This window comes from Procambarus clarkii, chromosome 45 (assembly GCF_040958095.1).
Source record: "Procambarus clarkii isolate CNS0578487 chromosome 45, FALCON_Pclarkii_2.0, whole genome shotgun sequence".
In the NCBI taxonomy this organism is placed as follows: domain Eukaryota; kingdom Metazoa; phylum Arthropoda; class Malacostraca; order Decapoda; family Cambaridae; genus Procambarus; species Procambarus clarkii.
In genome coordinates, this window is record NC_091194.1 from 2292077 (window position 1) to 2427000 (window position 134924).

General features: G+C 38.2%; 24 protein-coding genes and 1 long non-coding RNA gene across 25 annotated transcripts; 10 read left to right on the forward strand and 15 right to left on the reverse strand.

The window, feature by feature from the left end:
- The first annotated feature begins 1475 nt into the window (after positions 1-1475).
- Positions 1476-3346, forward strand: LOC123770143 (cuticle protein 7-like). Its single transcript, XM_069301142.1, has 3 exons — positions 1476-1495; positions 2622-2696; positions 2842-3346. Exons 1-3 carry the CDS (start codon positions 1490-1492, stop codon positions 3157-3159), a joined length of 399 nt encoding a protein of 132 aa, XP_069157243.1. The 5' UTR covers positions 1476-1489; the 3' UTR covers positions 3160-3346.
- Positions 3347-5737: 2391 nt separating this feature from the next.
- Positions 5738-6964, reverse strand: LOC123770142 (cuticle protein 7). Its single transcript, XM_045761813.1, has 3 exons — positions 6959-6964; positions 6234-6338; positions 5738-6076 (listed from the first exon to the last, which is right to left on the reverse strand). The coding sequence occupies exons 1-3, from the start codon at positions 6962-6964 to the stop codon at positions 5738-5740; spliced, it is 450 nt and encodes a 149-aa protein (XP_045617769.1).
- A 2735-nt stretch (positions 6965-9699) lies between these two features.
- LOC123770140 (cuticle protein 7-like) lies at positions 9700-10498 on the reverse strand. Its single transcript, XM_045761812.2, has 2 exons — positions 10296-10498; positions 9700-10184 (listed from the first exon to the last, which is right to left on the reverse strand). Exons 1-2 carry the CDS (start codon positions 10482-10484, stop codon positions 9732-9734), a joined length of 642 nt encoding a protein of 213 aa, XP_045617768.2. The 5' UTR covers positions 10485-10498; the 3' UTR covers positions 9700-9731.
- A 10528-nt stretch (positions 10499-21026) lies between these two features.
- On the reverse strand, positions 21027-22475 carry LOC123769903 (cuticle protein 7). The gene is made up of 3 exons (XM_045761338.2): positions 22291-22475; positions 22011-22085; positions 21027-21656 (listed from the first exon to the last, which is right to left on the reverse strand). The coding sequence occupies exons 1-3, from the start codon at positions 22468-22470 to the stop codon at positions 21318-21320; spliced, it is 594 nt and encodes a 197-aa protein (XP_045617294.2). The 5' UTR covers positions 22471-22475; the 3' UTR covers positions 21027-21317.
- Positions 22476-27856: 5381 nt separating this feature from the next.
- On the forward strand, positions 27857-29315 carry LOC123769907 (pro-resilin-like). Its single transcript, XM_045761343.2, has 3 exons — positions 27857-27972; positions 28192-28266; positions 28717-29315. Exons 1-3 carry the CDS (start codon positions 27961-27963, stop codon positions 29053-29055), a joined length of 426 nt encoding a protein of 141 aa, XP_045617299.2. The 5' UTR covers positions 27857-27960; the 3' UTR covers positions 29056-29315.
- Positions 29316-31981: 2666 nt separating this feature from the next.
- On the forward strand, positions 31982-33372 carry LOC123769909 (pro-resilin-like). Its single transcript, XM_045761345.2, has 3 exons — positions 31982-32027; positions 32250-32324; positions 32774-33372. Exons 1-3 carry the CDS (start codon positions 32016-32018, stop codon positions 33110-33112), a joined length of 426 nt encoding a protein of 141 aa, XP_045617301.2. The 5' UTR covers positions 31982-32015; the 3' UTR covers positions 33113-33372.
- A 2825-nt stretch (positions 33373-36197) lies between these two features.
- Positions 36198-37484, forward strand: LOC123769908 (pro-resilin-like). Its single transcript, XM_045761344.2, has 3 exons — positions 36198-36248; positions 36466-36540; positions 36885-37484. The coding sequence occupies exons 1-3, from the start codon at positions 36237-36239 to the stop codon at positions 37221-37223; spliced, it is 426 nt and encodes a 141-aa protein (XP_045617300.1). The 5' UTR covers positions 36198-36236; the 3' UTR covers positions 37224-37484.
- A 2832-nt stretch (positions 37485-40316) lies between these two features.
- LOC123769910 (pro-resilin-like) lies at positions 40317-41375 on the reverse strand. The gene is made up of 3 exons (XM_045761346.2): positions 41335-41375; positions 41124-41198; positions 40317-40836 (listed from the first exon to the last, which is right to left on the reverse strand). Exons 1-3 carry the CDS (start codon positions 41344-41346, stop codon positions 40498-40500), a joined length of 426 nt encoding a protein of 141 aa, XP_045617302.2. The 5' UTR covers positions 41347-41375; the 3' UTR covers positions 40317-40497.
- A 2207-nt stretch (positions 41376-43582) lies between these two features.
- LOC123769905 (pro-resilin-like) lies at positions 43583-45008 on the reverse strand. Its single transcript, XM_045761341.2, has 3 exons — positions 44976-45008; positions 44518-44592; positions 43583-44075 (listed from the first exon to the last, which is right to left on the reverse strand). Exons 1-3 carry the CDS (start codon positions 44985-44987, stop codon positions 43716-43718), a joined length of 447 nt encoding a protein of 148 aa, XP_045617297.1. The 5' UTR covers positions 44988-45008; the 3' UTR covers positions 43583-43715.
- A 3016-nt stretch (positions 45009-48024) lies between these two features.
- Positions 48025-49118, reverse strand: LOC123769906 (pro-resilin-like). The gene is made up of 3 exons (XM_045761342.2): positions 49038-49118; positions 48692-48766; positions 48025-48526 (listed from the first exon to the last, which is right to left on the reverse strand). Exons 1-3 carry the CDS (start codon positions 49047-49049, stop codon positions 48167-48169), a joined length of 447 nt encoding a protein of 148 aa, XP_045617298.1. The 5' UTR covers positions 49050-49118; the 3' UTR covers positions 48025-48166.
- A 2597-nt stretch (positions 49119-51715) lies between these two features.
- Positions 51716-53074, forward strand: LOC123770139 (uncharacterized). Its single transcript, XR_011222080.1, has 2 exons — positions 51716-51792; positions 52488-53074. It is a non-coding gene; the product is annotated as an uncharacterized lncRNA (long non-coding RNA).
- A 4978-nt stretch (positions 53075-58052) lies between these two features.
- On the reverse strand, positions 58053-59422 carry LOC138350438 (cuticle protein 21-like). The gene is made up of 3 exons (XM_069301144.1): positions 59346-59422; positions 59159-59233; positions 58053-58655 (listed from the first exon to the last, which is right to left on the reverse strand). The coding sequence occupies exons 1-3, from the start codon at positions 59355-59357 to the stop codon at positions 58209-58211; spliced, it is 534 nt and encodes a 177-aa protein (XP_069157245.1). The 5' UTR covers positions 59358-59422; the 3' UTR covers positions 58053-58208.
- A 2343-nt stretch (positions 59423-61765) lies between these two features.
- Positions 61766-63142, reverse strand: LOC123769902 (cuticle protein 18.6-like). Its single transcript, XM_045761337.2, has 3 exons — positions 63052-63142; positions 62872-62946; positions 61766-62359 (listed from the first exon to the last, which is right to left on the reverse strand). Exons 1-3 carry the CDS (start codon positions 63109-63111, stop codon positions 61913-61915), a joined length of 582 nt encoding a protein of 193 aa, XP_045617293.2. The 5' UTR covers positions 63112-63142; the 3' UTR covers positions 61766-61912.
- A 2291-nt stretch (positions 63143-65433) lies between these two features.
- LOC123769900 (pro-resilin-like) lies at positions 65434-66636 on the reverse strand. Its single transcript, XM_045761336.2, has 3 exons — positions 66612-66636; positions 66428-66502; positions 65434-66008 (listed from the first exon to the last, which is right to left on the reverse strand). The coding sequence occupies exons 1-3, from the start codon at positions 66621-66623 to the stop codon at positions 65562-65564; spliced, it is 534 nt and encodes a 177-aa protein (XP_045617292.2). The 5' UTR covers positions 66624-66636; the 3' UTR covers positions 65434-65561.
- A 3171-nt stretch (positions 66637-69807) lies between these two features.
- LOC123769904 (pro-resilin-like) lies at positions 69808-70932 on the reverse strand. The gene is made up of 3 exons (XM_045761339.2): positions 70896-70932; positions 70711-70785; positions 69808-70342 (listed from the first exon to the last, which is right to left on the reverse strand). The coding sequence occupies exons 1-3, from the start codon at positions 70905-70907 to the stop codon at positions 69959-69961; spliced, it is 471 nt and encodes a 156-aa protein (XP_045617295.2). The 5' UTR covers positions 70908-70932; the 3' UTR covers positions 69808-69958.
- A 12046-nt stretch (positions 70933-82978) lies between these two features.
- LOC123769914 (cuticle protein 21-like) lies at positions 82979-84119 on the forward strand. The gene is made up of 3 exons (XM_045761349.2): positions 82979-83073; positions 83229-83303; positions 83690-84119. Exons 1-3 carry the CDS (start codon positions 83062-83064, stop codon positions 84005-84007), a joined length of 405 nt encoding a protein of 134 aa, XP_045617305.1. The 5' UTR covers positions 82979-83061; the 3' UTR covers positions 84008-84119.
- Positions 84120-86410: 2291 nt separating this feature from the next.
- On the reverse strand, positions 86411-87497 carry LOC123770212 (cuticle protein 21-like). Its single transcript, XM_045761891.2, has 3 exons — positions 87444-87497; positions 87217-87291; positions 86411-86825 (listed from the first exon to the last, which is right to left on the reverse strand). Exons 1-3 carry the CDS (start codon positions 87453-87455, stop codon positions 86508-86510), a joined length of 405 nt encoding a protein of 134 aa, XP_045617847.2. The 5' UTR covers positions 87456-87497; the 3' UTR covers positions 86411-86507.
- A 1667-nt stretch (positions 87498-89164) lies between these two features.
- On the forward strand, positions 89165-90507 carry LOC123770211 (pro-resilin-like). The gene is made up of 3 exons (XM_069301145.1): positions 89165-89203; positions 89356-89430; positions 90084-90507. The coding sequence occupies exons 1-3, from the start codon at positions 89192-89194 to the stop codon at positions 90399-90401; spliced, it is 405 nt and encodes a 134-aa protein (XP_069157246.1). The 5' UTR covers positions 89165-89191; the 3' UTR covers positions 90402-90507.
- A 5973-nt stretch (positions 90508-96480) lies between these two features.
- Positions 96481-97914, forward strand: LOC123769899 (pro-resilin-like). Its single transcript, XM_045761335.2, has 3 exons — positions 96481-96520; positions 96678-96752; positions 97483-97914. Exons 1-3 carry the CDS (start codon positions 96509-96511, stop codon positions 97798-97800), a joined length of 405 nt encoding a protein of 134 aa, XP_045617291.1. The 5' UTR covers positions 96481-96508; the 3' UTR covers positions 97801-97914.
- Positions 97915-99380: 1466 nt separating this feature from the next.
- On the reverse strand, positions 99381-103925 carry LOC123769897 (pro-resilin). Its single transcript, XM_045761333.2, has 3 exons — positions 103835-103925; positions 101824-101901; positions 99381-100593 (listed from the first exon to the last, which is right to left on the reverse strand). Exons 1-3 carry the CDS (start codon positions 103844-103846, stop codon positions 100258-100260), a joined length of 426 nt encoding a protein of 141 aa, XP_045617289.1. The 5' UTR covers positions 103847-103925; the 3' UTR covers positions 99381-100257.
- Positions 103926-108513: 4588 nt separating this feature from the next.
- On the reverse strand, positions 108514-110189 carry LOC123769896 (pro-resilin-like). The gene is made up of 3 exons (XM_045761332.2): positions 110085-110189; positions 109778-109858; positions 108514-109000 (listed from the first exon to the last, which is right to left on the reverse strand). The coding sequence occupies exons 1-3, from the start codon at positions 110187-110189 to the stop codon at positions 108698-108700; spliced, it is 489 nt and encodes a 162-aa protein (XP_045617288.2). The 3' UTR covers positions 108514-108697.
- Positions 110190-114696: 4507 nt separating this feature from the next.
- LOC123769892 (pro-resilin-like) lies at positions 114697-115313 on the reverse strand. Its single transcript, XM_045761326.2, has 2 exons — positions 115246-115313; positions 114697-115053 (listed from the first exon to the last, which is right to left on the reverse strand). The coding sequence occupies exons 1-2, from the start codon at positions 115309-115311 to the stop codon at positions 114748-114750; spliced, it is 372 nt and encodes a 123-aa protein (XP_045617282.2). The 5' UTR covers positions 115312-115313; the 3' UTR covers positions 114697-114747.
- Positions 115314-121002: 5689 nt separating this feature from the next.
- LOC123769895 (pro-resilin) lies at positions 121003-122481 on the forward strand. Its single transcript, XM_045761331.2, has 3 exons — positions 121003-121103; positions 121340-121414; positions 122023-122481. Exons 1-3 carry the CDS (start codon positions 121092-121094, stop codon positions 122299-122301), a joined length of 366 nt encoding a protein of 121 aa, XP_045617287.2. The 5' UTR covers positions 121003-121091; the 3' UTR covers positions 122302-122481.
- A 686-nt stretch (positions 122482-123167) lies between these two features.
- On the forward strand, positions 123168-127219 carry LOC123769893 (pro-resilin). Its single transcript, XM_069301147.1, has 4 exons — positions 123168-123212; positions 125468-125664; positions 126184-126258; positions 126822-127219. Exons 2-4 carry the CDS (start codon positions 125653-125655, stop codon positions 127098-127100), a joined length of 366 nt encoding a protein of 121 aa, XP_069157248.1. The 5' UTR covers positions 123168-123212; positions 125468-125652; the 3' UTR covers positions 127101-127219.
- A 3277-nt stretch (positions 127220-130496) lies between these two features.
- Positions 130497-132428, reverse strand: LOC123770137 (uncharacterized). The gene is made up of 3 exons (XM_069301146.1): positions 132411-132428; positions 131377-131451; positions 130497-131166 (listed from the first exon to the last, which is right to left on the reverse strand). The coding sequence occupies exons 1-3, from the start codon at positions 132420-132422 to the stop codon at positions 130576-130578; spliced, it is 678 nt and encodes a 225-aa protein (XP_069157247.1). The 5' UTR covers positions 132423-132428; the 3' UTR covers positions 130497-130575.
- Between the last annotated feature and the right edge of the window lie 2496 nt (positions 132429-134924).

Genomic DNA, 134924 nt, shown 5'->3' on the forward strand with positions numbered 1-134924 from the left:
TGAGCGCTGAGGAAGAGGCGCAAGGTGGTGCCAGGTCACCAAAGGTAAGATATGTATCTTGCAAGTTTGATTTCATCTCTAATATTTTGCCTGTTACCTTCACCCACTCGCCCTACCCATCACTCCCTGAACCATCTTCCCGCCACCCCAGCAGTTACAGTTGAATAGCTTTGCCTCACTTCATTTCACAACGGTATCGAGGAATGTTTAAACGTGTAGCCCACGTTTTGGTGTTTATGTAATTGAGATTCCTGTAGTTTTGGATCGTGTACAGGAGTGAAGTATTTTCTGGTTGATCAAGTTACTGTGATGACCTTAATAATCCTCTAGAGATTGATAGGCCCTAAGCTCAACTCTAAACCAATGAGAAAAGCTAGCATAGCTTCCCCTTCCCGGGTAAACCTTTTTAATTGGCGTTGAAGTAACATTAAAGCATCTTCTTGAAGTTATCTTGAGATGACTTCGGGGCGTAGCGTCCCCGCGGCCCGGTCCTCGACTTGGTTATTACATGGTTAATATTTGTATCAAAGCTTCACTGATAGACACCAGTGTATGGAGTCTCATCAAGAAGTTATACTGATCAATATCAGTATATGGAGCCTTACCAGGGATTAGCACAAATGGTCAACAATGATATACTGATCCAGGGAACGCTATAGACATGCAACATAAAGTTTTCACAATATTTCTGACAATAACCATAACATTTCGACTACTTGAATTATGAAAATATTTGCATTAGCCTGAACGTTCAAGAATGGTGTCGGTCTTCCAGAGATTCCTATATAAGATAAATCTTCCTTTCTGGTTCACGTTGACTTAATAACAGTAACTGACAAAGATAAATAACTCCTCAAAGAAGAGTATATTTGGATCAAACTTCCCTCTGCGAGAAGCTACAATATCAATTTCAAAGCAATATGGTGGGATCGAATGAGCGTCTTGGGTCATCCCAGACGTGCGCCTGGTGACCAGAACGCAGCTTCGATCCCACCTTACTACTCTAAAGATTCTCTTATAGATGTACCACGTTATTGTGATTTTATTATGAATTGTTTTCTCAACACTGAGTCACAAAAGACTCATGAATTGCCAGTATACCTATGATAATTTGTTTTAAATTTGTTTTTCCCTATCTAGTTAAAATTCGACTTTTGGTTTCAATGGCTCACCCTTGAACAAGATAAAAATGGTCTTGCTAAACGATGCTTGTACGACGATGGATTAAGAGCACACCAGGTTGGGAAATGTCATTCCGGTTACATAATCCACAATACATCCGGTATTTTGGTCTCAATGACACTTTCCCACCTAAGCTGTTCCTCCTAAACCGGTTCCTGCGGCCAGTAAGACTTTCCCACTTGTGTTGTGCTCTTTAAACCGGTTCATGTGGCCTTGATAATGACATAACTGAAGGTCTTTAGTGGGTATATATAAGTATTGATGTACGCTGCCAAGACAGTAGTCACACTAAAGTCCACTGCACAAGATGAAGGTAAGTAAAGCAACTTATAAAACAAGAGGCGATCCTCACTACACGACGTATACACAGTTTATTTTCGTTTCAATGTTAAAAGTCTAAAGTAGACTTACTGGCTGGTTAGCAAGCTGTTGGGATGTCCTTAACGCCCAATTAAACAAACGCCATATTAAGGTTGATTCCCGTTTTAAATTTTGTGTAATAATATAAAATGAGGTATTTTTAGGGTTATAAATGTTTAATGCCATATATTCATGCTCTTCACTAAGTGGAATTGGTTTTAATTTTCTTTCAAGACAGTACTTTTATTAGTTCAGGAACACTGAGAGCATTTCCAGTAGTAAGCTCATTTTCGAATTCATTATTCACTATGAAGGAAGTAGCACGATTTCAGATGTTATGAAGGGTTATCGGGAAGCGTTGATATTCATCTTCGTCTCTATATGCCCAAAGTCTGTACATTGTTGTACAATGTACAGCTCATTTTCGAATTCATTATTCACTATGAAGGAAGTAGCACGATTTCAGATGTTATGAAGGGTTATCGGGAAGCGTTGATATTCATCTTCGTCTCTATATGCCCAAAGTCTGTACATTGTTATACAATGTACAGCTCATTTTCGAATTCATTATTCACTATGAAGGAAGTAGCACGATTTCAGATGTTATGAAGGGTTATCGGGAAGCGTTGATATTCATCTTCGTCTCTATATGCCCAAAGTCTGTACATTGTTGTACAATGTCACAACAGTTGTCACACCGCCACAAATTGATGTACTAAATTTCCCGAATATAACCTAACCAATGGACCCACGAATAGAAAGTTTTAGTTTTTTCTCGGAGTATGTAAAATTAATGATATAAAACGTGATTTTTTTCGGGTCCAACAATACATATTGGTACGTTCCACAAAATAGATAATACAAGCATTCCTTTTAGATGGACGTTCTGCAATATTTATTAAAATAAATATACATTTCAACAATTAATAAATTACTCATGTATAATTTCACTTCAGTTTAATAATTTCATGTATTTTTTATCTAAAATTATAGATCTTATTAATTTTAAGTAGTATTTTGCTAAGAGTATATCATTTGTTTGAAATGCAAAAGATTATATTTAATATCTTTGATAACAGGTTATCCTTGCCCTGATCCTCGTGGCCGCTGCCATGGCTGCTCCTGAGTACAACCCAGCCCTATTCTTTAATAAGGTAAATAAGAATCTAATGAACTATTATTATAAATATTCAGAGTTATGTTAGCTCCTATATAAACAAAATACACTTACGCTTATCATCCTTTGATGTAGATATTTATCAATTATATATTTTAATGCTAAATTGCTATGTATAACAGCCACAGGTTCCTGCACGCTACAACTTCGGCTACTCCGTCAACGACGACTACTCCGGCAACAACTTCGGTCACCAGGAGAATCGTGATGGCTACGACACCAAGGGGTCGTACTCCGTGCAGCTTCCCGACGGTCGTGTGCAGCAGGTCACCTACACTGTCAATGGTGACTCTGGCTACGTGGCCGAAGTCACCTACTACGGAGAGGCCAAGTACCCGGCATACAGGCCCGCCCCGGCCTATACCCCCGTCCCAGCCTACAGGCCTGTTCCAACCTACCGACCCGCCCCAGCCTACAGAACCACCCCTCTGTATGGTTGAAATATTTATTTCATAACAACAATGATTTATACAATCAGTCATTTACACATTGGTATGTCATTCTCAAATGATTCATCGATGATTTCAAGGTTAAGTTCAAGATATTAGATTTGCATTACAAGGTGATCGTGGAACTTTAATTGTGAGTTTTGCTTATATAATCCTACTATTAAACCTAAATTTTCAACATGTATGTTATTATTCCATCCAAACGACCTTTATTTAGTACAAAAAAAATCCTTAAGGACATATTGGGTTGCTAATAATTTCCTGGCTTGCTCAATATATTGATTTGTGATTCAAAAATCCAAATTCTGTAAGACAGGACCCTACACTTTAAACAGGACCTTTCTCTTTAGACAGGACCTTTCTCTTTAGAGGGACCTTTCTCTTTAGACAGGACCTTTCTCTTTAGAGGGACCTTTCTCTTTAGACAGGACCTTTCTCTTTAGACAGGACCTTTCTCTTTAGACAGGACCTTTCTCTTTAGACAGGACCTTTCTCTTTAGATAAGGCCTTTCTCTTTAGGGATCTGTGACCGTCACTGAGTGAACAGTCATCTATTTGATGTCTTGAAAGCTCAAAGTTCAAATATGTGTATAATAGCAGGAACATGTGTCCTAGTCGACGCCTTCTGTTTGATATATCTGTAATGCTTTACACCTGAGATCATTAACAGTGATGAAATAGCCTTACAAGGAAACTAGAGATGATAAAAGATTGTATATGGAACCAAAGTATGTCATTATTAAGAAAATTGGTAAACAAAATAATAATAATAATAATAATAATAATAATAATAATAATAATAATAATAATAATAATAATAATAATAATAATAATAATAATAATAATAATGTAGTAAGATAATTTTCCAACCGTTCACATAACCTCAACAAAAGTACTGAGGTTGCAACACAAGGCATTGTGTCAAGGTGCTCTGAAACACATAACTTGGCGTTGGATTGGTTTGAGCTTTAAGGCCTGTCAACCTCTGGAGGGATACTAAGATCACCACAACAACTTAACTGACCAATCAGCAAGTATACTTAAGTCCTGAACATACTTCAAGTTCGTTTATTGACACAATAAAATACATCTCAAAAGGATAGAGTAGCTAAGGCTATTTCTTTCCTCCTGGGGTAAGCCCAGGACTAAAGTAGACTCAGTGTTCAGAGAAGCTATTCTCTGTATTCAGAAAATACAGAGAATATATTCAGAGAAGCGCCGTATAGCTCTTGGTGTATATACCCCCATGAATTATTTCGTTTTCTATATTGTCAAATGTATGTGGTCTGGAAGAGCTGACCATTGATTTTACAGAAAGGGGATATCAGCAAAAAAATAAATATTTAAAAATGAAATATTTAATGTCATGTGAAAATAATGTTTACAAAATAACGACAGAGTTTTGTTACACCCTGTACAGTATACGTGATCTGTTCCACAGACCAGTTCAACCTGTTCTTCTAATAGCGCATCGCAGTTTGACGTATACTTTAGCTAAGGCCAAAAAATGGTGTTTAAGAAATGGTAGCGCTTGCTAAATTGACATAATGTCCGGTTTTCTGTTCGTAGGTCCTCTAGTAGGTTAAGTTAGGGCACTTTAATACTAGTTTCTTGACGTTGGGAACGCTCGGGAGAACGGGCTGGACCAACATATCTGTCTGTGGATTCAGTATCTCAAAATTACAACTCTAGCGTATTCAAAATAATTATAATAACTAATTTATTACTAATAAACTATGATAATAGTTTACTATGCTATGATAACATAGCTAGATAACTATGCTATGATAACATAGCTAGATAACTATGCTATGATGATTCTGAATAATTTATACGACAATATCAAGAACAGGAATCATTGCTGCCTATGTCTTTTCAGCAAATATATTTGAACAATTAATGCCATTTATATCCCTGATAATTCACCCTTCATAAATAAAAATATCTTCAAGAACTTTACTACAAATTTAAGCCTAACCTCTTCTAAGTCTTTTATAAATTATTCAGAGCCTGGTATACGTAGTCATAAGCCTAATGTATTGCATTTATAATTACAATGGCTATAGTTGGGATTGTTACGTTAGGTTGTTGGCCCTTTCTCGAGTTCTGTTCAAAATAAGTTTAATAGTAAGATTTATTATATAGAAAGTTAAATTACTTTCGGTGATCCCCATGTAATTGATATCGAGTATATTTAACATGTCTCAACACTACTCAGACATTATTGATTTGAGAATGACTTACTAATGTTATAAATTAGTATTTTAAGGAACAGTAGTAGCAAAGATATATATGTTTTAATATTAGTATATGTCTTGCAAACATATATTGTTGAATATGACCGAAAGGGTAAGATTAATGATTCTAACACGAATCTTCTCAATATTTCTTATGTTTTACTTCACTGTCGAAGGTAGTTGAAAAATTAACTCTCTAAAGTTCATTTTCACACTTTATTTATGTTCTAACGTCTAGAAGCGCTTCGCAAGACACTTCTTTCATTTTCAAAGACAATTTTACACCGTCTGTTAATGCTTATATTCGTTGTACATATATTTATATGATTTAACTATACATAGTAAGGGGACTGTAGGCTGGAATGTTTCGGAAAGGCTGGAACGTGTCTGTATGCTGGAATAGGTTTGTATCCTGTAATAGGGTTGTACACTGAAAGAGATCTGTACCCAGGCTGGTAAGCTGGGTATCTCGCATCTCCGTAGTAGGTGACTTCGGCCACGTAGCCGGAGTCACCGTTGACAGTGTAGGTCACCTGCTGTACTCGACCATCGGGGAGCAACACGGAATACGACCCCTTGGTGTCGTAGCCGTTACGAGTCTCCTGGTGACCGAGGTGGGTGCTAGACGCTCGGTCACTGACAGCGAAGTCGTAGTTGTACTGAATGGGGACCTGAGATAAAGTATAAATTTTAATAGTACTTTATATTCCTCAGAAAGGCAACGGAAGTTTATAATAGTTACTTTAAATTATGCTACTTTTTGAGTGAATTGTGATATATTTGGACTATACAGGAAAATCTTCTACATTTTTATAATGTACATTTTACCTTAAACAAAGTTGGTGACGTGTATGGCGGGGTGAAGGAGTAGGTGTATCGAGGATTGGACGCGCCAACCACAGAAATGCCCGCCAAGACCACAGCAAGAACAACCTATAACAACAAAATCCTCATAATTACGTGTATCTTTTGCCAAATAAAATAATAAATGATAAATATTTTAATTAATTATAGGCTTTAAATCCAATACCAAATCAAATACAAACATACTGGTAAATATACACAAAAAATGTGCACCATTCCACGGTGATTATACACAGGTTAATATTGATTTTCGAGCATGGTTAAGGCTAAAATAATTTTGCTGATTAGTGAGCACTTGTGTGGTCTTAATAACCCTCTTGAGGATGAGAGTTCTTAAGCTCAACAAAACTACCAGCATATATGTAAATATAATTACATATTCAAGTATACACAGCGAGGTTTACGAAAGTTTCTAAACTTTTTCTTTATACATGAACATCAGTAGTGGCTTCATAAAATGTACATGTCGATTATTATTATTATTATTATTATTATTATTATTATTATTATTATTATTATTATTATTATTATTATTATTATTTGTCAGTACTAAATATGGACTTGTGAAATATATGGTCGAGTTTGGGATTGGTATTCGCCAAGCATCATTAATGATAAGGGATTAAACACAAAATAATGTATTATATATTTTTAAAATAAAGATGAAAGGAATATAATAATAGTCTCACCTCCATAATGTTGATGAGGCTCCTGAGAGAGTCTACTGTTTTCTCAGATTCACAGAACAATGATATACCCACATGAGTCTTCTGAGAGTCTAATGTCTTCCCAGACTCTGAACTCTGTTATATACCCACACGAGTCTTCTGAGAGTGTCTACTTCCTTCCCACACTCCCTCTACTCTTATATACCCGTCAGAGACTCTGGAGAGTGTCAAGATCAAGGCCACAAGAACAGGTTTGACGAAAGAATGTATAATGTACCTGGGAGTGTGGTGACACTATAATGCACCTGGGAGCGTGGTGACAGCATTTATTTAATTATTTAACTACAAGAAGGTATATTGGGTTGTGAGAGTACATAACATTGGTGTTCTTACATGCTTGCAAAGCCTTTAATACGCATAGTGTTTCAGGTCCTTAAGCTAACAGATAAAAGTGTAATTAAAAAGGTACATTTTAGAAGAGTTTGGTTTCAACATAATAGCTACAATTAAAATGGATTGTATTGATTATACTTGTGATGTTGTATGTCTAAAGTACTAAAATTAGGTGAGTAGGTAGCACAAGATACAATGTGAGTTTGAAACACAAGGTAGGAAACTATGAGGACTTAATTAGGTACTTTTTGGTTTTACTTTTGAATAAGGTATAGGGTGGAATTTTGTTTTTAATTTATTACGGAGTGATTTCCATAAAATGGGGTCTTTTATTTGCTTTGAGTGTTCGCACAAATTTAGTCTGACTCTAAAGATATTAAAGATATTTATTTCTGATGTGGTGCTCATAGGTTCTATTACATCTTTCAAGGAAAAGTTTCAGATCAAGATTATCGTTTAGGAACATGGTTTTGTACATGTAAAAAGCAGAAGTGTTTGGGGTGAGTGTATGTGCAGCATGTGTAGGGATTTAAACAGAGGGGCTGTGTGTTGTCTGAAGACAGAATTTGTTAAAGTTCTGACAGCAGATGTTTACTGGGTGATGATATGCTTAATTAAGGTGATTTGCAGTGGTTGAACCCCATGCACAGCTACAATGTTAAATAGGAATAGATTAGTGAGTAGTATAGTGAAAGGATTCGTTACTTGCAATATTATTTAGTGTGCGTGGGTTGGGGTCTGAATAAATGAAGTATCGAGGTACAGTATGAATATAAGGTAATTAGAGACATTTGGCAAGTCATTGATGTATATGTGAGATAGGGGAGGTCCTGAAAGGCTGCCCTGAGGTGCTCCTACGGTTAATGATAGAGTTGGGAAGGTTATGTCATTGATGGCTACATAGTGATGTCTGTCATTAAGAAATGATCGAATATAGTTCAGAGCGAGTATAGTTCAGTATAATACACCTGGGAGGGTAGTGACATTGTAATACATCTGAGAGAGTGTGTGACAGTGTTAATAAGATATCACTGTGTTGTGTATCAAGTCAAGTTTTTATGGCATAGAAATAACATTTCAGTAACTATTACTGTCATTATTTCACTAAATTTGCACCTCACTTTGTTATCTACAGGTTTGGGTTTAATGTGTTGAACTTTAATCCCATAACAAATGGAGCGTTATTAAGCCCTATAATCATATGGAGGGTTATTAAGCCCAATCAACCTCCGGTGGGTTATAAAGGCCCATGAGTCTCCAAAGAGTTATTATCTGGAGGGTTAATAATACCTATCAACCTCTAGAAAGTTATTAAGGCCTATCTACTCTATGAAGTTAAGTCTGTCATTCTCTGGAGGGTTATTAAGGTCTATCAATCTCTGGAGGGTTATAAAGATCTATCAATCTCTGGAGGGTTATAAAGCTCTATCAATCTCTGGAGGGTTATTAAGGTCTATCAATCTCTGGAAGGTTATTAAGGTCTATAAATTTCTGAAGAGTTATTAAAATTAATTAGTCTATGGAGGGTTATTAAGGTCTATCAATCTCTGTAGGGTTATTATAACTTGTCAATATTTGGAAGGTTATTTACGGCTTATCGACCTCAGGAGGGCTACTAAATGCGCCACATTAACTTACCAGCAAGTGAATATTTATGCTTACTTGCTAGTAACTCAATATTTGACCGAAGTTACCTATATGTATACATTACACTGGGTATATCTGTTGAATATAACGTGCAGAACAATCAACTTTTAATTTGTTGAAACTTAATAATAAATCTGTTAATTATTAAGTTATTATTGTGGTAAATTAAAGTAATGATAAATTTATAAGTAAAATTTGAATAGTAAATTTATCATTTTAATTTTAATTACAAATTTTAAAAGTAATTAAAATTTCAATTTAATAGTAAATTATGGAAAATTACACAGTGTATATAGATAAAAAAAAAACTAGGTCATACAAAATAGGGTAGCAGCACATTGTTGTGTATACCTAAGCTTGTTAATCAAAAAAATAGTAAATTACTATAACAAATTTTACTCAGAGGCATTTGAATGAAGATTTACTTTTTTATTTTTTATTTTTGTCTCTGCTATTGCTATAACATCAGGATAAAACTCAGAGGTCCCTATTTCCTGGGACTGTTCTAAGATCACACTAACTGATGCTCAGAATGTAATCAGAATCGACTATCCCTGCTGAATCTCCTAACTGTGCTTGAAGTAGTTCAAGCACAGTTAATTTACAAAGTTTCGGGATGCTCTAACTACAGTTAATGTTTAAATGTTGGGCAAGTTATAAGAAAAGGAATAGATACACTGAATTTAATTTAGAATGATTTATTTACCCAAAATATTTTATATTTTAATACAAGGTGGCAATAGCTATATACAGGTTAGGATATGTATGTTGCTGAGAGTCCGTAGGGAGAGATCTGAGTGTATGTTGGAGCAGGATTGTAGGATGGAACAGAAGTGTAGGATGGTGTAGGTCTATAGAATGGGGCAGGATTGTAGGATGAAGCTGGCTTGTAAGATGGAGCTGGCTTGTAGGATGGAGCTGGCTTGTAGGATGGAACTGGCTTGTAGGATGGAGCTGGCTTGTAGGATGGAGCAGGCTGGTAGGATGGTTGGTAGTGAGGGTACTTGGCCTCTCCCTGGTAGGTGACCTCGGCCACGTAGCCAGAGTCACCATTGACTGTGTAGGTGACCTGCTGCACACGACCGTCGGGAAGCTGCACGTAGTACGACCCCTTGGTGTCGTAGCCATTACGGGTCTCCTGATGACCAAAGTCATTACCTGAGGCGTCGTCCTTCACGGCGTAGTTGAAGTCGTACTGGGCAGGTGACTGTGGAAGTATTATAAAATCAAATCACATGTTTATATAATAATCAGATAATATTTGAGTAACAAAGCATTCTATCACTAAGGTAGTTGGCATAATTCACAAATCACTCACATCATAAGACGGAGCTGGGACGTAGGTTGTAGCTGGCCTGTAGGACGGAACCGGGTGGTAGGATGGAGTTGGGTGGTAGGATGGAGCTGGGTGGTAGGATGGAGCTGGGGTGTAGGTTGGAGTGGGCGTGTAGGTCGGGGCGGGGGAGTAACCATAGTGGGGCGGGACACCCACCACCACACCCACCATGGCTAGAGCAACAACGACCTGTGTAGAGGAACAACGAACATGATAGCCAGCAAGTGATAACCAGAACTATGACACCACCAATATTTTGAGCACCGAACCCAACTTAGCGACCCATGCAAAGGAAACCTGGATGAGTGTGAGCCGCTAATGATTTATCATATTTTGACGTCAAAATGCGATGTATTCATTGTGTCAACAAATTTCATCAGTTGATACAGTGTAAACAATACAATAGCGGATTGAAGGTAAACAATACCTCTGCTAATTCAATGTAAACAATTGATAAATTTATCAGCTAATACAATATAAACAATGCGTCAGCTTATACAATGTAAATATTAACTGGACAATAGGCCAACTGACGTTCACAATGACAATGACACAACAATATTAGGAAGAACCACAATGATGTATATTTCACTGTAATGACTGCAACTCACCTTCATGTTGGTGTGATGAGAGTGTAAGTGTTAACCAGAGTTGCTGACTTATATACTCAGCCTCTTCCAAGGTAAGAGTGGGTGAGAGAGGGAGGGAGGGTGAGAGAGGGAGGGGGAGGGTGAGAGAGGGAGACGGTAGGGGAAGGGTGAGAGAGGGAGGGGTGAGAGAGGGAAGAAGAGTGAAAGGAAGAGAAGATGCTGCTTTACCTAAGATGTACAAAGAAGTTTCTGATATGTTTATTATTTAAACAGTCTGAACGTTAGCGTTATCTGTCATATTTGTTCTTGAAGTTGTGGATAGAGCTGGCTTCCATGACTTCCTCTTTCAGTGCATTCCACTTGTTAACTATCCAACCACAATATGAATATTTCTTTAAATTTCTTTGAATCGTTTTCATAAAAAATATTCTCTCAATTTAAAGAGGCTGCGCTTGTCCACCTTGTTAATCCCACCCTCAATAGTTTGAATATAGTGATCATATATCAGATCTGATAATCTGTTGTCCTATCTCATTCATATATGGTCCACCTCAATCACCATTATGGTGAATCTTATGCCATAACTTTGAATATTTACAAGAATTTCCTCAAGGTAAATCAAAATTTTAAAATTTCAATTTTCTAACCTTTGATTTCTTCCTTCTATGTGAATGTTTATATAAAACTTATTCTATAATAAATGCTGCATCCTTGACGATACTCATACACTGCTTTTGTACATGATTGAGGTTCATCATCTACTGCGGTGTTTCTAGGGGCTCTGTTTCCTCTCTAATACGTTTCATGCATTAGGTTTTTTTTAGCATGATTTGTTTAGTGCGAATCAACCTCAGGAGGGTTATTAAAGTTCTATGAACCTTTGGATGGTTATTAAGACCTATCAACCTCTGGATAGACCTAGGAGTAAAATTGGAACCCCTGGAGTTATAGACAACTGTTGTGGGGTTGCATCTTGAGAAAGGTTGGAAGGTGGCCTAGGGGGGACCTCAGTAAACATAAGTACAGGCTTCATGTCCCGAATAACGGGAATCATATACAACGAGAAGCTGTATACATCTCATCAGTCGTAACCACAACGGTTATAACACTGATACAATATTGTATTTTTAACACTGTTGCAACGTTGCAGTTTAACGTTCATTCAACATTGTATTTATCATTGTTCCAACATTATATTTATCATTGTTCCAACATTGTATTTAACATTGGTACAATGTTGGATTTTAGCATTGTTCAAACGTTGTATTTAACATTGGTACAACGTTGGATTTTAGCATTGTTCAAACGTTGTATTTAACATTGAACAACGTTGGATTTTAGCATTGTTCCAACATTGCTGTCAACTTAAAAGTAATAAAGTGCTATAGGTCTGTTGTGTGTGTCTGTCAGGCGTTCTCTTTCCGAAGGTGTCATCGTTAATGAACTCTTCGACCTATTAAACCACCTGAATTAATTTGACATCATTGTTACAGCATCCAGATTAATTATCATGTCTTTGTTCCGGGAATGCTCACGTGGGAATCATCTCACTGAGCGTGTGATGTCACTACCTTGTCTCATGACATCACGGGGTGTGTGTGATGTCACTATATATGGTCCTATGACATCACTGAGATTGCCATGCAATTCTAGTATTTATGACTTCAAATAACTGTTATTTTGAATGTAATCAAGATGAGGATCGCGATGTATAGTGAAGAATACGAGAATGAAAATGAGTAGGAAAGCTTGAGAAAATAAGGAATAATAGAGAGAGACATGATAACTACATACAAGATTCCAAGGGAAATTATACAAAGTAACCAGGGAAGTAATATTCAGACTGGGAAATGGGACAGCGAGGGGACATGAACGGAAACAATACAGAGATAAGTCATTTTTAAAACTCCCTTTTATATGTAACTAAGAAAAAACTGAGACAAGTATTGTATTAAACTAAAAAGTCCTCAAAACACACACACACACACACACACACACACACACACACACACACACACAAACACCTAGAGAATGTACAGACAGCTGGGAACCACAACACAACTCGAGTAATTAGGTCAAACAAGCCCTGATCAGCACCAGGTGCTCGATCCAAACCGTCCTCTCACCTAATACATTGCATTTATTACGCAATCGACCAAGTCATTAAGATTACAACGAATTATTCACATTAAAGCACAGTAATATTGACGTTTTCTATACCACTTCCTCGATAGGTTAGGTGGGTTGCTTGGGTTAGTACGTTTCTGGTCGTGCAAAAGAGTTGCATTTTTTTACGGAGGGACAAATCAGAAAAGCAGACTGCATGCTTATTGGTCGGAACAACTGTATTGTGGTGCGACAATAAGTCGTAAAGCCAAACAATGCTCCAACCCGTTCTCGCAAATTTAATAAGTCAATATTGACTTATTAAATATGTGCATAGGTGACATACTTAACATAATAGATACCCTTAAAAAGATTCATAGAAAACACCGACCTTACCTAACCTACTTAGTTCCATGAGACAATAAATCATAAATCCATACAATACCCGTGAGACCATTAAGACCAAACCATTAAACCTAAGTAGCTACTTTATGACACAATAATTAGACACTACTAAATATATTATCATTTTTGAGGTAAAAGTTGCATTAGCGTAATCTGGCTGTGAGGGTTCGGTTGCTTTATGACGTAATTACTGACTTCAGCAATTTGGATAGATGAAATATGATTTGCAAATTTAACAATGAGATGATGAATGATTAAGATTGAAGATAAACAGGAAATATTCTGTATATGACAATTTGAGGTATTATGTTATCTGATCCTAGCCAGAAGTTTGTGCTAGAATGAGTTGGGTCGGTGGTAAGGAGGTGTGGGTTGGTGTGGGGTAGGTGTTTGGGTATGTGTGGGTTGTTGATTGGTAGGGGCTGGGTGATGTATGGGTGGATAGTGGTGCGGGATGGGTAGGTGGGTGGTGTGGGTGAGGGCTGGGTGTGTGGTGTGTGGGTGAGGGCTGGGTGTGTGGTGTGTGGGTGTGGGTGAGGGTGGGTGTGTGGTGTGTGGGTGAGGGCTGGGTGTGTGGTGTGTGGGTGAGGGCTGGGTGTGTGGTGTGTGGGTGTGGGTGAGGGTGGGTGTGTGGTGTGTGGGTGTAGAGTAATTGGTAGCGAAAGTGGGGCTCCTATAATTAGAATAAGTTATTTAACACCTGCACGTGACCGCTTCACCATTCTTTGTTTCTTTCCTTCATCTCACCGACTTCAATCTCTGCCTGTCGAAATTTATGATTGTCTTTCTGTACTCACCTACATGTGCTAGCAGGGCAGAGCCTCGACTCCTTGCTCCACCTTCCAAAGATGCTTAGTTGAAGGCATTCATTCACCTCCCACACATTTCATATGGGATTTATTTTGAAATTATATTTTGATATATCTTCACCAATTATATATTCAACCCAATCTACTTACCGACAACTTTAACACTGAAATTTTTTTTTATCACATCTATGTGAGTCATTTGTGTCTTAAGTTATGACTCCTCTTTTTTTATGTTATCAGCTTTGGACAATATTACTTTGTCTACTTTGTAAATTTCACTTAAAATCTTGTATGTCGTTATCATGTCCTTAATAGTTATTTTCATAACCTCATTAAATGTGTCTCACCTCTCCCACAAACCCCACTCGATTCCCATACAACCCATACCCCCATCCTTCCAATTCCCCCCCCCCCCAACCACCCAAATATCCAACCCCACCCTCTCCCAAGTACTCCCCCCCCCCCCTCTCGCGAACTCCCCACCCAGACATCCAAACCTCTCCCACCCCAAACATCAACACTCCCACTCCCCGGCCCTCACTTAAACCGGTTTCACTGTACCTCACCAACGGACCGCAATAATAAATTGCTTGGTATTACGTGTACCGCAAGACAGAAAAAAACTATTATTTAATTAGCTTTATAGAGGCAATTAGATAATTGCCTGCTGGATATATATATATATATATATATATATATATATATATATATATATATATATATATATATATATATATATATATATACTGTTCACTCAGTATGTCCATGTATATTGTATCCACATTTACATTGTGTTCACATAATCCTGAAAGAGAGAGAGAGAGAGAGAGAGAGAGAGAGAGAGAGAGAGAGAGAGAGAGAGAGAGAGAGAGAGAGAGAGAGAGAGAGAGAGAGAGAGAGAGAGAGAGAGAGAGAGAGAGAGAGAGAGAGAGAGAGAGAGAGAGAGAGAGAGAGAGAGAGAGAGAGAGAGAGAGAGAGAGAGAGAGAGAGAGAGAGAGAGAGAGAGAGAGAGAGAGAGAGAGAGAGAGAGAGAGAGAGAGAGAGAGAGAAAGAGATGATTCAGGCAGTAGGTAAGGAAACTAATCACTTCACCACAGCATTTAGCAAGGTCACCAAACCACTCCCAGCTACCACTAAGGACCCTGACCTTCACAATAGCAAGTAGTGAGTGCTTCAGCTCCAGTTGCTATACGAGAGAGGGAAGGTGGACTGTAACCTTATATATTTTAGTAACCTATAGTATATAGTTAACCTATAGTAACTTATTCATATATACAAGTTCTTACATACTTGTATAGCCACTACCACGAATGGCGTTTCTGGCAGGTCCTTAATTTTCCTCTGGAATACGTCCCGCAAAATTGTTTAACAACCAGGTACCCATTCACTGCTGGGTGAACAGAGGCGTATAGTTAAGGATTGGCGCCTAGTCAATCCTCCCCGGCCAGGATATGAACCTAGGCCAAATCGCTGGCGAAGCGCATGGCGAGTGTGTTACCACTGAGCCACGGGGACTGCCTTCACTTGTTTACTTCTTCATATCGTCTGATCAGCTCCCATACAGTTTTCTCTAATCTCTGCCGTGTTGTAGAAGGCACTGAAGTCAGTGCAAAATCCTTAGTCCACCCTACAAAATTAGTTTTGTCTGGGGACAGTCAGCCTGTGTGTGCGTTAGGTTTATATCGAGATCCTCCTTAAGGTCAAACTATTGACCTTCCCCAGGATGCAACTTCACAATAATTAACTAACTCCCGGGTACCTATTTGCTGCTAGGTGAATAAAGGCATTTGGTGAAAGGAAACGTGCCCAATCATTTCTGTCACGCACGGGATTCCCGATTGTGATTAGACAACGGAGCCTACTGTACTATTGAGCCTATATATGCCTTTTGCCTAATTTAATGTCTTATAAATATAATGATAACATTAAGATATAAATACATAAGTAAAATTGTAGTTAAGCATATCCTTTACAATACATAATCATTTATTTACTTATACATATAGTTTGCCCTGAATGTATGCCCGAAACGCTTTGCGTAATAGTGGCTTTAGGTATTGTATGTACTAGCTCTACCTATATGTCAACCAATCTTCGTAAAAAATTCTTGTATGTATGTACCTTACCTAAATAAATATTTACTTATTTATTTATTTATTTACATAAAATTAATAATTATTATTATTTTGATTTTGATTTATTATATTTATTACGTTTAAACACTTAATTTAAAATTGTATTATAAAAATGTACTATTATTATATTTAAATATTGATAATAATCAAATAAATACAAATAAAAGTATTTAAACATATGAATAAGGGTCTCTGTAGTAATCTTAAATCATCGGCACGAGAGAAATGATGGCAACCCGTTCTTTCGTTGATGATGGAGCAATGGGCACATTTCCTTTCACCTAATGAGCCTATTCACCTCGTAGTGAATAGGTAACTCTTTACTTCTAGTTGAATAGTTACCTATTTTCCGCGAACTAATAATAATTAATTGCGTCGAGGGACAGGAAGCCAGGTTATACATGCAGTACATGTTAGGCTTATATCGAGGTCCTCCACAGGGTCGAATTTCTGACCCTCCCCTGAATGCAACCCCACAACAAACTGACTAACTCACAGGTACATATTTACTGCTAGATGGACAGGTGCATTTGGTGTAAAGAAACATGCCTAACCATTTTTGTCCCGCCCGGGACTCTAACTCGGAAGTCTCGATTATGAGTCGAGAGCGAACCCGACTGAACTACTATTCAGCTGTTTTGGATTTGCATCCTCCAGAGGGTCAGTAGTTCGGCCTTACGGGGGTGAAACCTCGATATAAGTCTAACTAAATGCATTCACAGACTGTCTGTTCTCTGACAAAACCATCACACTAGTATTGAAGGTTTATTTTAGTTATCGCTATAATTTTCTCAGTTACATATGTATAGAAGAAAACGCTACCTACTTTTGGAGTGACTTCTTAATTTTAGCATGAAGGGCACTTTATAATTCATTTCAATAATTAATTTTGTCGATGACAGGCAGCCTGGGAATATATATATGTTAGACTTATATCTAGGTCTTCTCTAGGGTGGAACTACTGACTATCCCCAGGATGCAACCCCACAACAGATGCCTAACTCCCGGGTACCTTTTAACAGCGAAAAGGCATTAGGTGTACACAGGCATCAGGTAATAGGAAACGTATCCAACAATTTCTGTTCCGCCTGGGATTCGAACCCTGAATATCCTTTTTTTTATTGACAACCTTAGTTATACACAGCAATGTGCTGTTGCCTTATTCTAAATGAAAGAGTACAAAGTGTACATCAAAAACTAGCTATAAGTTCATATCTATCATCCCCATAACACGATTGCGAATCGAAAACGAACTTAACTGTGCTACTTACTTAAAATTTAGTTTGTCATTGTCGGGGCAAGTAGCCTAGGACTTCCAACGTCAACTTGGAAGATGACGTATTTCGTTTCGGGCGTATTAGAAGACTACTAATACGCCCGAAACGCTGGGCGTATTAGGAGTTTTAGGCATAGTATATACGACCACTGTTCAGAAATCCAACATTCTGCTTGTAATGTGTTTGTATGTACTTTTACCTAAATACACTATTATTATTTCATTCACCTGGGCTCTAGGAGACTCGAACTATGAACCCTTCGCGTATGAGGTAGAAGCTCTATCCACTCAGCTATGAGTAGTTTAAATGGACATGGGATCCATGGTTCATATCTTCTGAGTACAGATGAATAAAATATTTATTTCTACGGAAGTGTGGATGACAATTTATTATTATTATTATTATTATTATTATTATTATTATTATTATTATTATTATTATTATTATTATTATTATTATTATTATTATTATTTTAACTACTGACCTTCCCTATAGTACGACCTACTACAATTGTCTAAATCACACTTTATTTTTTATTTCTAGGCGAACATCACATTTGAAATTTAAACGATATATTTTGTTTCTAGTGTATTGAATGTGAGTTTAGTTATTGCATTTTAAAGGGCATTTGAGGTTAGGATTGTATTACTATTAATTCATTCAATATTGGCCATAAATAAATGTTTTTAGCGCCCTGGTATTGACTCGGCCAAGGTCAATATGACCTGCACCAGTTAAACGCATACGTCCAAGGCAGCTGTTGTATGTACAACATTTAAACGCACTCGTCAAATACATCATACAATAGTTAAATACACTCGTCAAAGATTACTGTTCAGCATACACATTAAATGTATTCTCCCAATAGACATAATGTTATTCTATTATGATCACCAGTTTTTCACAGCTGTTTATGATCGAAAATTAATTTAATTTTAAATTGGATCAGAGTTGGCTTTTACAATCTATCCATGTTAACAAAAACCCGTCGTGCTGAGGAAGTAAAGGGGTAATTACCTTCAAAGTCGAGTACAGAAGCTTGGGTTGATGAAATGTTTCACAATCACCTCCCGGTCGGCTGGGGGTTGGCTTATCTCCTGTGCTTCCTATTTTCCTTCCGCTGGGCTTCTCTGAGAGGAATATTAGTCTTACACTGGGGTTCCTTGAGGTCAATATTGGTCCTCCCCTGGGGCTCCCTGAGGTCAATATTGGTCCTCCCCTGGGGCTCCCTGAGGTCAATATTGGTCTTCCCCTGAGCTTAATGTTGGCTTTCCTCTGGGGATCCATGACCCCAATATTGGCCTTTTCCAGGGGTTCCATGAAGCAGGCATTCCTAATAATAATATATATATCAATGTTTATCAATTCAAAAATCAAACATTTAATCCCCCGACTGTGAATCGAGAGCGAAGCCCACTTATGTTGCCAGGAAAGGATGTGTAAATGGCATATGCACAGTCTTTAAGGACAAACGTTGTGTGAGGTTATCTCGTATGCTGAGGCCACTTTCCTTCCTCAGTGTTCAGTGTTGACATTCAACAAAAAGTTTAAAACAGGTAGCCATGATCGCGGCCACATCGGGCCCTTGGAACTTGCATGTATTGGGAGGTAGGATTTTGAAAGCCATAATAAACTTTTTCATCATTTTTGCTATTTTTTTTTTAGTTGGAATCTAATTATGAATTTAAAAAATATTCTAGATCATTTTAACGTAACAGAGAACCTATATCTGTAGAAATATATATTTCGAGAATTTATGTTGGCAAGGCAGCTAGTGAGTACATCAACTTTTTTAATGGATTTTCTTTCGCGTGCTCTAAGCCTTTGGCTGGCCGACTGTTGCTAATGTTTGTCTTACTTAGACAGTGAATGAGTGTTTATGTTCCGAACGTTGGCTTCAGTACGTTTATGTCCAGTCTGTTTAACAGTCTGTACTGCGCTCTGAAGTCTCGGTGGTAATCTTATTTGGTTTGTAACTCTGTTGTTGGTGCTGGGTATGGTGGCTGCTGCCTCTGTTGTTGGTGCTGGGTGTGGTGTCTACTGTCTCTGTTGGTGGCTTCCAAGGTGAAGGTCCTCTGCTGGTGGGTCATGCCGCATGTGCTCCTGTTCTCCCTAGAGAGGTTTGTTTACGTTTGAGAATCGTTGTCAAAATCTCTCACCTGTAAAGCTTTCTTTCAAAGTCAATAATGATTACACATTCATCAAGGTTCCAGGCTTATGGGATAGCTTATTATTATTGTTATTGTTATGCTTACCTGCACCCGGAGGACCTTGATGGTGCGTCCGACTCTGCTCTCAACTTGCCTGTTTTTTTCTCAGTGTCAACAACTCACTTAGAAAAAGTAGTCCAGACAGGCGTCGATGACGACCTTCCGGACTATTCTTCCGTGGCTACAGCGTCTTCTGCGTTCACTTCCGTGTCTGTACGTGGTGATGGATCATGCTATGCGACTTGACAAAAGATGCATTAACACAGATGAAGTCACACGGGAACCTTATTTGTCTCGAGGCTTTCAATAGTGACTCTTGTGTCATACACTCGCCCCGTTCCTAGATTTAGTCTGGGTTCGAATCTTCGCCAGAGGGGATTGACTGGGCGTCAGTCTTCAACTGTTCGTCCCTGTTCGCCCAGCCGTAATTGCTTGTTAGTCGACTGGTGGGTCGTGTTCCAGGGGAAATTAGTAAGGTAAAGCCTTATCATGAGTTATTGGAAGGGTAAACTCTCGGCCCGCTAACAGGGGTCAGAAGTCATCAGCAAAAAAAAAAAAATCAACATTAATATGGATACCCAGCAGAAAAGGTTCCAACTTAGCGCAATGAAAATACAAACATATTTCTGAACACAAGCGGGGTTTATCTTGATGTTATGGGTGTCTGCTTGAGACATTCTCGCTCCCAAGGGCGACGCTGTTTACTAATTCTCATAATTTACAAAGAGCATATTTCAGTTTTGAACTTTAGTACAAAAAAAAAGCTTCCTAGTTGGTCAGTAAGCTATTGTTGTGACCTTAATAGCCCTCCGTAGGTTAACAGACATTATGTCAACAAAAAACATGCTGGAAGGTCAGTAAGCTGTTATAATTCATCATTAAGAAGCATACAGCCCCGCTACGGTGCCAGGTAAGTCCACTACGGGCTCACTTGGAACATTTTGTTCCTAGTAGCTAAATTTAAAACATGTTATAGGGGCTTTAATAACCTTCCATACGTTGATAAGCCCAACGCCAAATTGATAGACCTAAAGCCCAAGTTACTTGCTGATTGGGAAGTACCTTACTGCGTTAGCCTTAATAACCATCGAGAGGTTGATAAGCCTTAAGCCCAACAACAACAAACCATATCAAATTGCACTACAACACCACGTAAGATAAGATATAAAGAGAAAATCGTATTCAGTAAAAATATTTATTAAAATACTTCTAAAATAAATAAATAGTTACTCATATCAATAATTTATAAGAAAACAATGATAAGTCATTGTAGGTATACTAATAGTAAAACTATAATGGGCATTTTGAAGAGCACATTGTACACTTAACAAAAGACTTGATGTTGCTGAAGAAGAGGATTGTTATCGATGATTCCCGAGGAACAGTTGAGCACAAAGTTCTTGGAGAGAACTGGAAAAATTGTACCATTGGCACATCTGCCAGGTGATCTTGGACACGTTAAACATCGGGGTTTATTTTGATTCATTTGAGTCTGGGGCGAAATAAGACCTTCTTGGTGGAGCATACACGGGAGCCTCAAGAGACTCGTCAGACTCATCAGACTCTGGGTAGCGAGCCTCGCCCTCGTAGGTGACCTCGGCCACGTAGCCTGAGTCACCGTCCACGTAGTATGTCACCTTCTGCAGGCGACCGTCGGGAAGCTGCACGTAGTACGACCCCTTGGTGTTGTCACCGTCGCGGGACTCCTGGTGACCAAAGTCGTTGTCGGAGTCGTCATCCTTCACGGCCCAATTAAAGTCGTACTTCGCCTCGGAGGGCTCTTCAGAGTCTTCCACAGACTCACTGGATTCCTGCAAAAGATAAAACTATATGTTGAATGCAAAAATTTTTTATTTTATAGTAATACTTTTAAACAATAGGACCAACCAACGGTTGAACACACACATAATGGAATTATTCACTGTTTGAGTATATATAAAGAAGTCCTCTCATATGTAGCTGTTGGTTTATTATATGACTGATGTATGACGTGTTTTGATTGATAACAGCAAAGTTTACAAACAAAGCAACATGTCAATATTCATTGTGTAATCGTTTTGTGTGGCCAAAAAGTTGTTAGAAATATTACAATGGTCTCACAGGTGAGATATACTACCTGAAGGGTAGCATAATATTACTAATGTCTTCCAAGTAAGAGATATTACCTGAGGGGCGGCGTAGGAGAAGGTAGGACGCTTGTCTGCAACAGTCGCCGCCACAACACACAACAACAACACGATCTGAGAAATTGCATAAATGTATCGATTAATCTCCAATATTAGGAGAATCACAAATTACCACAATAGAATGTGTTTACTCTCCAAAGATATAGAATCTATAATATAACAATATTACGCCTTGAAAATATGGCCTTGCTCTGGTTACTGTTCGATAATTCCATTATAGTCTCATTAATCTTCGTTCACTAGGTAAAAATCAGGTTACCTTAGCGTTCATGATGGTAGAGCTGGAGAGGCAGTGAATGCCCTCGTTGGCTCCGTCCCGGGTATATATACCCAGCTGGGTGATGACGTCACGAGTGTTTACCACGGTCTTCATTACAGGAAGAACTGGACCCCACCCAGGCCTTAACTTCCCAGATTTAACACCTGTGTAGGAGGACATCCTTCTTCCGCTTACCTGACGGCAAGGTAGAAGAAGCAAGAAGGTAATTATAGGGTGAAGGAGATAGCTTCATTGACTTCATTGTGCACTTGGAAGGGAAATGACGACTTTAGAGTTCTGTGATATGTGGATAAGATGGTGAAATATAAAGACTGACTAGGAGCTGGGAAATGAAGACTTACAATTTTGTGATACGAGAATAAGAAGGAAAGATGTGAGGACTTAGAACCCTATGATATGAGGACAAGAAAGTAAAATGTGAGGACTTTGAGTTCTGTGTTATGAGGACAAGAAGGAGAGATATAAGGACTGACTAGGAGCTGGGAAATGACAAATTAACTGGGATATAAGGAAGGTGGGAATTAACGGTACCCAACTGCTTGGACCATCAGGGATCTAACACCGACCCTGCACGAAGCCATGCTGTTGTTCTATCGACTAGTCCAATGTCCAGTGTTCTTTATAACTAAGGTAAACACGCATCATATATTGAGGGTGCAGTTCAATCAATAAGAAACGGTTAGTTTATAAATATTGTTCACAGGTTCTTAGTTGATCATTCGTTAAGCGGTTGACGCGCGTTCAACATGCTTCACTGTACCCAGTATGATGTAGAGGTTCACTGTACCCAGTATGATGTAAAGGTTCGCTGTACCCAGTTTTTAAGGGTATGATGTAGAGATTCATTGTACCCCGTTCAACATTATAGGAAGTAAAATTTTCATTATACCCCGGTTCAGATCACTATATTATAGCATAGTATAAATGCAAAATGTATGTTATGAGGTTGAGCTTAAAGTTAAGTGTTGTTTAATGATTATGACAGTTTACATGACTGAATAAACTCATTGCTCCAGATTCTAGTTCTTGTGGTTTAATATCAGGATGTTTCATGTCCCTTCTTAAGTTTTTGTGTGTTGATGTAATTTCTTTACAATGTCACAAAGAATCTGTGGACTCACCGCGGGTTTTGGTGGTGCTGTCTGGTGTAGAACACCTGTCAGTCGACCAGGAGCCAGTGGTAGAGACGTCGGACTTATGTTGTTGGACCATAAAACAGTGGTAGAGACGTCGGACATTTGTCGTTCGACCAGGAGCCAGTAGTAGAGACGTCGGACATCTGTTGTTGGACCAGGAAACAGTGGTAGAGGCGTCGGACATCTGTTGTTGGACCAGGAAACAGTGGTAGAGACGTCAGACATCTGTTGTTGGACCAGAAAACAGTGGTAGAGGCGTCGGACATCTGTTGTTGGATTAGGCAAGAGGCGATGTCTGCCTTTGCAAGATATCGATAGGATCTAATAAATGATTCCATTTATAACATCTAGAAAACCTAGTTTAAAACATCCCATGTATTTACTAATCCCACCATTCTCTCTATACAACAACTTATCACTTGGACTATGACTTTTTTGGCCTAGCTTCCAGGGTTTTTTAAAAGACGTCTTCTTAGATACGGAATTGAGCCCTACCTAAAAAGAGGCCCAAATTTTAATCCATTTCAACTCATCTATTCAGGGTTAGATGTGTTGTGAAGTCGCTCCTGGATGCTGTTGTTGGGCAATGAGTGACATTTTGACTCGTGTTCATGTGTGACAGCCTCAGGAGGAGGGGGTATAAATTAATTGGATCAAGGTGAACATGGAATAAAATTGTCGCGTAGCTGCCTCTGTTGTAATGCGGCATCTACACAAAAACATATACCAATTAAAGCGTGAATCGACAGATGATATATGGGACCAGTAGCCGCTGGCCTCAGGCTAATGTAGCATTTTAAATAGATAAGTCTCCCTTTCGTGAAATTACATATAAAAACTTCCCTCTTTTTGCCAGTGAAACAAATCTTCATCTAGGCAAGTCAGCAGTCTAGTGATTATTTGGTTTTACTAGACTTTACTAAAATTGTCAATTCTGTTAGTGCTACGGACTTACTATAGCCAGTGCTACCTGAAACTTTTGTTCCGAGTAGCTGTTTCTTATTCAGAGACAAACAAATACATTTAATAGATATATATACAAAATATACAAACCCAGTATAATTGTGTATATGCAGTGAGAGATTAATTTAGTTTTAAATTATAATAGTATTTAAAGTATAGATGCTGTTTGGTCAGTAAATTAGTTTCAGTATCAAGGTCTCAGTAACCATACTGCGGTTGATTCAATCATGGAATTGATCATAGCAGCAGTATTAGAATTGTCAAATTTTCTTATGGATAGTTTCCACAATATAAATTCTTTGACCAACAATTGGGCGAAGAAACACTAGTTCACTTAATCTTTCCATTTTATCTCAACTTTTGTCAACACGTCATGTTCAGGAATATTCATATGGTAAAGGGAACGCGAAAACATACAATTTTATGTATCAACTCAACATATATTGGTAGGGGTCCACCACACCCCATCACTGTTGTACGTAGGTGAGATAAGCCATTAATTGTTACGAACGTCGAACTGCCTTGTCAGATGATGCGGGTAACAGTTGTCTAAACCGACGGGTGTCTTTCGTCTGGGCCAAAGAAGGGGCATCAAATAGCTGCATGTGCGATGCCAAACTCGTTTGCATATCTATAAATGCAACAAGCGCGAGAATCGATAAATACTCGCATTATAGGATTAAAGGACTGGACTATAGAAGGCAATGTCTGCAATAGAGCAGCGCAGAGTCAGTCAGCTTGGTGCTTCAACGCAAATAATCCATTGCTGCCAATATTTCTGCGTGAAAACACTAAAATATTAGAATAGTAGCGAACGAGATTCGTCACTGTAACGTGGTTACATGAAGCACAACGAAAAGGTACGCAAGGAGAGGCTTGACGAGTACCCCGTCCACCATAATGAATAGTGAAACAGCTCCACCTATCACCTGAAGGTCGAGACACCTGCCGGCTGACATTACTGGCTGACACAAGCTGGCGTTGACACAACAGCTGGTGGAAACATTACTGGCTGACACTAGCAGGCGTTGGTGCGACATCTGACGGGAATATCTGGTGTAGGCGGGAACATTACTGCAGCAAAAACTATTGAAAGCCTGGCTAAGCTACCTGGCTAGCTGGCCCTTCATCGATCACCGAGTGATACATTTTTTGTCAAGCGTGCCTCACAATTTTCTCTCAAGGGTATTGCCTGTCGCCCTTTATATATTTCCGCTTAGTATATTATTTATTCAACATAACGACCCAGTTCAATACCAATTGGTTGTTTCTCAATGTTCAACATATTCTGGGGAAGGTGCTTGACGATGTATTTTAATTAAAAGGGAGTTGATAACTTAATCAATTTTGCTGGATATACTTCCTATGTACGTTATGAGAGGTATGATAGATTTTTCTTTGTCGCAGTATACTTGAGTATACATGTTCCCCTTTATGCTGTGATAGAAGTATTTTTTGCGGTAATATGCCACAAAAACACATAAATGTGCATGCATATAGACATACATATATGCATATCTATATACAGCTTCCCTAATACGAATATTTTATTGAGAACGTGCAGACACTGAAACTAACTTGGTCGCATAATAAGAATTCTTAAATGGCCTTAAATAAGCATATCTCATTGAGTCCCTTATACGTTCCGATTAGAAAAAATATTTGCTTCCCCTGACTTCATGTTCAACTCTGCTGACAGCTATCTATTTTACCGCGTAAATCACAGCCATCCGAGGGCGCTGTGAATAACAAGGTTCTCGCAAAGTCAGCTATTTCGGACCAGAAGGAGATATGATCTTCGCACATGAGGGACTGTGCGTCCGCCTGACTGTGCACGCTAAGCTTCCTGCACGTTTTTATTGGATAATACTTCCTGGAAGCAAATATCTTTCTCCTGGACGCGGTCATCAGGTATCTCTCCAGTGTGTAAACATCTCGATTCTGATTGGGTTTATTTACTGTTGATGAGTTGGAGCTTAAGCTGAATATGGAAGTTTCGTACGATCTGTAATTGAACGCATCATTAAAGGCTTTAAAAGGTGTTTCAGCAAACTCATGGTGGAAGATTTGCTCCGAGAAAGCCGGTTTCCAGCTATGATGACCGATAGTTCAGTATTTTTAGAGTTATCAGATGCTGTAGCAATCTCACCCTTGTACCGCAACACCCTCTCGCTTGTACCCTAGTAACGTCACCCTTGTAGCCTAGTAACGTCACCCTTGCACCCCAGTAACTTATCCTTGTACCTTCGGAATTGTGCAAACATTGCCTGTCATTTAGAAGAGACAATCTTCTATAGTATTCATCTTGATACTGCAACTGACACTGACACCAGGTATTGACAATGTTTCCTCAATTACTTACACTTTTTCGCCTCCTTTCGCATGTAAGAAAGTAATAAATCTTAATTTTTTAAAACCTTTTACAAGGATTAAAAAACTCTAACAACAACAGATCAGTAGATAAAAAAGGTCTGATCATTTATTTAGAGATTATGGTCGTACAATCAATGCAAGTCGTAGGTCTGAAGAGAAGTACTTGCTAATTCAGCTTTATATATTTATTTTGTCTAATGTTTTACACACAAATTCTCTCAACACGTCCAACAGAAAGACTTTTTTTGCACGTCATACTATAAAGGATTTAACACTTTTTTGTAGGTATATAATGGTTATCCTAAGTATATTATCATATGATTATCAATGTTAATCTAACATTAATAAATTGAGCAATTGACAAGCTCATGTTTACCATACATTATTATCACTAGCAGGATTCTTTGCATTCAGGACATTGAACAAATTAAATTCATTTAATTTTTTTACATAATCATCTATAAAGTTGTTGATGACTGCTTAGTGCACACAAAATCAACAAAAGCGTGGATAAAAACACCTATTTCTCATGGATTATCAGAGATTCTAACTCGGGCCTCAAAGGAGACAGAACATCCAAGTGAATGAAATTATATTAAACAGTCTAATGTGGTTGGTATCTAACATGACATGGATGAAGGGGTGGATTACTTCCAGAAGACATAGCGATGCTCCAGGTAGGGTTTAAAGTCTCAGTTAGAGACCCAGTTGGGTACCTCTGAGACCATTACTTCAAAACTCAAAGAAATCAAAATGTTTATTCAAGTAAAAGTACATAGAAGATGAGTTACAAATATATTGTTGGATTTATAGATAGAGTTAATACATACAAACCTAAAGCCACAAATACGCAAATCGTTTCAGGCAAAAAATTTGGCCGAATAATTTGTTGCTCACTTACTGTGAGCATTCATGGTGTTGTTTGAAAGACAATGGTCTCGTATGTTATAGGCCCGAATTCAAATATCCTATCGTACAGAGGATTGTGGAAGGAAGAAGAAGGATATCCTGCGGATGGTCTCATAAATCGTGGATGTGAAGGCCTGCGAGAGGCAGAGTTCTTCCTGTAGTGAAGACTGTCGTAAAAACGTTTGGTTGTGTCGTCATCACCCAGCTGGGTATATATACCCAGAACGGACACAACGAGAGCATTCACTGCTTCTCCAGCTCTACCATCATGAACGCTAAGGTGACCTCAGTTTTACTCAGTAAATTAATATTTCATTTGTATTAGTTATCCAGCAAGTTGATCGAGCAAAGGTCGCTTCACCTGGCACTTGGGGCGCTTGTTGATATCTGTTTTATCATATGTTAATAATAATGCAGGAAGAGTTGGCCTTCAGCTATAAATTTTTGTAATCTATATTAGCATGATTTAATAAAATATTTATTTATATCATTTTCTCAGATCGTGTTGTTGTTGTGTGTTGTGGCGGCGGCTGTTGCAGACAAGCGTCCTACCTTCTCCTACGCCGCCCCTCAGGTAATGTTTCTCACCTGGAAAACAACAGTAAAATTACGCTGCACTTTAGGAAATGAATCTCACTTGGAAGACAGCAGTAATATTGTGCTGCCCCTCAGGTGATCTCCCTCACCTGTAAGAGGAGTAACTCTGACAGATAATCTTTCTCATATTCTATTTTTTTAATTATTATTGCATTTATCACGCAATGGTCGAACATTTTTATTAACGATTTATTTTATTTCTTTAAATCTAAAAGAACAATTGATTTACTTAATTATAACATAGACATTGTTGCATCGTATTTTTACTAACTTCCTTATTTGAGATCTTACACCTCAACGTACTACTTCAGTTGGGATATCCTATTTATACTCTCTACACTATTATAATACTTTAACGACAAAGGGATTTCCTATTTTAGGAAAGGCATAATGATAAAATTCACTTATAATTAAAATATCTTTGCAGGAATCTAGTGAGTCTGTTGAAGACTCATATGAGTCGTCAGAGGCAAAGTACGAATTTAACTGGGCCGTGAAGGATGACGACTCCGACAACGATTTCGGACATCAGGAATCTCGCGACGGTGACAACACCAAGGGGTCGTATTACGTGCAGCTTCCCGACGGTCGTCTGCAGAAGGTGACATACTACGTGGACGGTGACTCAGGCTACGTGGCCGAGGTCACCTACGAGGGCGAGGCTCACTACCCAGAGTCTGATGAGTCTGACGAGTCTCTTGAGACTCCCGTGTATGCTCCACCAAGAAGGTCTTACTTCGCTCCAGACTCTAATGAATCAAAATGAGCACTGATGATTACCATATCCTATATAACCAGAGACGTCAATATTTTTCACCAAGTTGAGGATGTCAACACTAGCTATCCAGGTCATCGCAAAGAGGGTCTAGTTGATACTACATCAGTTATCTCAATCCTCAGCTCATTTGACACTTTGAAGTAACTTTCAAAGTTGTAAGGTGTACTTCTTAACATTATTTATCTTCCAACTCTGACTTAAATTATTTAAATAACTAATATTTATTATTAATAAATATATCTAATGAATATCTGAAAATTTTACTTTCCAAAATGCAAGGACAAAAAATATGAGAAGATAATTACATATATAATACATGATACATAGTACATAATACATTGCATATATGATGAGACTGTATAATATATAATAAATGAGACATAATACATGAAACATAATACATGAGCCATAATTCATGATAAGTAATACGTGGTAGGCCATAATATACATGAGACACTATGATATTTAATACATGACACATGGTAAATTTAATGTTTTTATATATTATGCATGGAGAATAATACATGATACACAATTCATTGTACATAATACATGATACATAATAAATGGTGCATAATGCATAGTACATGAAACATAATATATGATACTAATAAATGATATCATGGCAGGTTTCCCAATCATAGCTCAATGTAGGATCAGCATGGAGGAAAAAGTTATTAGTGATTATTTTATGACTTTTGTGTTAGTGCTCTTGCAGAAGATATGATGACCTATAGGCTCTATATTGGCTTCGGACCTATGCCCTATATTGGCTTTGGGCCTATGCCCTATATTGGCTTTGGGCCTATGCCATATATTGCCTACGTTCAATATTACCTAGGTCCTATATTGCCTAGGCCGTATTTTGGCCTAGTCTCTATCTTATTAACTTGTTGCATAATTTTCTAATGTTTCCTGCTGCTGAGTTAATTGGCATATCATAACAATTTCCACTGAAAACTCTAGTTTTGTCTATAGCATAGTTTAATCAATTTAATAATACCCAGTACATTGGTCTTAACGAGGTACTCAGAATTCTTACCGAATTGACTAATTACTTTTTTAAAGGTTCCTTGTTTAGTACCGCACAGATATGCCTGTCAGTGAGAAGATCTGATATGTCTTTCAGAATGACAACTGTATTTCGTAATATGGAAATCACCATCTCATGAGGCTACCACAATAGCTAACTGGCCAACCAGCTAGAATACTTTAGACCTAAACATGAACCAGGACTAAAGTATATTCTCAGTGTATGAAGAGTGAGGTGACGGGTACATCTTTCCTTGAGTACATTCCCATGACGCCTGTGTTGCATCATTTCAAGTTATTTCCATATCAACTTATATCCATTCTTTCTAAGTGGCTAAAATTTCAGGCGGTCGACATACTCTTTAGTCTAGCCATCTATTTTGTTAGACCTGACTGTCGTTTATGGAGGATTTGCAGAGAAGAGTACTACGATTCTTAGTGTACATACACGAAATGTTTACTTTTGTTCTGGACTACTTTCGGTACTGAATTATATTTGCTGGCTGGTCAGCAAGCTATTGTGTGCACCTAATCACCCTCCAGATGCTGACAGACCATAAATCCATAAGTTTTTATTAACAAAGTGATGGATTTACTTCTTAGAACACGCAAAGTTTGCTTTATTTCATATTTTTTAATGGGTTTCATATGAAAATAAAGTTATTATTTCTCCATGTTCTTCGAGACGATATATATATATTTATATATTTTACATTTAATGTTTTTAATCCAAATTTCTGTGATATAATGTTAAGGTTTTGTTTACTTGTGTATTTTAATGGTTTAACACGTTTTCAGAATGCCTAATATTACTTGACTTCTTCAGCTACGATACATAGCATTATTTCTTCAGTTACGATCAATCACTTGATTTCTTCATATATGTTTGTATACAGGATCTTAATAGATAATGTTCTCTTTTCGTAAAATTGAGAAATACACAAAAATACCAGTGTAGACATCAATGAAATATCACTCCACCTTGAACTCTGATTTCGATTAAATAATCTTATCTCTGACGTGATTAATGTGTATTGGTCTAAACCTAATTGTGTTTCGGTTCGTTTAAATTCTCAGGAAATCAAAAATATTAAGGTATTCATTCAAGAGATTTATTAAAAAATAAATATTTATTATTACTTTTAATAACTTATACAGAGTAGAAACGGAAAATGAATTGAGAAGAGAACTTGACAAATTTGAAGGGTACTTTAAATGATTTGAGGATTGAGAAAGATAATGTTGACGATTTTGTAGTTAACTTGGAGCACTTTGTGAGGTCTAGATGGCAGGAATTGACATCCTCAACTGACTGGTGAAAATCTCAACACTTCCATGTAATCTTGGATATGCTAATCGTTGGTGTCTATTTCGATTTATTGGAGTCTGGTAAGAAGTAAGGCCTCCATGGTGGATCACACGCGGGAGCCTTAGGAGACTCATCAGAGTCATTAGACTCTGGCCTCTAAGGAGACCGAACATCCAAGTGAATGAAATGTTACTAAACAGTCTATTGTGGTTGGCATCTACCATGACATGGATGAAGGGATGGATTACTTCCAGAGGGATTAGCGATGCTTCAGGGAGGGTTTAAAGTCTCAGTTGGATACCTGTTCGGAACCTCTGAGATCATTACATATTGTGAGCATTCATGGTGTTGTTGGAAGGACAATGGTCTCGTATGTTATAGGCCCGAATTCAAATATCCTATCGTACAGAGGATTGTGGAAGGAAGAAGAAGGATATCCTGCAGATGGTCTCATAAATCGTGGATGTGAAGGCCTGCGAGAGGCGGAGTTCTTCCTGTAGTGAAGACTGTCGTAAAAACGTTTGATTGTGACGTCATCGCCCAGCTGGGTATATATACCCAGGACGGACACAACGAGAGCATTCACTGCTTCTCCAGCTCTACCATCATGAACGCTAAGGTGACCTCAGTTTTACTCAGTAAATTAATATTATTTCAATTGTATAAGTTATCCAGCAAGTTGATCGAGCAAAGGTCGCTTCACATGGCACTTGGAGCGCTTGTTGATATCTGTTTTATCATATATTAATAATAATGCATGAAGAGTTGGCCTTCAGCTATAAATTTTTGTAATTTATATTAGCATGATTTAATAAAATATTTATTTATATCATTTTCTCAGATCGTGTTGTTGTTGTGTGTTGTGGCGGCGGCTGTTGCAGACAAGCGTCCTACCTTCTCCTACGCCGCCCCTCAGGTAATGTTTCTCACCTAGAAGCAACAGTAAAATTACGCTGCCCTTTAGGAAATGAATCTCACTTGGAAGACAGCAGTAATATTATGCTGTCCCTCAGGTGATCTCCCTTACCTGAAAGGGAGTAACTCTAATAGATAATTTTTCCATATATATTACTTTTTTCATTATTATTGCATTTATCACGCAATGGTCGAACATATTTATTAGCGATTTATTTTATTTCTTTAAATCTAAAAAAACAATTGATTTACTTAATTATAACATAGACATTGTTGCATCGTATTTTTACTAACTTCCTTATTTGAGATCTTACACCTCAACGTACTACTTCAGTTGGAATATCCTATCTATATTCTCTACACTATTATAATACTTTAACGACAAAGGGATTTCCTATTTTAGGAAAGACATACTGATAAAATTCACTTATAATTAACATATCTTTGCAGGAATCTAGTGAGTCTGTTGAAGACTCATATGAGTCGTCAGAGGCAAAGTACGAATTTAACTGGGCCGTGAAGGATGACGACTCCGACAACGATTTCGGACATCAGGAATCCCGCGACGGTGACAACACCAAGGGGTCGTACTACGTGCAGCTTCCCGACGGTCGCCTGCAGAAGGTGACATACTACGTGGACGGTGACTCAGGCTACGTGGCCGAGGTCACCTACGAGGGCGAGGCTCACTACCCAGAGTCTGATGAATCTGATGAGTCTCATGAGACTCTCGTGTATGCTCCACCAAGAAGGTCTTACTTCGCTCCAGACTCTAATGAATCAAAATAAGCACTGATGATTACCATATCCTAGATGATCTGAGACGTCAATATTTTTCACCAAGATGAGGATGTCAACACTAGCTATCCAGGTCATCGCAAAGAGGATCTAGTTGATACTACATGAGTTTTCTCAATCCTCAGCTCATTTGACACTTTGAAGTAACTTTCAAAGTTGTAAAGTGTACTTCTTAACATTATTTATCCTCCTACACTGACATAAATTATTTAAATAACCAATATTTATTATTAATAAATATATCTAATGAATATCTGAAAAATTTTCTTTCCAAAATGCAAGGACAAAAAATATGAGATGATAATTACATACATAATGCATGATACAGAGCACATAATACATGGTATATATATGAGACTGTATGATATATAATAAATAAGACATAATACCTGAACCATAATTCATGATTCGTAATACGTGGTAGGCCATAATATACATGAGACACTATGATATTTAATACATGACACATGGTAAATTTAATATTTTTATATAATATGCATGGAAAATAATACATGATACAGAATACATTGTACATAATACATGACACATAATAAATGGTGCATAATGCGTTCATAACGATCCTTAGATCCTTCGATGTCGGCTCTTCCTATCATTGTGAAGCAGAATTTACCAAGCGTTGGATTGTTCACCCACCAATAGGGAACGTGAGCTGAGTTTAGACCGTCGTGAGATAGTTTAGTTTTACTCTACTCTTTAATAAATGGTGCATAATGCATAGTACATGAAACATAATACATGATACATGATAAATGATATCTTGGCAGGTTTCCCAATCACAGCTCAGTGTAGGGTCAGTTGGCATGGAGGAAAAAAATTATTAGTGATTATTTTATGACTTCTGTGTTAGTGCTCTTGCAGAAGATATGATGACCTATAGGCTTTATATTGGCTTAGGTCCTATATTCGCCTTGGGCGTATATTGGCCTATGCCCTGTATTGCCTATGTTCTATATTACCTAAGCCCTATATTGCCTAGGCCGTATTTTGGCCTAGTCCCTATCTTTTTAACTTGTTACATAATTTTCTAATGTTTCCTGCTGCTGAGTTAACTGGCATATCATAACAATTTCCACTGAAAACTCTAGTTTTATCTATAGCGCAGTTTAATCGATTTAACAATACCCAGTTCATTGGTCATAAGGAGGTACTCAGAATTCTTACCGAATTGACTAATTACTTTTTTAAAGGTTCCTTGTTTGCTACCGCACATATATGCCTGTCTGTGAGAAGATCTGATACGTCTTTCAGAATGACAACTGTATTTTGTAATATGGAAGTCACCATCTCATGAGGCTACCACAATAGCTAACTGAATTAACCAGCAAGAATACTTTAGATCTAAACATGTTCCAGGACTAAAGTATACTCTCAGTGTATGAACACCAAGGAGATGGGTACATCTTTCCTTGTGTACATTCCCATGACGTCGGTGTTGCATCATTTCAAGTTATTTCCATATCAACTTATATCCATATTTTCCAAGTGGTTAAAATTTCAGGCGGTCGACATACTCTTTAGTCTAGCCATCTATTTTGTAGACCTGACGGTCGTTTATGCAGGATTTGCAGAGAAGAGTACTACGATTCTTAGTGTACATACACTAAATGTTTACTTTTGTTCTGGACTACTTTCGATACTGAATTATATTTGCTGGCTGGTCAGCAAGCTATTGTGGTGCACCTAATCACCCTCCAGTTGCTGACAGGCCATAAATCCATACGTTTTTATCAACGATGATGAATAAATCCATCAAGTGATGGATATACTTCGTAAAACACGCAAAGTTTGCTTTCTTTCATATTTTTAATGGGTTTCATATCAAAATAAAGTTATTATTTCTCCATGTTCGTCGAGATGATATATATATATTTATATATTTTACATTTAATGTTTTTAATCCTGATTTCTGTGATATAATGTTAAGGTTTTGTTTACTTGTGTATTTTAATGGTTTAACACGTTTTCAGAATGCCTAATATTACTTGACTTCTTCAGCTACGATACATAGCATTATTTCTTCAGTTACGATCAATCACTTGATTTCTTCATATATGTTTGTATACAGGATCTTTATAGATAATGTTCTCTCTTCGTAAAATTGAGAAATACACAAAAATATCAGTGTAGACATGAATGAAATATCACTCCACCTTGAACTCTGATTTCGATTAAATAATCTTATCTCTGACGTGATCAATGTGCATTGGTCTAAACCTATTTGGGTTTCGGTTCGTTTAAATTCTCAGGAAATCAAAAATATTAAGGTATTCATTCAAGAGATTTATTAAAAAATAAATATTTATTATTACTTTTAATAACTTATACAGAGTAGAAACGGAAAATGAATTGAGAAGAGAACTTGACAAATTTGAAGGGTACTTTAAATGATTTGAGGATTGAGAAAGATAATGTTGACTTTTTTGTAGTTAACTTGGAGCACTTTGTGAAGTGTAGATGGCAGGAATTGACATCCTCAACTGACTGGTGAAAATCTCAACACTTCCATGTAATCTTGGATATGCTAATCGTTGGTGTCTATTTCGATTTATTGGAGTCTGGTGAGAAGTAAGGCCTCCACGGTGGATCACACACGGGTGTTTTAAAAGACTCATCAGAGTCATTAGACTCTGGCCTCTAAGAAGACCGAACATCCAAGTGAATGAAATGTTATTAAACAGTCTATTGTGGTTGGCATCTACCATGACATGGATGAAGGGATGGATTACATTCAGAGGGATTAGCGATGCTTCAGGGAGGGTTTAAAGTCTCAGTTGGATACCTGTTGGGAACCTCTGAGATCATCACATATTGTGAGCATTCATGGTGTTGTTGGAAGGACAATGATCTCGTAACGTTATAGGCCCGAATTCAAATATCCGATTGTAAAATCGTACAGAGGATTGTGGAAGGAAGAAGAAGGATATCCTGCGGATGGTCTCATAAATCATGGATGTGAAGGCCTGCGAGAGGCGGAGTTCTTCCTGTAGTGAAGAATGTCGTAAAAACGTGTGGTTGTGTCGTCATCACCCAGCTGGGTATATATACCCAGGACGGACACAACGAGAGCATTCAGTGCTTCTTCAGCTCTACCATCATGAACGCTAAGGTGACCTCAGTTTTACGTAGTACATTATAATTATTTCAATTTCATTAGTTATCCAGCAAGTTGGCCGAGCAAGGTCGCTTCACCTGACACTTGAAGCGCTTGTTTATATATATTTTATCATATATTAATAACAATGAAGGAAGAGTTGCCTCACTAATATTTGTGTGATTTATATTAGCATGATTTAATAAAATATTTAATTATATAATTTTCTCAGATCGTGTTGTTGTTGTGTGTTGTGGCGGCGGCTGTTGCAGACAAGCGTCCTACCTTCTCCTACGCCGCCCCTCAGGTAATGTTTCTCACCTGGAAAACAACAGTAAAATTACGCTGCCCATTAGGAAATGAATCTCACTTGGAAGACAGCAGTGATATTATGCTGTCCCTCAGGTGATCTCTCTCACCTGGAAGAGGAGTATCTGTGATAGATAATTTTTCCATTTATTATACTTTTTTCATTATTATTGCATTCATCATTTATACCTTATTTGAGATCTTACACCTCAGCGTACTACTTCAGTTGGGATATCCTTTTTATATTCTCTACACTATTATAATACTTTAACGTCAAAGGGATTTCCTATTTTAGGAAAGACATACTGATAAAATTCACTTATAATTAAAATATCTTTGCAGGAATCTAGTGAGTCTGTTGAAGACTCATATGAGTCGTCCGAGGCAAAGTACGAATTTAATTGGGCCGTGAAGGATGACGACTCCGACAACGATTTCGGACATCAGGAGTCCCGCGACGGTGACAACACCAAGGGGTCGTACTACGTGCAGCTTCCCGACGGTCGCCTGCAGAAGGTGACATACTACGTGGACGGTGACTCAGGCTACGTGGCCGAGGTCACCTACGAGGGCGAGGCTCAATACCCAGAGTCTGATGAGTCTGACGAGTCTCTTGAGACTCCCGTGTATGCTCCACCAAGAAGGTCTTACTTCGCTCCAGACTCTAATGAATCAAAATAAGCACTGATGATTACCATATCCTAGATAACCTCAGACGTCAATATTTTTCACTAAGTTGAGGATGTCAACACTAGCTATCCAGGTCATCGCAAAGAGGGTCTAGCTGATACTACATCAGTTATCTCAATCCTCAGCTCATTTGACACTTTGAAGTAACTGTCAAAGTTGCAAAGTGTTCTTCTAACATTATTTATCTTCCAACTCTGACATAAATTATTGAAATAACTAATATTTATTATTAATAAATATATCTAATGAATATCTTAAATTTTTACTTCCCAAAATACAAGGACAATAAATATACGATCGTTACAAATATAATACATGATACATAGTTTATAATACACATTACATGGTATATATAATGAGACCATATGATATGAAATAAATGAGACGTAGTACTTGATACATAATACATGAAACATAATTCATGATACATAATACGTGGTAGGCCATAATATACATGAGACACTGATATTTAATACATGATACTTTGCAAATTAAATATAGTTTTTATATATAATGCATGGAAAATATACATGATACACATTACATTGTACATAATACTTGAAAAATAATATATGATCCATAATAAATGATATCATGGCAGGTTTCCCAATCATAGCTCCAGTGTAGGGTCAGTTGGCTTGGAGGAATAAGTGATTAGTGTCTATTTTATGTCTTTTTTGTTGTTTGTCTTAGTGCTCTTGCAGAAGATATGATGACTTATAGGCTCTATATTGGCTTAAGCCCTATATTGGCTTAGGTCCTGTATTGCCTAGGTTCTTTATTGCCTAGGCCGTAATTTGGCCTAGTCCCTATATTATTTAACTTGTTGAATAATTTTCTAATGTTTCCTGCTACGGCTTATCATAACAATTTCCATTGAAAAACTCTAGTTTTATCTAGAGCACAGTTCAATAAATACAACAGTACACAGTTCATTGGTCTTAAGGAGGAAATCAAAATTCTTACCAAATTGACTAATTACATTTTTAAAGGTTCCTTATTTAGTACCGCACAGATATGCCTGTCAGTGAGAAGATCTAACACGTCTTTCAGAACAACAACTGTATTTTGTAATATAGAAGTCACCATCTCATGAGGCTTCTCAATAGCTTACTGACCAACCAGCAAAAATACTTTATCCCAAAACATTATCCAGGACTAAAGTATACTCTCAGTGTATGAACAGTGAGGTGATGGGTACACCTCTCCGTGTGTAGATTCCCATGACGCATTCCCATTTACATTCAGTAAATGTTGTTAGACCTGACGGCCGTTTATGCAGCATTTCCAGAGAAGTGAACCACGATTCTTAGTGTACACACACTAAGTGTGTACTTTGGTCCAGGACTACGCCATTTTCTGAAGTATGCTTGTTTGTCAGTAAGCTATTGTGGTGCACCTAATCACCCCCCAGATGCTGACAAGCCATAAATCCAAAAGTTTTTATCAACAAAGCGATGGATTTACTTCGTTCAGGGTAGTGGATTCGATCCCACTGCACTGCCTCAATATTTTTCTCCTATTAGAATCAATATAATAGTCTCCACTTGACTTCACCAATTACACAATTCTCGATCATTGAGAGTTCTCCACATTGACCTCCAAGATAACACCGGGCTGAAGATAACGACGTTATCTCTAGCATTATTTACAAAATTTTTCTCTATTATCAATTTCAAAGAAAATATACTGAATAAAATTCAAAATATCTCTGATAACTTGTTGGAAGTTTGAAGTCTCGGTTTGGAGCTAAGACTGATAGTCTCCGGGGGACTCTATACACATTTTATGACAAATATACATTGTATGACAATTGCATATTGTATGAAATATACACATTTTATTATAAATACACAGTATATGATAAATCACATTTTATATACACATTGTATGATAAATCACATTGTATGACTCTTTGACAAATAAACCTTGTATAAAAATACTCATTGTGTATAAGCACATTGAATGAGAAATACACATCATAGTATGACAAGTACATTGTAAGAGGAATATACATTGAATTACATGTATATATTGTATGATAAACACATTTTGTATGGGAAATACACATTGAATGGCATATACTCATTGTTTGACAAATACCCATTCTATGCAAAATCCATTTTGAATGACATACAAGTTAAAAAAAATACAGATTGAATGATATATACATATCAGAATGCATAATTCCAGTGAATTTGATGTAACATTCTCAGAGAAATTCGAAATACATGTAAATCAAATTTTCAACTTGTAAACCTTACATTTTGGGCATTTTTATGGGCAACAAGCTAATTTGCATCTGCGTTACAAACCAATTAACTCTTTCGCCAGAAGCTAATTAGCACCTGTATCAAACCAATTAACACCAACGTTTCAAGGTAAGTAGCACCTGCGTCACAAGCTAATTAGCACCTAAATGATAAGTTAATTAACACTTGAATAACAAGCAAATTAAAACCTGCATATATGTTGAGACAACACTCTTATGGTTCTCAGCTGCTACAGTAATCAGGACTGACAAGTGCACTGCCAGATCTCCATAACACGATCTGTGTTTACCAGTGATCAAACGTAAGAATTATAATTTATATCTCGAAATAAGTTACAAGGATAATAATATTAATAATGTTTTACTAGCAGAAAATCTGTAGTAATATAACTTGCTTAATTCAGATTTCAATAAAGCGCTACGCGGTAATTCACTGTTTCTCCAAGTGTTTAAGAGACAGAGACAGACAGGGAGACAAATAGGAGGATAATGCTAGACTTAGGCACACTATACAAATAACATTTGCGTTGTCAAGTTATAGGCATCAAAGCGACTATTGCCGTAACTGTTGAATATACGTTCGTTGCCTTAACTTGGAATACGAGGCCAAAATCTTCACTCTGGCGACATAAACATTCAGAGATATTATCTATTGTATTCTTTGCTGAACTACGTCTCACTTATTTGGCAATTTGGGAAAATAAATATTCTCGGTATTCATTCAACAGATTTATTAAAAATAAATAAATATTAATTAATCTCAATAATTTATACACAAAAGTAGATATAGAAAGATTATATAGAAAAGAAATAACAAATTTGAAGGTTATATCAAATTGTTAAATGAGTTGAGGGTTGAGAAAGATAATGTTGACGTTTTTGTGATCAACTTGGAGCACTTTGTGAGGTCTTAATGCAGGAGTTGATATCTTCAAGAAACTTGTGAAGATCTTGAAATTGCCAGGTCATCTTCGATATGGTAATCATCAGCGCTTATTTTGATTCATTAGAGTCTGGGACGAAGTAAGACCTCCTAGATGGAGCATACACGGGAGCCTCAAGAGACTCATCAGACTCATCAGACTCTGGGTAGTGAGCCTCGCCCTCGTAGGTGACCTCGGCCACGTAGCCTGAGTCACCGTCCACGTAGTATGTCACCTTCTGCAGGCGACCGTCGGGAAGCTGCACGTAGTACGACCCCTTGGTGTTGTCACCGTCGCGGGACTCCTGGTGACCGAAGTCGTTGTCGGAGTCGTCATCCTTCACAGCCCAATTAAAGTTATACTTCGCTTCGGTCGACTCATCCGAGTCTTCCGCAGACTCAATGGACTCCTGTAGGAATAATACATTGCAAGAGATTATTGATTGTAAAAGGATTTTTTATGAAAATAATCACCCTTTGAATATACTATTACATTGTTATTGGAAATTAACCATAATTATTTATTTACATTTAAATCTGGAATTTTAGGTTAAACACTATTAAAAGATTGTAAATTGTTTTGTTATTCAGCACTAGAAATCTCAGTTTAGTAAAATGTTTAGTTACATGTCAGATGAGAAACATTTCCTGAAAGGTGGCGTGATATTAGTGCTGTCTCCCAGGTGAGAGATATTACCTGAGGGGCGGCGTAGGAGAAGGTGGGACGCTTGTCTGCAACTGCCGCCGCCACAACACACAGTAGCAACACGATCTGCAACAAAGATGATCAACAGAAATCCTAAAAGTTGCCTCGTAAGATATAAACATGTTTGAAATTAAAAGAAAATTCGTATATGTAAGCAAAAGGATAGTTTGAAGAAAGTATAAAACAGGAAAGCGTAGATTACCTTAGTGTTCATTGTAGTGGAACTGGAGAAGAACTGATACCTACCATCATCACCACACAGGGTATATATAGGGTCACTGGATCAGGACGGCACAGGAAAATGACGTCACAAACACCTGTTTTTGCAGAGTTGAACAGGAAGGACTCAGCCCCTCCCAGACCTTCAAACTCTTCTACTGTATCGGATGTCCGGATAAAGATCCTTGTCTCTGTTCCTCGTACACACACACACACACACACACACACACACACACACACACACACACACACACACACACACACACACACACACACACACACACACACACACACACATACATATACATACATACATATACATATATATATATATATATATATATATATATATATATATATATATATATATATATATATATATATATATAATGAGAGCTGAGGAACTGAGACAAGGATCTTTATCCTTAATTCACAAATGTTAAAAAATCTCAGAAACGTCGTAAATTTTTTTGAACTTCATATTGCAGTATTGGTCAAACGTCAGTAGTATATATTATTATGAAGGCCTCGTTCAAGTTCCGTTTGAATATATCCACGGAGAGGTTTACTTAGCTTTTCGGTGCATGTAATCTGAGGGTTTAATTGAAGCTATGAATATGTTCAGGACTAAAGTTTACTTGCTGGCTGGTCAGTGAGTCACGGCTTTAATTTCCCTGCAGCAGTTGACAAGCATTTGATAATCGTTTAGATTTAAAAGACTTAATAATCCTCCAGAGGTTGATAAATCTTCATAACGCTCTATAGATTAGCAGGCTAATAACCCTGCCGAGGTTGATTGACTACAATTACCCTTAAGAGGCTACTAGGCTCTAACAACCCTCCAGAGATTCATAAGATTGAATACCTCATAGATTGACCTTAATAACGCTATACAGGTTGAAGGTCTTTAATAGCACTACAGAGGTTGATGGTCTTTAATGGCCCTACAATAGGTTGATTGTCCTTAATAACTCTCTAGATGTAGATGAGGCCTCCAATGGGGAACAATAACTCATTTAAGTTATTAAAGCTGTTTTAGAATGTTCAGTTCTGCATATCTCGAAGACCTTCTCGTGCTTATACGTTCTTCTGGTGATGGGTTTAGTGTGATATATTTCTTAAAGTTCATTCTCTCTCTTCTGTTAATTTGTCCTACCTCTTCCCGAGGCTCTACTGGTCAATTGGGCCCTCCTTCAGGCAGTACTGTTCCTCTGATTCCCATTTCAAGTTTTATTGCTCCCCTGATCTTCCCTTGTTCCGTTTAGGTTGGAATCTCTTCGCGCTGTACAGGTCCTCTTGGTTTTCTTTGAGGCTGTACTAGTCCTATAGTCTCCCCTTAAGCTGTACTGTTCGTCTGGTCTTCTCTTGATGCTGCACAGTTTCTTTAGTTTTTCCTTCAGGCTTCACAGTTCCTCTTGCCTCTCCTTCAAGCTGTACAGTACTTCTATCCTCTCCTACAAGCTGCACAGTCCTTCTAGCCTCTTCTTCAGACTTCTCAGTTCCTCTTTCCTTTCATTCAAGGTGCACAGTTCCTCTTGTCTCTCCTTCAGACTTCATAGTTCTTTTAGCTTCTCCTTCAAACTTCTCAGTTCCTTTAGCCTCTCCTTCAAGCTGCACAGTTCTTAGTGCCTCTCCTTCAAGCTGCACAGTTCTTCTTGTCGCCTTGTGATTCCACTCTCATTACTTAGCATTAGTTTGGGTTGAATTCCAATAGCTAGTTATTTGATATTTATTTTAGCTCAAGTTCTCCTCGATCAACTTACGAGGAATAATTTTATCCAATTTCTTTTCATTATTTAATAATCATTACAACCATCATATGTAAAGATTGATTGATAAAGATTAAGCCACCCGAGAGGTGGCACGGGCATGAATAGCCCGTAAGTGGTGGCCCTTTTGAGCCATTACCAGTATCAATAGATGATACTGGAGATCTGTGGAGGTGCAACTGCACCCTGCGTGACGGGTGATGTCTCCCGTGAATATATAACTGCTTATCATTTACTTATATTAAAAATTATATGATAAAAATACTTTCTGTGTATATGTATGTGGTGATTAGTAAGTATACATATACAGATTATGTGTATTATTTGAATGTATTAATATTTTATTTTTCATAGATTACGTAAATTTACATTTACATTTTCTTTAGCAAAGAAGGCGTTATTTTCACGGTTTAGTTGGAGGAATAAGTAAATAACTTTGCAACATAAATTGCTTTACATTTATTATTTCATATTAAATAGCTTTACTCTATAAATAAATGATAATTATATAAATATTTTGTGCTTTAATAATATATACAATTAAATGGTCGTTTTGTTAATAACTGTGTGCTTTTCTGGACAACTGAGAAGGTGGTTACTTGGACTCATTAGAATCACCGAAGAAGTACTGTGGCCTGGGAGCCTCACGGGACTCTAGGGATACTGGGGCAGAGTACCGGGGCCTGGGTGGGACATACTCCCTGGACTCATCAGACTCTGGGTAGCGAGCCTCGCCCTGGTAGGTGACCTCGGCCACGTAGCCAGAGTCACCGTCCACGTAGTAAGTCACGGTCTGGACACGGCCGTCGGGAAGCTGCACGGAGTACGATCCCTTGATGTCGTCCTCATCACGAGCTTCCTGGTGGTTGAATTCGTTGCTGGAGGGATCGTCATTGACGACCCAGTTAAAGTTGTACTTGGTCTCACCGGACTCGAACGACTCACCAGAGTACGCCTGAAATTGAGATAATTATTTTATTTAAACCAAAATGAATGTTAATTCCATTCATTTTATTAGTAAAAAGGAATTTATGTTATATGCAATAATGTGCTTTTCTCGTGTGTATAATATACACGATACAGTATTTAAGTCACTCCGGGTAAGGACTATACTATTATTCCTGGACTATGTTCATGATTAAATTTTACTTGCTGGTTGGTCAGTAAGCTACTATGAAAGCATTAATATCCCTCCAAAGGTTAACAGACCAAAGTCGTCAAATTTTGTAAGTTTATATATTTTGAAATGAACTTACTACATACAATTTTAGGCAATGCAATTCTTAAAACTTGAAAATATAAATTGAATAATTGTTAATAAGACTTTTGTCGTTTGCCTTTTTGAAAGTTCAACAAATTTGGTGTTTACTTTACATGTACTCAAGAAAGCTACTCACCCGAGGAGGGCCATAAGCAAAGGTCTCCCGGCTGTCGGCTGCTGCAAGGGCTGCCAAGCCCAACACGATCAAGATCTGTAACGTGGAAAAGCATAGTGTATTATAATTGTTTAGTCATATTTTTATCCATAAATAATTAAGTTTAATCCAATTTTATTTTGGCAAAGTATACATTGGTTACCTTGCCGTAGGTCATATATGCACTAAGAAGTGTAACCCGCTTCTCGATGTATATGCTACAAGAGTTTACTTCAATTCTTGATTATATTCAGGACTAAAATATACTTTCTGGTTGGTCAATAAACTATTGTGGTGGACTTAATAACTCTCCATAGGTTGATAGACCTTAAACCTAACACCAAACCAATTATTTTACAATTGTGAAGTTATATATATTTTTGTATTCAATATACATAATTCTAATCAAATTTCCCATGAACAAAGTAGACTATAATCACCTTGGAGTTCATGTTGCTGGCTGTATCGACTTGATGAAGTGATACCAGCAAGTGTGCAGATGGTGAATATATACCGCCAGACGCTCTGGCGCGCCCTGGATAAGGACAAGTTTTTGTGGTGGTTTCCTAGTGATTCTGTAACAGCAAAGTACATGAGGACATCGGTATGTGTTAATAAGTTAATTCAATATGTCATCTTATCATCCGCAGATGATAGTATCTATACGTACTATGGGAGTATGTACAAATTATAGTCTTGTACACAAAAATAATCTACGGTATGTACGATTAATTTTATAAAGGGTTAGAGAGAGAAAATAAAACCAAAAAACTATTCCAAGACCTAATATTGTACATATATGTATTGAATAAGATCAATTTATATGATATGTCCAAGATTGCTTATTTGGGCATAGGTCAGGATAGGTTTATGATTATTTCACCTATTTCATGCAATTTAGATCTCCAATAGCATAAAGGATGAATTTTTTGGGGGATCAACAATCCAGATTATTTTTTTGTTACGTTGGAGACAGAGGGAAGATATTTTTGTATTCCCCCTAGAAGAATACGTTACGAATTTGAATAATAAGTAATAGGGCATATTAAGCTCAGCCCAAGCTTCCAAAATCCTATTGTGTGTAGAATAAGTGACTTATACCAACAAAAATAATAAAAGGACTCATTCTTGTATTAGAATGTGCTTAATATGTATGATATTTTTTATATTTTCTACCACAGACGCGGCCATTCATTTATACAATGGAAACAAGCACATATACATTTTCGTCTGTCCTACATAAACAAGGTAAGCGTCCTGTTCTCCAACATATAGTTCAATGAATTATTAAGCACTCAACCACAAGTGACTGAAGTGTTTTTACAATGCTAACCAGCGTACATAGATCATCGTCCATTAGACTGGTAAGCGGAGAACTTCAAGAGGAAATACGATGGGGAATTCAGGGAAAAATGAGTAAGGATAAGATATAGGTCTAGACGTAAGACATAATGCATAAATATAATATACTGATAGCGGCCCAAACATATTAGGTTTTAAATTATGATTCTGTGAATTGTGTCAAAATGTAAGCTGAATTGTAATGCATGTGATATAAATAGGAACTGCTTCGTATGAGCGAATAGGCTTTGTGCTATTTAATTCATTCTTGGGTTACTATCTTATGTTAATTCAATTGATAAGCCGACGACTTTAAATTATATGGCTGGGTGAGATTTGGTGTGGTGTTGCATTTCAGCTATCTCAGGTGCTGCACATTTCTCCACCCTGTGGTGAGTTGTACCTTTAATTACTACTGTGTGTGAATTATTGAGAACCTGTCAATGGATACAAGTTAGAAACTTTCATAAAAGAACATGCAAACTAATTTCAGGATTGCAACAGCAGCTGACGTCACTATAGGGTATAAAAACTAGGAGAAATCAACGACGTCTAGAGCGGTGGGTATGCTGCCTGCCTGCTTGCCTGAGCTACATAGTATTAACACCTAAGAGAGTCAAGGCTGCAGGGCGGGACCTTAGCTACACGTGCTGCTCTACTTTTTAGCCATACAAAAAATACGCTTAACCTAACAACAAAGTTAGGGTGAGGTTACGTCCCGTCGGTAAGGGAAAATGTAGTGTTGTTGCCCTCAATATTGTGGTTTGTATCTTGTATGATAGGTACTCTGAGATCCTGCCGCACAGTGATCATCCATTGTGTGGTTGGATGGACAACGATCTCCTGCTACTGAGGCCCGAGTTTGAATCTCCGATGATCCAAGTGGATGAAATATAGCTTATCTGACAACCTTAAGAAAAATTTTTGTAAATGAAGACTTTCTGCCAGTTAAAAAATTAATTTTGTTAACTATATATAAATCAAAAGTGTTTCCAATTTCGACCAAAAGCTTGATACGTGTGCGTGTGTATTCATAAGACAAACGGACCAAACGAGGGATATTGACTAGTTCGTGGTGGCGGGCCGGACAGTGCTAGTGCCTATCAATTAAACGTTTCTGAAGGTGGAGAAGTTCGGAGGATCCTCACTGATGAAGTACGTCCTGATGTCATAATGACGCTATCTTGATTCTCGATTTGCAAATCCGTCACAAATGCAATTGTTTTGCCTAACTAAAAGCTTGAAACAAAAATGCGGGCGTATTAGGTGAGAGGACGTGTTGACGTTTCAGGTGCATTTATCCAACATGGAGTGGATGATTGACACCTGTCAATCATCCAATCCATGTTGGATGACAAGAGATAGTCCTGAACATAAGTGATCATAACGACAGGTGTGAACAGATTATTCTTTGAGAATGTGTTAAAACACAAAAACGTTCGGAATTTTCGTTTTCCTAGAGAGTATGCTACAGAATATGGTTGTTACAGCGTATGACTACTACAGATTATGGTTGCTAGAGAGTATGATTGCTACAAAGTATGGTTGTTATATACTCTGCAGCAGCCCTATGATTCCGGAATTATGATCTGATATTAACATTCAGGATTTTGTCCAGTTTCTGGAGCTTTCACTCTCCCATTTGGTACTTTGTGACTGGTCTGCTGTTGCTAGCATCTAGCTTCATTACTTTGCACTTGCTTGAGTTTAACTCTGGTAGCTACTTGTTGAACTATTCTTTATGGTAAACCTGAAGGTTCTTAGTTTCTTCCACTGTATTTATTATCGTCGAATTCTTTGTGTAATCAGCAAGTAATAAGAGGCAGTAGTAGTAGTCTCTCCTCGTGTGTGTGTGAGTGTGTGTGTATTTGAACGTATGTGTATGTTTTTGGGTATGTGTTTTGCTTGTGCAAGTATGCGTGTGTGTGTCTTTTAAATGTTATATAAGAGTTTATTTGTTATTGAATTTCACCGAATCCTAAATTATATTATGTTATAATTGTCAGGACTTTTGCGAAATATAACAATTAGCCAAAATTTTATATTTTGCGAAAGCGATCTAAAAGATGATGAACAGGTATTTTATTCAAAAGCAATAGAATAATTCCTTCACATATATTTGTTTTAAATTAAATTGTTATTTTCTAAATTATAATTATATAAATAAACCATTTACATTTTGATAATATTTACAGTATAAATATAGTAGTTCTGCTTAGAAAAATTAGATATATTTTAAATATCCTGAAAGATTACTTTGACTCATCATAATTAGGAAGATCTTGGGTGATTATTTTGACTCATTAGAATCGCCGAAGAAGTACTGGGTCCTGGGAGCCTCACGGGACTCAAGAGATACGGGGGCAGAGTACCGGGGCCTGGGTGGGGCATACTCCCTGGACTCATCAGACTCTGGGTAGCGAGCCTCGCCTTGGTAGGTGACCTCGGCCACGTAGCCGGAGTCACCGTCCACGTAGTAAGTCACGGTCTGGACACGGCCGTCGGGAAGCTGCACGGAGTACGACCCCTTGGTGTCATCCTCATTACGAGCTTCCTGGTGGTTGAATTCGTTGCTGGAGGGGTCGTGGTCGACAACCCAGTTGAAGTTGTACTTGGTCTCACCGGACTCAAACGACTCATCAGAGAAAGCCTACGATTGGAAGAGTTTTAATTTAGAAATATATAAGCATTATGCGATTGGCATCAAATTATGAAGCTTTTGAAGATTTTATTGAGAAAGTATATTTTTCGTATAATAACTACTGCCAACTGATTTGCCATCGTGAAGACTGTCATACTCATGAAAGCTACTCACCCGAGGAGGACCATATGCGAAGGTCTCCCGGCTGTCGGCTGCTGCAAAGGCTGCCAAGCCCAACACGATGAAGATCTGTAATAGGGAAAAATTACCGTGCGTTCCAATTGTGAAGTTATACATTTATTGTATTCATATATATTTATAAATAATTTGCATTCAGAAGTAAAGTACATTTGCTGGTCGGTTAGTAAACTATTGTGGTAGCCTTAATAACTATCCAGAGGTCGATAGGTCTTAAGCCCAATACCAAACTTGCTAGATGGTCAGTAAGCTATTGAGGTAGTCTTAATAACCCTCCAGAAGTTGATAGGTCCCAACACCAAACCAAACCAATAGTGATCACCTTGGTGTTCATGTTGCTGACAATGTCTTCTGGAGAAACTGACTGCCTGTGAGTCCGCAGCTGTCTATTATATACAAGCAAGCGCCGTGCAAGCTCAGATCGAGGACAAGTTTTTGTTTTATTGTCATTATTATGTAACAGCGTAGTACATCAGATTTGTAAAGGTATTTTAGTATTGTACACTGACATTTAAGTGTTTTTAGAATTAATGAAAATATGTTCAATCTTATATGCTACATTTTCTTACATAAATTAATATAATTATTTTACAACTAAATATATATAAATAAATAAATAAATAAATAAATATATATATATATATATATATATATATATATATATATATATATATATATATATATATATATATATATATATATATATATATATATATATATATATGTGTGTGTGTGTGTGTGATCCGCTTTGCAAACCGTAGTACATGCCTTATCATCTAGTGGAATCGTGAATAACTTTTTATATAAATATTTATACATTATGTATAAACTAAAATGAAAACATATAGTAACGTTTTATTATAATAATAACTAATATAAGTGACTCAAAACAAGTTCATTTGAAACTTAAGATGAAACTGATAATGCATTTAAATAATAAAAAGACGAAACTAAATTAGTTATTTATGCATAAATTATACACATAAATTTACCAGTAAATTATGAAGATAACAGAAATGAAATAGACCTTATTAAAGAAAATAATGAATCGCCAACAAAAATATTTTTAATATATTCCAATCTGCTTTCTATTTGGCGTGAATGTAGATAGGCCTTATATGGGAGTAGATTGAGCTAGTTAATTAGTTTGGGTGTATATTGACCTTCGTGGGGTGTTGATGGCTTATTTTGGGTGTAGATTAGCCTGGTGTGAAGATTGAAATGGTCCATATGTGAATTTACCTGGTGCAAAACTTCTATTGAGTTTGGCATCACATAAATCACAAACACCAGACGAATTTACACCTGAGGGTGTAAACTCAGGTAAACTGATCTTTATAGCTGTACATTGACTTAGTGTGGCTGTAGATTGACTTCATTGTTTGTGTAAATTATAAATTTCAGATTAAAACATATTTCAGAATAATGAAAGACAGAAGAATGTAAATTATGAAATATATACACATATATAAATATGAAAATGGCTGAACATTAGTTAGTTCATAAATTATTATTTTCAAAAGATAAACTAATTTGATGTACATGATGATGTTGGTATGCAGTATGAAGTCTTCGTTGCCCAGAGATACGTGTTAGAGTCACTATCCTTGACCTTCGTCATATTGCGTTCCGAGCTTTCAATGGAAACTTGTGATCATGTTTTCAACAAGTTACGTCATGGGTGTGGCATACACTACTTAGCTCTACATACTGTCATGGGTGTGGCATACACTACTTAGCTCTACATACTGTCATGGGTGTGGCATACACTACTTAGCTCTACATACTAACGTCATGGGTGTGGCACACACACACACACCCACTTAATTCTAGATACTAACGTCATGGGTGTGGCATGAACCCACTTAGCTCTACATACTAACGTCATGGGTGTGGCACACACACCCACTTAGTTCTAGATACTAACGTCATGGGTGTGGCACACACACACCCACTTAGTTCTAGATACTAACGTCATGGGTGTGGCATTCACCAACCAGACCAAAAGACGCAGACTCTCTCTCAGCATTATGATAAAGGATATTATTCGAGAATCACAAGCTTGTGACTAGATATTGACTCCCTGATTCGAAGGAGCAATAACCGTTCACATAACAATAGAACTGGAGCTCCAGGAGAAATATTATCTTACTTCAGTTGAACCTGAAACTGCATAAGTACGGACAAAGAAAATGTTGTAATTGACCTCTGGGGCGTTACACTAATCTGAAAGCGCTGACGTGTTTCAGAAGCATGGGAAATTGCTCAAGAAAAACTTGGCTTCGGTCAGATCTGGTTCAGCATCGCGCTGTATATAATCAACTGCAACTGAGGAATCCACTCATACCTTTGAGGCAACTAATCCATCAAGATGATCGTTAAGGTGCTTGTTGATTTGGACAATTTTGGATATAAGTCTATGTTAATCCCTGGAGGGTAATTAGGTTTAGTTTAGTTAATTTACTATGCTTTTCATAACCGTTGTTTGAGCAGTAGTGGAAAAAAGGTTACGGAGGCACATAATGGGCTCAGAAACTGAGCCCAACATTTATTTATCTATGCAAGTTACAATATTGATAAGCTAGTTACTCAGATTTTAGTGAATTATTAGGATGTTAACAAATTATTATAGGATGTTACAAATATAAGCATACTGATCAACCAGAAAGTATATATTTTAGTCCTAAACTAAAGTACACTCTCAGTGTATAATTACTATTAAATGAGCGCATATTTTAGTCTAAATATCCAGGCGTTTTGTGGTTAGTTTGGCGTTGGACTTATATATATAAGAGCTAATAACCTCCTGTTTATTGATCAACCAACAAATACTTTAGTAAACTCTCGGTGTATATATCCACCTAGAAGCTGGGTGCACCTCTGAATGCGTATATTCCCGGGTGATGGATGTGTGTGTATATAATATTGTAATAAACATCACTAATGACATAACGTTGTGTACACAATGGTGTGGCTACAGATACTTCTGTGTTCTATTCTAGGTGTTGACTGCGTTGTGTTTATCAACTGTGGTAGGAGCTGAGAGCCAGGAGACTTACTCCAGTGGTGACCAACAAGTAAGTTCCTCAACAGTTGTCAAAATCTTTGGCCACATTTCCTTCACTCTGTTCTCATATCAGAGATTCTTGTCCTCCCCCATCACAATCCACAACAGTTGACTAACTCCCAGATACCTATTTTTGCTAGGTGAATATCGAAATCAGGTGTAAGAGCCTCCCCAACCTAACCTAACCATAACCTAACCATACAGTTATATGACAATTAATTTTTAACAAAGAATTCATTTTACTTTTTTGTTTTTCTCTCGAAATTTGTTGCAATCATTTATGCGATGTTTTGTCATTCGATGCAACAAAAAAAAACAAAAATTAAGCTGACGAAGCTCGCTCGTTGAAGCTTGCGAAGGAATACGAACATTTAACAAGTAGGTGAACATCTGAACTGTTTTTCTCTTTCATAACATATATGGTCAGCTAATTTTAAGTAATTACTCGAAAGTAATAAAAGTTCCTGTCCAGGTTATACTATTGTAATCTGCGGTAATAGTTAGCAGAACAGATTTGAATAAGCCGCAGACGGGGTCTGGTATAAGATATAGTGTATGTTATATCATATAAGATGCTTTCAACAAAGCTTCCAGCAATACCAAACTAAAGAAAAAAGGTCGCTTAATTTTCAAAATATATTTTATGAATAAATTCCCAAATCATATAGTAGCACAGAAGTGACATTATTCTTTTTCACATTACAGTTTGTTTCAAGAGGTTCTTACGAGCAACGTGGAACAAAGTACGACTACAAGTGGGCCGTCAATGAGGAATCGTCAAACGCTGAGTTTGATCATAAGGAAGCCCGTGACGACAACAATATCAAAGGGTCGTACTCCGTGCAGCTTCCCGACGGTCGTGTCCAGACCGTGACTTACTACGTGAATGGTGACTCTGGTTACGTGGCCGAGGTCACCTACCAGGGCGAGGCTCGCTACCCAGAGTCTGATGAGGCTCCTGTTTACACTCCACCCAGGCCTCGGTACTCAGCCCCTGAGTCAAAAGAGTCTGATGAGGCTCCTGTTTACATTCCACCCAGGCCTCGATACTCTGTCCCTGAAGCAGAAGAGCTCCAAGAGACTCCTGTTTTGACCACCCCAAGGCCTCGTTCCTCTGCCGATGAGCCTGAAGTAAAGACTCCACCAAGGCTCCCATATACTGCCCCAGAGTCTGATGAATCTCCTGAGGCTAATATTTACACCCTACCGAAGCGCCTGTACACTGCTCTTGACTCTAATGAGTCAAACTAATCCCTTTGGCTTAAAAAATCTAGAATAAATCTATTTATTTACATCTTAGTATTTGTCAACATTTTTTATTAGTACTTTTATATTTCTCTTAATAGGATAAATAGAAGAGTAACATTGAGTGAATAATTAACTTAAAATATGAGTAATTAAAGTCACTCATTGCAAAAATATATTTCATGCATTATAGTTACTTATAAATAGAAATTAATTTATGCCAATTATGCCAACTCCGACCCACCCATGTTGCGCACGTAGGCAAGATCAATTCTTTTTCTAAATTGGGTGAAGCTAGACACAAGCGCCTGGCCTTCAGCCTCGAACAGGCAGCCATTCTAATATATACACAAAATATATGAGGTCCCCGGCAGTTCCCGGGTCGACCGTGTGTCTAGGCCTCTCCCACACACACAGAGACCCTCCACCATCTCTTCTAACATATACATTTCTGCCACCCCTTTCCACATCATCACTGTAACCAGTTTCACAAAACACTGTGGCTTCAATTACTGTAAATGACCTTGACCACAGTATGAAACTCTCCATAGGAACACAATCACAATGCAAAGTTTCATGAGTCTAGTCCCAAGCGTCTTGCTTCCACAGTTCCAGCCCCACTCCTGTACCAGGTAAGTCCACTACGGGCTCACCATAGCCCGTGCTACTTGCAACTTTTTGTTCTGAGTAGCTGAATCTAAAACAAAAAGTCTTGCTTTCCAACCTTCCACAAATAGACAGACATTCTCTTTTATAGATAGATGGGGGTACCAGGTGGGGCACGGGCCTGTTTGTCTCTCCCTCTCCCCCATTCTCCCTCTCGACCCCCTCCCTTTCGCCCGTTCTCCCTTTCGCCCGTTCTCCCTCTCGCCCATTCTTTTTGCATGCCTGCCGTTCTCTCTCTCAGTGGTCAACAGATGCTTTAGTAATGTTAAATCAACATTATCGACGTTGAATTTATTTTGTATTAACATTATAGTTGTTGAATTAACGTTATTGTCGTTGAATCAACGTTTTCGACATGGAATCAACGATGTCGACGTTATTTTATAACAGCTATAACATCTATTGGATAACACTCAATGCACTAATAAACCTATATTTCAGAATTCAAAGGAATCGTTGATTGTCGCAATAGGAGCCTATTCTGCTTTATGTAGGGCATGGGTGCCGACCCCGTCCACCCTTTGACACTCACCCTACAATCATGAATCACCGTGCAGTTTGGTGAGGCTAGCCCCAAGTGCAATATATATATATATATATATATATATATATATATATATATATATATATATATATATATATATATATATATATATATATATATATATATATATATATATGTATATATATAAGTAAATCTTGCAAAGTTCAAAGTGGTAAGTTTTTGTGCGTTACTGCTGATGTTTCTATATCATGGTGAGTTTTGACGAACCTTAAAGGTTACGTTGAGACATGGTAACCTAAAATTGCTTCACCCAGTTATATCCAGCATGGAGATTAGGGCCTCGATAGGTTGGAGGCTAATATTCAGGGGCCCTGGTATGTGTTAGGCTCTCTCTCTGAAACCCTAGTATGTGGGAGTCTCTCTTCTTGGATCTCTGGTATGTGGGAAGCTCATCGTGAAGCCTTGACATGTAAGATGCCTAACTCTATACTACAATTCTAGAAATCGATATTCACCTTCAAAACCTTGGCTTTTAATATTCTCCTTCTTGCGTATATTACCTAGTCTCAGTGTTTGTGCTTGTAGTGTTTGCGGTGAATATATTAGCTAGTTTCAGTGTTAAGGCATGTAGTGGTTGTAGCATATATATATATATATATATATATATATATATATATATATATATATATATATATATATATATATATATATATGCTAGTTTTAGCGTCTGTACCATATATATTAGGCAGTATTGGCATTTATGCATGTATATTAGCCAATCATAGAGTCTGTAGCATATATATTAACTAGTCTTAGTGTCCATAACATGAATATTAGCTTGTCTTAGAAGCTGTAAACTGAATATTAATTATTCTTAATTACTGTAACCTGTATATTAACAAATCTTAGTGTCTGTAGTCTGTTTATTAACAAATTTTAGTGTCTGTAACCTTTATATTAACTAGTCTTAGTAGCTGTGACGTATTTATTTATTGGTCTTAGTAGCTGTAACCTATATATTTATTGGTCTTAGTAGCTGTACTCTTAAATTAACTAGCCTTAGCTAGTTAAATTAACTAATCATAGTGGCTGTAACCTGTATATTAGCTAGTCTTTGGAATTAGAGTTTAGTGAAGAGCAGTTGATGTATGTCTTAAGACCTATTACGTTCTGGAGGGTTATTGAGCCAACACGAGCTCACTGACCAATCAGCAAGTATACTTCAGTCTTTAACATAGTCCAGGACTAAATTTGTTGTTGTTGTTTTAGATTTAGCTACTCGGAACAAAAAGTTTCAAGCGGCACGGGCTATGTTGAGCTCGTAGTAGACTTACCTGGCACTGGAGCGGGGCTGTAACTCTGATGAGGATGAGGACTAAAGTAAACTCTTAAAGTAAACACAATTGCTTACTGACCATCTTGCATTTATACTTTAGTTCTGGACAGAGTCCAGCACGGAAGTAATCTCTCAATATATATACACCGAGAAGTAGTGTAAGGTTTTGGGTGTATATGTGTTGGACCCTTATCAAGACGCGGCATGGTGAGGCTCCAGGACAGACAGAAACGTCGTCACTTCATCTATTTTCATGTGTGTGGGTTGACTTATTCAAATAATATATAGTTTTCAGACCCCTGCCCTCAATTCCATCCAAAAACGTCCGAAATCTGTACCTGCGACACTGCTGGGTTCAATACCCGGGCGGCTGCCCCTCCCTTTGGTCGTGATTCAGAATGGTGACTCAAGCTTCGCAGTCCAGGTCAATAAGGTGAGAAGGTGAGACTTACTCACCTATACCTGGATTATCTCCAGCATTACACGTAAGACCAATAGGTCGTTAAATATTAGTCATGGTCGTCATGCACACCAAATCATATACAAGTCCACTACGGGTTCAAAATAGCCTGTGCTACTTGGAACTTTTGTTCCGAGTAGCTGAATATATAACAACAACAGTTATGTGTAGATCAATCTGTAAGAGACTTAGGATATATGATTAGCAGCAATCTGTGGCCGAGTTAGTAATACATCAATGAACGGAATAAAGTTAACAAAGAACTGGAATTTATGACAAGAAATATTAACAGGCACATCTTGATTACACTAATTCTGGGGCATGCTCTGTACCGATAAACTTTTCATGTTGAGCTTCTGGGAGTTTTATTAAAGCCTCTTAATTGCTTATTGGCCAACTAGCATATTGTTAAAAAACAAGATACTTTACCGAAAGATAAGGAATTAAGAGTGTTATGAGGTCTATATAATAAAACTTGCTGGTGCTAGGGGACGAAAAAGGTACCATCAACAGGTCACCAGCACTCCATAAGACAGGTTGTAGTGCTGAAGAAGGCTATCTCTCTCTCTCTCTCTCTCTCTCTCTCTCTCTCTCTCTCTCTCTCTCTCTCTCTCTCTCTCTCTCTCTCTCCTCCCCCCCTCCCCCCACACATTCGCATTTCATTGGAGGAATGTATGTGTTGATGTTTACCACAAAAGCCAATCACAGGAAGGAATTAGATTAAAGCTCCGCCCGCTTAATGTCAGTACATTAAGTTTACAAAAAACAACAACCCAGCTTATAAATTCACTGGTTAGTTAGTTAGTCAACTAACTAACTTCTAACAGCTTCAAACACTGGTCACTGTTTGACCAGTGATGTGTATTTATTATAATTAAAGAATTATCATAACTGGTTGTTATTCAATTAGATTTTATAGTATTTATAAGAGAATGGCTACCCTTGTCGTCTTGTAATTTCACCAGTGGGCGAGGCTTAGACAAAAAAATTCTAAAGTCTGCCACAAGAGGGAACCACTTGTCATAATAATGACTATACATTAACGTTAAGTTATTTAATAAATCCACAGTACTAAAATTTCAACAAAATAGCGTTGGAAACAGAATTATTAAGAAGATATGATTATTAATATTTAGGTTGATAATTTTACATACATTCATGTGTATCTAACAAGTGATTCCATCTGGTGGCAGACTATACCACTCAGTGAAGCAGCAGCGGCGAGCATGGTAGCATCCATAACGCTGGACTCCAAGCTCCACCCCCTAATAACGTTACATGTTAAGTTAAGCAGCCCTGTTATTCTTGTATAAGAACGGTAATATTTCATATAAGCTAATCATGTATATCGTAAATTTTAAATTTAGTTAAAATATTACAATTTTGCATAGCTCAGAGCTGAAACAACACATCATAAGCTGGGTTGCAGTGCTGAACGCCCATGAACATTGGGCGGAGCTTTTAGCTGGTCCACCTGAGTGATTGGGTGTTATGGTTAATGTCAACACAGAGTTAATACCAATGAAATTCGGGCGCGGAAAAAACGACGGTAAGTACAGCAACCCACGTTATGAGTTGCTGTTGGCCTGTCGATAGTGCGATTTCCTGCCACTAGATGGCGTCAGCAGTCAGTCGGCTATCGATCAAAATAAATTCTTCCTGAAGAGTGAAAAAATTATGGCTTAGCTTCGATGGCCATCTTGGTGATTTCATCAATACATCAGTCATCTAAATGCACATTTTACCAGTAGATTGACAGTTGTGAGGCAGGCCCAAAGAGCCAAAGCACAACCAGGTGAGTCCATTATTGATCCTATGACACCCAGTCTTCTGATGTTGATCTTATTGGTGTCAGATAAACTCATACATATCTTTAACTATTGAGTCCATTGTTAATAAAACTAACATAATGTCATCAAGTTATCATGTGAATTTAGTTCACATAACTATTTTCAAAATACCTATCACGCTGTTTCTTATAGGGATGGTTTTGATTTTGTATATTGTATATACAAAATCAAATGCGTCGATTTTTAATGAGAATAAATCTAAGAAAAGGATGATTCTTAAGGCTCTTTATTTCACACAAATAAGCTGAATAAATAATATGGGAATAATTTACTTGTTCAATTGAAATATTTCCATTTCCATTAATAAATAGTTGGTCTGTTAAGACTGTGGTGATTCGATGAGGAATATGAACGTTGGTGGTGATTACTTGGACTCATTAGAGTCACGGAAGAAGTAACGAGGTCTGGGTTGGACGAATACTGGAGCCTCACGAGACTCGTGGGAGTCTGGAGCGAAGTACCGAGGTCTGGGTTGGACGAATACTGGAACCTCTCGGGACTCGTGGGAGTCAGGAGCAGAGTACCGGGGCCTGGGTGGGGCGTAGCGGGGAGCCTCCCTGGACTCGTCGGAGTCTGGGTAGCGAGCCTCACCGTCGTACTTGACATCAGCGATGTAACCTGAGTCACCGTCCACGAAGTAAGTCACGGTCTGCAGACGACCGTCGGGAAGCTGCACGTAGTACGACCCCTTGGTGTCGTCACCATCGCGGGTCTCCTGGTGACCGAAGTTGTTGCCGGAGTCTTCGTGTTTCACAGCATAGTTGAAGTTGTACTGAGCCTCACTAGACTCGAACGACTCCGCTGAGTAAGGCTTTGAGCAAAAAAAAAGTATCATATAAATGCTATTGACTCAGTGAGCAATAAGTTCCTCATGGAGGTTAGAAATTGCCTAAGCTACTCTATCCCTTTAAGATGTATTTTCTTGTCTCTATAAACATACTTGAATTTGAACTTAAGTTCCTCATTTTGTTCTCGTAATTAAATATATTATAAATATATAAAGCTAGAAATAATCATAGAAATATTACTTTGGTCATGATTATTACAGTCGTTTTGATTGCTGGTTTAAGTTCAAATTTCTTAAGTTATTGAATGTAAATGAGAAACAAATTGCAGACACATAGTTTACGTTTCTTAAGTGGTTCGAGATACTGTATTAGATAATAATACATTTATATTTATGGAAACTCTGATTGAAACAAGGAAAATAGTTGAAAATAGACTTATCAAGTGCGTTGTTGAGAACATAGTTGCCAGTTACTGGTATTGATCCGACGGGATCTTAAGAGACAAGAATGAAAATTTGGTACTTACCCGAGGGGGACCATACGAGAACCTTTCCCTGCTGTCTGCAGTTGCCAAGGCTGCCAAGCCTAACACGATTAAGATCTGTAAAATAAAACGTATATCTTAATTAAACGATGAAAATTAAAGCCAGTTTCGTATTTGGAAATATATTTGAATGGTAACTGAGCAAGTATTGAAAGCTTGTGGGAGCTACCTGAGTCTTCATACTGCTTGCTGTGTTGTCACGAGGAACTGACTGCAGACCTTCTGTCGTGCTCTGTTTATATACTGAACGGCGCTACGGCCTCTTGGTCAAGGGCAAGATGTTGCTCAGTATTTTCCAGTGATTTGGTAAGTTTTTTTATACACTTAGCAGGAACATCAGGTGAAAGGAAGGTCTCCCGAACGTCTCCACCCTGCTCCGGAAATCGAACCCTGGGCCTTTAGGTTGTAAACCAACTGCATTATTTTAGATTCTGCTACTCGGAACATAAAATTCCAAGTAACACGGGGCTATGGTGAGCCCGTAGTGGACTTCCTCTTCACAGGAGCGGGGCTGTATTCTCTGGGCATCAGTAGCTGCTAATACAGTCCTTATGTGAGATATTTCCTTCAGTTTGTCGTTGATTCTTGGGAAACTGTGTAGAAATGTATCCAACTAGTTTCTGTCTACAGTGATCATTGAATTAAACGATTTTGTTGCTATAAAATTCCTTCCAAACCCCTTATCCCAATACTTCAATGACAAGCACTAAATGTATATATTAGACTTTGACTAGTTTCCGAATTAAGGTTCTAGAAGATCGTCAACAGTAGGCATCTGCTGGTAAGGACTATGATCTGATCTGGGGCTGTGGAAGCGGCCACACCTTAGGAAGCAACGTGACTTTTGTAAGGTCTCATTCCTTGCAAAGTCACCCATCTTAAAAGATAAGTAATAGCCACGTGAACTTATATCCAATTTGATCTTTCTGTTCGTAATCCCGGATTTGAAAAGAGAGATTTGGAATCCAAAGAAAAGGAAGAACCTCCAAGTGGGGAGCAGAAAATATGTATATCACCTTTGCATATTGTATTATTATTATTATTATTATTATTATTATTATTATTTTTATTATTATTATTATTATGTCATTAGAGTTTCTTTGACGAGTGCAAGCAAACTATCCTCTATAAACAATTTAGTTTCCTAGCGCATTTGACTGCAATATTTTTCACATGACTTGTGAAAAATAATTTTTCATAACATTCTACTCCAAATGTGGTAACTGATGAACTGTTTATCAGCGTTTTCTTGTGTAGTCTTATAACTGGTCGATATATTTTCTGTCTCCGTGAGATAATCATCTGATGGGGTTTTATCGGGGGCATCAATAACTTGACACCGTCGTCCACATGATAAGATAATTTCAAGGATTGTGTTGATGTGATTTACATCTTCTTTCTTGTCTCTTGAAAAAGCCAATGTACAATCATCTACATATGCACTTGCATCTGGTATTGGTTTAAAAGTTCATACAAGTAGATTTTTAACAGGAGTGATCCGATCTCACTGCCCGGGGGTATACTTGTTTCTAAGGCATAAATTCACAGGACAATTAATTGTTGATGACAACGCGGCAAGTTTTATTATTTAAGTGGTTTTTAATGAAGTGCAAACGATTCCCATCAACTCCATGTCTACAAATCTTACATGTCAATCCTTTATGACAGACACTATCAAATGCTCCAACAACATATAAGGCTATAATATGCAGTATGTATCCTCTACACAGCCGAGACTTCTGTGCCATTTTGCGGTCACTGTAGATAGTGATCTGATGTCCTTAAATACTCATTGCTTGTAACGTAATAAGCAATTTTAATCAAGATGCTTCTAAATTGTCTGAACAAGTATTTCTCAAATATCTTTCCCGTGACTAATTAGCTTGGTGTTGGGCTTAATGCCTGTCAACCTCTTGAGGTTATTAGGGTCACCACAAGAGCTTACTGACCATCCAGCAAGTATATTTTATTATTGAACATAGTCCAGAACTAAAGTAAACTCTCAGTGTATATGTACCGTGAAGAGTGGTACACTTCTCAGTGAATATATCGCTTGAGCGACTGCCTTAACTACCTACCTCATCTGGGTTTATGGCTAGCAACCTGTGGAAGGTCATTAAACAGAAGGGACATTTTTTATTTAGAGATATGGATATTTTATCCAATACACCTAAAAGACATGGAAGAGTAAGTCTTTGTATACCGAAATGTAATATCGTTTAGTGGCCAGGGTTAATGATCAATGCAACTTTGGAAAATGGCTGCAAGAGGTAGGCACATGTTGATAACAAGTAAAGACTTACAATCTTGTCCTAAGGCTTTGCTAACATTCGTTTCAGGAAAAAAACTTTAGTTTTTGTTTCCATTTTTTGGATTGTTTTAGAAAGATAAGCGGTAATTAGCAAGGGAAGGAAGCTCAGGGAGCAAACAATATGGCTTCGTAACTTTCATTTTGGAAATCGAGAAGCAAGACGATCAGCCTTCTTCATTATGCAGGTCTCATAATCCATAATCCATAACAGAGCCATCAGGTCTCTTTACAAGTTTTGTGTCAAATATCTAATGAGGATAAATCTAAGAAAATTATGATTTACTATGCTCTGTTTATTTCATACAAATAAATCTGAATAAATAATATAGGAATAATTTACTTGTTCAATTTAAATATTTACATATCCATTAATGAATAGTTGGTCCGTCAAGACTGTGGTGATTCGATATGAACGTTGGTGGTGATTACTTGGACTCATTAGAGTCACGGAAGAAGTAACGAGGTCTGGGTTGGACGAATACTGGAGCCTCACGAGACTCGTGGGAGTCTGGAGCGAAGTACCGAGGTCTGGGTTGGACGAATACTGGAGCCTCACGAGACTCGTGGGAGTCTGGAGCGAAGTACCGGGGCCTGGGTGGGACGTAGCGGGGAGCCTCCCTGGAGTCGTCGGAGTCTGGGTAGCGAGCTTCACCGTCGTACTTGACATCAGCGATGTAGCCTGAGTCTCCATCCACTATGTAGTTCACAGTCTGCAGACGACCGTCGGGAAGCTGCACGTAGTACGACCCCTTGGTGTCGTCACCGTCGCGGGTCTCCTGGTGACCGAAGTCGTTGCCGGAGTCTTCGTGTTTCACAGCATAGTTGAAGTTGTACTGAGCCTCACTAGACTCGAACGACTCCGCTGAGTAAGGCTTTGAGCAAAAAAAAGTATCATATAAATGCTATTGACTCAGTGAACAATAAGTTCCTCATGGAGGTTAGAAATTGCCTAAGCTACTCTATCCCTTTAAGATGTATTTGCTTGTCTCTATAAACATACTTGAATTTGAACTTAAGTTCCTCATTTTGTTCTCGTAATTAAATATATTATAAATATATAAAGCTAGAATTAAATAATCATAGAAATACTACTTTGGTCATGATTATTACAGTCCTTTTGATTGCTGGTTTAAGTTCAAATTTCTTAAGTTATTGAATGTAAATGAGAAACAAATTGCAGACACATAGTTTACGTTTTCTTAAGTGGTTCGAGATACTGTATTAGATAATAATGCATTTATGTTTATGGAAAATCTGATTGAAACTAGCAAAACAGTTATCTTGAAAATAGACTTATCAAGTGCGTTGTTGAGAACATAGTTGCCAGTTACTGGTACTGATCCGACGGGACCTTAAGAGACAAGAATTAAAATTTGGTACTCACCCGAGGGGGACCATACGAGAACCTTTCCCTGCTGTCTGCAGCTGCCAAGGCTGCCATGCCCAACACGATTAAGATCTGTAAATTAAAACATATCTTAAACGATGAAAATTAAAGCCAATTTCGTATTGGAATTGTATTTGAATGGTAACTGAGCAAGTACTGAAAGCATGTGGGAGCTACCTGAGTCTTCATACTGCTTGCTGTGTTGTCACGAGGAACTGACTGCAGACCTTCTGTCATGCTCTGTTTATATACAGAACGGCGCTACGGCCTCTTGGTCAAGGGCAAGATGTTGCTCAGTATTTTCCAGTGATTTTGTAAGTTTTTTTTATACACTTAGCAGGAACATCAGGTGAAAGGAAGGTCTCCCGAACGTCTCCACCCTGCTTCGGAAATCGAACCCTGGGCCTTTAGGTTGTAAACCAACTGCATTATTTTAGTTGTTGTTTTAGATTCTGCTACTCGGAACATAAAATTCCAAGTAACACGGGGCTATGGTGAGCCCGTAGTGGACTTCCTCTTCACAGGAGCGGGGCTGTATTCTCTGGGCATCAGTAGCTGCTAATACAGTCCTTATGTGAGATATTTCCTTCAGTTTGTCGTTGATTCTTGGGAAACTGTCTAGAAATGTATCCAACTATTTTCTGTCAACAGTGATCATTGAATTAAACGATTTTATTGCTATAAAATTCCTTCCAAACCCCTTATCCCAATACTTCAATGACAAGCACTAAATATTTATATTAGACTTTGACTAGTTTCCGAATTAAGGTTCTAGAAGGTCGTCAACAGTAGGCATCTGCTGGTCAGAACCATGATCTGATCTGGGGCTGTGGAAGCGGCCACACCTTAGGAAGCAACGTGACTTTTGTAAGGTCTCATTCCTTGCAAGGTCACCCATCTTAAAAGATAAGTAATAGCCACGTGAACTTATATCCAATTTGATCTTTCTGTTCGTAATCCCGGATTTGAAAAAGAGAGATTTGGAATCCAAAGAAAAGGGAGAACCTCCTAGTGGGGGAGCAGAAAATATGTATATCCCCTTTGCATATTGTATTATTATTATTATTATTATTATTATTATTATTATTATTATTATTATTATTATTATTATTATTATGTCATTTGAGTTACTTTGACGAGTGCAAGCAAACTATCCTCTATAAACAATTTAGTTTCCTAGCGCATTTCACTGCAATATTTTTCACATGACTTGTGAAAAATAATTTTTCATAACATTCTACTCCAAATGTGGTAACTGATGAACTGTTTATCAGCGTTTTCTTGTGTAGTCTTATAACTGGTCGATATATTATCTGTCTCCGTGAGATAACCATTTGATGGGGTTTTATCGGGGGCATCAATAACTTGACACCGTCGTCCACATGATAAGATAGTTTCAAGGATTTTGTTGATGTGATTTACATCTTCTTTCTTGTCTCTTGAAAAAGCCAATGTACAATCATCTACATATGCACTTGCATCTGGTATTGGTTTAAAAGTTCATACAAGTAGATTTTCAACAGGAGTGATCCGATCTCACTACCCGGGGGTATACTGTACTTGCTTCTATGGCATATTCACAGGATAATTGATTGTTGACGACAATGCGGCAGGTTTTATTACTTAAGTGGTTTTTAATGACGTGCAACGATTCCCATCAACTCTATGTCTATTACTCTTACACGTCAATCCTTTATGCCAGACACTCTCAAATGCTCCAACAACATATAACATACAGTATGTATCCTCTACACAGCCGAGACTTCTGTGCCATTTTGCGGTCACTATAGATAATGATCTGATGTCCTTAAATACTCATTGCTTGTAACGTAATAAGCAATTTTAATCAAGATGCTTTTGGATTGTCTGAACAAGTATTTGTCAAATATCTTTCCCGTGACTAATTAGCTTGGTGTTGGGCTTAATGCCTGTCAACCTCTTGAGGTTATTAGGGTCACCACAAGAGCTTACTGACCATCCAGCAAGTATATTTTATTATTGAACATAGTCCAGAACTAAAGTAAACTCTCAGTGTATATGTACCGTGAAGAGTGGTACACTTCTCAGTGAATATATCGCTTGAGCGACTGCCTTAACTACCTACCTCATCTGGGTTTATGGCTAGCAACCTGTGGAAGGTCATTAAACAGAAGGGACATTTTTTATTTAGAGATATGGATATTTTATCCAATACACCTAAAAGACATGGAAGAGTAAGTCTTTGTATACCTAAATGTAATATCGTTTAGTGGCCAGGGTTAATGATCAATGCAACTTTGGAAAATGGATGCAAGAGGTAGGCACATGTTGATAACAAGTAAAGACTTACAATAGAAAGATAAGCGGTAATTAGCAAGGGAAGGTAGCTCAGGGAGCAAACGATATGGCTTCGTAACTTTCATTTTGGAAATCGAAAAGCAAGACTCTCAGCCTTCTTCATTATGCAGGTTTCATAATCCATAATCCATAACAGAGCCATCAGGTCTCTTTACAAGTTTTGTGTCAAATATCTAATGAGGATAAATCTAAGAAAATTATGATATACTATGCTCTGTTTATTTCATACAAATAAATCTGAATAAATAATATAGGAATAATTTACTTGTTCAATTTAAATATTTACATATCCATTAATGAATAGTTGCTCCGTCAAGACTGTGGTGATTCGATATGAACGTTGTTGGTGATTACTTGGACTCATTAGAGTCATGGAAGAAGTAACGAGGTCTGGGTTGGACGAATACTGGAGCCTCACGAGACTCGTGGGAGTCTGGAGCGAAGTACCGAGGTCTGGGTTGGACGAATACTGGAGCCTCACGAGACTCGTGGGAGTCTGGAGCGAAGTACCGGGGCCTGGGTGGGGCGTAGCGGGGAGCCTCCCTGGACTCGTCGGAGTCTGGGTAGCGAGCCTCACCGTCGTACTTGACATCAGCGATGTAGCCTGAGTCACCGTCCACTATGTAGTTCACAGTCTGCAGACGACCGTCGGGAAGCTGCACGTAGTACGACCCCTTGGTGTCGTCACCGTTGCGGGTCTCCTGGTGACCGAAGTCGTTGCCGGAGTCTTCGTGTTTCACAGCATAGTTGAAGTTGTACTGAGCCTCACTAGACTCAAAAGACTCCGCTGAGTAAGGCTTTGAATAAAGAAAATAATTATATATAAATACTATTGTGTCAATGAGAAACAACACAAGTTCCTCATTTTGCTCTCTTACTAAAATAAAATATTTTACAAATAAAGGAAGCTAGTAATATTGTTAGAAATATTACTTTGGTCATGGTAATTACAATTGTTCTGATTGCAGGTTTAAGTTCATATTCATTAAGCTTTTGAATATAAATGATAAATAAATTACAGGCACGTTTTACTTTGTCTTAAGTGTTTCGATACACTAGTAAATTCATTTATGTTTAATTAGAATCTGTTTAAAACTATCACAATAGTAATCTTCAAAACAGGTTTATCAAGTGCGTTGTTGAGAACACAGTTCTCAGTTACTGGTACTGATCCGAGGGGGACCTTAAGAGATAAGAACGAAAATTTGACACTAACCCGAGGGGGACCATAGGAGAACCTTTCCCTGCTGTCTGCAGCTGATAGGGCTGCCATGCCTAACACCATCAAGATCTGCATATTAAAATAATATATATATAAGTTGAGCGTAGCAATCGTTATCCTGTTTGATAATTAATTTAAAAATCTGATAGAACATGCATTGAGAGCGTATGAGAGATACCTGAGTCTTCATGTTGCTTGCTGTGTTATTACAAGGAACTGATTGTGGACCCTCTGTCGTGTTCTGTTTATATACAGAACGGCGCTACGGCCTCTCGGTCAAGGCAAGCTGTTGCTCAGTATTTCCCAGTGATTTTGAAACATTTCTTATACAGCGTCATCGGGAGAAATGAAGGCCTCCCAGTCGTCTCCACCCTGCTGCGGTAATCGAACCAGGGGACATCAGGTTGGAAACCAATTGCGGTGACCATACTGCACTACAGGACTTCATCAGTAAGTTAACTGCTAACACAGTCCTTATGTGAGATATTGCCTTCAGTTTATTATTGATTCTCGGGAGACTGTCTGGCAATATATCCAGTTAGATCTTTTCTACAGCGAACGTTGGAATAAATAGTTTTGTTGCTATAAAAGCTCTTCCATATACCTTATCCCAGGTCTAATGAAAAACACTAAATGTTAATATTTGACTTTGGTTTTGAAAGGAAGATCGTCAAAAATTACCATCTGCTGGATATTACATTAGCTTGATCTGGGTCAGTAGAGGCGAATACATCTAAGAAAGCAACGTGGCTCTTTTCTTGCAAGGTCAGATACCTCGCAAGGCCAGACCTCTTGAAAGAAATTTTATAGCCATGTAGGCTTATATTCCATTTCGATCCTTTTGTTTGGAATCCAGGTAGTGAAGAGGAATTTGGAATACGCAGTAAAGGCAGAACCACAAAACTGGGAGCACAAATGTATATTCAGACTCTGAACACATTATAATCAAATCCTCTTAATAATTATAACTATTATTATTATTATTTTCGTCTTACACGTCTTTAGAATCTAAAGTTTTGTATGATAGAATTTCCGTTTTCTGTAGCAATGCGAGTACTCTATATTTTGATTGAATTCTATTGTGTTTTTTGCTGCACATTAACTAAGAGCCAAACCAAAACACCGAAACACGTCATATACGACATTAGGAGTGGAAATTTGTGAAAAATTATCCCTCGTAAGATATGTGAAAAATATGGCATTTCAAAGATGTAAACACAATTACAAAACAGCCGAAATTCAACCCCCGCAAGCGCAACCGAGTGTGTACAAAGTTGATGTTACAGTGTGTTTTGGTTGCCATCAAGTTACCAAATGTTTTACGTGAGTTTGTATATTATGGGTGAAACGAGCGTTGAAATTACTCTGTGCAAAGGGGACAACTGTCTGGTAATTACATATCGCAAATCTTGATTTACAGTTTGTTCATGAGGTACTTGCACGGAAGCTAAATTAATGGTATGCAATTTTTAGCTTTGTAGAACTGACAGTTCAGCTGTATATATTGTGGTGGGGAGTGTGTATGAATCGTATTGGGTCAAGTAAATTAACTTCGATTCTCACTAGATGAGCAGCCATATCTTGAATTATATTTAACAACTTTAGATAAATTGAGGACAGTAATCCTAAATAAGTGGTAAGTACTCCATTATAGATCTCATTTGGTAGTTAGAGTTTTTACATATACAAGGAAGGAAAATTTTTTCATAAATGTCCACTCCATAATGTGGTAAATAAAGGGATGCATATCAGTGTTTTCTTGTGTAGTCTTATGACAGAACCATATATTTAGTCCCTCCGTGAGATGACCATCAGCCGAAGTTTTATTTGTGGCAACAAGGACTTGCCATAGTCGTCCCCAAGATAAGATAGTTTTAAGGATTTTATTGATGCGAGTTACATCTTTCTCGTCTCCTTAAAAAATCCTTGTACAATCATCTACAAGGGCACTTGAATCTGATATTAGCTTCATGGAAAAAATACCATAGGAGTGTTTCAACCACACTGCCTTTGAGTACTTGCCTCTGTAGTATGTTCACATGAGGACTGATTGTTCACAACTTGGATTGTTGTTTTAGATTCAGCTACTCGGAACAAAAAGTTCCAAGCAGCACGGGCTATAGTCAGCCCATCGTACATACCTGGCACAGGAGGTGTGTCGGAGAGGCACACAGGTATACTTTACATCCTAGATGTTGTTTTAGATTCAGCTACTCGGAAAAAAAAATCCAAAGTAGCACGGGCTATAGTCAGCCCGTAGTGGACTTTCCTGGCACAGAAGCGGGGCTGTAACTCTAACAACCTGAATTGGTTAATTAATGAAGATGAAGCCAATCAAGAGGTGAGACAGGGGCATGAAAAGCCCGTAAGACAACCTGAAAAGTTCGATTATTTAAATAGTTTTCAGTGAGGTGCAGAAGATTTTCATGAACTCCATGTCTACTAAGTTTACACGTCTCTCCTTTATAACAGACATTATAAAATGCTCCATCAAGAGCTATGTCATTTACGGGTTCACCATAGCCCGTGCTACATGTACATTTCATCCTGAGTAGCTAAATTTAAAACAACAAACAACAGCTATGTCATACATTCTCTCCACAATCAGGTCTCTCGGTTCGTTTTGCGGCCAACTGTAGTAGCAGATCTGATACCCTTTTATCTCTAATTCCACATAGCTTTTTACTTATTATGTAGTTTTTATAAAGAATTTTTTGTTAATGTCTCAACAAGGAAATTTTCAAATATCTTTCCAAGACTAAATGGCTTGGCGTTGGACTTAATGCCTATCAACCTCTGGAGTGTTATTTAGACTGTCACAATTGCTAACAGATCAGCCAGGAAGTATAATTTAATCTTGAACATACTCTTTAAACTAAAGTAAACTCTCAGTGTATGTACACCGAGTTGAGTACACCTCTTGGTGCATACATTCCTTACTGAATGAAAGAATGCTGCTCTATAGTTTTCTAAAGATGTATTGCTTTGCTTTCAGTTGACTAGTACAAGCCAGGCCTTCTAGATTAGTTGTGAAGTTTGCTGTTCATTGTAAGCTTGGAGGACTGCTGCCAGTGGAAGTGCACATATTTTTATGATGTAGAAATTCACAGTGTTGTATTGTTATAGAAATTCACAGCCTTGCTAACATTTGTTTCAAATACGTTTTTCCCGTTTGTTATATAACAGAACGGTAAGCAGAATTGGCAAGGGAAAGTAGCTCAGGGAGAGAACGGTTTGGAGCAGTAACTTCCCTCTTGCGAAGTGAGAAGCAAGAAGCTCATCCTTTTACATTATACAGGTAGTTACAGACCTATCATGTTTGTTTATAAGATTTGCGTTAAATTTCTAATGAGGGGCAACTAAGAAAATTACCATTCTCTATGCTGTCTTTATTTCATACAAATAATTTGAATAAATATTATAGGAATTATTTACTTGCACAATTGAAATATTTACATTTCATTTAATAAATAGTTGGTCTGTTAAGACTAGTGATTCGATGAGGAATATGAACGTTGATGGTGATTACTTGGACTCATTAGAGTCACCGAAGAAGTAACGAGGTCTGGGTTGGACGAATACTGGAGCCTCACGGGACTCATGGGAGTCCGGAGCAGAGTACCGGGGCCTGGGAGCGGCGTAGCGGGGAGCCTCCCTGGATTCGTCGGAGTCTGGGTAGCGAGCCTCACCGTCGTACTTGACATCAGCGATGTAGCCTGAGTCACCGTCCACGAAGTAAGTCACGGTCTGCAGACGACCGTCGGGAAGCTGCACGTAGTACGACCCCTTGGTGTCGTCACCGTCGCGGGTCTCCTGGTGACCGAAGTCGTTGCCAGAGTCTTCGTGTTTCACAGCATAGTTAAAGTTGTACTGAGCCTCACTAGACTCGAAAGACTCCGCTGAGTAACGCTTTAAATAGGAAAAATAATCATATGTAAAGACTCTTGTCTCAATGAGCAACACCGCAAGTTTCTGATTTTATTATCGCACTTAAATTTGTAAATAAGGAAATGACGTCAGTAATAATGGTACAAATACTACTTAATTCATAATAATTATAATTGTTCTGATTGCAGGTTTCAGCTCTTGTTTATTAAGTTAATGAATGAATGAGAAACAAGTTACAGACGCTTATTCTATTTTTTCGCTAAGTGGTTCTAGGCACTAGCTAAGACATTTGTGGTTATAAACAATCTGTTTGAACGTATCAAAATAATCTTCAAAATAGGCTTATCAATCTATTTGTTAAAGACAAGTTAATAATTACTGACACTCACCCGAGGGGGACCATAGGAGAACGATTCCCTGCTGTCTGCGGCTGCCAAGGCTACCACGCCCAACACGATCAAAATCTGTAATATGATATATTATATATATAACTGTTGTGAATTAATACCTTTAGCTTGTTTGATAATGTATTTGAATGGTGATCAAAGAAGGACTGAGAGTATATGAGAGCTACCTGAGTCTTCATGTTGATTGCTGTGTTGTCACGATGAACTGACTGCAGACCCTCTGTCGTGCTCTGTTTATATACAGAACGGCTGTGGTTTCTCGGTCAAGGGCAAGATTTTGTTGGCTACTTCCAAGCGCCTTTTTGTAAAATTGATGCACATTCAATTCCGAAGGCTAAATTAAGTTCTGAATACGACATCATTTAACAAAATAATTCTTAGATACAGAAACTCTCATTGAAGAACTTTCTGAAGATAACTCTTTGAGTTTGAGTGTATCTGGTTCCTTTCTTCTGTCTTCCTCATGAAAGTTTCACGTGAAAATTTTGGCTGTTGATCTTATCTATATTGCAAAATATAAATCACGAAAAAATCCATAATAGTAATTTTCACATGATAAGATACTAACTCTAAAAGATTTTAGATATTTGTGTAAAGCAAAGAAAAATTACGATATATATTCTTTTAAAAGCTTAAGTATTTTGAATCAACTAATATGTTAAACAAAAATACGAGGATTAGTGAAATTGCACGAAAGTATCTATGTTGAAATAAAAATATCATGATTTAGTGTTATCATTACTACTTATTATGCTATAATTAATGAAGAATTAATTAATTACTAAATGTGAGTAACATTCTTGGTTCCTGGTACTAAAACCTTGATTCTTTAACATTCTTAAAATATTTAAATACATTAGTTTCAAGAATTTATTTTGTAAAGTGAACTATAAATCGAAGAATCCTAGCTTTTCTAAACAAATTTACCTTTAGATCATATTATAGATTCCAGTTCAGAAAATTTTACTTGGGAACTTAATAAATATTGATGATAGTTCATTATTTTTATATAAAGAACAGACTGGTCACACGCAAAACATGCTGTTATCACGAAGAACAGACTGGTCACACGCAAAATATGCTGTTATCACGAAGAACAGACTGGTCACACGCGAAACAGGCTGTTATCACGAAGAACAGACTGGTCGCACGCAAAATATGCTGTTATCACGAAGAACAGACTGGTCGCACGCAAAATATGCTGTTATCACGAAGAACAGACTGGTCACACGCGAAACAGGCTGTTATCACGAAGAACAGACTGGTCGCACGCAAAATATGCTGTTATCACGAAGAACAGACTGGTCGCACGCAAAATATGCTGTTATCACGAAGAACAGACTGGTCGCACGCAAAATATGCTGTTATCACGAAGAACAGACTGGTCACACGCGAAACAGGCTGTTATCACGAAGAACAGACTGGTCACACGCAAAACATGCTGTTATCACGAAGAACAGACTGGTCACACGCAAAACATGCTGTTATCACGAAGAACAGACTTGTCACGAAGACCTGAAACTTACCCAACTGTTGCCATACGTTTTGCTCTGAGCCACGCGTCAAGCCTGGGACAAGTTTTTGTATGACGAACCATATTTTTTTTACGAAGCGTCGTGTTGCCTAAGCAATTGGCATAGATTTCAGAGTCGTGGAAACACTTCAGATGTGCAATAAAATTTTGCATGTGATGTAAATTTCGTTTTCTGATTGGTTTGTTGTGGGTGTTACATTCTAGGCCAATCAACCTCTGGAGGATTACAAAGTCTGCCAAAAGTGCTAACTACCCAGCCGGCAAGTACATTTTAGTTTAGCATTCCATCCAGGCCTACAGAATGCTCTCAATCCAGCCGCTGATAAATAGAATACACAACAAAATATATTTAATTTTTATAATGTGTTTGCTATGCTAAGCCTATGTTATTTTGTTCCCAGTAGTTTCTAATGTAGTTAAGTAAATTAATAATGTTTGAAATTGGTAAAGAAAAGAAAACTAAATATTAATACACAAGACAAGTTTCTTTCTGGCGTAGTGGTTTAGGTTCGAGTCCTGGCCAGGGATTGTCTGGGCGCGAATCATTAACCGTTCACATCTGGTCATCCAGTAGTAATTGGGGAGCTTGTTGTTACCCGATTGGCGGGTCGTGCTCCGTGGAAAGCCAGTAGGGAAAGGTTTTGGGAAGCCTTACCCTTCCCATGAGCTATGGGAAAAGAAAGCTCTCATACTGCCAACAGAAATCAGAAGGCGCCTGCTTCTGTACCCACCTGCGAAAACGAGAAAAAATTGATCCTCAACAAAAGTTGTTACTCTCCTTCTCTACGAGTCTTGCCATGAAATAAAAAAAACTGATGGAAACTTTGATTTATGTGAAAACTTTATAAAATCATTGGCAGCAGACAAGATTATTTAGCCTACAGCATATGAATATTGGTACGAACACTGGTTTAGCATGGTTAAAATCTACTAGCATATGTAATTTGGTATGAACACTTGTGTATTGGAGGAAAAAAACTAGCAGATAATATGTATTATTGATTCATGTGTGCTGCCTCCACATGCAACATGCCTCCCACAATCCCCCGAAGGTGCTGCCTCTCCTACAAGAACTGCCTCACACAGTTCCTTTCAAGTGATCTCATCGAGATCATTAAAATATTGAACAAGGTGGTGGTTATTATTCTAGTCTACTTCTTTACAAGGTCAGATGTAACACATACAAGGGGTAACAGCTTCACGCTCAACAAGCCACAATGTAGCACAGAAAACAGGAGATGCTTTTTCACCCATTGGTTCATAAACTCATGGAACTGCCTACCCGTTAATGCCAGGACATTAGTTTATAATCCCGATAGAAGGAAGATCCTCAAGAACAATGGGGGAGTCTTAGAAAAACGACGGCTTTTTGTCCCCGTCGAGATCACAAGGGAGGGATAGTGATCTTCAGATAAACTCAGGTTAATTCAAGCAAGTACCACCTCAAACACACTGCCCTAAGGCATTGAACTCAACAAGCTGATTGAAGATCTTATTGCAGATATACGATCGTGAGAGGTATAAGTCACCGTCCTCATATCTCCAGCAAACGAGGTGTTACCCAAGGATGAATGCAACGCCCGTATTTATGCAACTCCGGCAACATGTCACGAACGCGTTGCAAAGCCATCATGTCTCAGAGAGTTATCTGGAAATCATGGTATATATATATATATATATATATATATATATATATATATATATATATATATATATATATATATATATATATATATATATTTATATATATATATATATATATATATATATATATATATATATATATATATACGCTCAAGACTCCGCTCCAATATAGAAGCATCAAGAAATATGGACCAATAGGCTTTCTACAAACACTTCTATTCAATATCCATTGTTTCGTGTTCTGTCTTGTGTTGATACTTTTAATACCCTATTAATATCCTCTAATGCCACATCATCCTTCCCACCTTACTCAAATGTAATGCCACATCACCCTTCCCACCTCACTCAAATGTAGATATAAAATCAGGGAAACGCAAGTTCTAATCAGTTATATATATATATATATATATATATATATATATATATATATATATATATATATATATATATATATATATATATATATATATATATATATATATATATATATATATATATATATATATATATATATATATATCTGTGGTCCACATTGGGCCGTTCGCATGAGAATGGTTGACCTCTTTACTCTAGGAAGGACTGCGGATCCAAGGTTATAAAAGATTATAAATTGTGGTCGTTTAGTAAGGGATTGCCCGCAAGTTGCCGCCTGCATCCTCACCACGCCCACACGCACGCCCTCACCACGCCCACACCTGGGTAGAACTAGGGTTATGGGATGAATTGAGGTTCGAGGCAAAAGAAGTTTGGGTAACTAGCGTCTAAATGCCACCAAATGCCAGCCTTCCACTGCAAATGTTTTCCGAGACACTCGTAAATTTCCTCTGACATAAATGTTAAATGCACGTCATCTGAGACGTCGGCAAGAGCCCGCAACAAATAACATAAGAACACAAGCATTAAGGAAACTGCAGAAGGCCCTATGAGCTCATACGAGGCAGTTCCTATTTATACCCTTCCATACTCATTCATATATGTCTATAACCTACGGTTGAAACAATTGGCTCATACTCAAACTCACGGTTGAAACAATCAACAAATCCCATATCTATTATGTTACTTAGCAATTTCTTCCATAGATCAGCCACCCTATTTCTAAACCAGTATTTACCCCAGGGCTTTCCTGACAAGACCCAACAGGTGGTCTTACAACGTTTTACTACCCCTTGTAAATACGGGTTACAGAACAGGCAATGTTGTAGGTCAGGTTGCAAAACTCTCCATCCCACCTCAATCGAACCCTAAGGGCAAAACTGTCTCTGTCTGACCTTTAGTAAAGAGGAACTTGAGTGCCCCTCATAGAAGATCACATGACACTTGAGTGTTCATTCATGCATTGGTGCTAATACAATTATTTATCATACATTTTATTGGGTATATCTTATTCTCAGTTTGATATTATACAGAGTTCAGTCTATTTACAAAGCAACACGAAATGAGTGCTACATTTTTACAAATATTATATGCATAATAAGCTACAAAATCCAATTAGCGCAATCCGGAAGAGGGAGATAACAGGAGGCTGTGTGTGCTCACTCCATTGCCTCTCAAGGTGCTCTGTGTGTACTAGATAACCATTTATGGTTCAATGTTCAAGTACGCACACCTTATACGATCATGAAACTTTGTTTATTTGAGAGAGAGACAGACAGACAGACAGAGACTGTCCTGAATGTGATGGAGATCTGAATATCTAATTTCCACCCCTGTTCTCTCTGATTTACATCAGTTCAGCATCATATGTAAACACAGACGTGGAGGATCCTGTGTGTGTGTGTGTATGAGAGTGCGAGTGAATACATGTTTGTGCACACGCGTGAGTTTCAGCCAAATCTTACATTGCTACACATTTAGAAAAACTTGTCTCTGGCAGCCACACCCTTACTGGTGATCTGGTGAGAGTAGAGTGAGAGGAGAGACCGTCCACAAGCCAGGGACAGAGAGGCACAAGCAGGAAGACTACTGGAAGAGGAACGGGAAGAATGGGACGGGATGCAAGGAGCAAGTCACTGGACGGAAAGTTCCGTCTCGGGACGGAACCGGATTGTCATCTTGAACGAGTCAACTTTATGTTGATGCAACATCATCCCGGTAACTAATGGGTTGGCGGACACAGGTGGGGGTGAGGCGAGGTCGGCTGGTGTGTGTGTGTGTGTTTGTTTATGTTCGTTACTCTGTGTTCTTTTAGCTATTGTGTGTGTGTGTGTTTTATAGAATGCGACTGAAATTGTTAGATAACCGATTTTTGAACAAATCACTACTTTTTTATGCTTATCTTCACTTAGGAATTAAGGTGAAATATTTACTCTCAAAAGTTAATTTTAAACATTAAATGACTCTGATTCATGTCACATTAATGACGCGTTTCGTTGAAGTACTCAACAGTAGGTATGATGATAATAGGTGAGGTGATTACCCTTGTATAGGGGACTGATTATGTAGATTTTTTTTTTTTTGCAGGGATATTCCTGCGCGGGCCCTAAGCCTCTGGCTGGCCCACTAAGTGTTGCTTGTTTCTGTTTTACTTGGGCGGGGTATGAGTATTTATCCGCAGATGATGAGTCACAATAACGTGGCTGAATATATTATGACGAAACCACCCATCAGAAGATGGAGAAACGACAACGTTTCCGTCCATTATCCTGGACCATATGTGTCAAAACGTCGTGGTTTCTAAATATTCTGATGTGTGGTTTGGTTATCGGGGACTGATAACTCTTGCTTTTGCAATTCTCCTCGGTCGGTTGGTGCAGGTGTGGTCTAAACTGACAGTTCTGCCTTAAGAATAAAGGTAACTTCAGAAGGCCTATTGGCCCATACGAAATCAAACGAATTGCCCCATACATATTGCCCCTACATGACCATATCTTTATCATGTAGATAGTATAAAACGTTTTTATAAAAGTACGTTTCTAGTGATAATTGGACAAGTGTTTATTATGAAGTGATTCAGCTATGTCTAACATCTTTTTATGGTTGTATATCGATTATTTGATGCTCTTCGTGGGGATATCTCTGGTGAAGATCTTTTCGTACATAAATAATGTGCTCTTGGAAAGAGCTAAAGTTACTTTATAAAGCACAAACACAAAGATTTTCTTTTATTATGTTGCAAGATATATGGCCCCACCCAAGATACCAGAGCCAAGGGCGGACAGGAATTATGGGTTGCAGCATCCGGGGGAGATGAAGGTCTGTTGGGGTATGTGATGCTCAGGTCATACTGAAAGTTAAGGTGGAGGTGTTGATTCTGGAGGTTCTATGGTGGTCTGCCATACTGTTGTATGGTAGACTGCCATGCTGGAGGTTGCTGGTTGTCTACCACATTGTGGGGGTGGTGAGTGGCGATCACTGTAAATGTTGGTCGTGGTTGGCCAGGTGGCATGTCATATTGATGGTGGTTTCTGGATGTACAGTTTTGACAATCAGAAAATACGTTTCGTCCAATCGTCTTGTATACGATTTGTCCTTATCTCTTCCCCAACAATGAGCAACTGCATTAAACAAAATAAACATTGTCCCTGATGCCCCTTTCTCTTCTGGTTACATCATATAGGAAGCATGCTACTGGGCGGACGAATGTGTACTTCCTGCAAGGGGAAACTAGGGCAACTCGCCACTAACATTGAAGGTCAATTGGACCCTTATCCCAAGGTGCGGTCAGTTCGTACACAGGTGTTTCGGCCACACCTCGTTTTCTAATTTCATGGGCCCACTAAAGCATTCAGATCCCGTTCGCTAGAATGGCACTTCGGAACTATACTCATTTCATAACTGAAATAGTAAAGTACTACAGAACAAATTCACTCAACAGAAGCACTGATGTAGGATCTCCAAAGGACTCTGGATTCTTCAAACATTTTCGCGACCACTTACGAAACCTGTACATCCTTCCTTAATGACAGGGCTTTGTTTACGATTATTAAACTGTTTATGAGCACCGAAACACTACGAGGTTGTTAATAACAACAATAGCCTTGGGTTGTAAAGCTTCCAAGCTCGTAAACTGTTTAATAAACACAAACTGAGCCGCCATGTTTGAGAAAAGATGCACAGGTTTCGTAAGTGGACGCGTAAATAATTGATGAATCCTGCCCTGGTTCACTTCCATACTGAGGGATTTTTCCTGTTGAATTCCACCCTCGACACTGTTGATTGGACAGTCATTGGACGGGTAACAGATTAGATAGAGATTTGTTGCTGATTAGTCAGGAATATTATTGGTGGAAGGGATGTCCCACTCAGCCCCTCATAGCACTGGATACGGCACCACCATGGGACATCACCCCTCTGGGATATCACCACTATGGACATCGCCATTCTGGGACACAACCACTGTGGGACACCACCACCACCATGGGACACTATTACCCTGGGATAATAAAACTCAGATACATTCCTTTCTTCCATAACACTCAATGACACACCTCTTTACCACACTACCATAACTACCCCTACATCACCACCACACTACCATAACTACTCCTACATCACCACCACACTACCATAACTACCCCTACATCACCACCACACTACCATAACTACCCCTACATCACCACCACACTACCATAACTACCCCTACATCACCACCACACTACCATAACTACTCCTACATCACCACCACACTACCATAACTACCCCTACATCACCACCACACTACCATAACTACCCCTACATCACCACCACACTACCATAACTACCCCTACATCACCACCACACTACCATAACTACCCCTACATCACCACCACACTACCATAACTACCCCTACATCACCACCACACTACCATAACTACCCCTATATCACCACCACACTACCATAACTACCCCTACATCACCACCACACTACCATAACTACTCCTACATCACCACCACACTACCACAACTACTACAATACCTTCATGCCCCCTCCTACCACCCCCCAGCACCACTCCACCCCTACCTCTCTACCCCCATAACTGGCCATGAAGAGGTAAAACCTATATTTCTCCATTCCCCATTAACCTGATTGTCTTCTGAAATGATTTCATAACTGGGCGTTCCCTTGCCTTGACTTGTTCAGTTTCTAGGGAGATATTTGACACACCGACGGTCGTATGATACACTCAACACATCCATGTCAGTAATCTCACCCCCTGACCTTACGCAAGCACCAACAGGTCACTGAAACAAATTGAAATTTTTATGATTTTGGCCAGCAAGAAATTGTCTCTCGACGTGGCAGGCCAACTTGCAAAATTTAGCGAAGTTGGGAATCTTTCGTAAGGATAAATGTTGTAAGAATGAAGGTTAGATCATTTATTTATGTCATGATATAATTACTTATGTTTTGATGATTTTTCGATTTCTATAAAATATATACTTTTGGTAATCGTAATATATATATATGTCATTTTTTATAAAATATTTTGTTTTTTGATTAATTGTTTTATAGACTCGTCATTTTTTCCAATATCAGGGAAGCATACACACACACACACACACACACACACACACACACAGAGCCCTCGTGGCTGAGTAGACAGCACTCGGGGGTCGTAGTCCTAAGGACCCAGGTTCGATTCCTGTTCACCTAGCAGTAAATAGGTACCTGGGAGTTAGACAACTGCTACGGGCTGCTTCCTGGGGATGTGTGTGTGTGTATTAGAGAAAGAGAAAAAATACAAGGTTCTGACTACCTCTACAGTCAATGTGTGTGAATGTTAGAGAGAAATATATGTAGTAGACATAATAGAGGGAAAAAAATTGGTTAAAGAGGTTACGGTTACAAAGGTTACAAGTGCTAACAGCTCGATTCTGCAGATACAAATAGTAAATAACAAATAGTAAATACACACATACACACATTAATTCAACAATGTCTTGTGTGTTCATGAGCACAGTCTCTAAGCGATATGAATTATATGCAGACTGGTCTGAAGTGGTCCCTATTATACCCTCTCATCCCTCCCTGCTCTGCTACCTGTATCGTACCTGTCAAGGGTTCTGAGAGTTCTTCTACTCACAAAGCCCAGCTTGGGGGTTAGTACTGACCTGTGATAACTTGGATGAACAGACTGCTGGTTAGAGCATTGTTGTTATTTTAGATTTAGCTACTCAGAACGAAATGTCTATGTAGCACGGGCTATGGTGAGCCCGTAATAGACTTAGAACACTGGTTAGAGCAGTTCACAGGCCCATATATATATGCTACAACCCCGCCATCCAGCACTTCTAGCTGGAATATGTCAGATGTTGACCAGACCACACACTAGAAATTGAAGGGACGACGACGTTTCGGTCCGTCCTGGACCATTCTCAAGTCGATTGTGAGAATGAGAATCGACTTGAGAATGGTCCAGGACGGACCGAAACGTCGTCGTCCCTTCAATTTCTAGTGTGTGGTCTGGTCAACATACTTCAGCCACGTTATTGTGACTCATCGCCTGAATATGTCAGATGTTTCCACGAAGAAGTCCACTTTTGTTCCGGCAATATTTCTTATACTTGCTGGGAGAGCAAGGAATATCCGTACAACTTCTGATGTCCATACAGTGTTCTCTGGTTTTACATGTGGCATCTCTACTATTTTTTTCTTACTCTTCTGTATTTCCTAACTTATTATCAATCCAGTATGTTGTTATTTTACTGTGTAAATTTCACCATTACAGTAGTCCCAGAAGGCCCATTACAGTAGCCCCAGAAGGCCCATTACAGTAGCCCCAGAAGGCCCATTACAGTAGCCCCTAGCCTGCATGCAAACTGCAATAGTACTTAGCCTACCCATTACACATGTCCCCGACCTTCCAATTACTTTACTCTCAGATAAGCTCAATGCATTAGCCTACGTACTGCCCATTACAGTTGCCACAAGCTTACCCACATCAATATTCTTCGACCTGCTTAATTCACCACTTCCCAGCCTGCCCTCCGCTGCTTGATCAGTCTGCCCACTCCAGAGCCTGCCCACTCCTCAGCCTGCCCACTCCTCAACCTGACCACTCCTCAGCCTGACCACTCCTCAGCCTGCACATTCCTAAGCCTGCACACTCCTCAGCCTGCTCCTACAGTAGTCCTACAATAACCTGGCCTCGCAAGCTGCCTCTGGCCAGCCTGCTACATCACTTGCAAAGCCTAGACACGACTGCACACCCCAGCCTGCCCAATTATAGTATATCTGTGAATCACCGCATACACCAAACTGACAATTCTATATCAATCACATCATACTCTAAACAGACACTCACAGCACACCAACCAGTTACAGCATTCTACAATTGGCCAATCATAGCATATCCCCAACCAGCCAATCACAGTATTCCTGCCAATCAAACCATACTCCAACCTGCCAATCAAATCATACCCCAACCTGCCAATTACAGCGCCTCCCGTGCTCCGGGGAGAAAGTTCAGTGGGGTGTAACCAGACACGTTTTTACGCCAATGAAGCAATACACAGCAACAGCAGTAGCAGAAGGTCGACCTTGAAGACCTTGGGGCATAGGGCTTCATATTATGGTTCGACTTTATAGCATCTCTGCTGGTATTTATGGGTACCTTTCGCTGGCAAGGTGCATGGGTTAGGGTAGGTAGTGATGTGTGTATGTGGGCAGGAGGGGATGGGGGGAAGGGGGGATGTGTGTATCTCTGTGGCTGTGTGTATCTCTGCGTCTAAGTGGATCTGTGTCTATGTATCAACAATGTAGCATTCATTACCTGATTGCGATTCTTATTTCTCTTTTACCTAAATATCCAGTAGTTAGCGTAGCAGTTCTTTTGTGTCTGACGACCTGTTCTTGGATGAGCAACATGTTCTGCACCTGTTCTCTTGTCTCTCGACTTGTTCTTGGGTGAAGAACACGTGCTAAACCTGTGGCATTCTGTTCCACTCCAGCGCCTCCTTCTATTACTGGTGTTGCTGGTAGAGCAGAACCTGGCTATAGTGCCGAGATGTCACGCGCCTCAAGGAGTCATCTGAAGTGTTTCCAGGTCAAAGTCACCGATGCATGAAATTAAAATTCACTCCCCTGTTGCCTGTGGTCAGTTAAAGTTGCTACTTCTGTTGCCTGTGGTTGGTTAAAGTTACTACTTCTGTTGCCTCTGGTCAGTTAAAGTTACTACTTCTGTTGCCTGTGGACGGTTAAAGTTACTACTTCTGTTGCCTCTGGTCAGTTAAAGTTACTACTTCTGTTGCCTGTGGACGGTTAAAGTTACTACTTCTGTTGCCTCTGGTCAGTTAAAGTTACTACTTCTGTTGCCTGTGGTTGGTTAAAGTTACTACTTCTGTTGCCTGTGGTTAGTTAAAGTTACTACTTCTGTTGCCTGTGGTTGGTTAAAGTTACTACTTCTGTTGCCTGTGGTTAGTTAAAGTTACTACTTCTGTTGTCTGTGGTTGGTTAAAGTTACTACTTCTGTTGCCTGTGGTTAGTCAAAGTTACTACTTCTGTTGCCTGTGGACGGTTAAAGTTACTACTTCTGTTGCCTGTGGTTAGTCAAAGTTACTACTTCTGTTGCCTACGGATGGTTAAAGTTACTACTTCTGACAACTTGAGAGGATATGCTGGGGAGAAAACCCAAATCAGGAAAGATAGCTATACTGGTTACGATCATTAACCCCAATTGTTTAAGGCACACTTATTCAGAAGAAAGGCCATAATGCATATTTGGCTTGTTTGCCATATATGACATAATACAGTATATACTAAAATAGCAAATATAATTTTATTTAATTATTTCAATATAATGAAATTTACATATAGCAATATAGCACAGATATATAGACTGGTAATAGTAGCAGTAGTGTTGCGTCGTAAGCGTATCACTTGGTCAGTAGGTTAAGCGCTGTTGGGCGTGGCTAGTAACTGGATTTATAACCGAGCAATCGGTCTGGCTCTTGTATAAAGATCTACGACAAGCTTTCCACAGGTTTTGCTTTCCCGATGAGTTGTAGTGAGAGTTGTGTAAGCTTGTGTAAGCACACAGTTGTAGTATTAGGTATTAAGGTTTTAAACAAATTTAGAAAAAACACAAAAACATGTGCTGACCTGTAAGGCCGAGATGTAGTCGGTCAATGTACGAGAAAAAGTTAGTGTTGAGCGACCTTGGTGTTGCGTGGAGGTATATAAGGGACAGCGGCAGAGGAACCAGCAGTCAGTTCCTCCAGACAACTCTACCTACAACATGAACACTAAGGTCACTATCACCTCGCTTATCATGCTATATACTCAATGTCTCACACTGAACAATTTATGTGCTAAATGCTATCATTTATTGATAACAAATATATAATTATTATGGTAGACGTTCGCGATATTGTCAATATTACCAAAATATTTATCTTGTTACAGATCTTGATCCTATTGGGTGTGGCAGCCCTGGCAGCAGCAGACAGCCGGGAGACCTTCTCTTATGCTGCTCCTCGGGTAAGGTTAACCTCTGAACCTTAAACTTCATCTATTGGAAACATAATGAGAATGCAAATTTATCAGTGTTGTAAAATATATCGTATTTAATGTATTTTTAATATATCATATAATATAGTGTCACTTATGTGAAGGTAAATACCTTAAGGAATATATTATTCATGATTTTTTTTTTGCCTTAAATACTATCTTATCAGAAGCAAAAACTATATAATTTCTTTTGTTTAATGAATTTTTGCTGAAAGATAAGAAACTCAAAGTCCATTATTATTATTATAAAAAATCTTCACAAATCAGAATTTAGTTTAAACATTTTCTTTATATGTATATATTAACATTTTTCTATTTATTGACTTATTTATCAAATATTTCATTGTTCTTTATAGCGAGTTTCTTCAGCGGAGTCTTTCGAGTCTAGTGAGGCTCAGTACAACTTTAACTATGCTGTGAAACATGAAGACTCCGGCAACGACTTCGGTCACCAGGAGACCCGCGACGGTGACGACACCAAGGGGTCGTACTACGTGCAGCTTCCCGACGGTCGTCTGCAGACCGTGACTTACTTCGTGGACGGTGACTCAGGCTACATCGCTGATGTCAAGTACGACGGTGAGGCTCGCTACCCAGACTCGGACGAGTCCAGGGAGGCTCCCCGCTACGCCGCTCCCAGGCCCCGCTACTTCGACTCCAATGAGTCCAAGTAATTACCCTCAGTCACCTCCTACAGGCGCCTCCAACACTCACCTGACGACCAATAGAGATTGTATATATTTAATTATTCCATTTATGATAATAAATTATTCTGCATTCAATCTATTTGATATCTTTTTGTGCAACCGGAAACCTGTCATTTTTTTTTTATAAAATGAAACAAATTTAGGTAAAAGCTTGTTCCAGAGCGAATCTTCAATGCTGACGTTAGTCAGTGTAAGCGTAATGGGATGCAGGTATTCTGCACTCTGATTGGCTGCTGGGTCCTATCTCCTATTTCTTTGTCAATCAGAAAATAGCAAGAATAGCAGGTTACCTGATTGGGCATGAAAATCACACAACTATGAAATATAATATTTTGGAATGATCTGAGAGTAGCCACATTAACTGCCCAAACAAATACATGGTTTCGTCTTATAAAACAGCAAACAATTAATAATAATAATATGTCCTATGTATACATGACCACAGCCACGTTAACAAAATAATACATGTGTGGATTGCTGTGTGAATCTCAGCAAAGCAGAGATGAGTACAGCTATATGGCCATAAAAACGTTCTTTTTTTAGCGTCATAACTCTGCAAAAAAAATTCTTGCACGTAATAACTGGCAAAGGTTTATCTTGAGCATCAAAAAATAATATTATTCATGTTAATATAAATTATTAACTGAAAATAGTAAAATATACTTAATGGAAATCACAAGAACGTAAAGTATATATGAGAAAATATTGAGGCTGTACGATGGGATCGAACCCTGATCCCGGGACTTCTCAGGCACACGTGTGCTTGAAGAGTTCAATAATGCGGATTCAGTATTTGATGGAAAAAATGTATTCACTGTGAAAGAGCCGCGTACACTTAGGCAAGTGCTTCTGTCAACACAGGCTAGAGAAACCTGTTAGTTAACACCCCCAATCACCGTTACAGGCGAACAGCATGGTTAAACCACAAATGTGAGTTGGTTACAGTGTCTAGAGGACACGGTAACTACCTCTACTCTCAACCACGGTAACTACCCCTCCTCCCAACACAAGGTCATAGGTTGAATATTGCTATTTTTATTCATTAAAATTAACCTTTTTTTCCCCTCTGAGGATTCTGACTGAACATAGGAATGTTATTTTATCCAACTTCTCAAGTGAAGAAGAACCTTGGAAATCTAGAGAAAATTTGTCATAGATTTTTCATCTTAAACTTTCGGTCGTAAACTCTGTAGCAACTCTGAATGGTACTGTAAACCTCAGCTGTTGTGACGATGTTGTTTCTGCTTCAGAGGAGTGTTGGTTAAAGTGGATATTTTGAGCACAACCTGATTATTGACTGAACTGTAGACTGTAGGTGTTAAAGATGTGTGTTGTTGATCATAACCTATTAATAGGTTAGATTTCCTCGCATAGAAGACATAAATGTTTGCGAGCCGCTATTATTTATGGAAAATCATATTTTGTCCAATGAGAATTTTGACGTCAAAATGCGATGCATTATTCGAAAGAACACGTTGTTGTCTTAGACAGGAATCTGTGATATTCAATGCAGTCCACAATAGCCTGGGTGATAACATTTGACTCATTTTTAGCTTCGGAGATTTGAACTCTGTCCGCAAAAGTACGAGACTTGTCCTACCAACCAGTACATGGATGTTACTACTCACTTTAGTATGGATTACATCTTATATTTCATGGATTAATGAGTCGAGTACCTCCAGATACTTCAGTGGAGCTCCAGGGTAAGTATCAATTCGTAGCTGGGTACCAGTTCGGTATTTCATGATCGATCCTTCCTTATTGTGAGCATCCATACTGAAGCTGGTAGGAAAAGTCTAGTACTTTTGAGGCCTGAATTAGAATCTCTGATGATCTCGGTGATAAAACACATATGTGACATATCGGTGCTCCCTTTCAAAGGAACTGCTGGCAATAAATCCTAAGTTCCATGAAAACCAATTAAATTATTCTACTTCCTTGCTTGACGTTATTGTAATAAGTTTAAAAATAATAAACGAGAACATTGTTATGGAGATGCATCTTGTAGATTTTGGACTTGAATATATCATAAAATAAATGAATAACTAGCAGAAACGAGCAGTTTACATTAGTTTACTCTCTGGACATTGGAAGTCCAGAGAGCCTATGACAACCACTGGACCACCTTATAAAGTTTTATTGGATCGTTTTGGAGAGACAATACATTACTGTGGATCTGGGGTTACTTGGAATGCAATATTTCCCGACTCTTGTTCAAATGCAACAAGTAAAATATATTTAAATTTCCTCGGTCTCGTTTAAGTAAATTTTATACCCGTAAACAACATGTTAATTCCCACTAAAGATATTTATCATATTATAACATATAAAAGGTTTCCTATTGAACGAAAATATCAGATTTCAATGCAGAATAATTTATTATCATCAATGGAATAATTAAATATATACAATCTCTATTGTCCGTCAGGTGAATGTTGGAGGCGCCTGTAGGAGGTGACAGAGGTAATTACTTGGACTCATTGGAGTCGAAGTAGCGGGGCCTGGGAGCGGCGTAGCGGGGAGCCTCCCTGGACTCGACGGAGTCTGGGTAGCGAGCCTCACCGTCGTACTTGACGTCAGCGATGTAGCCTGAGTCTCCATCCACTATGTAGTTCACAGTCTGCAGACGACCGTCGGGAAGCTGCACGTAGTACGACCCCTTGGTGTCGTCACCGTCGCGGGACTCCTGGTGACCGAAGTCGTTGCCGGAGTCTTCGTGTTTCACAGCATAGTTGAAGTTGTACTGAGCCTCACTAGACTCGAAAGACTCCGCTGAAGAAACTCGCTACAAAGACCAATGAAATATTTGATAAAAAAAATAATATAAAGAAAAATGTTAATAAATACATTTAAGTAAAATGCTAAAATTAATTACTGATTTGTGAAGATTTTATATAATAATAATAATAATAATAATGAACTTTGAGTTTTTTAATCTTTCAACAAAAATTAATAAACAAAAGTTATTATATAGTTTATACTTATGATAATATAGTATTTAAGGCAGAGAAAATCATGAATAATATATTCCATAAGGTATTTTCCTACATACAAGTGACACTATCTTATATGATACATTAAGAATCCATAAAATACAATATATTTTACAACACTGATAAATTTGCGTTCTCATTGTTTCCTATAGATGGAGTTTAAGGTTTAGAGGTTGACCTTACCCGAGGAGCAGCATAAGAGAAGGTCTCCCGGCTGTCTGCTGCTGCCAGAGCTGCCACTCCCAATAGGATCACGATCTGTAACAAGATAAATATTTTGGTTATATTCACAGTAACGCGAACGTCTACAATAATTATATATTTGTTATCAATAAATGATAGCATTAAGTACATAAATTGTTCAGTGTAAGACATAGGGTATATAGCATGATGAGCGGGGTGATGGTGACCTTAGTGTTCATGTTGTGGGTAGAGTTGTCTGGAGGAACTGACTGCTGGTTCCTCTCCTGCTGACCCTTATATACCTCCCCGCAACATCAAGGTCGATTTAATCTTTCTCCTACATTGACCAACTATATTTTGGCAGCATAAATCAGCTCATGGTTGTGAATTGAAAATTTTAGAGATAAGAAACAATTTTGATGAGAGATTAAATTTGTCTCTATATATTTTCAAATTTATAATTTGAAATGACCACAATTTTTTAGACATCTGTAATATTCTGATTCGTAAAAATATAAAATCTAGCGCCAGACTTCATTGCACATCGAATGTTAAATAGTATGATCAATAAAGCATAATTTCTTCGTTCATCCCTAAAGCCTTATTTTTGAGATGTATTAAGTGTATTTATATGGATTTAAAAAATGTAAATAAAATATTCTCAAGATTGCACATATATCTATGTGATATAGATTGTTTCTATTCACATCGTCTCCTCTATATCATGTACACTGTCATTAGGTTTACACTGTTCATTTTTCTTCTATTGTAATCAGATTGCATTTCCTCTCCCTCTTAATGTTTTATTCTTGAGCTGTTTCAATTTTGTCACCAATCTTGGAGTAAATCCTTTGACTTTTCTAAATGTTTATGTGTTTCATTAAATGGGGTTTCCATGCGTATAACATTCTAGTACAGTAACTTCATATGTTCCCTATGACAGTTTAAGTTAACAAAAAAATATCATGTGCATATATTTTCTGGTTTGGTTTAAGGTGTTTTTTTATTGTGTTCATGTGAGTTGAGGTTACTTTAAAACAATGATCTTTGTTGTTCTCAGATTCTTATATGTACCTCTTGTCTCCTTTGCCTCTTCACATTATTACTATTTAAAATTTGCTTCAATTTAATTTTAGCAACAATTTGTTTGCCTAATTCTAGACTTTATTGTTTTATTTTTTCTGCATCTTGCAATCCCCCTAAGTCCATATATTTCTCTTCTTTACATTTTCGGAAAACATTGACATGTAGAAGCGTACCTTTTAGGGAAGGGCTTTCACTATGTTCCGAAATTACAGAGGTTCAAGGACTAAGTCTCCTGGATCCCTCTTGGTTAATCCCTCTATTGCTTGTCTGTTAGATACTCCTTTATTATGACCAGTACCTTTCCAGTTATTCCTGACTATTTCTTCCAAATATATATTATCAGGTACAGGATGAAATATCAAAGATGAAGTTTACCCGGTCAACTCATTTCTGTCTTACGTTGATCATCAAGTCTTATAATTGTTGTTTGTTCGAAATCAGTGACTAATCCACTCTAAAGTTATACAGCCTCCCGGACACAATTCTCGGTCTATTTAGATAGTCCACAACTCTTTTCATCGTAGTATTTTACAGTACATACTGGATATATATGTCAAGAATATTGATTTATAACTTAAGGTCTTAATCTATAGCTTGGAAAAAATACTGAATATCTAGAAGACGAGACATAGTCCGAACTTCTTCAAAAATTAGAACCACAAAAATGTAATGCAGAAGAGATTACAGGATGCTATTAGTCCCCCCTACGTGGCTTCTGTCTTTTGAAATAGCAATTACAAAGTTTCATTAGACTTTTGAGGCCGAGATGTAGTTGGTCAATGTAGGAGAAAAGGTTAGTGTTGAGCAAACTTAGTGATCCGGGGAGGTATATAAGGGTCAGCGGCAGAGGAACCAGCAGTCAGTTCCTCTAGACAACTCTACCCACAACATGAACACTAAGGTCACTATCACCCCGCTCATCATGCTATATACCCTATGTCTTACACTGAACAATGCGTGAGCTTAATGCTAACATTTATTGATAAATATATAATTATTATGTTAGACGTTCGCGTTACTGGGAGTATTACCAAAATATTTATCTTGTTACAGATCTTGATCCTTTTGGGTGTGGCAGCCCTGGCAGCAGCAGACAGCCGGGAGACCTTCTCTTATGCTGCTCCTCGGGTAAGGTCAACATCTAAACCTTCCTTGAGTTACACTTGAAGTTCTTTTAAATGAAACTGCACTCGTATCAACCATGATTAATTGAGTAATAAGTTGCTAAAATAATACAAATTTTATTTGTAATAGTATAGTTAAAATATAGCTTGTGGTAGTGACCTCAATGCTTGATCGTTTTAGAGTACATTTAGGTACTTCATCTTTACAATGTCAGGGAAAGACAAAGATCAGCTGAAAATGATTTGAGAATATCTTTTTATTGGAATTAATGAACACAACTTTACAAATAAATATTACTGATACACAATGAAATCACAGTAGTGTGATATGTCAATGAAAAAGTCTTTGAAGCAGGACGGCTGGACCGAACTAACATCCTTGGTCACGCTAAACGAGCGCCTTAACCCAAGGACCACGATATGCTTAATAATATCACGGTTAATTAGTACTGTACGCGTCTGGGATGACCCAGGACTCTGGTTCGATCTCACCGTCCTGCTCCAAAAATTTCTCATGTAATTTTTTAGATATGAAACAATTATACATATAATTATATTACAACTTTAACATAACATTTGGAGTTATGTTAGACATAACTCCAAATGTTATGGAGTAATAACATTTGGAGTAACATATCAAATCTTATATATATGTAGAGGGTGTCTTCTGACGAGTCTTATGAGTCAAGTGAGGCTCAGTACAACTTCAACTATGCTGTGAAACACGAAGACTCCGGCAACGACTTCGGTCACCAGGAGACCCGCGACGGTGACGACACCAAGGGGTCGTACTACGTGCAGCTTCCCGACGGTCGTCTGCAGACTGTGAACTACATAGTGGAGGGAGACTCAGGCTACATCGCTGATGTCAAGTACGACGGTGAGGCTCGCTACCCAGACTCCGACGAGTCCAGGGAGGCTCCCCGCTACGCCGCTCCCAGGCCCCGCTACTTCGACTCCAATGAGTCCAAGTAATTAAGAGTAGCTCACCAACAAATGTGTCGACAACCATATCTATCTACCCATGACGAATGTCTTGCTTGACCATTTATTTCAAATTCAAAACTTATATTTATTACAATAAATTATTCTGCATGTAAACTGTTCCTTATATCCCTCATTCATAACATAATTATGTGGTATATTTCTACAAATAAAATTATAATTTAAAACTAGTAATATGCATCATTAGTCTTAACCTTTGGACTGAACTTTGTATCTGAAAATGTTATATTATTTTTGTGTTTATAAAAATGGCAGGATATGCAATGAAAAAGTGAAGCAAAATAGCAAGTATGATATCAAACATTGTTTTCAACAAATATATTCAGGATCCAAGATAATTCAAACTACAAACATTATTTAATTCACGAATTTTTACCTATAATACAGCCCGTCCTCATCAACAAACACCAATTGGGTGTTATTCTAGCCACCAAAGCCCTTTTTACGATTAAAAAACACTTTACACGCGACAACTTAGATGACGTATGTACTGTTCTCGAGTAGTGCTTCGTTCAGGGCCTCTGCATTCAATGCACCTCTCTAAATGCTTCACCTATTTACTGCAAATACCAACAATCACAAGCAGAACTTAGCCTAACCTAATCTAGACCTAATTATTCAGAACATTCTAGTATATAATAATATTACCTTATGTTCGAGAAAATGTAAATTTTGAATGCGCAGTGAGTTAAAATTGACGGATGCGTCTCTAGTTGTTATGTTATAGATTCAGCTACTCGGAACAAGTTCCAAGTAGCACGGGCTATGGTGAGCCCGTAGCTTACCTGGCACAGGAGCGGTGCTGTGTGTGTGGCGTCTTTAGGTGCGGCGGCCGCCTGGACGAGCTTGCCTGAAGACAGTGGAGGTAATAATTAGACTTTTCATCTATGGAAGATTAAGAGTATGTAAGAGACATGTCCATTTTCGGTAATTTATTTTTAAGGTCTATTAAGCATAACAAAAATTTCATTTGTTCTGTATTGATGAATGTCAGTTGACGTTAGTCTCATTGTAATCCTGTGAACTGATTTACACAAGCTGACGTATGCCGCAGTTTAAGGGTTAAGAGAAGACTAACTTCATCTAATAAAACTTTAGATTTTTACACAAAATTTATCTCAATGATATTTTTGTTGAGAAATAATTTTAGTGTTCAGTCATACGAATCTTGAAAACGATTTACAAGTGACTATAGAGAAAAAACATGATTTTGTGCATATAAATGCAGTATATATTGGGTAGTTGGAGCAATAACATGCGTCCTGCCTGCCGTGAAAATGCGGCATGTGTTACAAATTTTAATATGACAATAGCTTAAAGTTTAGCTATTATCTTTAGTTTATCTATTATTTATGTAATAGATTTTAGTTTATCTATTATTTTAGTTTCTTTAGCTGAAAAAATATTTTATAAAAAAACTTGATATTAACTAAAGCAGAGGTTCTTAATCGTGAATATCCATATTCTATGGGGTGTATGGGACTCGATTTCTGAACAATTTAAAAAGTATATGATGTTCTTAGATAAGATTTGAACCCGTTACCAATACGGAATAAGGCTGTTATGTTACTAGCTATCCATATCTTAGGTAAAACATAGTTATAGATATATTTTGAAGCCATACTGGTACTTAATAGGATTATGGTGGTGATCTTGACCATCTCGAAACTCTGGCATAAGAGGTTATGAGGCCATATTGGGTAATCCATTTTAAGTCTGTAATCGTAAAAAGGTCAAGAACCCCAGCACTAGACTAAAATAGATTAACTAATAAAATCAATAACCACACAAAACCTTCAACATTTTATGCTCTAGATTTAACTGCATGAACTTGTTATTAACAAATAGTCGAGGGAGACCAACAAGAGTGATAAACCCACACGAGAACCAGTCCAATAAGAGTACCAGTCCAATAAGAGTGCCAGTCCAGTAAGAGTGCCAGACCAACAAGAGTGCCAGACCAACAAGAGTGCCAGTCCAGTAAGAGTGCCAGACCAACAACCCTACAGAGAAAAGCCGTGCTAGGGAACGAGGCAGTTCAGCAGTCAAGGAACTAGCACTACGAGAGGCGTATCCCTCACCTTGACTCACAGTATCATGGCTGCCCTCAGATTTCCTAAACGGTGACGAAGCTAAAACTGAAAGTTTCATTCGTTTGGTTTCTCCTCCGAGTAAAAAGTTCTTCTTTAAAGTTCACACTCATTAAAATGAGTGTATGTGCTGGAGGCAAAATATTCCTGATAATAATAATGATAATAAAAATAATAATAATAATAATAATAATAATGATGATGGTAATAATAATAATGTATTAAAAGGACAGAGAAACGAATGAAGAGAAAGAAGAAGGAAGCGGATGATAACCTGAAGTGCATTCATCAGAAGAGCATTACCAAGATAATCGTCAATAGCCTGTTTTCTGTCTCTTCAATAATTTGGATCAAAAGGCATAGAAGTGAGTAGTAAAAATCTTTTAAGATGAACCTTGGCAGAGATGCTGAGGGAGCTCCAGGCTCTTCATATCCCAACAGGCAAGGTCAAGTTGTACACGAAGGTCAATAACACGAAAGCTAATAGAACGTGTAACCCAAAGATCACTAAGAACTCTAAATGACTGGACGAGGATTCGAACCCATGCCGCAAAGGATCACCTGTAAACGTACACGGTACTGTGACCACGATATATATATATATATATATATATATATATATATATATATATATATATATATATATATATATATATATATATATATATATATATATATATATATTATTGAAATAGGAATTTCAATTATTTCAATTATATATATATTGAAATTGAAATTGAAATAAGTTTATTGAGGTAAAATACACACAAAGGGATGAGGTAGCTCAAGCTATTCTCACCCCATTCAGTACAACGTGTTAATACATACATAGACACACATCACAAATAAACATATTTATATATTGAAAGAATTGAAATATTAATTTCCTTAAGTACTTTCGTATATTAATACATCTTCATTCCTTCTGAAGAAGTATTAATATACAAAAGTACTTAAGGAAATTCCTGTTTCAATTCTTTCTCCGTGGTCTGACACTGCCACTTTTTCATCACGTGTTAATCTTCGTGATTTACACACACACACACACACACACACACACACACACACACACACACACACACACACACACACACACACACACACACACACACACACACACATATAGTGTTTGCGAAATATGAAATTTGTTGCACTAGATATATTTTGACTGTATAGGCTGTGCATATAAAACAGATGCAAATGGATCTCCCCCGCATACAGATGACTGAACCTGAGTTTAAGCAATTATCCATATAGGGAACCGAGGGTGATTTTCACCACTGTGTAGAAGGTTAGATTCCTTGCCACGCCCGCATTGCAGGCCCAACCACCCTTCCGTAAGGGTTGCACAACCATAACTTTCAGCTTCCAATTAGGTGTTTTATGATAACTGATGCTTAGTGTGTATTGCACCTAGTAAGATCTAGGCAATCATTATTACTTTCCTTTGTTGATGACCTTATGAGTTGTTTTACTCAAGCGATGTTGATTTATTGATGACCTTTGAAGGTAGTTTGATAGTTAAGACCTGCGGATGAGTGGTTTCTCAAGCAGGGTATTGCAAAGCTTTAAACAGTTAAAGTTTGTTTTCATGTCAGATATTAATTAGATCATTTTATAGACTTCTAGCCTAAATTTGACCTTTTGAGATCTTGGATGTGTTTAAAAAGATTTTATGATAGATATATATGTAATTTGTAAAGGAACTTACCTGTAGAGCAGTAGTTAGCGCATGTAGTTCGTATCCTCAGATCTGTTAGAAACGAATCCTTACATCTCATCCGGGGAGTAGGTCAGGGTTGTATCTAAGAGAAGGTCTTAAGTCCAAGAAGGCCCTCGGCAGGCCTTCCTCCTGTCCCAACCAATGGGAAACTTACACTGATGGTTTTTTATGGGGGGCGCCTAGTGGCTGAGTGGACAGCACGCTGGATACGTAGTCCTGCTGGGCCAGGTATCGATCCCCGGTCATGACGGAAACAAATGGGCAGAGTTTCTTTCACCCTGATGCACCTGTTACCTAGCAGTAAATAGGTACCTGGGAGTTAGACAGCTGTTACGGGCTGCATCCTTGGTGTACTCGCCTATTTGTGCTTGCGGGGGTTGAGCTTTGGCTCTTTGGTCCCGCCTCTCAACTGTCAATCAACTGGTGTACAGATTCCTGAGCCTACTGGGCTCTATCATATCTACATTTAAAACTGTGTATGGAGTCAGCCTCCACCACATCACTGCCTAATGCATTCCATCCGTTAACTACTCTGAGACTGAAAAAGTTCCTTCTAACATCCCTGAGTGTGTGTGTGTGTGTGTGTAATTACCTAAGTGTAGTTACAGGATGAGAGCTACGCTCGTGGTGTCCCGTCTTCCCAACACTCTTTGTCATATAACGCTTTGAAACTACTGTGTGTGTGTGTGTGTGTGTGTGTGTGTGTGTGTAAAAGACAAAAACAAGGTGATTGATTGACAGTTGAGAGGCGGGCCGCAAGCATAGAGCTCAACCCCCTGCAAGCACAACTACGTGAATACAACTAGAACAACTAGGTGAATACTAAAATGTGTTCATATTACAATTGGAATGGTTTCCCCTCAATTGTTTTGAAAACTCGTTTTCTCTTGTAATGGGCCCCCCCCCCCCCTTTCGTGCTCCATCCGACCAAGGAATTTATTGCAGATCACTTTTATGGAATAGGTTCTTAAACCAGAGAAAAATATGTACCTATCTGCGGCAACCATGTTTTTTGGTAACAAACCTAACCTATTATGACCGAATCACCCATCAGAAGATGAAGTTACGACGACGTTTCGGTCCGTCCTGGACCGAAACGTCGTCGTTTCTTCATCTGAAGTGTGGTTTCGTCATCATATCTTCAGCCACGTTATTGTGACTCATCGTCTGCAAACCTACCCTATCCCAACCTAACCTAACTTAACCCAATCACACCTAACCTATCCCAATCAAATCAATAATCTTGACTTAACCTAGCCTTGACTTAACCTAACCTTGACATAAACTTGACTTAACCTAATCCACCCTAACGTAACCCCTACCTAACCAAGCCTAACCAAACGGAAATAGGAGATAAAATGATTTGTGTAAAGTGTTAACGAGGTGTGTGACGTCACTGTGTTTATGCCGACACTGGTGTCAGATCCCACTGAGCTGTTTTGTTTTCACGTGATCCTGGATCCCTGGGTGGAGGGCTCCTCAAGCCGTCCTCTCAACTAATCGTCGCATTTTTTTCGGAATCGACCAATCAGTTAAAAATGAGGCGTAATAGTAACAAATATAATCAATGTAATAATGACGTTTTCTATGCACCGGCCTCGATTGGTCAGGTGGGTCGATTGGGTCCGTACGTTTCTGGTCAAACAGTTGCATTTTTTTACGGAGTGACAAATTGAGAGAACGTGCTGGTTCCTCAACCTGGCTTCTGTTTTTTTCGCCCTTTTCTATTCGACCTATTTTTGCACTTTTGACATAGCTCTATATTGTAGGTTCATATTGAGAACTGTCGACATAGGTCTATAATGTAGGTTCGATAAGAATTGTTGACATAGGTCTATAGGATAGATTCACATTGAGAAAATAGATGATATAGGGTATTGCAATTCTCAAATATACAACCTGGTTCACGAAAACGTATTAAGTTTAAGGACAGGTTGAAAAGAGTCGCCGCCACACACACTGACCAGGATAACCTAACTTTACAGTCCAAGCTCTCTTAGCCTTTTGCAGTTCTTCAGTTCTTTGCATGAATCTTAAATTACATACTTTTAAATGAGTGGATTGGGTGTCTTAATACCTAAACGAACTTTCGGTCTTCTGAAATAACTCTTTCAGAGTTTCATTAGACTTTTGAGGCCGAGATGTAGTTGGTCAATGTAGGAGAAAAAGTTAGTGTTGAGCGACCTTTGAGTTGCGGGGAGGTATATAAGGGTTAGCGGCAGAGGAACCAGCAGTCAGTTCCTCCAGACAACTCTACCCACAACATGAACACTAAGGTCACTATCACCCCGCTCATCATGCTATATACCCTATGTCTTACACTGAACAATGCGTGAGCTTAATGCTAACATTTATTGATAACAAATATATATAATTATTACGTTAGACGTTCGCGTTACTGGGAGTATTACCAAAATATTTATCTTGTTACAGATCTTGATCCTTTTGGGTGTGGCAGCCCTGGCAGCAGCAGACAGCCGGGAGACCTTCTCTTATGCTGCTCCTCGGGTAAGGTTAACCTCTGAACCATTATTTAGAATCTAATGTTCTCCCATAATAAATCTAAGAGTGTCAGTCTTGAACCTGTTGAAAATGTACAACGCAAATGACTCTAACAGGGAAAACAAATTCAAGCCTAAGTGTATATGGTATTTGTCTTCTTCTCCATTCTTGAAGAGGTAAACTATGGGATATCTCGACAGGTTTCAACAAAAACAGGAAATGTATCTTAAATTTATCTCTATCCCATGGAATGCTTTCAACGCAAATCAACGTTCTACAATAGCCCTTCGTTCAAACCCGTTTTGTAAACAGTTTAGTTGAAGTAATAAGTATATATGAGTTCTACCTAAGAATTATTGCAGCCACCGAAACAAATATGTAGCAGTTATAATAGCTTCTATATTAGTGCCATATGAAGAAATAATCTGAGTAAAATAATCATATGTTATTGAATATTTTGAAGGGTAATCTAATTTAACAGTTTAGAGAAAAAGTATGTGTTATAATTATAAATAATTAAGGCACTTGTGTACATTCATGATGAAAATTTGTAATTCATCATCATGTAATTACATGGGAATCATGTAATTCAGTACATGAATTACATTCATGATGAGAATTTCTTATTATTTTTACTATTATATCGATACATGCATTGTATATATAATTATGTATAATAATTATATCTTCAAATATATAATTATATTTATTTACTAATTCACGTTTTTATTTTTAGAGGGCTTCTTCTGACGAGTCTTATGAGTCTAGTGAGGCTCAGTACAACTTCAACTATGCTGTGAAACACGAAGACTCCGGCAACGACTTCGGTCACCAGGAGACCCGCGACGGTGACGACACCAAGGGGTCGTACTACGTGCAGCTTCCCGACGGTCGTCTGCAGACTGTGAACTACATAGTGGAGGGAGACTCGGGCTACATCGCTGATGTCAAGTACGACGGTGAGGCTCGCTACCCAGACTCCGACGAGTCCAGGGAGGCTCCCCGCTACGCCGCTCCCAGGCCTCGCTACTTCGACTCTAATGAGTCCAAGTAATCGCCAGTGTGGTCTCCATCATCTCGAGAGAAACCTGATGATCTGGCGAAGATGAGGTTATCATATCTTTGCTTTTAAAATTAACTTAATTTATACAATAAATTATTCTGCATTCATGATTTCTTGACATACCTCATGATCCCCCAACGATCCATGTAACTGGAAACAATTCCGTCCCTCTGTTCTATCCAAGCTCCTTGTCCTCATAACCCATCTCATTGTCTTCATATCCCAGCTCCTTGACTTCATATTCCATCTTTTTGTCCTCATATCCCAGCTCTTTCGCTCTTTTGTCCTCATATCCAAGCTCCTAGTCCACATATCACAGCTCCTTGTCATCATATCCCAGATCCTTGCCCTGTTCTCAAATTCCTTCCAAGTACTATATAGTTGTATGAGCTTAGCTCTCTCTCCTCATAATAACTTTAACTCATTCAACAACAATTTGCAAAGTATACCAAGCAGACGAAAGTTTATGAAAATATCCATTAGTTGGTGTAAACTGAAGATAGTAAGCTTGAGTATTACATTACCTTGCGGATAATAAGGCACAATGCCCTATCCGAAAATAAAATAAGCCAAGCCACACATATAAAAGGAAAGATTAATATATATATATATATATATATATATATATATATATATATATATATATATATATATATATATATATATATATATATATATATATATATATATAATATATATATATATATTATACATTAATCACATTATTCACCCTCTTGATCGAGAGCTGCAGTGTGGATCACTACTTGTTCTTGCTGTTGAAATCTCCAGTGACATTCATTATCTTCCCGGCTTAGTTGTGTTTAGCGAGTTTTTTTTTAATATGTAAGTCTTTTTTTTATACATATACGTATCTATGTACTCACCTATTTGTGTTTGCGGGGGTTGAGCTTTGTCTCTTTGATCCCGCCTCTCAACCGTCAATCAACTGGTGTACAGATTACTGGGCTCTAGAACATATCTGAGTACTTGTCTGTGTATGCTTCTCTGTGCGTTCATGTCTGTGTGCACGTGCCAATGTGTAAGTGTGTGTGTGTCCGTGCGCACATATCTATGGTGTTTATGTAGCTGCCTATATGTACGTGTCTGGATGTGAAAATATCATCGTGTATGTATGTTTGTTTATCTGGAAAACACCATGCTAGCCTTCAGAGTAACTAGATAGATACCGTGCATGTTGCACAATTATAAATTATTTTATCTCAGAGAAAATGAATATAAAGATTAGAGTTCAAGGTAAGCATTGGAGGCAATCACTGTAGGATTATATGTCACTGTGGGGAGTATTTATGTCTCTGTGGGAGTATGTCTCTGTGGGAGTACATGTCACTGTGGTAGTATATGTCACTGTGGGAGTACATGTCACTGTGGGACTGATATCTGTCACTGGAGGATTAGACCTGCCACTGTATAGATACACAAAATGCATTCAGTAGAATATTTACACATAAAAATAACCGTAATAACACATTGTGATTGTTTTGTAACGCATTTTATGATTGTTGGGTAACACTTATTGTAAAAATATATTAGAGCTTTTGGAAGGTATCGTGTAAATAATATAATTTATTTACAAAAAATACATGACATTTACACTGATTAAATTATGCTAACCATATTCACATGAACGCCTGCGGTATGGAAAGTATCAATAAATAGATCCAACCCGTCGACATAGTAGGCTCGTTCAGGCGGCGGCAGATCCAAAGACACATTCATAAATTCGTACTGTGCATTCAAAATCAGCATTTTCTTAAATATAAATTGATTTTATTATATTAGAATTCGGTGTATTGTTAGGCCCATATTAGGTTAGATGTTTAGTCTCTGCTAGCAATTATGTGTATTTGCAGTGCGCAACCCTACTGCAGACCAAGTCCATTCCATCCAGCGGTCGACCCCAAAGACGCATTCATCAACTTTAACATGCTACTCATTCAAAATAGAAATGTTATCAAATATAAATTAATATTGTTATATATTAGCATATTGTGCATATTTAGGCATCGGTTAGGTTAGGTGTTTAGGTTCTGTTGGCGATTATTTGTATTTGTAGTACGTGGGTGAAGCATTTACAGCGTTGTGGTTCGAACAAAAGTCGCCAGCGAAGCACTTGTTCCGGAAGTGTTCGAACATCATCAGTTGTAAGTCGTGTGTAAACAGCTTTTCATTCATAAACAGGGGGTTTGGTGGGTACATGGAATGGATTTTGGTCTTTGCTTATGAGAACGGGCTGCAGTGTGTGCATGATGACTTTACAGAGTTGCAATTCGAACAGAGGACAGCAGCGAAGCACTGTTCGAGAAATGTTTGAACGTCATTAATTGTGATTCGTGTGTTGGGGTTTGACGGGTGGATAAATGAGCATTTTGACATTGTTTACGATAACGGGCTGTGTTTATGATGACAAGCTGATAAGATAATTCGTTCTCAATCTTCCTCTGAGGCGGAGTCGAATTCCTGAAAATCACTTGCGTTTTGCTCCTCAAATTCGTCTGAATCATCTGACTCGACTGACTCTACTGATTCCAGAGAGTCTATTGATCCCTCATAGGTGACTCTGGGCTTGTATCCAGAGCTCCCGCTGACGGTGAAGACCACCTGTTGCAGGCGTCCGTCGGGGAGCACAACGAAGTACCTTCCTTGTGTGTCGTCCCCGTCTCGGCTCTCCTCGTGTCCGTACTCGTTGCTTGATGGGTCGTGATCGACGCGCCATTCGAAGCTGTACTTGGCTTCTGAAGCCTCTCCAGCCCCTTGTGTGGACACCTGCAATGGGAAAAAACTTAAATCAAATGTTGTTAGCAATTGAATTCTCATACCCAAGGAAATCATAATATCGAGATATTGCTATCGTAATATATCGCACGTTCTGGATAACCCCCGACGCGCGCCTTAACCTGTGGACCACAATATGATAAAGGTTATACAACCCAGGGTTGACCCGGATCCACTAGGAGTCGGGAGGCACCAAGCTGGTAGCCAGTTCAAGTTTTACATATAACCTGCATGTACTCTGGTGTAGGTAGTGGAGTTACGTTCGCCAAGCGATCCTTTCATACAAATTTCTCACATAAATTCTCATGAGAATTTCTTACAGTCGACTTGAGAATGGTCCAGGACGGACCGAAACGTAAAACGTCCCTTCATTTTCTAGTGTGTGGATTGGTCAACATACTTCAGCCACGTTAATGTGATTCATCGCCTGCATAAATTCTCAGTTATACTAAAATGCAATTCAAGTATAAAGACGACTTTGACAGCAGGTGCTTTGAATATTGGTTAATTTAGCTTACAGGTGAGTAATAATTTTTCGGTTATACTGACTTGCTTCGGATATAATATAATGTTCTTTATATGCATACAAGTGATAGAAGTTATCGTACAGAGGAATGAAGTATTTGCTATATTTTATATAATTGTTTCTGATAATGGTAAATATTCTTATGGGTAATTGAACTGATAGGCAAGTTATATCGTTACCTAAGTGAGGAGAAGGGGATAGGGGAATGTTTGTTTACATCTTGCCTGTGTGTAGAAGGGGGACGATAGGTTAATCCCTTGTTTGTATAATTGGGTGAAGAAGATGAGCTCCTTGCCTGAATATTAGGTATAATAGTGGAGCACATGTCTATGGCGGGTGTTAGAGCCACACACATGTGCTCCACTATTATATATAATTATTTATGTATAATGTACTTAATTATATATATTCCATTATATATATTATAACTGTGTGTAACTGGGGAATATTTGAGTACCAAACCCATTAGTGTCAGGGTAATAGGGGAGTACCTTGCCTAGGAGTCACCTTGTCTACTTACGAAACCTGTACATCTTTCCTCAATCACAGCGGCTTTGTTTAGATTTATTAAACAGTTTACGAGCCTGAAAACTTCACCACGCAAGGTTATTATTATTATAAACAATCTTTTTTTGTTTATAGCTAGGGGGTCATAGGCTACCTGTGCTAATAAAGAAAGTTAATTAGCTGCTTACCTGGGTAAATGGAGGATTGTAGCTGAAGGAGGTGTCTGCGGCGACTCTGGTCGCCACACACAGCACTAGAACGGCTTCCTGAAGGTGTTTATCATTTATCTTATTATATATTCTATTAAATATATGCACTTTGTTGCATTAAACTGTTATGTCACGTGAATCGGATGTGCATCTATATGGTGCTGAGCTTATAAGGCCTCTCAACCTCTGGAGGGTTATTAAGTCCACCACCATACCTTATGCAACAACCAGTAAGTATTCTTTAATCCTGAACATAGTACAGGACTAAAGTAAACTTTCAGTGTGAATATATACTCCAAGTATACTCCACGTTGTATATATATCCTTGTATATCCAGGGTATATTAATATCCAGGGTATACATATATATATATATATATATATATATATATATATATATATATATATATATATATATATATATATATATATATATACCCTGAAGCATATTTTGCAAGATGAGAACTAATGAGGTAGATATATACTCTCGATTAGAGAGTGGAACAACCACTTAATAGCCTATTTACTGCTTAATTATCATACCATCCTACCCAGGCGACTGCCCTTTCAAAGCCCACCTTGAACTCTTATAGTCCTCCCCCCAAAACATATACCTGACCTTTTTTCCAAATTAGCTTACCTGTGGACACGTTGCTTGCAGCTTGCATCAATGCTAAGCTTAATGATTAGATTTATCAACCGATCAATCGAGCTGGGGATATATTGGTGGGTTTCTATATTGATCGAATGACCGAGTTTCATGATTAATTGATGGATTGTTTGAATTAATTAATGGCATATTCAAAATCTGTAAATTCAAGCTTTTTTGAATGTAATTAAAATAGGACTGAGTTAGGTTAGGTTAGGTTAGAGTGGGATTGATTAGGTGAAGTGCACAACACAATCAGGTAAGCACACACTTAGTATACATTATTAGTACACACTACTCGACATTACTAGTACACACTGCTCGACATTACTAGTACACACTACTCGACATTACTAGTACACACTGCTCAACATTACTAGTACACACTACTCGACATTACTAGTACACACTGCTCGACATTACTAGTACACACTGCTCAACATTACTAGTACACACTGCTCGACATTATTAGTACACACTGCTCGACATTATTAATACACACTGCTCGACATTATTAGTACACACTGCTCGACAATATTAGTACACACTGCTTGGTATTATTAGTACACACTGCTCGACATTATTAGTACACACTGCTCGACATTATTAGTACACACTGCTCGACATTATTAGTACACACTGCTCGACATTATTAGTACACACTGCTCGACATTATTAGTACACACTGCTCGACATTACTAGTACACACTGCTCGACATTATTAGTACACACTGCTCGACAATATTAGTACACACTGCTTGGTATTATTAGTACACACTGCTCGACATTATTAGTACACACTGCTCGACATTATTAGTACACACTGCTCGACATTATTAGTACACACTGCTCGACATTATTAGTACACACTGCTCGACATTATTAGTACACACTGCTCGACATTATTAGTACACACTGCTCGACATTATTAGTACACACTGCTCGACATTATTAGTACACACTGCTCGACATTATTAGTACACACTGCTCGACATTATTAGTACACACTGCTCGACATTACTAGTACACACTGCTCGACAATACTAGTACACACTGCTCGACATTATTAGTACACACTGCTCGACATTATTAGTACACACTGCTCAACATTATTAGTACACACTGCTCGACATTACTAGTACACACTGCTCGACATTACTAGTACACACTGCTCGACATTACTAGTACACACTGCTCAACATTACTAGTACACACTGCTCGACATTACTAGTACACACTGCTCGACATTACTAGTACACACTGCTCGACATTACTAGTACACACTGCTCGACATTACTAGTACACACTGCTCGACAATACTAGTACACACTGCTCGACATACCTTCCAGTTCATGTTGTTGAGGTCCCGCTGCTAAGTGAGTGTCGAGCTACAGGTCCCAAGAGTTATATACTCCAGGACGAACTCTTTCCAAGAACTTGAGGTCGTCTAGCACGAGTTTTTACCCGAGGATGTGGGCCACTCCTGGTCTTGTCATCTGTTGGTCTCGTTCTGAAGCACTGACTTTCAACCTGAGGATAAAATCAAGGCGTTTATGCCTGTCTTGCAAGCTCATTTGCATATTCGTCCAAAGTAGGATTAACTGACCTGTGATTAGAGATATCATGAATGACTGGTTATTCATTATACTAATGGGTAGTGGATTTACACTTTTTTAAAGCGAGACTTGTGGCTTTCTGGCAAACTCCTTTGCATATCTGTGCAAAGTGGAAATAATTGGCTTATGATTGATGGAGGATTGACTAAATATGTAGGAATATAAAGTTTTCATTTGTATAGATTTTTATAATGTTTGACTAAATTTAAATAAAAAATTTTAAGACAACTGCTAAAATTGTTCCTTTGTTGCTATTTTAATCGAAATTCGTTATAAAATTCGTTATTAAATAAAATAATATTATTAAATAAAATTAATAAATACTACTATTATTAAATAGTAGTTTTATTTGAGTCTTAAAACCGTTTAGTGTATATAGTATACCTTGTCCTCATATACCAGGAGGTGGGATATGAGGACAAGGAGTTGGGATATGAGGACTGTACCGTGATATACTGTATATGTATACAGGAGTGTATACTGTTCAGTATACAAAATACATAAGTGTCTTATACAAGTGAACCATATATGCACTTAACCTTTTGCCTTCAAAAAGTTGGTAATAAGTTTCTGATATACTGAAGTGTGCTCCAAATAGAGACAAATTTTACTAAACACGTTAATCTAGCCATGACATTAACGACATGAAGGTTAGAGTTGATCAGTCTATCAGGCCTCCCAAGCTACTCTCTCGCTTTTTTAGAAAAAGATCTAAAAATGATGAGGATAAAAATGGACTTGTATATTTTGATGAAACAAACTTAAAGGATAGTTATAGGATAAAGGATATTTAAAGAATATTTATAGGATATGTAATGAATATATAAAGAATATTATAGGATATTTAAGGGATATTTAAAGGATAAAAAATGGTAATTCAGGAGAAACTTGGTGCTCATTGGTGTTCTACCGGCTGTCAGAAGACCCTCGGCTCTAAAGAGTTTTCTACAGGCTGTCTGGTAAAGCTTGATGATAGGGGGGTTTCTACAGGCTGTCTGGTAAAGCTTGATGATAGGGGGGTTCTACAGGCTGTCAGGTAAAGCCAGGTATTAAGCAGCGTCTATTCAGGCTGCCAAGTGAAGCCTGTTTCCAGGAGGCACTACAGACTGTCAGGAACTTGATATCTCAACACCTGAAGGTTAACAGTAGCAGAAGTAACCTTGACACTGTGGACGGTGGTAATAATCTTGATGGAACTTGCTCCTACAAGTTCAGACACCTCCCGCTGAATGCAAGGCAAGGACTGCCTTTGTGTAAAATAAATCCTGAAAAAGGTCCGTATTTACGTTTAATTTGTTTAATCCTCGTTGTCGGGGACAAGAAGCCTATACTTAGGCTTATCTAGGTCCCCCCTCCCCCATGTTCAACTAGTGACCTTTCCCCAGGATGCTGCCCACAACAGTTGCCTAACTCACATGTGCCTATTAACTCCTAGGTAAACAAAGGCATATCAGGTTTTAAGAAAACTTTGCTCAATATTGAAAATGGTTTGTTTTGGAGATGGTCTGCTCGTCTCTCTTTCCCTAGGGAGGTTGAGCGCCTCAGAAACACGTGGATCAGTGCACCTCCGGATGGAGTACCACGGGAAGGGTTCACACAGTAGTGATGTGGTGGAGGCTGACTCCATACACAGTTTTCAAATGTAGATATGACAGAGCTCAGTAGGCTCAGGAAGTCTGTACATCAGTTGATTGACGGTTAAGCGGCGGGACCAAAGAGCCAGAGCTCGACCCCCGCAAACACAACTAAGTGAGTAACTAGGTGAGTACAAGGTGGTGTGAGGGGGTGGAGGTCGGTACAGGTCCCCACTCGCCCTCTCCTCAGCATTTACCATCTTTAATATAGTCGCTCCATGCTGTAAATTTTTACAGCATGGAGCGAGCCCTGATGTAAAAGATAAGCTGACCCAGCTGGTGACCTTCACGGTGCTTGACTGGATCCTGCTTCAGAACTTACTGACCTACCTTGAGAGCACAAACGGCCGAGTCCTTCAAAGATTCATCCTGTAGGATCTATAGTCTCAATTAGTCGACTTGATCACTAGTCGTGTACCTATAGAAGTTAAGAAGTTCTCTGTACCTAGAGAGGTTAATCTAGTACATGAGATCTTGTAGGATGAAACTTTAACCATCCTTTATCACCCTTACGCGCTCGCGTGAGGGTGAGGCTTTGCAGCTGCGGATATAGCCGATGTGTATATAATCTGAGACACTGTTGCGGGTACAATCTGATTTTGCCTGCCTGCGAAAAGAGGGCAGGCAGGCTGGAAGGCAGGCTGACAGGCTGGCAGGCAAGCCGGCAGGCAAGCTGGCAGGCAAGCCGGCAGGCTGAGAGGAAGGCTCGCAGCCAGACTCGCACTTAGGCAGGCCTTACCCTTACAGATATCTGAAATTATTACTCGTGGCTAGATAGACTACTCGTAGGTAGACAGACTATAACTCGTTACTAGACAGACTACTAGCTAGTAGACTACTGACTAGTAGACAGAGTACTGGCTAGTAGACAGACTACTCGTGTACCAGATAAACTTCTCGTTGCTAGGGTACACTACTAATGATCCAGTAGAGTAATTGTGACTAGATAGACTTTTTATGACTTATAAGATGACGCCTTGCTAAGTAAACTAGTTGTAATAAAGTAATGCTAATTATATTACCAAAAGTGAATTTACCTTTATTAAGAGAGCAACAATAGAGAAACTTACTACAATGCCGTAGTGCTTCACAGTAACAATATCACAAAAAAATATTACAAAAACGTGATCATGTTTAAATATTTACTTTAATAGAAAATAGGACGCCAGACGGGGCTAGTGCACTCATAGAAAACGGAGAAGTGACCCCCTCTCCCTTCAGCCCGTCCTCTTAAAGTTTCCCAACGTCAAGAAACTGTCGTATTAAAGTGCTCTTATCCTAATCTACCAGAGGACCCAAAAGAGATAACGGGACAGTATGTCAATTTCGCGAGCCGTTTTCATTTTCCAATACGACGATTTTTGGCCTTAGGTAACGTATACGTCAAAATCTGACGTTCTTTTGCTTGTTTACTCAAAAGGTCAAGTGATCATTGTTGACAGATTTTCCTCAGAACTGACACTCTCCTTCAACTGGAATATGTAATGTTATATGTACGAGTATATGTTCTTAGTGAAGAGAGCATCGGTGTAATTCTCCTCAGTCCTGCCATTGCATAGAGAGGAGAGATTTCGAACATTGGAAGTAAGCGAAGCACTGTTCGATAATGTTTCGTTTAGTTAGTTGTTAACTAGTCAACAGTTAGTTGTGAGTCAAGTGCGTTTTCAATCATAAACAAGAGGTAGTTGCTGTAATAGATGTTAAACCCCCTGTGTGTGAATGAAAACACCTTGCAACTTATTTTTGGTTGACGTCAATCTTGATTGTCAAGATTGACAATCTTGACAATCGGGAATCATGGGGCAGAACAGAAGTGGTTGGGCACGCTTCCTCTCATGTAATTCCTATATTCACCTCGCTGTTGATAGATAGCCGGGAGCTAAGCAACTGATGTGGGGTTGCATTCTGGGAAAGGTCAGTAGGTCGACCTACGCGGGTTCCTCGATATAACCCCAAGGTATATATATATATATATATATATATATATATATATATATATATATATATATATATATATATATATATATATATATATATATATATATATATATATACAGACTTCCTGCCATCGACAAAAACGAATTATAAAAAGTTATAATTTTCTGAACACTACTTTGCTCAGTTCATGTGTTCGAATCCCATTCCTCTAAATACCTCATCCAAGTTCTGTAAATATATAATGAGAATTCAGAATGATAGGATCTTAGACAAATCTATTCTAGACCTATCTAACACACAAAATTGTAATATACATCAAAATCAATCTATTTTCGAAAAAGTATCAGTTTTGGTTACATATTGTGTTAAAGTTGACGAAAGCATCATTGAGCTTGGCCGAGTTCAGCCAGAAAATGGGTTGGGATTGGCAGTACATCAGACGAGCATTATCAGAGTCTGGGTTGGAATAGGCAGCAACTTAGATGAGTTGTTTCATAAAATTAATAGGCAAAAAATTTGGTTTTGTATAGTCACGTGTATACAAAACAGTGTCATATATGAGAGGCAGGCATGTGTGTGTGTCACGTGTGTAGAAGTCATAAATGAGCGGGGCCTGAGAATGCCGTATGTGGATAAGAGCCAAGAATGACAGGCTTGTGTATACTACTTGTGTAAAAGAGAGATATATAGGAGGCTTGTTTACGCCACATGTGTAAAAGCCATATGTACTATCTTCGTAAAACGTGACGAATATGTTTTTAAACCAAGAACTTCTACTGGATTGAGATGTATCTAAACAAGTATTTACAAAATATATTTAATTTATTTTTCCATTGAACTTCACAGAAATACAGTTGTCAAAAAAAATATATATATAAATACTCAATATTGATAATTGCCTAGAATGACACCAGAAACCATTCAAGAGTATCGACTATATTTTTGATCATTGGAGGTACTCCTGAAGGGTTCTGGAGGTCCTCTAGCTGGCCTGCAGAGGGCGTCCACAGAGGTCCTCTAGCCGTACACTGGCCTGCGGGGGGCGTACTCGAAGGACTCAAAGGAGCGAGATTCTTGTGACTCCGGGTAGCGAGCCTCGCCCTCGTAGGAGACTTCGGCCACGTAGCCTGAGTCGCCGTCCACGAAGAAAGTCACCTTCTGCAGACGACCGTCCGGAAGCTGAACGTAGTATGAACCCTTAGTGTCGTCACCGTCGCGGGCCTCCTGGTGACCGAAGTCGTTGCTTGACGGGTCGTGATCAACAGCCCATTTGAAGCTGTATTTAGCTTCCGTAGACTCAAATGATTCTTCCGAGGATTCCTGAAATTCACAATTCAGTAAATACAAAGAAGTAAAGGTCCTGTATAGCCTAAATTGAGCACTATTTTAAGTAATTAAAGACTAAAATATACAAAAGTAGTATTTTAAGGTATATTTTTCATCCATTTAAATAATCTAGCCAATCCAATAGAGAAATCATTCCCGTTGTCAGAGGCAGGAAACCTGTATTCAAGCTTATCAAGGCACTTAGTAGATGCCTCTATACTGGCATACATATGTGTTCATTTACAGGCCCTCAAATATAGACTTAAGAAGAATTAAGGGAACTACAAAAAAGTCTATTGGCCCATATGAGACAGCTTCTATTTATATTCACCCAAACTCATTCAAATATGGGTAATCTACGCTTGAAATAATTCATCGATCACACTACTGTTAATTTACCCGGAAATTTGTTTTACAAATCTACACTTTTGTTTCCAAACCAGTAGTTACCCAGGTCTTTCCGGAATCTAAACTCGTCCAATTTATAAGACATAAACTGTCTTGAGAGACTTGCGAGCATCATTATATTATAAGTAATTATCATTGCAAATTTCTAAGCTAGTGCAAATCATTATATCATATATGTCTAGATCATTATAGCACATAATCTAGTGTAAATTCTAATACCATATAAGTACTATAAATTCTTATGTCATAAAAGCTAGTGTAAATTCTTATACCATATAAGCTAGTGTAAATTCTAATACCATATAAGCTAATTTAAATTCTTATACCATATAAGCTAGTGTAAATCATTATCTCTCAGCTCACCTGGGGAGCACCGTAGGAGAATGAGGGCCGTCTGTCAGCGGAAGCTAAGGCCGCCAAACACAGTAGGCCCACCAGGACGATCTGAAAAAAGAATCATTATCTAGCTGGCTAATTGTCTGTTTAGTTTAACCCAAATAGGAACAGATAAGTGTTATCAAAAGGTAATTTTTTGTAGTGTGTGTAGGTATGTGATAGTGTCCTTTTAGTACATATATAAAGGCAGATCATAGACGCTGGTACTTAACCCCATCGAAATAAAGAACTAAGAGCAGTCCGTATAGGCCTCAACCCGCTGATTGAGACTCACCTTAGTGTTCATGTTGAGGGTGAGTGAGTGAGTGATGTGGATCCAGCCTCCACTTTGCCTTATATACCTCATCGTTGAACTCCGACACAACTCTGACCCCTTCATCTTGTTACTACGTAAGGTCAATTTTTTCCCTTCGTGTCAGCGAACTTTCGGACCAGTTGCGTGTTTCATAATCTTAAGTTTCTCGGTTATGTGATATAAGGAGAGTGGGAAGTGGTCGGTTAGACCACTGATACTGCTGTTATTATTACTACTACTGTTACTACTGCTACTACTACTACTACTACTAATAATAATAATAATAATAATAATAATAATAATAATACTTCATATGCATATGATTATTATTATAATAATAGCAGCAATGACAATAATAATAAAAATAATAATAATAATAATAATAATAATTTCGAAGATTATGAAAATCCCTTTTTTCTTGAAATTTATAAGTTTTTTTCAACAAGAAAGATATATTAAATATTTCTGAAACTATCTTCCTTCACACAAATAATTTTTTCTCGAAACCTTCAAGTTCCCTATAGTTAATAATTATGCAGTAGGCCTGTTATCTTGTAGATGACACTGGTCAACCTTGTTCAGAACCAGAAACATACGAACCCAAGCAACCCACCTAACCTCTCAAGTCCATTGCATAGAAACCATCAATATTAAGGTGGTTTAATTTTTACTAATGCATCGCATTGTTCACGCATTCGTCGATTCCGTTACAAAATTTACCTAAAAGGTGAGAGGACAGGTATGTGTGTGTGTGTGTGTGTGTGTGTGTGTGTGTGTGTGTGTGTGTGTGTGTGTGTGTGTGTGTGTGTGTGTGTGTGTGTGTGTGTGTGTTACTATTTGTCTTATTGAAGTCTTCATGACTCAGGATCACTACTTGGATTTTGCATTGAAGTCTCCAAGATTACTACTTGGATTTTGCATTGAAGTCTCTGTAGTGTTATTGCTCTTTTTTCTCTCTTATTATTTCTGTACGTATGAAAATACGCACACACACACACTCACACACACACACACACACACACACACACACACACACACACACACACACACACACACACACACACACACACACACACACACACACACACACACACACACACACACACACACACACACACACACACACACACACACACACACACACACACACTGTCCTCGCCGGTCGTAATCCAAAGAGTCCAGGTTGATTGCGGGCCGAGGCAGAAACAACTGGGAAGTTTCTTTCACCTAATGAACCTGTTCACCTAGCAGTAAATAGGTACCTGGGAGTTAGACAGCTGCGACGGGTTGAAGCCTAGGGATGTGTGTCTGTGTTAGAGAGAAAAATATGTAATAGATACGATACTAGAAAATTGGTCGAGAATCAGTACTTTAGATAACCAATGAATAGAAAATTGGGTTCCAAGAGCTAACAGCTCGATCCTGCAAGCAAAATAGTAAATACACACAAACACGTAAAATAATAATACACTTGCTGTATAAAGTGACTGATTTTGCATGAAACTTTTTAATTTAAAAATATATAATATTCATTAGAATCTACTGTAGTATATATTTTTTATCTCTGAATATAGTAGAACAAAAACACGGTATAATAATGCCAACGAACCTTAATGATTTTCTTGATGTCTCTCTAGAATTTCCTGAATGCATGACTGACATTTTATGAGTAGTATTAGCAAGGTCAAGAATTGAATTCAGTTACACTAATTCACTAGTTTTAGTGACTAGTTAGGGTCCTCGTGTGTCAATGTTGATGTGATTGGATATTACCTGAGTGTGCTTATAGGTAGTAATAACCTGCTGAAGGTGAGGGAAAATGATCCTTCCATACACGAGCCTCACGAAGTGGAGATATGTGACCTTCTTGCTTCGCCTGACCTTGTTATCTCATTGCCCCGCCCTGAATTGCCACCGGAGGTATTGGTAGCTGGGGTGTTTCTCTCAATTACTGTGTCTGTCTGTCTGTCTGTCTGCCTGTCTGTCTGTCTGTCTGTCTGTCTGTCTGTCTGTCTGTCTGTCTGTCTGTCTGTCTGTCTGTCTGTCTGTCTGTCTGTCTGTCTGCCTCTGTCTCTGTCTCTATCTATGTCTCTCTCTGTCTCTCTCTCTCTCTCTCTCTCTCTCTCTCTCTCTCTCTCTCTCTCTCTCTCTCTCTCTCTCTCTCTCTCTCTCTCTCTCTCTCTCTCTCTCTCTCTCTCTCTCTCTCTCTCTCTCTCTCTCTCTCAATATGTATATGGTTGGATGTGGTGTAATCTACACTGGAGGCACAACGTGTGTGTGTCAGGGTTGGGCGTGGGCCAACTGGAGTCTGTAGGCACAACGTGAGAGTCTAATCTCTCTCCTACAAGTGGGTAATCACCCACGACTCTTGACCCAAACACAACTCCATTATCAAGCAGCCCGTTCTCTCGATTTACCCCCCCCCCCTTCCCCCTTAACAAATGCTGTTTTTTAGCATAACCAAAAGCGTCAAAAACTAGCCGACCACCAGAGCCGATAGTAATCATTCCCAGAAGCATCAACATTGCAGTGCTTTTACTTCCCTAAACCACAGCAAATATTATGGTGGTTACTTCCCCAGTGGTTCTTAATTCTATTAATGGCTGTATAGTGGCATTAACTCATGAGCAAATGTTCCATACCAGAGGTTCAAGGAATATATTTCTCGTGACCCCATATTGTTCCATAATGTAACATTATTTATCGTCTCAGTATCTCTGACCCATGACCTGATAGAGCGGAAAAGCGGGCTCTATAATCTCTGCAATGTGCACTCGTAAATGTGCAAGGCTCACTGTTGCAACGAGATAACGGCATGAAGACTTTATTATCGCTTACATAAGCCTTTAAGGCGAAATTTCTGAATTACCCCAACACAAATTATTTTTGTCTTACCGGAGACTTTCAATATCGATTTTTTTTCGGCCTCTAATGCAAAAAGTATTGTGTAAATTGCAAATAAAGGTAATTTATGCATTGGGCACTCTTGGGTCAGGGAGGTCATATAGGGTTAGGGAGGGCTTATGGGGTTATACCAAGTCATACCAAGGTTTGGTTGGCATGGCCAAGTTCTGGATGGTATGACCAAGTACTGGATGGTTTGACCAAGTTCTGGATAGTATGGACAAGTTTTGGTTGGTATGACCAAGTTCTAGGAGGTATGACCAAGTTCTCGATGGTTTGACCACGTTCTGGATAGTATAAACAAGTTTATAAACAAGTTCTGGCTCGTATGCAGAAGTTCTGAATGGTATGAACAAGTTCGGGAAGGAATATCAATGTTCTGGCTGGTATGAACAAGTCAAGTTCTGGCTGGCATGAACAAGTTCTGGCTGGTACGAACAAGTTCTGGAAGTTATGACAAAGTTCTGGCTGTCATAAACAAGTTCTGGAAGGTATGAGCAAGTTCCATCCTTCAATATTTATAAACAAAGGAGTCGAATCTTATTTTTCTCAACGTAAAAGCAATAAAGTGGACTTCCCTAACGTTAAACTTGACATTTAAGAACCAACAGATATTAACTCTCAATGTTTGCATATTTAGACTCTTAAAATAGCACTTGGAGAAGTCTGTACTTGTGAAATATATCAAACTTGTTATCTTTATATAGTGCTTATCTCACAGCGAGTTGTTATAAAAAAATACAACTGAGGATGGCCTCTGAAAGTTGCTCTTGAGGTCTAGGGCAAGCTTGGATGATATACATACTAGATCAACCTTGGAACATATGCATACTAGAGAGAGTAACAAACGTACAAAGTGGTGAAATGGAGCGCTCCTGTTAGATGATTTAAGTTGAAGAGTTGTTTGTAATCTGTTATTTAAACAGGAGGGTTGAATCCTTGCTACATGCAGCTGATTAAATAAATTAGGCTGAAATTGTTAACTCTATCGTCTTTCTATGCCTATTTTATTACATATAAAGAATTATTGTACTGTAATTTTCAAAAATGATTGAATTTTGAGGTAACTAGTGGATAATATACACCTCTTGTAGACTTCATGCGGTTCATTCGGACTCTTTGCAGCTCTTCCGGACTCCATATCCGTAGGAGTGAGACGATAACTCCACTATCAGTCTTCACGTTATCTTAACTAGCGATAACCTTGTATTTTATCCACTTCCCATCTTGGTTACGTCAACAAGCAACAAATTCTCTCTCTTAACAAGACCCACATGTCTTGGTTCATAAGCTTGTTTGATCTGTTATCGTATCTCAAAGTATAACGTACAAAAAATGATTCGATCTTTTGCACAAAGACGGACATTATAATGGTTAATTTCCATGTTAATATAAATTTATTGTGAAAAGTACATATAGATCAGGTAATTTTTTTCATTGCATTTTTGTAATATAATTTGCATCTTGTATTATATATAATTTTTGTGTTTTCGTAAGTTTTATTTTACGTCCAAAAGAAATAGTATGTTTTATCTTTATAAATTAGGTATTCACTGCATCAAAGGGATATAAATATTTTTAGGGTTAATTTTTCATCAAGTTTTTAATTATATTTATATATAGAATACAACAATTAATATATGTAAATGTAAATATATATATACTCTCTAAATAAATATATAAAAATAATTTTCTCTAGAAGGATATGTTGTTCTCTTGAATGTTTAGATGGTAAGTTCTATCCATAGGTGGGTCTTGGAGGAGCGTAGCGTGGAGCTTCACGGGACTCGTAAGACTCATCGGAGTCTGGGTAGCGAGCCTCGCCCTGGTAGGAGACTTGGGCCACGTAGCCTGAGTCACCGTCCACGTAATAAGTCACGGTCTGCAGACGACCGTCGGGAAGCTGCACGTAGTACGACCCCTTGGTGTTGTCACCGTCGCGGGTCTCCTGGTGACCGAAGTCGTTGCCGGAGTCTTCGTGTTTCACAGCATAGTTAAAGTTGTACTGAGCCTCACTTGACTCATACGACTCCTCGGATGATTCCTGTAAGAGCGAATGATATCATTTGCAACACACTGTCAATGTGAGCATGCCTGAGCCTAAATTCATGATTTAGAACCCACAGGGCTTACCCATTAGTGTAGAAAATAAGTGATATGCAAATCTCTGATATTTGACGTTTGTTTCCATACAAATGTGTCAAGAGGGTGTTTCCTTGCGGTAGTTGCTACCTACCTGAGGAGCTGCGTAGAAAGTCGGGCGTCTGTCAGCTGTTACGGCGGCTGCTAGGCACAGCATCATTATCAGCTAGAGAGAGAGAGAGAAAGACAAACAGAGAGACAGTCAGCGAGAAAGGCAGACAGAGATAGAAAGAGAAAGAAACAAAGAGACAGATCAGAAGAAAGGAAAAAAACTAAATTAATATATTTTTCAACAACAATAAAAAAAATCAATCTTACCCCAAGAAATATACAATATTTTCAATGTTTACAATGTGAAGCGGAAGAGACTGCACGTTGCAGACCTACCCACCTTTGCAACCATCATGCTTACTCTCTGGAGACTATACTGTGAGATCGTGAACGTGGTTTCCTGTATATATACCCACATCGTGAGTGCCTCCACGGTCAAACGTTTTTACACGACCTTTAAGTTGGCCACAAGAGAAACATTGTTTTATAACAGTCATTTGTCTTATGCACTTAAAAAAGAAGTGTAAGTTTCTCAAGAGGGTGTTGTAAGAGATTTCCTTATATATCCTCTGTAAATGCACTCAGAATATTAAAAAAAAACAATAAATACACTCAAGGTCATTCTTCGAGCCTTCCTTACCAAGCGAAGTATTGGGCGGGGCTCCTTTCCCTGTGTTTTGTCTCGGGTATTGCACTGTGAGTCTGCATGCTGGTTTGGGTCACCTGCCCCGCCACGCTCCAAGCCACACGTATCGTTATCGGAAAACCGCATCGATCGGTATTTCGGAGCGTTCAGTGAAAGCTGCATTGTGAACGCTTTTGAATATCGGGAATAACAGGAGAGTTATATAATGCGTTGGTGTATTGTTGCTGTATTTTATACTTCAGCGTTGTCTCTGTTTGTGTACTTTGTGTTATTGGTGTTGTCACTTTTACTGTAATTTAGTGATATTGTATATGATGTTTTTATTACTGTACCTAGTGTATCCTCTGTTACTGTACCTAGTGTAGCCTCTGTTGCTGTACCTAGTGTATCCTCTGTTGCTGTACCTAGTGTATCCTCTGTTACTGTACCTAGTGTATCCTCTGTTGCTGTACCTAGTGTATCCTCTGTTGTTGTGCCTAGTGTAGCCTCTGTTGCTGTACCTAGTGTAGCCTCTGTTGTTGTGCCTAGTGTAGCCTCTGTTGCTGTACCTAGTGTAGCCTCTGTTGCTGTACCTAGTGTAGCCTCTGTTGTTGTGCCTAGTGTAGCCTCTGTTGCTGTACCTAGTGTAGCCTCTGTTACTGTACCTAGTGTAGCCTCTGTTGCTGTACCTAGTGTATCCTCTGTTGCTGTACCTAGTGTATCCTCTGTTGCTGTACCTAGTGTAGCATCTGTTGCTGTACCTAGTGTAGCCTCTGTTGCTGTACCTAGTGTATCCTCTGTTGCTGTACCTAGTGTAGACTCTGTTGCTGTACCTAGTGTAGCCTCTGTTGCTATACCTAGTGTATCCTCTGTTGCTGTGTACCTAGTGTAGACTCTGTTGCTGTACCTAATGTAGCCTCTGTTACTGTACCTTGTGTAGCCTCTGTTGCTGTACCCAGTGTAGCCTCTGTTGCTGTACCTAGTGTAGCCTCTGTTGCTGTACTTAGTGTAGCTTCTGTTGCAAATCTGGTAGTGCACTATATAACTTTTAGTTCACAGTAACTGCAGTGCATAGTAACTGGTGGTACACAGTAATTGAAGTGCACAGTAACTGGAAGTGAAAATTAATTGCAAATGCACAATAACTAGAAATGCACATTAGCTATAAGTGCAGTTAATCGCAAAGCCACATTAGCTACATAAAATCAGCCATATGCACAAAATTCCTCAATAGAAGAAGTTTCTTTCAGAAGTCTGAACAAGGAATTATTAATTACACTAAATACGTCAGACCAGTGCTAGAATATGCAGTGCCATCACGGAGACCTCATCACGCCCACCAGCTGAGACGATCGCGGTGGGCGTGGCAGCCCGTCCCAACACCTGATACCACGTACCCTGGAGAGGTATGAGGTAAGAGCCTGGGTATCAGGACTAGGCTTCATCAAGCATTTATACAACCATTTACGAAACCTGTACATCTTTTCTCAACTCATAAGCTCTGAAATAAATGTAAACAAAGCCACCATAGTTTATGAAAGATGTACTTGTTTCCTACTTGGATGCTCATAATTGCTTGATTAATCCTGGCCTCAGTTTGTATAGAAGGAATAATCACCAATTTATATTCCATGTCCACGAGCTTTTAATCGTGGACATGGCACGACAAAGAGCCATGTCTTTTATGTCCATGTCTTTTGTGTCTACTTCCTCCCCGACTAACACACAATATACCCGCAGTGTTGAAGCAACTTTCTGACGCTGCCACAACTTAGGAACAACGTCGGACAATAACGTTACGAATATTTTGTGGACTTGCTGGAAAGTAGCCATTATTAGCTGCAAAGAAAGATTTATAGTTTCTTAATGCAAACATGATTTCTCAGTCCATCGGTACGGCGGAAGCAGGAGGAGAGGAAGAATGTTCGACTCACTGAGTTTCTGTACGAGGGGAGAAGGAAAGCTGCTGTATTCCCTCAGATACGGGTGAAAATGAAGTGCCTTGTATCCCTCAAATACAGTAGGTGAGGATGAAGCCTCTTGTTTACCTTAAATACAGTAGGGAGAGGATGAAAGACCTTGAATTCTTTAAATACAATAACAGAGATTGATGAACACTACATCCCTTAAATACTGTGGTAGAGATTGAAGGATCCTTGTATCCCGGATATATATAGTGAAGTGGATCGTCAGGGTGTTACAGACTACAGACTTGGAACCCACGAAGGGTGACTTATCTTCTGATAGTTCCTGTCTAACTACAGTGGAGATATTCAGAGTAAAATGAACTTACCCTTTTTAAGAAAAACTTATGTTATTAAAAGGATAGATTTTCTAGAGTCTACAGGTATGCAAACAGCTATTGTTTAACGTATGTAAACTGCTATGTGGTTAACGTCTGTAAACTGCTATGGGGTTAACGATATCTGTAAACAGCTTCAGTATTTTGACATCTGTAAACAAGTATTATCTCATGTCTGTAAACAGCTATTGTTTAAACTATTGTGGTGGCCTTAATAACCCTCTAGAGGTTGATAGGTTCTTAAGCCCAACAAAAACCCTGCTGATTGGTCAGTAGGCATTGTGGTGACCTTAATAACCCTACAGAGGTTGATAGGCCTTAAGCTCAACACCAAAACATAGTAACAAATGCCATTGTGCAACGAAACTTCCAAGTACAATAAAGTTTTTGTACAACATAATTAAACGCTTGATGCGAGAGACTGACAACGCCTTAATATTATAAAACAGCTTGAAATATTTCAGCGTCTCCATATCCAGCATTAGCTTTCACTTCCAGATGGTAACCTAGTTCGCGCAGCTTACCAATGTACAGGTGAACTAAGACCACACAAAAACTGGTTACATACGGAGGAGGGGAAGGTTGTGGCTTTAGTTCAGACCCCCACGAAGAGTTCCTGCTTTCTTAAAAATTGTCTGAAGCATCAACTGTGCTTCTTAAAACTGTCTAAAACACCAATTATGCTTCTTAAAACTGTCTGAGGCATCAACAGTGTATCTTAAAACTGTTTGAAGCATCAACTGTGTTTCTTAAAACTATCTGAAGCATCAACTGTGCTTCTTAAAACTGTCTAAAACACCAATTATGCTTCTTAAAACTGTCTGAGGCATCAACAGTGTATCTTAAAACTGTCTGAGGCATCAACAGTGTTTCTTAAAACTGTTTGAAGCATCAACTGTGCTTCTTAAATCTGACTGATTCCATAGAACAGACGTTGTTATGGATCTGTCAGAACAAAACAGGTACTTTAAACATACAACAGCCAAAGTATGTACACAGAAAAGTGTATAGTCCACTTCCGGTGCATATACTCATTGTATGTATTCTCAGTGTATATATGTACTTTGTGAAAATGTACTCCTTGTTTATATTATCAGTGTATATACTCAAAGAATAAAATAATAACCCAATCTGTGTATACATAATCAGTATATTTTCTCAATTAATATATTGTAAGAATATATATATATATATTCTCAATTAATATATTATCAGAATATATATTCATAGTGTATATAATCAGTTTATATATAATATGCATAAATTTTCAGTGTATATGCCTTCAGTGCATGTTCTCAGTGTATCTGTACTCAATGTATACAGGTGGTCCAGAGGTTACTTAACAGTAATATTATATAATTCATTATGTCGGGGGGCACGCAGCCAGTGTATATATAAATTCATGTTAGGCTTATATCGAGGTTCCTCACCAGTATTCAACCCTACAACAAGCTGACTACCTCCTAGGTACCTACTTACTTCTAGGTGAACAGGTGCATAAAGGTGATAGGAAATGTGGCCAACCATTTCTTCATATAACCCTACATCCTGGTGTGGGACTAAATACTAAATATTTAAGATATGCATTTCTAGGTGAATAACCCTTTCAGCAGACCTGAAACGTAATGTTTTGAGTGGAGTATAGAAGAGGAAGAGAGCGGCAGAGGAGAAAGAGAAATAGAAAAATTTCCAAAATTAACATCGAGGCTCAATATAGTTGGAATGACAGCCACTCATACCATTCCTTCAGATATATCATCCACATCAGTATCCACTCCTGCAATGTCACCCACTAGTACTGTTCCTTGTGATATAGATCCATCCACATCTACATCCAATCCTGCTACTAATCGTCCAGTTTCTGCAGACATACCATCATTGCCTGTTGCTGCTGCGGCTGCTGGTGACATTTTACAAGAGGAAATACCCAAATCTGTAACAGTAAAGGAGTCTGTAATCTAAGAGATAGATCCGGGGCTATGGAACATTAATGATACTAACAATAGATTACTGAATTCGTAGTGGGACCTCATCATGTCAGAATCATAATAGCAACCTTTAAAACTCAGGCAGAGTGTTTAAAACAGCTGGAGTAGAGAATATGTATTTACCATATTTCTCAAACAATGTGTTGAAACGTGAACTGCGGAATGGCGAGTATGTAAAACGTGAATGGTTACTCTATTCACCATCCCAGTGTCGTTTGTACTGCTTTGAATGTCGCCTATTGTCCAAGAAAGAATCTCCCTTTGCTACATTGTGGTTCAATGACTGGAAGCACAGCAATGTTATTGTAGAACATGAAAATGGAGAAGAACATCGATAGTGCATGACAGCGTATTTGATAAGGCATAAAGAAACTGGAAGGGAAGATTATGTATTACTTGAGCAACATCGCTCAGAGCAGGAATATTACCTTAAAGTGTTGACGTGTGGTTTCTGTAATTCGCTTTCTTGTCTCCAGAGGTTTGCCATATCCTGGAGAAAATCAGATTTTGGGGTCGGCAAGAAAATGGCAACTATTCAGGTATACTAGAGCTGCTGAGTGAGTTTGGCTATTTCTTGAAAGGCCCATAATGCCGTTAAGACGACCCTGAAAGAGCCTACATTCCTCTGTAGGACGATGAGGACTGCGCATGCGCCTTACTTGCCTGCCACGGGAAGGCCGCGCGGTGGCCCTGAAACTCCTTTACTCATTCACTTTCTCCTTGTTGCCGCCCTTTTTTTTTTACCCCATGCAGCTGCTGTGTCTGCCTCCCGCCGTGATCAATGAAGGCGATACACCCGCCGCAGGATATAATACACACGGGACGCAATACCTCGCGCAACATATCAAGTTTTCGCGGCCACTACGTCATATTTGTTTACAAAAAGCTGTTCCAGTGCGTCACGCCAGGTGGAATATAAGCAGGTGGCGTCCGGGCAACCAGACAGTGAAGCTTGCTCCATCCAACGAATCACAATGAACTCCAAGGTATATATATATAGCTTTTGCGTTCTTGTATGTTTGGTTTTCATTTGTCGAGGATAGGAAGCCTTGTCTATCTAGATCTTCCTCAGCAAGGTTTGAGATAGCGGTATCACAGTAGTGAAGGTATGTAGATACCATTCATAAGCAATAGTGAGTAGTGTGGGCGAATATATCACAAACACTGATACACAAACCGGTATTTTCAAAGCCAAATATAGAAAAATTTATTTATATTTCAGATTTTCCTACTGCTATGTGTGGGAGCTGTCGCTGTTGCTGACAAACGTCCCTCCTTCTCCTATGGCGCTCCCAGGGTAATTATATATATATTCTCTTGCTTATTAAATCCTTTCAAATGCTATTACAAACATATAAATAATAATTGCTGGGTTAAGGCACCCATACCAGGTGTGCCAGGTAACTAGAGCAAGCCAGGATCAGGATTCATCAAGAATTTGCTCATCCATTTACGAAATATGTATATCTTTTAACAATCCCAGCTTCTTTGTTTATATTTACGTTTTTGAACAGTTTGTGAGCTCCGAAGCACAACGGGGTTGTGAAGTTTCCGAGCTTGTAAACTGTTTAATTAATGTAAACAAAGCTATCATGATTAAAGAAAGATGTATAGGTTTCATAAGGGGGTATTCTTGATGAAATCATAACCCGGATAGGAAACACAGAGCTCTGACCCCATCCACAATATGGGTCACTGAAGTTATTATTTATTACTTGTAAGAAGGTTTCTTTTAAATTTACAATCCTATGATAACTGAATTGTTGAATATATGTTATATGTACTTATACATACAACATGTATGTACATGTGCTTACATGTTGTATGAACCGTATTTTCGCCTGCTGAGTTTTCCTATTGGTTCTGACTGGTGTGAAGTATTAACAAGTGATTTTGTTACTCTAGTTCTCATCCGAGGAAACTGGCCCCGCTCAGTACAACTTCAACTGGGCAGTCAATGATGCTCCTTCAGCTAACGATTTCGGTCATCAGGAGACCCGCGACAACGACAACACTCAGGGGTCGTACTCCGTACAGCTTCCCGATGGTCGTCTCCAGACCGTGACTTACTACGTCAACGGCGACTCTGGCTATATCGCTGATGTCCAGTACAAGGGCGAGGCTCGCTACCCCGACTCTGATGAGGTCAGGTCTTATGCCCCTCCAAGACCCCAGTACGGATAAGACCATCGTTCGGATAAGAACACTGTACGGATATGACCCTAGGATGGATAAGAACATGCCCCAATGATATTTTTTGGCGAATGAATGACTACGGCTGATTGTACAAATGCTTATTTATTTATGTTGTCTATTGATAGCTTGCACTTATGTATGTGAAAAATACAAAAATATTTCCATTCATTGCAAAACTATTATTTCCCTCTTGCCATTGTTCATTTTCTGAATATTACATTTGAACACTCCTATAAGTTGTCACTGCATGATTTTATTGTCAGACATTGATTAACCTTTAGGCTGCGAAACACGTCATATGACGTTATACAAAGGTTTACACTGCAATTAACGTCAACAGAGTTTAGCATTACAGAAAACGAAGAAAATTTCGCAATTTCTAAAATCATTAACATTACAGGAGATGACATTGTGATCATGCACCTAATAGAGAGTTAAACATTGTTGTTATACATAAAAATTCGTTAATTAGAAGAATTCTGACATTTGTGACATCATCATAACCTGTCAAATTGATACAAATATTTAGCGTTTGCCAATATGTTTTCCTATTTTTCTATAGTTACCCTTATTTATTAAGAACTTTTGCAACTTTTTTATTTTAGAAAAACAAACACGAAGCAAACGGATAAATCTTGATACATTTTTTAATAAATGATATTAATATCATACTTTAATATGAATTTCTAAATATATTAGGTAATTGGTAGAGTATTTTTTTTTAAATTCTAAGTTTTTTATAGTGTTTTGTAGTTTGAAAAAATTCGATTGAAAGTTGTACTTAAATAAAGCTAGCACTACACATTTTATAATTAGTAATATATGTTATTTTATGTGTGTATTTAAGATAAGAGTTTATTTTAGTCAAGAACTATTTTAAGACGGACGGATTAATGTCGGTAGGTAAATAAGGTGTTGTGTTCTTTATAACCATCCAGAGACTGGCAGACATAGTCCCATCACCAAACCAATAAATGCCCTGCTCTGTAAACCAGCAATGTGTAGTGAAAAGGAAAACAGGACGGGATCTTTAACGTAATAATAATGGTCCAAGACGGACCAAAACGTCGTTGTCTCTTCATCTTCTGGTGTGAGGTTTGATAACCACATCTTTAACATTTGCTCTCTCAACACAATTCTCTTTTTTGAGGGTGATAATGTGATGATTCCACCTAGTCTGATGTTCCTCATCTTTGTAATCATTACAATTACCAACGCTTCCCCACACACATCATTTATATATTAAAATTTAATATAGTCAAGCTTAATTTTTATTGTTGAATTCATAACTGGTAATAACTATTTTGTCAAATAGTAATTTGGACTGATAACCTGCCGTAAGTCGCTTGCTATGAAGTCCAGAAAACGAGTTGGTCATAAAGACTTGCCAGTCAGAACAGGAGTTAAAATGAGTTGGTCTTAACGACTTGCTAGGCAGTACAGGAGTTAAGACAACAAACTTTCCCTTTTTACAGAAGATTGTGACGGAAACAAAATGCGAACAATCAAACTTAAACTCCCCGGACATTAATACGTGTTTCATGCAAGATATTGTATACGTAAAAGAGTGCAAACCTCCAAACCAACGATGTTGTGAGTTTATGTAAACTTATATTTGAAGTGGAAATGTTATATAAAAAGTAGAAATTGCGCACCCCCCCCCCCTAAAAAAAATTAAAAGACTACATTTCAACGTTCAACATTCTAAAAGACAAGTACGAAAAGTAAAGAATAGGTATCGAAAAATTCTGAAATAATCTTTAGGAAATTTTTGTTATCTAAACGACTCAAATCACGTAACAATTACCATAAATCGGAAGTAAATATGCTAGACACACACAGGGTCTCGTGGCTGAGTGGACAGCGCTTGGGGGTGTTAGTCCTAACTGCCCGGGTTCGATTTCCGACCGAGACAGAAATAAATGAGCAGAGACTCTTTTACTTGATGCGCTTGTTCGCCTTTCAGTAAATAAGTACCTGGGAGTTAAACAGCTGCTATAGGCTTCCTGGAGATGAGTGTGTTATAGAGAAATACATGTAGTTGGCATAACAGGGAAAAATTATTGGTTAGAAAGATGAGGTCTCGACAGGCATTTCTGCGAGTGTAAGAAACTAACATGGACTCTCATAGAGATATAAACACTTTACGGGGAACACGAAAGTGTCTCCAGGTGTATACAAAAGAAAGAATATTGTCCATGCAATGTAGCTTCAATTTATATACACTTAAATCACTCATCTGTTTGTTAGACTTATGTTGAAACAATCCAGCAATACTTTTGAAGGGAACTATTGACTAATTCGTAATACTTAACTTTGTTCCTCCCTTTCTAAAGACTTTCAATTAGGCTTGTTTAATATATCTCCATGTGGGACAACCAGCTCACATATCAGAAAATAAAGGAATAGCAAAGTTTCGATCTGTATTAGACTATTATCGAGTCTTGATGATGGACCGAAACGTCGTCGCTTCCTTCAATTTTCAGGAGCGTTAGTTATTTGTTTTTTCAGGCATGATTTCCACAAACATGTATAGTTGTCTTCTCTTTATATATATTAAATTTATCCAGTTGTGTCTACTACTATATTCCCTCACTATTCTCATCCTGTGGTTCCTTTAACCTGTTTTATCTGATATTCTCTGTGAAATAATACATTAGTGATCTTTCCAGTTAATTTAATCATTACTACTGATATTGCATGAGTGTTTGTGCTGATAGTCCTTTCGTCGAGTTCATCTCCTCTGACATTTTGCCAGCATTGGTATACCAGTTCCTTAGACAGTGACAGAAAGAGGGACTTCACGAAGGAGAGTATATTCTGGAGGTATAGTGGGAGGGCAATTGACTATGATGTTATAAGGATGAATGTTTAATGGCTGGTAGGCATGGTTATTGCAGTATCAGGGGAGGGGAACACCGGATTAGTGCACTCTGTCAGCGCTTGATGCTGATTTCAACTGCTTTACTCAGTGTTCCAAGAGAAAGAGAATATATAGGGAGAGAGAGAGGGTACACTCACTCTTTCTCCTTATTTTCTCTCTCTCAGAACAATTAGTAAAGCAGTTGAATTCAGCACCGAGCGCTGACAGAGTACATTAATCCAGTGAATGCGTGTATGTTCCAGTTCAACCTTCATAAAATTTTATTTCAAGAAATATGTGGCCCCCGGCGAGGGCGTGGGGCTTCACGCAACACCTTGCCCCCACAAACCAGGGTTTCCTCTGCTCCATCTGCAGCATCGTACAAAAAGTAGTCCAGCGGCTCCTAGCGGGATGGGATATAAGTAGAAGAGAATCCCGCTGTCTGGCAGTGAAGTTCCCTCCACCGACTCAGCACAATGAACTCCAAGGCTAGTTACTATCTTAATATAGATATATTCACTGGGAGCTGTTCCTTCCTTCTCGGTGTATATAAACTGAAGGTGTACTTTACTGAGCTTGCTGGTTGTTTGGTATGTTATTGTTATGGTCAGTAACCCTACGGCAGTTTGGTTTGATGTTGGGCTTACGACCAATCAGGCTATGAAGAGCTATTTAGACCACTCACAAGTACTTGCTAACTAACCAACAAGTTTGGTATTGGACTTCAGATCTATCAACCTATGGAGGGTTATTGAGGCCACCACACTAATTTACTGTCCAACCAGCAAGTATACTTCAGTCCTAAACATAGTCTAGGACTAAATAAAACTCTCAGTGTATATACATCAAGAAATGAGATATACATCTCGTTGTATACAGCCCTTGTTTGAACGTCCTTCTGCGGTAGACAGACGTAAAATACATCACAATCACAACCTCTAAGTATATTTGTATAATACTGTATAAGTATACGAATATTACCCTTTCAAAACTATTATACATTCCAGATTTTCTTCCTGGTGTGCATGGCGGCCGTGACTGCCGCAGACAAGCGGCCCTCTTTCTCCTACGGTGCTCCGCAGGTAGTATTCTGTAGTGCTTGTAGAGTCTCGCGTTGTAGATGTATTTAAATTATGAAATCATCAGACGTAGGTCAATCTAGTGATGCAATAGTCGAGTGTTGCATCAGACGAGTGTTGCTCGCATAATGCCCTTAATAAGTCTACTGTGAAACGGTCTATCAAATGGCATATCTACTGATAGTGAGACGAGATAAGGGCAGCCTCTTTTGTGTGTAATCTTAAGTCATATTTTCCTGGAAACATAACCGATAAGGAAATTTAACTAGGTTCACAGCCTTTGATTCTTAATATTAGTATATTATATTTTAGTCTCTGGTAGTGCTTAAAGGCAGATATAAAATATTGCAAGATGACTAAACTTGATAATATTGTATATATGTATTCGCACATAAATCTTTGAATATGTATATGTAAACACGAATATATGTAAAAAAAGCAGTTTTTATATATGAAGAATTTGCAAATAGAGATAAGAACTGTGTTCATTGCTTACATTAAAATATTCGTACCACTTTTAATATAATTTTTCTTGTGATTAATTGTAATGATTTAATCCGTTCTAGTTCTCCTCCGAGGAAACTGGCCCCGCTCAGTACAACTTCAACTGGGCAGTCAACGATGCTCCTTCAGCTAACGACTTCGGTCATCAGGAGACCCGCGACAACGACAACACTCAGGGGTCGTACTCCGTACAGCTTCCCGATGGTCGTCTCCAGACCGTGACTTACTACGTCAACGGCGACTCTGGCTACATCGCTGATGTCCAGTACAAGGGCGAGGCTCGCTACCCTGACTCTGATGAGGTCAGGTCTTATGCCCCTCCAAGACCCCAGTACGGATAAGACCATCGTTCGGATAAGAATAGTATGAATAAGACCCAGGGGATTGACTGGAGAGTATGTACTAGATGAGCATTTTATTTTATATTTATTTTTCTTATTAATTAAAGCAAATATATGAAGATTTGGTCTTTCTACCCTTTGAAGACGGTTGATATCAATGGAGTACATAATGATAGTCAAACGGTTATAACTTTCCCAATTGCTGTGATTACAGTCAAGTGTCAAATTGCTATCTAAACAAGATCTATCTCAAAATCGCAGAAAAATGACCCTTATGAAAAAATAATGAAAATGAAAAAATTCCCTTATAAAAGAAAATTATTCTTTTATGACCATCCCTTATAAAAGAAAATTATTCTTTAATAAGGGGAAGTTAATTTTTTGATCAAATCTGCCAGCATTGTTATCTGCTATAGTTCCTGATAGCCTTTATATCAGAAATTTTATAAGTGAGATAAATATTAACATGGTGTTTAAGAATCTAAAATAATATCTCTATTGTACGCAGTAAATATTATTATTTATATCAATGCTATATATTATTGATAAACATTGTTACCAGTATTATTAATTATTCAAATTATTAATTTTCTAATTTGTATTTGTTATATTTTAAATAATTAGTGTATATTATAATAGTAATAATAGTATTTTTATTATATTGATATTACCTATTATTATTATTATTATTATTATTATTATTATTATTATTATTATTATTTAATAAAGACTCTTGGGCCCTGATAAGTGAAGCATAAAGGAGTATCATACGAAACATTGAGGGCCTTTAGTGGGAGGAGAATGGCACGGATCCAGGTATGACCCGCTAGCTACTCCACGCTCACACCCAGACTAGCTACTCCGCGCTCACACCCAGACTAGCTACACCACCCCGACATTGGTCTAGCGTATAAAACAGGTATGACGCTTCTTTTTAGGTAGTCAGAAAAATATCCCGGGATCCGGGAAAGTGTTATCAATATTTTACTGGACTTTTATTACAGATATAATAAAATATAATCTTATTTGGAAGCATAAAATTACTGATTACGTCACGAAAATGACCATCCATGCCGTTCTCATATAATATCTAAGAATTGTACTGTACATCCATGTTTAAGAATTCTGAGGTGATAATGAGCATGAGTATAGTGGAGCCATCTAGTGACAAGAAATAGCACTTTCAAATGGCCAACAGCAACCCATACGGCGGGTTATTGTGCAGAAGGTAGAATTCTCGCGCTTGCATTTCATTGGTAGAAACTCTGTTGTCATTTTCCTCAAGAGCCAATCACAAATCATCCATAAGCTCCGCCCACTTATCTTCTATTTTCAGCACAATAGCCCTGTTTGCGACGGTATTTTAACTCATATCTAGTCAAAAGGGGATTTTTCTAACTAAATGTGAAATTTATTAATTACAAATTATAAGTAAATAATAAAGTATATAGTAATTATTATAAATGAATGGCTAGGTTGCTTAACCTAATCAAGGGGCGGAGCTTGGAGTTAACATTCATGAATGCTACGATGCCCCGCCCACTAATCTTAGTGTTAAAGTCTGCCACTAGATGGAACCTCTTGTCAGGTTATGAACCTCTTGGTCAGCGTTATCAAATTTACATCATTTGATTTACTAAGGTTCTTAACAATGAAATCTTTATTTACCAAAATAAGATAAAAACTGCAATAATTACGAAAATATTATTATGGATTCATTTAAATATACTAACTTAGATATTATGTGTATACACACGACAAGTGTTGCCATCTGGTGGAAGTCTTTAAAATAATTTTTTGTTTAAGCCCCGCCCACATGAAATTACATAATGGTTAGGGATTTCATTCTAATATAAATACTCTAATGTCTTAGATATTTATTTATAATTTATATATAATAATTTTCAAATGATCTAAAAAATATACATTGCAGATAAATCATGGAAAGCAGCAATCATAAGAAAAGTTGCCGTGAAGAAGAAAAAACACCCAAATGATATAATTAAATGGGTGGAGTTTCCAACTAATTCTTTCTTGTGATTGGCTGTTGTGGTGGATGTCAATATAAAGTGTTAACCAATGAAATGCGAGCGCGGGAAGCTACCTTCAGCACAACAACCCACCTTATGGGCTGCTGTTAACCTGCCGATAGTGTCATTTTATGCTCCTAGATGGCACCAGCAGTCGCAAACTCGGCATCTTTCCTAAAAGTTAGTCAAATGACTGGAAATTAAGTTGACGTTTCATAAGCAGAAATGTAAAGGTATGATAACTAAGAGAGCAATATGGATCACATACACTCCGTTTCTCTTTCTCTCTTTGAAGTTCGTGTAGATAGTGATGAAGGCAATGTGTAGTGAAAATGGTTTGCAGAAGCCGTGTGTAGCGTAGATTGTTACAGTGTTGATAGTCGTGTATAGTGTAGAATGGTTACTGTGTTGACGGTCGTGTGTAGTGTGGATGATCACAGTGATGGTGATAGTGTATAGTATAGATGACTGTAGTAATGATAGTTATGAGTACTTGAGATGTGCCCAGTTCCTAAATTCAGTTAATACAAAATGCTGAGGACATGCAAATTTCTATAACAAGCCAAGTTTTGGTTCGCATGTTCTACCAAGCAAGTTCTACCGGGAAATTCAATTGGTGTTTAGAAACGATTGTCCATTAGAATAGGAGAATCAAGTGATCAGCTCTGTGTAACCAATCGAGGCAATCTATCAATCAAGTGACTTGTCAAAGCATCGATGAATCAAGTGGGCAGTCCTGCATAACTAATTAAGGCAGTGGTGAATCAAGTGACTACTTCGATTTAACCAAGCAAGGTAGCAGTGAATCAAGTTACCAGTCCTGTATAACCAATCAAGGATGTGGTAATACATTCATAATGTATGTACATATTGATAATGTTCCATTGATAATGTATGTATACATTCGTAATGTATGTATATATTCGTAATGTATGTATACATTCGTAATGTATGTATACATTCGTAATGTGTGTGTATATACACTCGTAATGTATGTATTCATTCATAATGCATGTATACATTCATAATGCATGTATACATTCATAATGCATGTAAACTTATTGTTATAAACCTTTCCTTCCCCCTTGTTTTTTTTATCATCAGCAAATTTAATAATCAACAAAATGTGTATTTAATATATTTATATGAAAAATATGATATATTAATGAAATATGCAAAATATTTAAATATTTTTCAAAGCATCAAAAAACACTTTTAAATTAATAAATTTAGTCACGTTTAGTGAATAAAGTGATCAGCCCCTCTTGATCAGATTACCACCTCTTAGTAATCCTTTATTAAATGGTTTTGCTTTAAAGACAATTATATATTATAATTTATTAATTATTATAAGTATCTATTTAGTAAAATTATCAAATTTGCAGCATTAGACAGTGGTTTATAATTCTGGTACTAAATTCAGATTAGTAGCTCGATTTCCGATGCTAAAATCCGTAGTTACGGGTGTTTGGGATGTAGACGGGTGGTTTGTAGTTGTTAAGAGAGTCCGGATGGGTGTAGTGGGTGAAGGGAGAGTCCTCGAACTCCTCGGAGGACTCTTCTGAAGGACCCGCGAAGTAGCGGGGCGGACTGTACGAGCCAGTCTCCAGGGAACCTTCTGATGAGGCGTACACGATGACTTCGCGGGATTCTTCAGCCTCGGGATTCGAGTACGATGGTCTAGGAGACGCGAAGAATGCTCTGGGGGCGATGTTGGATGGTCCTATCCTAGTGTAGGATGGTCTGGATGGAGTGTGTGATGGTCTTCGTTGAGCGTATGACCTGATCTCATCGGAGTCCGGGTAGCGAGCCTCGCCCTGGTAGGAGACCTCGGCCACGTAGCCTGAGTCACCGTCCACGGAGTAAGTCACAGTCTGCAGACGACCGTCGGGAAGCTGCACGTAGTACGACCCTTTGGTGTCGTCACCGTCGCGGGTCTCCTGGTGACCGAAGTCGTTGCCGGAGTCTTCGTGTTTCACAGCATAGTTGAAGTTGTACCGAGCCTCTCTAGACTCATCGGAGTATTCATCAGACCCCTGAAAAGTCAATGCTAATTATGTCTACGAACAACCCAACATTAGCTTACAAAAATATATCATCGAAATCACAAAAACTTGATTTAGTCAGTGAATGGGCTCGAATTAGCGTCTCTGGACTACCCCAAACACTACCGATATACCAATGATATCTAGTCAGATTCTCAGACATGTCCATTATGTCAACCCTCGGGTCAAGAGTCAGCCTACCTGAGGAGCGGTGTAGGAGTAGACTGGACGACGCTCACCCACACTGACCGACACCACACCCAGCAGGAACACAACCTGGAATTAAGATACGGAACATTACTGGTACAGCAGGAGACTTCCAGATCATCACATGTAGAGTTGTAGAAGTTTGGAATAAGTAGTTTCAGAAGACGATGGATGCCAAAACAGTCCGCCCTCCTAAAATGATGGCAAATATAATAACTATTTGCGCGAACTTATCACTATGTACTTTTGGACCTCTAAAAAGTTCATGTTTTGCATTAGTAAATTAGCCTAAATGGCATTCTAGTAAATCGGAAATTTAACTAAAGATCCTTACCTGACCTGTGCAAGTAATTTTTAGGCCTAATACACGATATATTAGGCCTAATATAGTACATAATGTGCCATACTAACCCTAGGAATATTTAAGTTTAATTTTAGGATTTTTGGACAAATAAACTAATAGTACAAAACTAAAGTTTTTGGGAACCAACAGTGCACACTGGAAGGCATCGACAAATAATTATAATAAGTGCAATCTTTTTTAGAGGACGGCCTGTGCCACAACCGTCAGTAGTTTCAAAGCGTCATATGACAAAGAGTACTCGTAAGACGGGACACCACAAGCGTAGCTCTCACCCTTTAACTACACGCTTAGATAATTTGCTGAGATTGTTGAAGAACATTAACAAATCTAATGTTATAATTTTAATGTTTCACGTTAAATTTTATGTAAACTAACAATTGTAAATCAACAAACATTCATGAATATAAAGTCTTTGAATTGGAAAGATTTTGAAGTTTGGCAGTAATAGCTACAAGAATTTAACATTTGCTCTCTTTATACTGTAAAAAAAACACTACTCCATCGCGTGTCATATTGAACACCGAAGATCTATCCCTGTGAAAAGAGTAATAACCCTCCAGAGGTTGACAGGCCTTAATAACCCTCAGTTTTCATTTTGTATATCCTACTCTCATATAACATTATAATCCCTAACTTTAGGTACGAGCATGAAATGTAACGTCACCCTTGAGATCATCGTGAAGCCTCGAAGCCAACTGTGCTTCTCCAGCTCCAACCATCTCCTTATATACCTTCCCGGCTCCGTGACGTCACGAGAATTAACCATATTTGTTTCATTTTTAAGTTCGTCTGAATTCAAAATAAAAATATTTAGAGTATATAATTATTCTTTAGGGAACGTTGCATCCAATTTTAAAACGTATTTTAGGGATTACTTTAGAGGTTTTTAAGGGATTTTTGGGAGATTTTATGTTAGTTTAGACTTCTTCGTGACAGGCTGTGAGGGGTAGGTAAGGTCAGGTGAAGTGGCGTGATGACGGGAGGACACAGGTCGTGACCTGAGGTTGACCTCCACGGAGGAAGTTTACCGGTGTAAAGGAGTGGGTGGGGCAGCTTTGCTCTCTCTCTCTCTCTCTCTCTCTCTCTCTCTCTCTCTCTCTCTCTCTCTCTCTCTCTCTCTCTCTCTCTCTCTCTCTCTAATCTCTCAGGTCCTGTATGTACAGGATCTATATATATTATAGGTCCTGTATACAAAATTATCACAAAAATAGTGATATCATTTTGAATTCATGAGCCATTCCTAGTTATGAGGAGGGATATATACACCGAGAGGTATGCCCAAATTCTTGATATATATATATATATATATATATATATATATATATATATATATATATATATATATATATATATATATATATATATATATATATATATATTATTAAATATGACCGAAAAGTAAGATTAATAATTCTAACACGAATTTTCTCAATCTTTCGTACATTTCTTTTCACTGTTGGAGGAAAATCAAAAATCAATTCTCCAAAATTCATTTTTATTTCTAGTCTTTTTTTTATTTCTAGACTAGAAATAAAAATGAATTTTGGAAAATTGATTTTTGATTTACCTCCAACAGTGAAAAGAAATGTACGAAAGATTGAGAAAATTCGTATTAGAATTATTAATCTTACTTTTTCGGTCATGTTTAATAATATATGTCTACAGGAAAGACTGCTACCAATATATATATATATATATATATATATATATATATATATATATATATATATATATATATATATATATATATATATATATATATATATATATATATATTGAGAGTTTACTATAGTCTAGAGCTATGTTGAGAACAAAAGTATACTTGCTAGTGGTCAGTAAGCTATTTTGGTACCCTTAATAACCCTCCAGAGGTTGATAGGCCTTAATAACTCTCCATTTTCATTCGTATCTCCTGCTCTTATTACCATAATGATGATAATCTTACAGTTATAATGTTGTAAACAGAATACGTGGCAAACACATCACATATTTTCACCATTAAATCCCAGCACGTTGTGTTTACACAGTGAAGTGATTCGAGGCAGTGAAGTTAGAACACCCTGTATCCTAAGCTACACCACCCAAATCAGGCAATCATACGTTTTCTATCTATCTGAGTGGGTCTATCTGCTTTGATAAACCAAATCAGGTTTATCACTTTTTGGAGAAGGATGAAAGGCCACTAAAGTACCTTACTGACCAACCCCCAAAATTTTGGTGGTTGGAGGCCCATCAACCTCTGGAGGGTTATTAAGGCCACCACAATAGCGTACCGACCCACCAGCAAGAAAAGTTCAATCCTGAACATTGTCCAAGGTAGAAGGAAACACCCAGTGTACATACACTCGGAAGCGGAATTACCAATCAGTGAAAATATATTCCTTCCTGAAATGTCTTACACCCTCCCGTGTAGATCCTTGATCAGATCAGCACGCACACCGTCGGCATGCTGGGCGGGGCCAGCATCTCAAGGCTGGCCAAGGAAAACCGAGATGTGTCATGACAGAACTCGACGGAAGGTGTTATTAGTACGATTAATCAAGGAATCCCTAGACAGCGCGCTGGAAGATGTTATAAGCTAAGAAAATTCAAGACAGTGGCGCTATAAGCCAAGATAAGGCAACGGTGTGCCATGACTGGGGTATGCTGGAAGGTATTCCTAGGGTAGGAAGATATCGTGACCACCGTGGGCACCTACTGATGCCCTACCCAGCCTGTAACTGGCCGGTCCTGCACGCTCTTGCACTGTAAATATTATTTTAGTGCAGTTGCCTTCCTTGTGCTCCAAGGTATATGTGTACACTCAAAGGTATTCATTCTTCTCGGTGTATATACACACTGTGAGTTTACTGTAGTCCAGAATAATGTGCAGAACGAGAGTATAGGTGATGGGTCTTCAGTATGTGTTTATGGTGGTCTTAACACTCCTCCAGAGGTTGGTAGGTCTTAAGACCAACACCAGTTTAAGACCTGTGCACATGCCTCTTGGTCTACTTGTACTCCTGGTCTACTTGTATTCTGGTTTACCTGTACACCCGGATTCTACAGGAGTACATGTAGAATACATGTACAATACCTTCTATACATGTAAATGGTACATGTACTCTTGTATTCTAAAGGAGTACATGTACCTTCTGGACTGTAATTTGTGCATCAATTCACCCAAAGGTTCGAGGTG

Excerpts from the sequence above, each read along its gene's own strand:
- LOC123769903 (XM_045761338.2), bottom strand. The coding sequence starts at position 22,470 with ATGTCCTCCTACACAGGTGTTAAATCTGGGAAGTTAAGGCCTGGGTGG. Across the intron at positions 22,086-22,290 it reads CTACCATCATGAACGCTAAG|ATCGTGTTGTTGTTGTGTGT; the intron begins GTAACCTGATTT and ends GCAATTTCTCAG. Across the intron at positions 21,657-22,010 it reads TCTCCTACGCCGCCCCTCAG|GAATCCAGTGAGTCTGTGGA; the intron begins GTAATATCTCTT and ends TATCTTTTGCAG.
- LOC123769895 (XM_045761331.2), top strand. Across the intron at positions 121,415-122,022 it reads TCTCCTATGGCGCTCCCAGG|TTCTCATCCGAGGAAACTGG; the intron begins GTAATTATATAT and ends TTGTTACTCTAG.
- LOC123769893 (XM_069301147.1), top strand. Across the intron at positions 126,259-126,821 it reads TCTCCTACGGTGCTCCGCAG|TTCTCCTCCGAGGAAACTGG; the intron begins GTAGTATTCTGT and ends AATCCGTTCTAG.
- LOC123769892 (XM_045761326.2), bottom strand. The coding sequence starts at position 115,311 with ATGATGCTGTGCCTAGCAGCCGCCGTAACAGCTGACAGACGCCCGACT. Across the intron at positions 115,054-115,245 it reads CTTTCTACGCAGCTCCTCAG|GAATCATCCGAGGAGTCGTA; the intron begins GTAGGTAGCAAC and ends TCGCTCTTACAG.
- LOC123769902 (XM_045761337.2), bottom strand. The coding sequence starts at position 63,111 with ATGACAGAAGGTCTGCAGTCAGTTCCTCGTGACAACACAGCAAGCAGT. Across the intron at positions 62,947-63,051 it reads CAAGCAGTATGAAGACTCAG|ATCTTAATCGTGTTGGGCAT; the intron begins GTAGCTCCCACA and ends TTTAATTTACAG. Across the intron at positions 62,360-62,871 it reads TCTCGTATGGTCCCCCTCGG|CCTTACTCAGCGGAGTCGTT; the intron begins GTGAGTACCAAA and ends TTTTGCTCAAAG.
- LOC123769914 (XM_045761349.2), top strand. Across the intron at positions 83,304-83,689 it reads TCTCTTATGCTGCTCCTCGG|CGAGTTTCTTCAGCGGAGTC; the intron begins GTAAGGTTAACC and ends TGTTCTTTATAG.
- LOC123769906 (XM_045761342.2), bottom strand. Across the intron at positions 48,527-48,691 it reads TCGCATATGGTCCTCCTCGG|GCTTTCTCTGATGAGTCGTT; the intron begins GTGAGTAGCTTT and ends TTCCAATCGTAG.
- LOC123769900 (XM_045761336.2), bottom strand. Across the intron at positions 66,009-66,427 it reads TCTCCTATGGTCCCCCTCGG|CCTTACTCAGCGGAGTCTTT; the intron begins GTTAGTGTCAAA and ends CTTTATTCAAAG.
- LOC123769909 (XM_045761345.2), top strand. Across the intron at positions 32,325-32,773 it reads TCTCCTACGCCGCCCCTCAG|GAATCTAGTGAGTCTGTTGA; the intron begins GTAATGTTTCTC and ends ATATCTTTGCAG.
- LOC123769910 (XM_045761346.2), bottom strand. Across the intron at positions 40,837-41,123 it reads TCTCCTACGCCGCCCCTCAG|GAGTCCATTGAGTCTGCGGA; the intron begins GTAATATCTCTC and ends TTATTCCTACAG.
- LOC123770211 (XM_069301145.1), top strand. Across the intron at positions 89,431-90,083 it reads TCTCTTATGCTGCTCCTCGG|AGGGTGTCTTCTGACGAGTC; the intron begins GTAAGGTCAACA and ends ATATATATGTAG.
- LOC123769897 (XM_045761333.2), bottom strand. Across the intron at positions 100,594-101,823 it reads ACAATCCTCCATTTACCCAG|GTGTCCACACAAGGGGCTGG; the intron begins GTAAGCAGCTAA and ends TTCCCATTGCAG.
- LOC123769896 (XM_045761332.2), bottom strand. The coding sequence starts at position 110,189 with ATGAAGGGGTCAGAGTTGTGTCGGAGTTCAACGATGAGGTATATAAGG. Across the intron at positions 109,859-110,084 it reads CCCTCAACATGAACACTAAG|ATCGTCCTGGTGGGCCTACT; the intron begins GTGAGTCTCAAT and ends TTCTTTTTTCAG. Across the intron at positions 109,001-109,777 it reads TCTCCTACGGTGCTCCCCAG|GAATCCTCGGAAGAATCATT; the intron begins GTGAGCTGAGAG and ends TGTGAATTTCAG.
- LOC123769905 (XM_045761341.2), bottom strand. Across the intron at positions 44,076-44,517 it reads TTGCTTATGGCCCTCCTCGG|GCGTACTCTGGTGAGTCGTT; the intron begins GTGAGTAGCTTT and ends TCTCAATTTCAG.
- LOC123769908 (XM_045761344.2), top strand. Across the intron at positions 36,541-36,884 it reads TCTCCTACGCCGCCCCTCAG|GAATCTAGTGAGTCTGTTGA; the intron begins GTAATGTTTCTC and ends ATATCTTTGCAG.
- LOC123769899 (XM_045761335.2), top strand. Across the intron at positions 96,753-97,482 it reads TCTCTTATGCTGCTCCTCGG|AGGGCTTCTTCTGACGAGTC; the intron begins GTAAGGTTAACC and ends TTTTATTTTTAG.
- LOC123770142 (XM_045761813.1), bottom strand. Across the intron at positions 6,077-6,233 it reads CGTCACCAACTTTGTTTAAG|GTCCCCATTCAGTACAACTA; the intron begins GTAAAATGTACA and ends ACTTTATCTCAG.
- LOC138350438 (XM_069301144.1), bottom strand. Across the intron at positions 58,656-59,158 it reads TCTCGTATGGTCCCCCTCGG|CCTTACTCAGCGGAGTCGTT; the intron begins GTAAGTACCAAA and ends TTTTGCTCAAAG.
- LOC123770137 (XM_069301146.1), bottom strand. Across the intron at positions 131,167-131,376 it reads ACTCCTACACCGCTCCTCAG|GGGTCTGATGAATACTCCGA; the intron begins GTAGGCTGACTC and ends TTGACTTTTCAG.
- LOC123770140 (XM_045761812.2), bottom strand. The coding sequence starts at position 10,484 with ATGGTGGGTGTGGTGGTGGGTGTCCCGCCCCACTATGGTTACTCCCCC. Across the intron at positions 10,185-10,295 it reads TCCCAGCTCCGTCTTATGAT|TCACCTGCCCAGTACGACTT; the intron begins GTGAGTGATTTG and ends ATACTTCCACAG.
- LOC123770143 (XM_069301142.1), top strand. Across the intron at positions 2,697-2,841 it reads CAGCCCTATTCTTTAATAAG|CCACAGGTTCCTGCACGCTA; the intron begins GTAAATAAGAAT and ends TATGTATAACAG.
- LOC123769907 (XM_045761343.2), top strand. Across the intron at positions 28,267-28,716 it reads TCTCCTACGCCGCCCCTCAG|GAATCTAGTGAGTCTGTTGA; the intron begins GTAATGTTTCTC and ends ATATCTTTGCAG.
- LOC123769904 (XM_045761339.2), bottom strand. Across the intron at positions 70,343-70,710 it reads TCTCCTATGGTCCCCCTCGG|CGTTACTCAGCGGAGTCTTT; the intron begins GTGAGTGTCAGT and ends TCCTATTTAAAG.
- LOC123770212 (XM_045761891.2), bottom strand. Across the intron at positions 86,826-87,216 it reads TCTCTTATGCTGCTCCTCGG|CGAGTTTCTTCAGCGGAGTC; the intron begins GTAAGGTCAACC and ends TGGTCTTTGTAG.